The 144179-nt window shown below is 37.2% G+C and overlaps 3 protein-coding genes, 2 long non-coding RNA genes and 1 pseudogene across 5 annotated transcripts; all 6 read left to right on the top strand.

The window, feature by feature from the left end:
• Positions 1-19451: 19451 nt before the first annotated feature.
• Positions 19452-28735, top strand: LOC127515647 (fucolectin-1-like). Its single transcript, XM_051899527.1, has 7 exons — positions 19452-19539; positions 21110-21392; positions 21488-21627; positions 21740-21831; positions 22183-22299; positions 26754-26757; positions 28599-28735. Exons 1-7 carry the CDS (start codon positions 19452-19454, stop codon positions 28733-28735), a joined length of 861 nt encoding a protein of 286 aa, XP_051755487.1.
• An 8518-nt stretch (positions 28736-37253) lies between these two features.
• On the top strand, positions 37254-42900 carry LOC127516181 (uncharacterized). The gene is made up of 3 exons (XR_007930945.1): positions 37254-39208; positions 39842-40094; positions 42763-42900. It is a non-coding gene; the product is annotated as an uncharacterized LOC127516181 (long non-coding RNA).
• A 3350-nt stretch (positions 42901-46250) lies between these two features.
• Positions 46251-50076, top strand: LOC127516174 (fucolectin-1-like; annotated as a pseudogene).
• An 8716-nt stretch (positions 50077-58792) lies between these two features.
• On the top strand, positions 58793-97736 carry LOC127515646 (fucolectin-1-like). Its single transcript, XM_051899525.1, has 21 exons — positions 58793-58880; positions 63252-63522; positions 63623-63762; positions 72896-73149; positions 73230-73364; positions 75568-75712; positions 76164-76213; positions 76830-76910; positions 80482-80690; positions 81257-81618; positions 82487-82828; positions 83956-84044; positions 84130-84223; positions 85925-86113; positions 86988-87059; positions 87768-87806; positions 88115-88394; positions 95721-95860; positions 96642-96730; positions 96802-96898; positions 97019-97736. The coding sequence occupies exons 1-5, from the start codon at positions 58793-58795 to the stop codon at positions 73257-73259; spliced, it is 783 nt and encodes a 260-aa protein (XP_051755485.1). The 3' UTR covers positions 73260-73364; positions 75568-75712; positions 76164-76213; positions 76830-76910; positions 80482-80690; positions 81257-81618; positions 82487-82828; positions 83956-84044; positions 84130-84223; positions 85925-86113; positions 86988-87059; positions 87768-87806; positions 88115-88394; positions 95721-95860; positions 96642-96730; positions 96802-96898; positions 97019-97736.
• Positions 96896-116031, top strand: LOC127515645 (fucolectin-1-like). The gene is made up of 6 exons (XM_051899524.1): positions 96896-96954; positions 114240-114545; positions 114971-115110; positions 115500-115591; positions 115662-115758; positions 115855-116031. Exons 1-6 carry the CDS (start codon positions 96896-96898, stop codon positions 115893-115895), a joined length of 735 nt encoding a protein of 244 aa, XP_051755484.1. The 3' UTR covers positions 115896-116031.
• A 12977-nt stretch (positions 116032-129008) lies between these two features.
• On the top strand, positions 129009-132874 carry LOC127516180 (uncharacterized). Its single transcript, XR_007930944.1, has 3 exons — positions 129009-129042; positions 132603-132641; positions 132734-132874. It is a non-coding gene; the product is annotated as an uncharacterized LOC127516180 (long non-coding RNA).
• Positions 132875-144179: the final 11305 nt, after the last annotated feature.

The following is a 144179-nucleotide window of genomic DNA, read 5'->3' as shown; positions in this document are numbered from 1 at the left end:
CACTCTCCATCCCTAAAAGACATACAGATGCCTTTAATCAGCTATCAAGCTCTTCAAGTGCCTGTGGATCTTACTGGGTAAAGTACAACATACATCTGCTGTTTTACAGGATTCACACTAATATTAACACTGTAATCTTCCCCTTTGTTCAGAAATCTTTTCAAATGATGTTTCTAGTATAGTTTGCACTCATCTCGCTCTCTGCTGTGGATTTACTGCACATTTTATTTTTTCCTGGTTTGCATGAAATACTTCTCTCAGATTATAAATTGTGAATTCACTTCGTCACTGGATCTCTGGAATGGTTTTTACTTTGTGTTTCTAAGTCTGCTTTACAAAACAAATTTATCTTAAAATCAGTGCTCATTTGTGTATGTAAATGATTTCTCAAGAAAGTTGTGACTCACAGGAGCGTCTTCTCATCCCACTTTAGATGACAGTATACTGCATGCTGTGGATTACTGTATCAGTAGTTTCCTACAGCGTAGCAATTACACAGATCAATGTTGTATGGCACCATTATCATGCAGATGATGTTTTATTTATTAGTGACTATATTAAAGTGAATTATTTAGAGAAAAAGTTTTACTTTAATTCACAATTTTTTTTTTTTTTTTTTTGCACAGGGTTTTTGTTGATTCAAGAAATGGTGAATGGAGCAGAAGGTAAGCATCTCTAAGATTTATAATTTTTATCTTTATTCTATTCTGTTTGTTTGAATTGCCAGATATAATAGTAATACGCCAGATATATTTTAAAGCTTTTTTTAGGGACTTTTTCTTCCCAAAACACACAAAACAGTGTGTCGTCCATGCTGAATACCTAATTGTAAAAGATTCTCGGTCTGGACAATAAATGTTCTGCTAGAATGCATGTTAGATTATATAGCTCTATACTGTATGAGCTGGATAATCAAATTGGAATAGAACAGAACATTATGAAATAACAAATGTTACGTAACACCAGTGATTTTATATAGCCTATATATTTTGTTCATTTTAATTTGAAAGTTTTAGTAATTTTGTTTTGTTTTTGTCATTTTTAATGATTTTTATAAATGTCTTTAAGTTTTAGTTATTTTAGTACTTCCAAAAAAAAAAAAAAAAAAAAAAAAGGAAAATAAGAAATGTTGCCTTGGCAACTATGTAAGGAATATTGTAATGTAGACTATACATCCAGCTAGTTGTTATGCAGAATAAGCCCCGAAAGTGTGATCAGTACCTTATACCACACTGAAGGGGTATATATTGCGATAACAACCAGCTGGATGTACATTATCCCGCTTATAACACGGGTACAGGCTACATAAGTAAATAATTAGACACAAAATATTGATTTGTGTTGAAATACTTCAGTAGCACAGCAGACGCAAAGCTACCATGAAGAAAAACGGGCAAGCAGCTTGAGTCTTGATGAACAAACAAGTTCAAACAAGATGGACATTTCAAAGGATGTAGGGTAGGTTGGGCAGTATGAAAAGAGAGACACAACAGAAGTGCCAGCCTCAAATACCCGGATAAGCGCCATTATCCACCTTATTTTTACCATATTAGCAGTGCAGCTATCACATTATTTTGGCTGTCAACCCTCTGGTGGTGTTTGGTCATTTTGGAACAAAAAAAAATGTTTTGAATTTTTAAAAATCACTTCTCTATCGGATTGGTATGAAACTCTGTGACTTTTGTGGCAGTCGCTAAGTGACCACAAAATAAATTTGTGAACTTGATTGGAAACAGCTAAATGGTCATAAATAAGTCACACTTGTGTTGTGTCTGTCATATAAAATACAAATACAAAAGAAAAAATATTACTGAACAAAAATATTTTACTGAAAATAATAAAGTTACATTTCAGGCATTAAGTCACTTTTGACCTCAAACAACGTGTGATAACCAATGAGGTTCATTCTCATGTGTTAAGCAGCACATTTGAGCTTCCGCAAGAACCAATGAGGTTAATCGTCAACTTTATCACTGCAGCCGAAAATACAGAAAACACTAGTTTATCAATTAATTATTTAAATGTTAAAGCAGTCTCCTTGCTGTTTTTCCTCGATGCATTTATAATCATTACTTCTGCTGTTGCGCTTTATGCTTGCGCTTGAATGCTGATTAGGCTATGTGTGCATTAAAGGCTCTTTATTATGTTTGATATGGTTTATTAAGAAGTGTGCAATTAGTCGACTAATCACTTAAAATGAATGACTACTAGTCGACCAGAAAAATCTTTAGTTGAGGGCAGCCCTACTTTATTCATATCCTTCCAAACCAGTATGCCAATATTCAGTCTTTATTAGCATCTTACAGTCAGATTATTCAGGTAATTGTATGTGTTCCTGCTGTGAGGAAGGTCGGTGTTTGTTTAATTCTAACAACAGGAGGTGGGGAAAATGTTAATGTGTTTACGTAGGAAGTAAAAAAGAAATTGGTGTGGAAATTACTCAATTCACCTCAAGTTTTTGTTCATCAATAATCCTGCAGCTCTCAAATTCCATTCACACAAGTGCATGTTCAAATTCTGTCTGTCAAGACATGACAGAACTTTATTCATTTTCTAGAAAATCTGGCAGTAGATGGAACTGCTACACAGTCGTCAACATATACGGCACCATCTGAGAACTGGTCTGCAGAAAATGCCATTGATGGTAATCGAGATCTCCAACAGTTGTACACGGGATGCTCATCAACCCCTTCTGAGGCTAACCCATGGTGGAGACTGGATCTGCGTCATATTTACCAAGTTAGTAAAGTGGTCGTCACTAACAGACTAGATTGCTGTGCAGAACGAATAAACGGAGCAGAGATTCGCATTGGAAACTCTTTGGAGAACAACAGCAACCTCAGCAACCGCATTCTTGCATCTTAAAAATATATCTAAGCTACGACATATGCTCTCAATGACAAATGCGGAACCAGGAAGTATGACCATATTAGACCATATCTAGACTAAAAACACATCTCTTTAACCTGGCATGCACACTATCTACTTCTATAATTCAAATCATGTAAATTGTTAGGCTGCATAGAACAGGTCAGCCGGAACCGGGAACACTTCCCATAACACCTGATGTACTCGGTACATCATAAGAAGAATGGCGTCTACGCTAATATTAGTCTCTCTCTGTTTATCCCGAGGTTTGCCGTAGTCTGCCAGATCCAGGCCGTATCCAGTTGAGATGAAGGACCTGCGCCTAGACATGACGAAAACGTAGCCCTAAAGTGTCAACTGAACTATCCCCTGTGAAGGCCTCCTTCCCTTTCCTTTCCCTATGTAGAGATAAAACATTATTCCAGAATTATCAGAATTATTCCAGTTCGCATAGATCCGCGGACATGACTAGTTTTTCTGTATTATGCAAACCAGACAAGTGACTTGGCAATATCACTTTGTAAAAAAGACCAAGCGTCTGCGCACATACACATTCAAACACGCAAACCTATAGACTAAACACGTAAACGAACGGCAAGAATGCATTAAAGGTCTTCAGTTTTGAGTAGGAAAGGTGTCATTTAAGTGGCCCCTAAGTTAATAATAATTTTTACAACGGAAGTGATTCAATCAAAAACCTACTTTAGCGCGATAATAATATTTTCTTAGAGCTGCCTTAAAGCCAAATAATTTTCCTATTATCACTGTGAAGCTGCTTTGAAACAATCTGTATTGTGAAAAGCGCTATATAAATGAAGTTGACTTGACTTGACATATGGAGATTTACCTGAAACGTCTCGGTTACAAAGGTAACCCTCGTTCCCTGGAAATGTACTGATCCCGAGACTGAGCTAGTATGAGCCAGTCGTCGAGATAGTTGAAGATGCGGACGCCATGTTCCCTCATGTTAATGTCCCAAGAGACAGGAACAAAACGAACTGCTTGGCTCCGAAGCGAAAAGCTAAAGATGCAATGCACCTGCTGCTCATTATTTACCCGCGCAGAGCAGCTGCTGCAAATAATTGCATGCCAATGTGCATTGGCTCGTTTTAGTTACACTCGAAGTAGATTGGCCTCTCTAGCGAGATTTCTATTCGTCGATCTGTCTGACGTACATCGACTGAACGGTAACCTGAATTCTTGCTGAAAATTTCAATAATTGTATATAAAATAAAGGTTATTTCAGCAAATTCACAAAATACATTTACCATTACTTTGATAATGCTTTAATGCTTTAGAGTTGTTTAATGAGTAATACTGTGACAATGTTTCAATTAGGGTTTGCAGTGATATAAAGTTTCTTTTAGACATGAAGATTTGAGTTTATCATCACATTCTGCTCTAAATCAGTTTAGTATGAATGTTATTTTCAGTTTGGATCTGCTCTTGCTGATAGAGGAATCACAGATGTGACACTGCGATGGTCTCAAACTCCTAAACAGGTGATTCAGAAAGTGAACACTGCTAAACATGAGTCTTATAATAACTTATAAAATAAGCTGCACAAATAGGACTGAATATTAAATTGTTATGAGATGTAAAAAGCAAATATGTTTTATTTACAGGTCGCTGTGGTAAAGAAAATTAATAATCAACACTATCTTTAATCCACTGAATTCACATTCACTAAAGACAATGAATCTGATTCTAAATACATTGCCTGAAATTACTTCATAATTATGTGTTTACAATGTAAAAAGAACTTATGATTTCTTTCCTATTTCTGTTATTCACATCTTTAAGAACTATAAAGATGTATAGTTGACAGAGAACAGCGCATGTATGCAGAATGAGCTACTGGTTAATGGTTCTCTTAGTTTGGTTATGGTTTGCATTCTTTTATTAAAGTCTATTTTGAATCCCTCTTTATCCTGTTGTCTGCCTTCACCACGCTTTGGTGCATGACAATCAGCATGTTCAGAGATGTGTTGTTGTTTTACAGGGACCAGATTCTGACTCAAACTTACAAACAAGTCTCTTCAAACTCTTTTTCTCTGATAGCGCAGTACCAACATCAGCAAGCTGTTCAACTACACTGGACTGATATTCTACATGAACAGGGTAAAATAAGTTCCATCACTGACTTCTGATGGCAGGGAAGTTCTTTTTCAGTGCATGGCAAAAGAAAATGCAAACACCTTGGAAATGACAGATAAGTTGAACAGGAACATATTTGTCAAGTTGTTAGACATGACTGAATGTATGCCCAACTGAAGAAGAGACACTATATTATTTGTCTATTTTAATATAGTACATATAATAATACTTCCATAAAGAGACACTTAAAGACTTTTTTTATTGAAAAGTGATATGTCCATTGTATAACTGTCATCTACACAAGCCATTGTGCTTGGACCCCAATGATCACCTCAAGTTAAACTGCATTGTTTCATTTACCTTCTGTGTCGTTGCCTACAACGCTTCGGTGAAAGGACTTGAAATAGCAAACAGGGGAAACAATAAGAGGCATGACTTACATTGCATCCAGCTAGCCAACTCTGTCCAAGCTCAATGATGCTTATTTTTTTCTTCATTTGAATGCCTAGTGAAAGGATTTTTTTGTAAAGAGAAAATTGAATTGACTCATCTCGAAAGAGATATTGTGCATATTTGAAAGTTGAGAATGGTTCAATCACACGGGACCAAAATATATAAAAACAATATTAATTTGCTAAAATCAAAAGTGGAGGGTCTGCTGCGCCACGAGGACAATCTGAAACAAGCCAATTAGAGCTTAGCCTCAAGTCACCCATTTGTCCAGCGCCCCACACGCACAAAACAAATGGAATACAATCTAGATTTTTTTTTAAATAGGAGCTAACATAACTACCAGTCAAATAGTATGACTAAATGTTATTTTGTAATTATTTTGCAATATATATTTAACTTAATTTAACATATTGAAGTAGCCGCCTTCTCTGGCTAACTTGAAAGGGGCTGGTTAAACAAGATTGCCGTTTAATTCCACTATCCAATTCCCCTCATCACTGCAGTTCTGAAGCAACTCCTCAGTGCCACAGTGTTCACCAAACTGGACCTCTAGAGTACCTATAACCTCATCCAAATACGTGAGGAGGATGAGTGGAGGATGTGTAAGTTTCAGAGAAATATCTCTTCCATCAGTCATCTGTCAAAGCACTGAGGGCATCAAGATGGACCAGGTAGGTGGACCAGGTAGATGGACCATCCATGATTGGCCCACACCTACCACTATAAAAGAACAGGGAGGTGTAACAAGGAGGTGATCTGCTCCTCATCCATCCTGACCCCAACAAACCATTCATTGTGCAAGTGGATGCCTCCACCACAGGGGCAGGAGCGGTGTTGTGACAGCAGCAGGGAAACCCGCCTAAACTCCATCCATGCGCCTTCTTTTTAAAGAAACTCAACCCCGCGGAAAGGAATTATAAAATCAGTGAAGTCAAGTCAAGTATTTATATAGCGCTTTTTACAATACAGATGTTTCAAAGCAGCTTTACAGTGATAACAGGAAAACTATGCAACAAAGTTTGTTTCAGAAAATAGTGTCATGGTTTAGCTTGAATTGGAGGCACTGGCTAGAGAACGCTCACCATCCGTTCAGTGCTCACCAATCATAAGACTCTGGAGTATCTTCGTGAGGCGAAGAGACTGAACCCCCGGCAGGCCAGGTGGGCATTGTTCTTCACCAGATTCAATTTCTCCATCTCCTATCACCCTGGATCAAGAAATACCAAAGCTGATGCCCTCCCCCGTATTCACGGACCTAAAGATGCTCCTAATTCTCGAGAGCCTGTGATGCCCTCTGGCGTAATCGTTAGTCCCATTCAGTGGTCCTTGATGGAGCAAAATGCTACTGATAGTGCCTCCAAAGCGGTTTCGCCAGGTTGTCCACCTGATCATAACCTATGTCCCAAGAACTTAACACACTCAGCTTATTCTCTTCGTTTACTTCTCAGTGGGCACTGGCCACACAGGGGCTAGTCAAACTCTCTCATTGCTAAAAGATCGCTTCTGGTGGCCAGGCATGGCACAAGATATTAAAAGGTTCATGCAAGGATGCCAAGAATGTGCCATTTCGAAGACTCCACGTCATCTACCAGCCTCCTCACGCTGCCCGTTCTGTGTCGCCCCTGGTCACACCTAGGAGTAGACGTTGTGCCTCCTTTAGAAGGTTATACCTGTATCTTTTATTTTAAACTGTTGACAGATTCTCTAAATCCTGCCGGTTGATACCCCTCAAGGGTCTCCCCATGTCCATGGAGTCAGTAGATATGTTATTTAATCATGTATTCTGTTATTTTGGCCTTGCTGAAGACCACAATCTATCTCATGTGTTTGGAAGGGATTCTTCACTCTCCTAGTTTCTCCAGTTTCTCGAATGGGCTGAGTACGCCCAAAACTCCCTCAAGCAACCATCCACCGGCCTCCACTCTTCCCATGGTCCAGGGACCCTTCGGCTATTCCAGCTGTGGATTTCTGGTTCCGGGAGAGCAAGAGAGTCTGGGACAATGCACATCCTCATCTTCACCTCCAGTGGTCCTGACTTCCATTGTTCCTCGTGATCCTCCCGTCTCTTCTGAGGATCTCTGCTCCTTCGTCTATCCCCATCGTCACGCTTCCTTGTCACCACTCACTGACCTACTCACATGGTCTTCATTTACCTGCAGCAGCTGAGGTGTGTGCATTCCAGGATTCAGCCGTCACGATCTCTCAGCATCCCTGCAAAGATAAGAGACTGGTTAATTCATTCAATTTATTAGTACAATCTGCATATTGCCATATTTACTCACCTGTTTGTTTATGCTTCTCTGCTGCAGATGCCTCTGCTGTTAAACGACATCTGTGCTAACCATCTGTATACTAACCATTACAATACAACTTTATTGTAAAGTTTTTCAATACATGTCACATTTATTTAAATAGTTAATTGTAGCAGTATTGAACATTAAAGTCCCCGTGAACCGGAAGTTGCAAACGACTTTTCTCCAGTGTTGTGACGTATTTCCAAGTGAAATGGAATATTGAATAGAGGGCAGGGTTTTATTTTAGCGCTCCTCCTCTCCATCTCTCGCTCATAGCAGACTAACCGTTGGAGGGGAGTGGTTTAAGCGTTTTCAACCCAAGCTGTCAAACTGATGTCATTAGAGAAGGGGCACCGTTGCAGAGGGGAGGAGCATTTTCAGATTTTGATTAAATATTACGAAGCCAAACAATTTTTTTTGTGTGGATTGACTTGCACGGATGAATTGTTCACCAGAAAACTAGCAATTTGAGCTAACAAAATAAATAAGGTCAATTTTGATTTCATGTGTGCTTTAAATACGTCATTTTCCTGTGGTATTTACACAGGAAGGTACATTCAGAACATCATTTGCTGAAGTTTAGCTGGAATTTTGTTGTTTTATTTGGCATAATAACCTGGTGAAACAACAACTCAGGATTGATGGAACACAGGTGCAGTGAATGTCTCAGATAAAACAGATAATAAATAAACCGATGATTACATCCAAAATTTGACAAAACATTCACATTCTTACCCAACTCAGAAAATTTAACTTACCCAAAACACACATACAACATCCCTTAACAAAAGATGAGGAAATCATGATGGAATAAATGCACAGTAAATACATAAAGACAAGACTGAGGAAATATTGAGAAACTTCTGCTACCCTTTCTGCATTTGCCCAGTAAACAGCTAAAATGTTTAGTTAGTCAGATGGTTAGTTAGGTGGTAAATGTTTATTTCCGCAGTTTTGAAATGCAAGTCTGTTTAGTGGCATCACTCTTCTTGTTCTTCTTTTGGAAGACATTCCCATTGGACTGGGTTCTCCATGAAAGTTTAGCATATTGTGCCAAACCCTTCTCCTTCAGTATCTGCTCCATCTGAAGAACAGAAATGACTTTTAAATGATATTATTGTTGGCTTTTTCCAATGGAATTGCAATGGTATGGAGTCCCTATTGGTTCATTCTCTTATAAATCAGAAACAGTTCTAGGTTTCTCTATGGTGACGTGTGTGTGTGTGTGTGTGTGTGTGTGTGTGTGTGACTCACCTTCTCTAAAATCTCTTTCATCACTGCAGGATCATTCACATTTTGACTTGATTTCACCTCTACTCTCACTAGCTGTCTCTTTCTCTCTGTGCGACACACACACACATTAGGGATGGCAATTAAAATAGAACTAAGTAAAAATGGACTTTATTTAAAACGTTATAATAACTTTTGACCAGCAGATCAGAATAAATAAAACGAAAAGTCAAAGTATGGATATACATTAAATAAAAACTCACCGATGTAACATGCAAAAGGAGCATAGTCTTCACAGTTGCGGTCATACCAGTAGCCATCATAAACATTAACACACAACTGAGTATTCGGTTGTCCAGATTTCCATTTTCTAAATGAGGAGCTTCTCTGATCTGACCAGACAAAGACACCATCACCTCTAGTTCGATATAGTCCAAGCCAAATATTTCCCATTCCTGCAGTTTTCAGCAGCTCATCATGATCCGCCTGGTCAACGATGGTGATGAGATCAGTGTAACGCTGTCTGCAGTACTTCTGTGCATCCGTCCAGTTCACAGACACCGGCACATAGACAAACTCATGAAGCCATGAGAATGTCACACGCATCAAAGCTGAAGACAGCGTACCACAAAATGATGGCAAATCATTGTAATTGAGGAATTAAACAGCTACAAAAACCCTGAACTAACCTGACAAAATCAGCAAGAGTAAATCAGTCCTCATGATGAGTGATTCACCTATGAGATAAACAAATCTATTCAGTTTTCAATTTATCAAACTGCTCAAAGCCCAATCAAATGCCTGGATAACATCAGCCCCTAAAGATTTAGACGAAACCTCTTTGCCTGTAATTTGATGACAGGTGGAATTTTTTAAATCACAAACAGGCCAATGACAATAATTTAACCAAAACCCCTCTTCAAAATGACCAAACTACATCCAGAAAACACAGTTTAAACATTCAGCAGAACTGCTCTATTTCACTTTCAGAGAAACATATGTCATGTTTCCAGGTTCCAAATTATAATTTGGTATAATTATATTTTCTGAAGAAACTCTTTGAATTTGAAGAACAGCATTAAAACTTTAATATAATTACTAGAATGTTTGTCTGTTCCTTCAAATCTCAGCTTTAACCTTAACAATTTGAGATTAATATAAAAAGAGCTTCTTCAAAGAAGAGCATCATCTTCAACACACTGAACAATAAACATTATGATCATTTACCTGCAGCAGCGGACAGACTGGAGGTTGATGCCGACTGATTCAGTGTTGGTCTTCTTCTCACTATATTCAGCTTTTGCTCTTTATACGTAAGTTATCTCTTATGCAAAACCTGTTGTCTGTCTCAGATGCAAATTCTTTCAGTGTGAAGGCACTAATTTCCATTTGGACGTTGTTACAACATGAGGCTCTTCATTCAAAACAGCATGAAAATAGCCTTCTTGTATCAAATAGCCTTCATCATATCTTAAAGGGTAACCATTATTATAATCAAACTCCTCCTTAAAGGATGTATTTCAAAAACTGGAGGCGTAGAAGTTTCTATGCATATAATTAATAATAATATTTATAATAATTATTTACAGTATACGTTAGACATTTTACTGTGTATATGTTTGTGTGTGTGTGGTAGATGAATACAGCAGGCTAACGTCAGTGGGATATCAATACCCCAATCATCATCTGTACCATATCCTTTCTATTCATCCTGTGGAAACTGCCACTGGACAAATAATATTATTACAATAAAAAAACACCAGTGAACCATCAATAATGTACATTGATAGGAGGTTTATCAATCACAACCCCCCCACCCCGACGCAATATGTTACGTTATCAGCTATATGTATTATTATTCAGTAATACACAGTTCCCACTTTTCAATAAACCAACTATGCACATCCATGTTCAAAGGAAGTAACTGGTAAACAACTACAAGGACTTAAAACAAATTGACCTTGGCATATTTGAGCATATGTTTACTATTTTCCATAGCTTTAAAAGTGGACACGCCTAGACTTAATTGCTGCAAAAGTGTCAATAATGTCATCATAGCACATCTGCCTGGAAACATCCCTGTTTATGCTCATACAATCAGACATGGCATTGCCACATACCATTTTAAACCCTTTTGAAACTATTCTATACAGCTAAAGCTGTAAACAAGAAGTAAACACTTACAGTTAGGACTGGGGCTTGCCTCTGATGCTTCTCTTCCTACAGTAGCATCTGCCTTCTGATTCTTCAAAAATTTGTTTAGTGCACCTGTCATGATTGTTTGTACCATTAATATAAATCTCTTCAGCATAAACAGACAGATTCTCATAATCTACACGCCCAAATCACAATGCCTGTCTGTCTGTGACTTCAACTGCACTATTACAGCATAAAGAAATGCATTTATTTGATGTTTTTAAGTTATTTTTTGATATGCACTGAATTCATGCAAAACTCATTTTTATTTTTATTTATTTATTTTTTCTGTTGAAACTATGTTCGTTTGGCAGGTCCACGCTGGTTGTCAAACTTGTCATAGTTATGACACAATCACTTGGTCAATTTACACTAAACAGCCATCTCTGATAATGATTTCTTATTCAACTTTACTATGTTATAATATTCCGTTGCTGAAATGAGCATGACGTGTGGTAAATCCGTCCCGTGCTAATATGCAGTGTCATGTTTTGCTCGTGATGATGAAGCGACTAGCTTGTAGTAGAACAGAACAATTAACCAATTAGTAACTTATTAGTAACATACCTGTATATTTCGCTTTCTTTTTCTCATCCTCTTTTTTATTTTTACGATATACTGAGCCCCTGATGGCTTTGACCTTTTCATGATGATGAAACTAAAACACTTAATCCAGGTAAGCACGGATGACGACGTTCCCTGCCGCCTTCTACATCTCATTTCTCTCTTCATAACAGCAGCGGCCACTGTCACCAGGGAGACTACTCACTCAGATAATCGCAAGTAATCATAATGCCTCGAAATAGCAAAAGTACGAAATAATAATAGTAGTAGTAGTAGTAATAATAATAATAATACAAATAATAATTATAATAAAATATATATAAATAAAAAAATCTCTTGGTGGGGCAGGGGCTCTCACTGGCGCCCCCCAGCTGTTTGCGCCCTAGGCGACCGCCTAGTTTGCCTATGCCTAGAAACGGCTCTGCATCTACTGTACATCTTGGATGGCCTTATGAGGAGTTTTTCAGCCAATTTTCATGTTTGGATGAACTATACCTTTTGAAATTTGAATTTTTCATGCATCACAAAATTTATGCCAGAATTTACATTTTTTATAACAGTAACTCTAATGTAACTCCTTTACATTTAGGCCCCTTCTAAGAAATCTGACTGGCTGGCAATGTTAGCATGCTATATGGTAGGTTAATTTAATAGAGACAGGTTCTAAAAAGTGCATCTAGTATGACATTAGGCTCAAGTATTTGATTAATTTGCATTATTAAGATGAAATTAAAAATGAATGGTTGAAAACCTCAAATAGGGGCATGTCATTGTTTCAGCTAATGTCATCTAAATCTCACTCCAGCTAGGCAAGCAAAGTTGGCATCCCTGTGTATTTGTTAGATAACGTATTTGTTACTAGTGTTGTAGCACCTCTACATATTAATATTTAATTCATGTCAGTACAAAATGTAAAAGTTCTTTATCATTTACCAGTCAAATTTGTAACTGAGACAAGATTATTTCAAGATTATTTCCTTTAATGACAAAAAAGCAGGATTACCTTAATGCTGGGATGAACGGAAACATGCATGCATTTCCTTGACTTTCTTCATGATGTATTTGGTGCTTATTGTTGCAATCTTTGTGAGACATACAAGATGTTCATTGGTGAGGTGGTTTCTCTGTTTCCTCTTTAAAGTGTTCATGGTTGAGAGTTTGTTTTTATTTAGCTATTTATATGCTGAAATTACTTTTTTCGTGCATATGATGCGCAATGGGTAGGATTAGTGGGATTAGCCCTGCTTGTTTTTAATGTTTTTATGAAATATCTGTATTGACTGCATGATCATATCACCATATTATTTACTGCCATACGAGCCACAAAATACAGCTTGGCGAGCCGCAGGAGGCTCGTGAGCCACGCAGTGAGTAACACTGCTCTACTGGGTGGTTGCCCTGCTCGCTTAATAAACAAAATACGCTGGCCTAAAATGCAGCAGCTAGAGTTCTTATTAGAACCAGGAAGTATGACCATATTAGCCCGGTTCTGTCAACACTGGCTCCCTATGAAACATCGTATAGATTTTAAAATCTTGCTAATTACTTACAAAGCACTAAATGGTTTAGCTCCCTAGTACTTGAGCAAGCTCTTAAAGCATTATAATCCTACACGTCTATTGCGATCTCAGAATTCTGGCCAGTTGATAATACCTAGAATGTCAAAATCAACTGCAGGCGGTAGATCCTTTTCCAGTTTAGTACCTAAACTTTGGAACAGTCTTCCTAGCATTGTTCGGGAAGCAGACACATTCTGTCTGTTTAAATCTAGACTAAAAATGCATCTCTTTAACCTGGCATACACATAACACATTATCAACTTATTTTCACATCCTTTAAAGGATTGGTAGGCTGCATAAATTAGGTCAGCTGGAACCGGGAACACTTCCTATAACACCAGATGTACTTGTTACATCATAAGAAGAATGGCATCTAAGCTAATATTAGTCTCTCTGTTTATCCCGGGCCGTATCCAGATCAGATGGAAGACCTGTGCCTGGACATGACCACAGCGCATCCCTGAAGTGTCAGCAGAGATTGTGTCAACTATTCATGTTTATAATGTTTTTTTACTTTTTTTTTTTTTTTCTTTTTGTCATTTTACCCTTTTTTGAGGTACACATGTTTGTTTTCTGTACGGTGGCCGAGAGAGCTCAATGTACTGCAGCTGATGAAAACATATACAAATAGAAAAAACAAAAGCAAATCAAGAAAACAGAGTAATAACTATTCCTTTTGCATTCAAAACATTGATCTGATTGGTTGAACAGTTGTAGTTATTCACTCACCACCAGAGGTCACCCGTTCACCATTAAGACTTTTTTACTGCACACACAGTGTAACACGTTACCCTGGACTACATTTACCATGTTTCTTTGCTCGAATGAAATTGGATTTGTTCTTGTAATCTTACGAATTCTAAAGATTTGGATTACAGCGAACAAATTAATGTCTTTTGTGAAATAATGTAATGTTTTGGTGTATTTTATGGTTGTACAAACAAAATAAATATTACATGATAATGATTAAACGATTACAGAAATGTTACTCATGTTAAGGTTTTGAAGTGTAGGCTTGTTTAAAGCCTTCAAAACAGGTGCAGCACAAACCACAAACAGAGTGAATGCTATTTCATATTAGTAGAATGAGGAACTGTATTTATTAAATGTGACTAAAAATACATATATGCCTTCAATAAAATGAAAACATTATTGCCACAAATTTAATATTTGTAAATAAAAAATGTCTACATATTTGTACATCTGTAAAATTGTTCATTCGTAAGTAGTGTACATTTTAACGCTGTCAATATGTAAACAATTAGTGAAATTAAATGTGCGTGTGGTAGAACAACACTTTATGTAAAAACGATTGATATTTATAAGTGTTATAACTCAAGTAAGTTTACATGCAGTATTGTTTTCTTGATTTTACATAACATTATTTAATAAGTATCACAATTAAAAAAAAAAAAAGTTCAAAGCATTCATGATATATTATGGATGTCTATAAGAATACCTAACTTTTGTTACTTTACTTAAAGCAGACAAAGACCATTATAAATATTATTACTACATTAATAGACTTTGTTTTTGTCACCATAAGCAGTAAAATTGATTTCATTGATCTACATTGATCTCAAGAGGCGCATCATCGGCCGATGGTAGAGACTGCGATCTTTAGCATCCTTGTTTATTCCTCTCGTCTCCCATTCTGGAGATGCCAGTTCCAGTTCGAGTCGCGCTCGGAGTGGGGCGAGTGGGACTGGAGGGGTTACATTGGTGCTGTGACCCGGATCGGGGAGTGAGGATTAGGGAGGTGAGTGTAACCAAGGACAGCTAGTAAGAGGTAAGGTAAGCCTCACTCCCCTGTTCTCAAGAGGCACACTATCGACTGATGATAGAGACTGCGGTCTTTAGCGTCCTTGTTTATTCCTCTCGCCTCCCATGCTGGAGATGCCGGTTCGAGTCGCGCTCGGAGTGGGGCGAGTAGGGCCGGAGGGGTTACATTGCTGCTGTGACCTAGATGGGGGAGTGAGGATTAGGGAGGTGAGTGTAACAGAGGACAGCTAGTAAGAGGTAAGGTAAGCCTCACTCCCCTGATCTCAAAAGGCGCACTAGCGACTGCGACTAGCGAGTAGGAATGAAAGGGTTACTTTCACGCAGATTCATAGAGAGCAATATTGCATATTTTTTCAATAAATTAAGTATTGCAGATTTAAAAAAAAAAAAAAAAAAATTAGAGAACTTTCAATGAATGTGCGAATGTGTTAATAGCGTACAAGTCCTGGGTTTCTAAAATGAATAAACAGAATATACAGTTACTGAAATATCGTCTGCTTTGTATATGCAAATATACAAAAGGTAGCACATAATATCACAGCATGCTTATTAATAGCAAATATCACCATTAAAAATGCAGAAAATCTACACTGATCCAATAGACATTTGGATAAACAGTAATACAGTGTTTTTGTGTGATTGTGGTGTTTAATAGTTTAATCTTGCTTTTCTCAGACATGGTCCAGAAATAAAAGTCCTGAACGGAAGGGACTTCAGATTTAATTATGTGTGATTGGTAACTAACATTTGTAACTCAAACTTCTGTATTCTCTATGTGTTCATGAAAGAAACTGCAGCAGGTGCAGTGAAGAGAGAGACAGGTGAGTGTGAAATAGATGAAAGGGAGGAGAGGCAAGTTTGATCATGTGATGAACATTTAAATGGGTCGTCCTCAATAAAACGTATAAAACTCACACTCTCCATCCCTAAAAGAAAGACGGACGCCTTTAATCAAACATGAAGAAGCTCTTTAAGTGCCTGTGGATCTTACTGGGTAAAGTACAACATACATCTGCTATTTTACTAGATTCACACTAATATTAACACTGACATTGTTAATCTCATGATTTGCATTAATTTATCTCAGCGTGTACACTACTGTTCAGAAGTCTAGGGTTAGCAAGATTTTCACATTTTTGAAAGAAGATTATGTTCAACAAGGCTGCTTTTATTTGATCAAAAATACAGTAAAAACAGTGAAATATTATTACAAGTTAAAATAAATTATTCTGTGTGAATACATTATTTATTTGTAAAATTTATTCCTGTGATCAAAGCTGAATTTTCATGATCCTTCAGAAATCATTCTAATATGCTGATTTTCTGCTTAAGAAACATTTCTGATTATCAATGTTGAAAATAATACCAAGTTCAAAAGAACAGCATTTATTTGAAAGATAAATCTTTTGTAACATTATACATGTATTTACTGTCACTTTTGATCAACTTAATGTGTTGAATAAAATGATGAATAAATGTATCAAGTTCATAAAAAAAAAATATCACTGACCCCGAACTTTTGAACGGTAAGAGTTCATGCGTAGATCATGAATTTGCTTGTCCCTGGAATATTTTTTCTCAGTTTATTTTTTTTAGATCTACTTTACCAAACAAAACTTATGCTAAACAGATGCACATTTGTGTATGTAAATGGTTTGATGGTCTACTTTTATTTCTGTTTGTGTCTTACGAAAGTCTGGTAGTGATTTCACAGAAAAGTCTGGTTTTGCAGATTATTATTAGTGTGTCAGTAGTTTCCTCCAACATGGTCATTACACAGATGTCATTATAATTTACATGATGTTTTGTTTATTAGCAACAACATTAAAGTCAATTAAATCAAAAACATATTTCAGTGTAATTCTCTGAAACTCACTTGAATCACCTGTTTCCACAGGGTTTTTACTGACTGAGGAAATGGCAAATGGACAAGAAGGTAAGAATCCTTCAGTTTATTAACAACTTTGTTCTGTTTTGTCAGTTTGAACTGGCAAATAGAGAAGTACTTGGAAATTTAGCCCTGTAATGAAGCTCTGTGGCAGTTTGATTTTTTTATTTTTTATTTATACAGTCCCTGAGACCTGGTAGTCAACTTTTTTTTTATTAACAGGCAATATTTCCCCTGAAAAATTCTTCTTTCAGGAAGTTTTATGATATTTTTTTCAAACCTCATAAAGTCAAGTCAAGTCACCTTTATTTATATAGTAATTTTACAATGTGGATTGTTTCAAAGCAGCTTTACAGTGATAGCAGGAACAGAAGAAAACAGTGTCATTGTCCATCTTAAGTAAATTCAGTATTGATTCATTCCAACGTAAGAATCAATAGTTATTAATTTAGTTAATTTATCTATATCAGCACTGGAGTAAACAGTGATGTCATCGTCCAGCTCAGTTCAGTTCGCATACAATGGTGTCAATGCAGGCAGATCAAAACACTGTTGAGTATTAAGTGTCCCCAACTAAGCAAGCCAGAGGCGCCAGCAGGAAGAAACTTAAACTCCAACAGATGCCGGAATAGAGAAAAAACCTTGGGATAAACCAGGCTCAGTCGGGGGGCCAGTTCTCCTCCGGCCAACAGCGAACAGTGCTTTATTATGATTCAGGCAGCGTTACAGGTCATAAATCAGATTGGGATCGCAACAGTCAAAATATTCATTCCAGTTCCATCTGGTTGAAGATTGGTTTCATCACGCCGGTATGGAGACAGATTTATTGAGGATCTGTGACACTGGTCTTCACAGGGGATGATAGTTGGCACAATCTCTGCTGACACTTCAGGGGTGTGTTGTGCCTGTGTTTAGACGTAGGTCCTCTATCTGATCTGGATACGGCCCAGATCCGGCTGACTTTGGTAAACCTCGGGATAAACAGAGAGACTAATATTAGCACAGATGCCATTCTTCTCTTGATGTAACAAGTACATCAGGTGTTATAGGAAGTGAACAGTTAACAACAGAGCATAATCTAAAAAATGACTGAGTGATGTACGAGGTTCCCCATGGATTAATCGAGACTTTAAGGGTTGATTTATGCCTTCACAAAAAAAAGTCTATGAGAACACAGTCAGGCAGATCAGAAAAATGTGCCAAATCCAAAAACTCCTGAATATATACCTCTAACGGTCACGTACCCTGTTCGAGGGTTAATAATAGTTTTGTGAGGTTCATACCTGGCCAGTGTTCTTGAGAAAAGCTGCTGGATCCTCGTGTGGCGGAGTATTCTGTTACGGAGGGACTGCGTCAAGAGGCGTGCGGATCCATATGCAAGATTTACTTCCCAAAACAGAGTCAAAACAGGCAAGGGTCTGACAATGGCAACCAGGTATTTAGAGGGCAAGACAAAAGAGTAATCCAAAACACAGGCAGGGGTCAAGACAGGCAGCAAACGATCATCAAACAAGGAAAGGGGACAAGGGGACAAGGGGACAAGGGGACAAGGGGACAAGGGGACAAGGGGACAAGGGGACAAGGGGACAAGGCAGGAATACATGGTAAACCGGAATAATACTCCACAATGTGTGTGAAGGAGTGCAGCTTATAAAGGGAACCTGATGGGAAACAGGTGTGAGTGTGATCAGTGCCTAGCTGAGGGATTGTGGGAAATGTAGTCCAGAGTGAAGTGACTGTGTGTGTGCAATGAAAAAGTCTTAATGGTGAAACGGAGACCTCTGGTGGGGAGTGGAAGGAAGCCGCAGGCAGCGGAAAACGTGACAATAACATACCAAATCAATCACGATATGGGCCGAGATTAGAATTATATCAAATACCAAATGTTGGATAAACGATGTCTGATAAACGATGCTCACTACTGGATCATTGTTTTACCCCAGGATTTTATACATTGGTGGCATTTTTCCGCCCTTAACCCTTAATTTCTGGTAGACATGTTGCAGATGACGAGTAATGAAGATTAGTTTTGTAAAATACTTTAAAAGTTTTCTGCAAGACCTAATGCTAGAAGAAAATAAAAAGATGGTGATTTCTTACTGACCTTTATCCCTGAAACATTTTACAGAGAACGCAGCACTTTGGGGCAAAACTAGTCAGTCATCAACTTACGCAGACGCCGTCCCTAAACTTGCTATTGATGGTTTGCTCACCGCCTGGACCCACACTAACACTGAGACTGACCCGTGGTGGAGAGTGGATCTACTGAAGGTTTACAGAGTGAACAGAGTGACCATCACTAACAGACCGAGCCATGGATCGAGGATAAATGGGGCAGTGATTCGCATCGGGAACTTCCTTGACATCTACTAGCAACCCCATGTGAGGCTTTCTTTGACTGTTTTGATTAATGTGACTGAAGATGGACAGAAACTGATAATACATGATCTCTCTGTCTGTAGATGTGGTGTAATTTCTACTCTTGCAGCTAGTGCCACGGCCACTTTCTCATGCGGCAGGATGGAGGGACGTTATGTGGTTGTTCATATTCCTGGAGATCAGAAGATTCTTAGTCTTTGTGAAGTTGAAGTCTACGGGTATTTGGCAGGTAATTCATTGGTGTAGACTTTTCATTATTGAATGTGTAACGGTGGCTGTTTCAGAGGAACGAGAGTAGGATCCAGATGCAGCAAACATTTATTCAAACAAACGTAATAAAAGTAAATCCAGGCAAAACTGATTAATCCAGAACCTGAAGGGAAAAACTGACAACAAGTGCGCGCACACATAACATCCATGGAAGGACAACACCAGACAAAGAACATGAGAAACACTGGGTATATATATACAAGGGGAAACAGGTTTAACAAGATAACAAGGAAACACCTGGGGATACAAATCAACATAAAAAACTACAAAGGACTACAAAACATGGCGTAACACAGGAAGTAATAAAAAGTCCACACACAGGACAGGGGAACACAGGCTCGGATCATGACAGAATGTAATAAATATTTTTTTAAAAAAGTCCAATAAAGGCATAATTTGCCAAAAAATCGAAATAGTCATGCTTTATTCATGCTCATGTCCCTCCAAATTAGTATGACTGCATTCATTAAAAGACATCAGTACTAATCCCTTTCATTGTACTTACGACGCTGCGCCACACATACAGTATGACATTTAAAAACTTTACAAGACGTCTAAATGGGACTAAAGAGGTTGTCTAGGACATTAAACATCACGTCAAACTCATCAACTCACTATTCACTTTCACATTTCATAAACAAGTGTAAAACTATTCCAACTCAGACTTTCAGGGAAAATGTTTAAATAGATACTGAAAGAGTTGTTGAGGCTTAATGGTGGTGACGTTGACTGTGGCGTAGTTCATTCATAGCCCACTTTTTGCTTTTTAAAATATGTCATCACTGCAGAACACTATTTAGTGAAGGGTGACACCTGCAGGATGAGGGGCTTGCATTAAGCGTGAGCATGTAATGCTGACCACAAAAGTTGGAAAATGCAGGGTAGGAATGTAAAGAAATGCATCACTTGTGTTACATTTGCACAAATTACCATTTCCCAGCACTAATTGAAATATGCTTTTCATTCCAAATCGATGTTATTACAGATGGAGAGATGGGTTGTTGTATGTTTTTTCAAAAGCTCATTCACAAGTACTTGATAATCTTAGCATATTTACATCTGATGGTAAAACTATTGAAAGGGTACCATCTTACAAGCACTTGGGCATTTGGAAAGATGATAAACTTTTATTCAATGTACATATTGCTAATCTAATCAGGAAGCTCAAAGTAAAGATTGACTTTTATTTTAGAAATAAATCTAGTTTTACTTTTAGTGCTAAAAAGAAACTTGTAGAAGCTACCTTCTTTACTGTGATTAACTATGGTGACATTTTATACATGCATGCAGCCTCCTCCATCTTAACGAGCCTTGATTCAGTGTACCATGCATCATTACGTTTAATTATTACAAATGCAAAATCCCATACTCATCATTGCATTTATGAGATGGTGGGTTTTACATCACTAACCATAAGGAAAACTGCATATTCCTACCACGCACCCTGGGCATGGAATAATTTACAACATTTTTTAAAACTAGATAAATTTATGTCTATTGGCCATTTCTTTTTTTATAAATCTTACAAGGAAATCGGGCAGTAGATGGAGCTGCTACACAGTCGTCAACATCTTCTGGGAGTTGGTCTGCAGAAAAGGCCATTGACAGTAATCGAGGTCTCCAGCAGTTGTACACGGGATGCTCCTCAACCCTTAATGAGACTAACCCATGGTGGAGGCTGGATCTGCGTGATATTTACAGAGTTAGTGAAGTGGTCGTCACTAACAGAAATGACTGCTGTCCAGAACGAATAAACGGAGCGGAGATTCGCATCGGAAACTCTTTGGAGAACAACGGCAACAACAATCCCATGTGAGACTCTTGAGTTTGAAAGAATGTGAGAACTTGAGTACAAATGTGAAGGATTATTATGACAGTATTATTATATTCTTTCTCTCTGTCTGTAGATGTGCTGTTATTCCTGCTATTCCAGCAGGCGAGTCCTACAACTACTCATGTGATGGGATGGAGGGACGTTATGTGAATCTGATCATTCCTGGAGACATGAAGATACTCACTCTCTGTGAGGTGGAGGTTTACGGAGAAGGTGTAACATTGTCATATATTTTTGTCAACAAAACAGTGTGGAGCAGTGATATATTTTAATGAATGCAACTTCTACTAATTCATATTACATGTATGAATGTGTCTTTGTTTAGTTCCCTGCTTAAAAAGATCATTTGCAAAGATGCAGTTTAACTCCAGAGCTGATTTGACTGACGCTTCAATGAGAGAAAATGTTCTGAAACAGGTGAGAGAAAGAAACAAATTCCTGAAGTTGAGATGCACTTGAAATTCAATGAAACCTTTAAATGTCCTGTAAACATTTTAAGGCTTGTAATGACTGTTTTTTGTTGCTTTTAGAGATTTACCTGAAACCTGAATTCTTACTGATGATTTCAATGATTGTATATAAAATGAAGGTTATTTCAGAAAATTCACAAAATACTGTTACTTTATATTTCTCCGGAGTTACTTCAAGAGAAATATAATGAAACTGTTTTAACCAGGGTTTGCAGTGATATGATAAAGTTTCTTTGAGACACGAAGATTTATCATCATATTCCGCTCTAAATGAGTTTAGTATGAATGTTATTTTCAGTTTGGATCTGCACTTGCTGATAGAGGACTCACAGATGTGACACTGAGATGGTCTCAAACTCCTAAACAGGTGATCCAGAAAGTGAACGCTGCTAAACGTGAGTCTGTTCTCACAACTGTACAATAAATAATAAAATAAACAATAAAATAAGCTGCACATATAGGAATGATTATAAAATTATTATGAGATGTACAGTAATAAGCAAATATGTTTTATTTACAGGTCGCTGTGGCAAAGGAAAATAACACTCTGGAAATCTTTAATTGACTAAATTCACATTTGTTAAATACATTTATTCTTATTCTAAATACATTGCCTGAAATTAGTTTATTCACGCATTTAAGAACTATAAAACATATTGTGTAATTGTGTATTGTCAACAAACAGAGATAGATAGAAATAAATATACTGAAAAAATTAAATGTCAAAATTACATTCACACAACCCACAAGTGAAATAAATGTTTGTATATTTACTGTCACAATTTAATTTGTATTATAATATCTATATATTGTACATTGGATTGTTTTATTATTTAAATTAAATTCCCTGCCATTTCATAATGAAGCATAGAGACTCTAAAAAAAGATGGATGAAGCACCTTCAGTTCCATTGTAGAAAAGTGAAGCCGCTGTCATGACAGCAAAAAATGTTTTTTAAGTAGCCTGACTGCTCCAGTTTTGATGTCTGCTGATTGTAGTACAACTGAAGGCTTGTTAAAATAAGGTAAATACAACTTCTAACCACATAATCATATTTAAATAATAACATTAATATATGTAATGTAAAATACGAGTAACGTAATTTTCATATGATTGAAATTAAACAACTATGACAATTTGGTGGACAGATAAATCAACAATCTTTATAGAATATCAAAATCAACTGCAGGTGGTAGATCCTTCTCCTATTTGGCACCTAAACTCTGGAACAATCTTCCTAGCATTGTTCGGGAAGCAGACACACTCTGTCAGTTTAAATCTAGACTAAAAACGCATCTCTTTAACCTGGCATATACATAACACATTACCAATTTATATTTCCAAATCCGTTAAAGGATTATTAGGCTGCATAAATTAGGTCAGCCGGAACCGGGAACACTTCCTATAACACCTGATGTACTCGTTACATCAGAAGAAGAATGGCATCTACGCTAATATTAGTCTTTCTGTTTATCCCGAGGTTCACCGTAGTCAACCGGATCCGGGCCGTATCCAGGTGAGACCAAGGACCTGCACCTTGACACGACCACAACGCAGCCCTGAAGTATCAGCAGAGATTGAGTCAACTAGATCATCCACTGTGAGGGCCTCATCGACACGACAGCCACGACACAGTTCCTCAACAACCGTCCATACCGCCGTGATGAATACGATCCTCAATTGGATGGAACTGAAATAAATACTTTTAATGTTGCGATCCTTTTGGACTTATGATAGCAACCTGAATTGTAACAAAGCACTGTTGGCCAGAGGAGAACTGGCACCCCGACTAAGCCTGGTTTCTCCCAAGGTTTTTTTCTCCATTTTAACACCAATTTGCCACTTGTCTGCCACCTGATGTCACCTGATGGAGTTTGGGTTCCTTGCCGCTGTCGCCTCTGGCTTGCTTAGCTGGGGACACTTGACATTTGATATTCAACAGTGCTTTGATCTGCCTGCATTGACACTATTCTTTAAGAGCTGCTGTGCAGCCAAACAATGTACCAGTTATCAATGTAAAGCTGCTTTGACACAATCTACATTGTAAAAAGCGCTATATAAATAAAGGTGACTTGACTTGACTTGACAAGCAAATATCAACATTGTTATTACTGTTACTAGCAGATTTTTCATGAGTTCAGCATGATTAAGCTTAAAACAAGTGAAAAAGATCTGTCAACAGAGTAAGAAAAAACAGAATCATATTAAAGAAAACAAGTCTTAATATCTTTTATAGTTTTCAAGTAAATTTATAGTTTTCAGGATTTTTATATATATATATATATATATATATATATATATATATATATATATATATATTTTATTCTCTGAAAAATACTTTTGCATTTTTTTTGTAGCGAAAATTTGTTTTTCCATTGGAAAATTTAAAAAACAAGAAAATCCACCTCAGCCTAGTGCATAAACATTGATGCAAATGTTTGAGAGTTGACAATTCAAAGTTTGCATAAAAATGGATGTAAACGCAGCATGGGTGGATTCCCACTAACACCTCTGGCTCCTCTGGGTCCGGCTGGGTGTAAGCTCTACGTTGGACTTAGTTATGTCCAGCTTTCTGATGAGTATTTACACCTGTTGCACCATCTAAAACTACGACTAGGTGCAGCTATGCTTAGTGTAGACCACTGATCTATATAAATGACTGGATCGCTCATGACGTCATTAAAAAGTGAAGCCACCGTACCGCCATATTGGTATTCCCTCACATTCTGTTGAATTAATAAGAAATCATCTGATTTTAATGAGAAAACATTACCTAACGAGTCAACGTTTTTATATCTGAAGTCTCCTTGTACATTTTTACAAAGCAAATGTCCTAAACAATTAAATGGTTATTTGTTTTAAGTCGGGAATTCCCCCTGATTATTAAGTTACGTTCATCTTCATTACTGTAGTGAATATAAGATCAGCTGACAGACGAGACACCTCAGCATTTATTTTACAAATGTCTAATGATTCTTCTGAAATCTGAATACAGATTTATGCTTTGTAAGGTTTGTGCATACAACTTAATTTCCCATGTACAGTTATTTACTGTGGTTATGTAATTATGAAAACAGTATAATACTGTTTTTATTAGTTATTAGGGGGTTGTATGTACTGGAATATTTTGTGTATATTTGGGTCAATTTCGACTGACGCTAGAGACTACGGTCTTTAGCATCCTTGTTTTTTTGCTCCCTCCTTCGATGCCGGTTTGAGTCGCGCTCGGAGCGGGGCAAGTAGGACCGGAGGGGTGACGTTGGAGTGGAGGATTAGGGTGAGGATTAGGGAGGTGAGTGTAACAGAGGACAGCTAGTAATAGGTAGGGTAAGGCTCGCTCCCCTCACCTCAAGAGGCGCAATAGCGACTGATGCTGGAGACTGCGGTCTTTAGCGTCGCTGTTAGCGCTCCCGCCTCCCATGCTGGAGACACTGGTTCGAGTCCCGATCAAAGTGGGGTGAGTAGGAATGAAGGGGTTACTTTCACGCAGATGCAAAGAGAGACCAAAGCAATATTGCATATTTTTTCAATAAATTAAGTATTGCAGATTTTTATAAAAATGTTTTTAGAGAACTTTCAATGAATGTGCGAATGTGTTAATAGTGTACAAGTCCTGGGTTTCTAAAATGAATAAACAGAATATACAGTTACTGAAATATCATCTGCTTTGTATATGCAAATATACAAAAGGTAGCACATAATATCACAGCATGCTTATTAATAGCAAATATCACCATTAAAAATGCAGAAAATCTACACTGATCCAATAGACATTTGGATAAACAGTAATACAGTGTTTTTGTGTGATTGTGGTGTTTAATAGTTTAACCTTGCCTTTCTCAGACATGGTCCAGAAATAAATGTCCTGAACGGAAGGGACTTCAGATTTAATTATGCGTGATTGGTAACTAACATTTGTAACTCAAACTTCTGTATTCTCTATGTGTTCATGAAAGAAACTGCAGCAGGTGCAGTGAAGAGAGAGACAGGTGAGTGTGAAATAGATGGAAGGGAGGAGAGGCAAGTTTGATCATGTGATGAACATTTAAATGGGTCGTCCTCAATAAAACGTATAAAACTCACACTCTCCATCCCTAAAAGAAAGACGGACGCCTTTAATCAAACATGAAGAAGCTCTTCAAGTGCCTGTGGATCTTACTGGGTAAAGTACAACATACATGCATCTGCTATTTAACTAGATTCACACTAATATTAACACTGACATTGTTAAAATCATGATTTGCATTAATTTATCTCAGCATGTACACTACTGTTCAGAAGTCTAGGGTTAGCAAGATTTTCACATGTTTGAAAGAAGATTGTTATGTTCAACAAGGCTGCTTTTATTTGATCAAAAATACAGTAAAAACAGTGAAATATTATTACAAGTTAAAATAAATTATTCTGTGTAAATACATTATTTATTTGTAAAATTTATTCCTGTGATCAAAGCTGAAATTTCACGATCCTTCAGAAATCATTCTAATATGCTGATTTTCTGCTTAAGAAACATTTCTGATTATCAATGTTGAAAATAATACCAAGTTCAAAAGAACAGCATTTATTTAAAATAGAAATCTTTTGTAACATTATACATGTATTTACTGTCACTTTTGATCAATTTAATGTGTCCGTGATGAATAAAAGTATCAAGTTCATAAAAAAAAAAAAATCACTGACCCTGAACTTTTGAACGGTAAGAGCTCATGCGTAGATCATGAATTTGCTTGTCCCTGGAATATTTTTTCTCAGTTTATTTTTTTAGATCTACTTTACCAAACAAAACTTATGCTAAACAGATTAAAACCGCATTTGTGTATGTAAATGGTTTGATGGTCTACTTTTATTTCTGTTTGTGTCTTACGAAAGTCTGGTAGTGATTCCACAGAAACCTGTCTGGTTTTGCAGATTATTATTAGTGTGTCAGTAGTCAGTAATGCCATTATCATTTAGATGATGTTTTATTTATTAGCACCAATATTAAAGTCAATTAAATCAAAAACATATTTCAGTGTGATTCTCTGAAACTCACTTGAATCACTTGAATTGTTTCTACAAGGGTTTTTACTTATTGAGGAAATGGTAAATAGGACAAGAAGGTAAGAATCCTTCAGTTTATTAACATCTTTGTTCTGTTTTGTCTGTTTGAACTGGCAAATAGAGAAGTACTTGGAAACTTAGCCCTGTAATGAAGCTCTGTGGTGGTTTGATGTCCATTTTTTTACAGTCCCTGAGCAATATTTCCCCTGAAAAAATGAATCTTTCAGGAACAGTTTTACTCTTACGATTTTTTTTTCTTATGATCCGGAAGTGCTAAAATGGTAACTCATTTCCGCATTTTGGCCTAAAAAATTGGTGTCATACTTGCACCACTCTATTGTGTCATTCATTTATGTAAAATAATTAAAATCAGTTTTCTCTGTACAAATGCTCTGCTAGAATGCATTTTAAAGTTGGCATGAAATGAAATTTAACCCTGTCTATTTTCTAAATGCATGTTACTAGGGGAGTAACGGTACACAGATGTAATATAATAATAGAATAAAATAATGAAAAAAACCTTGTGCAGAGATTAGTTTTTGCACTCCTGTAGTATTTTTCTGTCTAGCTCCAGTGACTGGCACATCTGCAATACATCATTCGAAACTGTAAAGGGTCTATTTTTATTTGTGTACACTCACAATATAAATACAAAACATTGTGCTTTTGTAAAATAAAGGAAACACTTTCTGCCTTCTCCTTCTAGTGAAGTTTGTGGAGTGCGTCACAAAAATTAATCGAAACTCGGCATACAGGCTAATAGCAAGCTCTTACGTGACATCTGAACTCTTGTTTTGGGTTGGTGCATAGATCATCTCTTCTTCTTTTTCCTGTTGTGGCGGTTAGCAAACAACATTGCATTACCGTGCACGCCCGTAATGTTTGAGCAAAATGTCATAACTAGATCTTTCGGTGAAACGTCTGACTTCTCTCTGGTGATGTATACCGGATTCTCGAATTATTAAGTCCTCTTAAACTCCACCCCTTCAAGCTCGCATTCAGATCCACCTCTGTTTTTTTGAGAGCAACGTCCCCATTTTTAAACATCTGTGATCAACAACTGATGCATTGAACCAAGTCCCCACCATGCATTCATGCTTTTTTAATAATCCGTTTCACTTGGATTATTATCACTCGGATTACACTCTGATGTGATCAAACATCTGTGGCATTTTTGTGCCCATAACCCTTAATTTCTGGTAGACATGTTGCAGTAAAGATTAGTTTTTTGTAAAACGCTTTAAAAGTTTTCTGCAAGACCTAATGCTAGATGAGAATAAAAAGATAGTGAATTCTTACTGACCTTTATCCCTGAAACATTTTCCAGAGAACACAGCACTTTGGAGCAAACTGGAAACTGGGTATCTACACTTGCTATTGATGGTTTTCTCACCTCCTGGGCCCACACTAACACAGAGACTGACCCGTGGTGGAGAGTGGATCTACTGAAGGTTTACAGAGTGAACAGAGTGACCATCACTAACAGACCGAGCCATGGATCGAGGATAAATGGGGCAGTGATTCGCATCGGGAACTTCCTTGACATCTACAACAACCCCATGTGAGGCTTTCTTTGACTGTTTTGATTAATGTGACTGAAGATGAACAGAAACTGATAACAGATGAACACAAATCTCTCTGTCTGTAGATGTGGTGTAATTTCTACTCTTGCAGCTAATGCCACGACCACTTTCTCATGCGGCGGGATGGAGGGACGTTATGTGGTTGTTCATATTCCTGGAGATGAGAAGATTCTTAGTCTTTGTGAAGTTGAAGTCTACGGGTATTTGGCAGGTAATTCATTGGAGTAGACTTTTCATTATTGAATGTATTAAATACTATTTTAAAAAGTCCAATAAAGGCATAATTTGCCAAAAAATCTAAATAGTCATGCTTTATTCATGCTCATGTCCCTCCAAATTAGTATGACTGCATTCATTAAAATACATCAGTACTAATCCCTTTCATTGTACTTACTACGCTGCGCCACACATACAGTATGACATTTAAAACTTAGATTTACAAGACGTCTAAATGGGGCTAAAGATCCCATCATCATCATGAAAAACTCATCAATTCACCTAGTCGCTTTCACAGTTTATAAGCAAGTATACAAACTATTCTAACTCAGATTTTCAGGGAAAATGTTTAAATAAATAATGAAATAGTTTTTAAACCTTAATGGTGGTGACGTTGAAGTCATGTGACCTGGCATAGTTCGTTCATAGCCTACGTTATCTTTTTACTTCTGCTGATTGTATTTAGGCTTTAAATTTTGTGCTTATTTGTGAAGATTATAATGACAAACAAAACGTGTCAGAATTGTAAACTTTTGTTGGTCACAGCTTGTTTTCTCCAATAGAAAAACCAATGGAAAAACTGATGCTAAGATGACAAAAATACGTCACCACTGCAGCACACTATTTAGTGAAGGGTGACAATGGCTGAATGAAGGGCTTGTATGAAGCGTGAGCATGTAATGCTGACCACAAGTTAGAAAAAGCAATGAAGTAATGTAAAGGAATCCATCACTTGTGTTACATTTGCACAAATGACCATTTCCCAGCACTAACTGAAATATGCTTTTCATTCCAATTGGATGTTTTGAAGATGGAGAGATGGGTTGTTGTAAAAGAGGGCATTAGTTTTCCACAAGGTTGTTGAGGTGCTAATGGTGTAATCATTGTGAATATACTTGTGAAGGACGTCGTTAGACACGTCACTGTGTTTGTTGACAGTTGTTGATGTATAAATTACTCACTTCACCTCAAGCTGTTGTTCACTAATAATCCTCCCAACCGCTACACACTTTGTGCATTAAGATGTGTCATGCCATTTCTTTTTTCATAAATGTTACTAGGAAATCGGGCAGTAGGAGGAGCTGCTACACAGTCGTCAACACATTCTGAGAGTTGGTCTGCAGAAAAGGCCATTGACGGTAATCGAGGTCCTCAACTCTTAATGAGACTAACCCATGGTGGAGGCTGGATCTGAGTGATATTTACAGAGTTAGTAAAGTGGTCGTCACTAACAGAATTGGCTGTGCAGAACAAATAAACGGAGCGGAGATTTGCATCGGAAACACTTTGGAGAACAACGGCAGCAACAATCTATGTGAGACTCTTGAGTTTGAAAGAACATGAGAGCTTGAGTAAAATGTGAAGGATTAATGCAGATATGACAGTATTATTATATTCTTTCTCTCTGTTTGTAGATGTGCTGTTATTCCTGCTATTCCAGCAGGCGAGTCCTACAGCTACTCATGTGATTGGATGGAGGGACGTTATGTGAATCTGATCAATCCTGGAGACATGAAGATACTCACTCTCTGTGAGGTGGAGGTTTACGGAGAAGGTGTAACATTGTCCCATATTTTTGTCAACAAAACAGTGTGGAGCAGTGATATATTTTAATGAATGCAACTTCTACTAATTCATATTACATGTATGAATGTGTCTTTGTTTAGTTCCCTGCTTAAAAAGATCATTTGCAAAGATGCAGTTTAACTCCAGGAATGATGACCCTTCAATGAGAGAAAATGTTCTGAAACAGGTGAGAGAAAGAAACAAATTCAACCCTGTAAAATACCAGCAGCTCTCCAATGGTTTAAAAAAAAAAAAAAAAATCACATAGTCCTGAAGTTTAGATGCACTTGAAATGCAGTGAAACCCTTAAATGTCTTTTGAATATTTTAAGGCTTGTAATGACTGTTTTTTGTTGCTTTTAGAGATTTACCTGAAACCTGAATTCTTGCTGAAGATTTGAGATGGTCCTCACTGCAGAACACAAGATCCAGGGGGTGGGGTCTAGATCCAACTCCTCCCACTTTACATATCCCTAAACCTACCCGACTCCGCCCCCTGGATCTCGAGTGAGGGGCTACTGGAAGATTTCAATGATTGTATATAAAATTAAGGTTATTTCAGAAAATTCACCAAATACTTTTACTTGACATTGCTCCAGAGTTGCTTACGATGCTGGAAGCACACTTTCACAAACAGGGCATATAAAAATTTCTCCTGATTGTCTTTGGAGGGCAGGAACAAGCATGGCCTGCTTTCTCTGATGTCTTTTAGACATGTTCTATCCTATGTAATGTCCGTAGGATATATAAACGCTAGAGGGCAAGAAAGCAACATCTTGAGATATCGACACATGACATTCAAATAGACTGTTAATTTGAAAGAAGAGATGCTGATTCTGTATGTGCATGGAGTTTAACCAGCATCAGTTTGATCAATATTAGAACCTCCATATGTAAGAAACATGAAGGAATGGATTCCGATGACAAGCAATTCTGTCGGAATCCATTCCCGCAAACCCATGATGAGAGATTTTGATGTAGCGGCTTAAAATAAAGAGACTGAAAAGTTTGTTCGATTATGGAAATGTCTTTAAACGTGAATGCAATTACATTTGTTGCAGAATTTATAAAGAATGACACATGACATGCTGGCGCTGGTTTTTACACTTGTGTATGTCACTGTGATTGGCTGGGGTGGCACAGTGATAAAGCCCCATTCAAAAACTGTTCGAATAAAACCCATGACATTTTTTTTTTTTTTTTTTACAATTATGGAGAGCCAGATTCGTGGACCGTGTACATGCATTATTCCAGATTTTCTCAATTGATTTGATACATTTCTCCAAAGTAATGTAACTGCTCTCAAAACAGTTAACACAGTGATAAACACACTCTTACCTTAGCCAAACAGTTCAGCTTTTCTGCAAAGTAATACACTGCGTTTTTTTCTACTAATGCCTTTATTAAAAGTAAATACAAACATCAAATCTACAGCCGTATTGTCTGTTGATTTTAGAACATTTTCAGCTGTGGATGTACAATTACACTAACGAAAATACACGTTATGTAATATCCTATCCTATGTTCTGATGTCTCTATTGCTGTCAAATTTGTGTTGATACCTACTCAGCCCTAATAATATTTTAAAAGATATTGCTCTATTAAATGGCTTAGACATGGATGGCTATACTGATTTTGAAAACTTGGCCCATTTGTGGCTTAGGAGGATAGGTCACGCAAAAATTAAAATTCTGCATTTACTCACCCTCAAGTTGTTTCAAACATGTATGAATTTCTTTATTCTGTTGAACACAATAGAAGATATTTTGAAGAATGTCTGTAACCAAACTGTTGATGGACCCCATTGACTTCCATAGTATGAAAAGAAAAAAAAAGAAAAAATTATTTACTGGAGTTCTATTTTTCTCTTTTACCACCACCAGTTTCTTCACTACCGCAGTAGTGATCTCTCCCTCAGTGATCTCTCCCACTTTCTCTATCTCTTCTACCTTTAATTTGGTCTACTAATCTTTTCTGTCCAATGTTTATTCACTGCAGCAGAAGCAAACAATATTTTTTTCACATATTTGGGGTAAATTAATATTAAAGAATATCTGTTCTTGTTCTCCATTACTCGTTTCTGACAAATTATATTTTTTATATATTTAATTGTTCTCTGAATCAGGTTAAATTCCCATTTGATCCGCTCGTCGTAGACTACTCCAATCATCCCATTACTGGTGTTGTGGCAAAAAATCAACACTGACTCTACTGCATAAGAGATAAACACATCCAATTGTCTTTGAAGGTTTTATTTCTTGCAAGAAAGGTCAGACAGTCATATAAGCTCACAAGTAGCTGCAGAGTGTAAGACAAAGAATGAAAGCTTCCCTTCACTTTTATATCTCTGACCTCCAAGGCTGAAGCCTCTGTCCTTTTACCATATTAGGAACATGTTTACCACTTAGGGGGATAGAGATAGAAGAGATTTAGCTGACTTTGAATGAGAGAGACTCTGAGGATTTCAGGACTAGTACACTGCCTTTTTATAACTTTTAACATTAAACTTTACTCTGGCCCAGCTTAAGACTTTGCCAGAAATGACATATGTTTTCAAATAAACAACTGTTTATAGTCTTTTACTCACGTATCATGGAAATTAGAAATTACAAATTTCCACTCAGGTTGAGTCTCTGTTACAACTGGCATTCTCATTTTTCCCATTTAAACTCCCTTCATTTTGACCATCATAAACCAAACATTTAGAAATTAAAGGTCCTAAATCATTTTAGTTATTTTACACTATGGTAGTGATGCGCTCATCACATAAAAACCTGTCTTTATTTTTATTTGAGAGTAGTCATTTTTTCCCCTGAACATAGCACATACCAAACCGTACAAAAACCGTGACACTAAAATCATGACAAAAAGCGAACCGTGAGTAATTTGAACTGTTACACCCCTACTGATAGATTTTCGGTGACACTGGGCGGAGCTTACATGAATATTCACGAGTTTCCTGTTTTGTTTTAAAGCGCCACTGAAAGATTTTGTGCATTATCCTCGGATCGCAGAACTGTTTTTGGTAATGTAATTGTGTTTCAGTGTCAAATGAAGTTACGATTCTTTTTTATTAATAACTGTTTATGCATGCTCAATAGTTTGTAGGCTACATTGTGTCGTGAGATTAGTGATTGATTACAGCCACTGATTTGCCAGTGGTCTGTCACGATAGGCTCTGAGTAAATGAGCCAACAGCCATAGAGATTTGTTTGTTTGTTTGTTTTAATATAGGCTACTACTTTGCTTTGTCTTTTAGTTCGTTTGTTAAGATAACTTGTATAATAAATGTGGTGGCATAATAAAGTTTCAGTTGTGATTATTTTGTCATTCCCTGCTGCTTTCTTAGTTGATAGCCTGCATAACTTCAACCAGACAATATTATTAAATAACAATGAGAATTTTAGGTTTATGTTATGTTTGTTTTTGACATGCATGAATTAATGCATGTAAACCTTCTTCGTCTTTTTCTGCAAAACACACAATGTTCTATATGATTAGAAACATGATGAAATGGTGATATTAGCTTCAGCACTTTCACAAGGTTTTAGTTCAATTCTACAAGCTTTCTGCAACGATTAAAATGTTAAAATTTAATTACAAGTGGTTACATTGATTAACTACAATACTAAAAGTTACAAAGGGGTGTTTTATTTACAAATGTTTATATGGAGAAGACATAATTGGCAAAAGTATGAGGATTATTATTATTATTATGGGGGTAATTGGACATATACACAGTGCTGTAATTGTTCTGTCATTGCTTGCTCAGTTGGTAAATAATTTCAAAGCGACTTTATTAAATCCTAAGATGAAGTGATATTTTTTTCATATTATTAGGAAACATTCTCAGTCTTTTCCCCCACAAAATGATGCATTTAGTTGACAAAACATTTAAAATGTGAAAAAAAACTGTGAATCAGGATTCAATTTAACACAGTGGTGATATGGAACTATATGGAATTAAGTTGTGAAATGCGCAAACCTGCAGTATATTCACAATGAAATGTTTTAGTTCTATATTCTACAAGCTTTCCATAACAATTAAAATGTTTAAATTTCAATGACGTTTATTTGTGAGTAGTTTTATTTTGAAAAAAAAAAAAAAAAAAAAAAAAGAGCAACTGATTCTGTGTTGAAATTTTATTCACAAATGAGAAGTCACCACATATATAACATATAATTAGCCAAAACACTTTTATTTAAACACACACACATTAACACACTTTACTCAAGGTCTTGGGATCCCAGACAAATGAAAGTTTGGTCTGATCATGTGATCCCAGTGATACCAGCCTTTGCAGCACATCTTAACGACACCTCTGGCTGTGTTCATGTCAAACACAGCTAGCACATGACACGACATAACACAATAAAGCATACATATAAACTATTGTGCATCAATAACAGTTAGAATAAGCTTTACTTCATTTAACGCTGATACATAGCTATCTAATTACCTTTAATAAGCCGAGGAGCGTGCACTATTTTCAGTGGCGCTTTAACATGAAACAGGAAACTCGTGAATATTCATGTAAGCTCCGCCCAGTGTCACCGAAAATCTCAGACACTGAATATTTCAGAACACCGTTCAAAGCTCCTTCCCTGCGTATTACCGGAGCGTTAGCCATTACGCTTTTTTTGGCTAAAGGTTCAAGGCTTGCCTTTCAGTGGCTTTGGCTGTAATGAGGTGAACAGGATCTCGCGTGGATGGACAGAGAACAGCGCATAAGTGGGCAAGCCGCTGTTTGTTCGGGATGTGGTGTTTGAATTTAACGCCTGACGGAGACTTGAGATTCTGCCGCTGGTTATGCACGCTTTTTGTATAGGCTTCAAACCTCTCGTGTGAGTCGTTCTGTTTAATCAGGTTCGTTGTCTTATAATATGCTCCACTTTATTTATTCTGAAAAACTAAGCATGGCACAAGATAGGAAATAAAAGAGTCCACGGACACACAGGGAATAGCCTACATGACACTATCAATCTGAGCATTATTAGGGCTGGGCGATACAGCTAAAAAAATTATCACGATATTGATCGGTATCGATAATTATTGAAAATATTTTAGAAAAAAAAAAAAAATGTTTGAATTTAACCAATGCATTTTAATTAAGGCAAACAAATAATTTTTTAAAACAAAGCAAAATAAAATGTAAACAAATCCATTTTTTTTTTTTATATTTTATATGAAGATTAAATAAATAAGTGTTAAAGAAGCTTAGAGCTGCACAAATCTGGATAAATTGAGAAACTTATTTGTTTGTTTCAAACCGAGATCACAATTCTGAGTGACAACTAAACGAAATAACATAATTTACTAGAGGTTCTGACAAAATATTAATTGCTGCAGTCTATTTTAAAAATTTTAAATATATTTGGATGTATGATTCAATGACACGCCCATAAATACTCTTGTTTCATTACTGGATGAATCGGTGTATTTAAAAGAATCTATTGAATGAAGATTCAACGTCAAATACATTTTTTTTTTTTTTTTTTTTTTTTTTTTTAACAGTCACTTGTCGCCACCTGGTGGTGAAAATGTAATAGATAAATGCGTCATTTTCAGCGCGTTCAAGTTTCTTTCAAAAGCTGATTTGCTCTATTTTGATCGATAACATAGATATTAGTGTTTTATCTGAACTATAAACTCTTATCTCAGTACTTCTTTGATAACCTGAATATTTGTAGCACAGAAATAAAGATACTGTGTGTGCAGCTGTTAATACCGACATGACAACTGCTCTCTCAAGACGAACTTTGAAGTAGATCAACTGTAAGACGTGAGGAAACCATGAAACTGCCACACTGACGAGCTGATATGTCCTGTTTTATTCACAATCTCCTCGTCACCGGCAGGTAAAGCACTTATTTTCATATGTTTGTGTGTTCTGATTTCATGTGGCGATTGCGCTACTGAACCTCACAGCAGCTTGTTTGCTGTCACTCGTAGCGCATCATTTAAGTGAAACTATATCGACTTATATTGAACATTTTTTCTACCGTTATCGATTAAGATGTACCGTCGATAAATATCGATACCGTTTTATCGCCCAGGCCTACTGAGCATTACCATTTTGTTTATGTAAATGGGGAATTATCTAATTTAACACCAGTAAAGCATGGAGTGCTGCAAGGATCTGTGTTAGGCCCTCTGCTATTTTCAATATGCATGCTGCCTTGGTAATATTGTTAAAAAAAAAAAAAGCTTGGGATTAGTTTTCATTGTTATGCTGATGATACTTGGTTATACATTTAATCACAACCATATGAAATCTCTAAATTATTCAAGTTGACAGAGTGTGTTTAAAGATGTAAAATAGTAGATGACCAGAAATTGAGATAAGACAGAAATATTAATTACTGGACCAAAAACCTGTACACAGAATCTCTTAGAATACAATTTGCTATTGGGGTCTATTACGCATCTTCTGAAAGAGTACAGAATCTCTGGATCAAGACACAGCTGAAGAAGAAGCAGAAACAAGCGAGAATCACTTCTTATGGACATGTAAAATAATGCAATCATTAAACGGCATATAAATAATAGTAATAATAAGTTTAATTATAATTCATATACATAAAAATACATAAAAAACAGGATGAATACAAGAAACCATACAATATACACATCAAATACCACAGGTAATCATGGAATCTGAGTCGGATGCGTAGTCTGGAGTGAAAATATACTAATGTCTGACTAGCAGTCTAAAGAGAATGAGCAAAATTGAGTAGAAATGAAGTGAGTAAGTGATAAGCCCCTAATGGAGTGGAGACACCGACCGAGCAACCCTCGTCAAACTGCATTTCCAATGCCATGCAGTCCAGATGAGTGCAAACTCCAGGAACTTTAACAGCAAACAGGAACATTCGATGACCACGGACACCACGCCACAAAATCCTCCCATCACTTTGTCCGCAGAAACCAAACACTGTCAGGTTGGCAGGCCAGCAGATTCAGAGTCAGCGGGAATCACAGAAACATTGCAGTTGAAGTCCATTTTAAAAGTGTATAAAACATACATTTTAAACAAACAGCCAAACAGCTGCCTAACATTAGTGAATGAAATGTTCAACCCATGAAGAGGACACAACTGTAAAGCTTTGGGGGTGTTCATGTTCATTTTTTAATGAAACTTACTCACGTTCAAGAGTTGATAAATTCATGAAGCTATTTTTTGCAGAGGCTCTGCTCTTTCTTTTGATATACTGCATGGTCAGATATTCATGCAACAGAATATTCTAGGGGGCCATGAAATTTTTGTGAAAATGATCAAAAATGCTGGTGCTGGCTGCCAACTTAAAAAAAAAACAAAAAAAAAAAAAACGAGATGGATAAGCTCTGATGTCCAAAGTTAAGTTCAGAAACAGAAAAAGCATGATCACCTATAAGTGCCGTCGTGGTATCGTACGTGCCGGCGGTATAGTCTACAGCTGCTTATTTGACGCTTATTTGTTTGTCTGTGATATGTCTGTTTGTTTGTGTTGCACATCATTTGTGAGCTCTGTAAACTGACAGGAGTTGCACGTGACGCTCAAACACCCGAAAATCTGTGCTGAACACAATATGTGTGCTGCAATTCTTTATTTTACAGGTTCATGAAACCTACATGAAAATAAAGCTGTATGCAATAACAACTGTGCAGAAAATTCACATTGATCCAATAGACATTGGGACAAGGTAAACATATATACAGTGTGTTTGTTTGAAACACGAGAGACAGGCGAGTGTGACAGAAGGGAGGAGAGACACGGTTGATCATGCAATGCACATTTAAATGGGTCGTCCTCCATAAAACCATATAAAACTCACACTCTCCATCCCTAAAAGAAAGACAGACGCCTTTAATCAACCATGAAGAAGCTCTTCAAGTGCCTGTGGATCTTACTGGGTAAAGTACAACATACATCTGCTATTTTACTAGATTCACACTAATATTAGCTGAGGTTTCTGCAATCTTCCCCTTTGTTTGGAAATGTTGCTGTTTCTAGTTTAGTTTACACTCATCTCTCTCTACTGTGGGTTTATAACATATTGTAATGTGTGAATTTCTTGCCAAACAAATATGCTGTTTCATACATTCATGCTTATCTATAATAAAGTCGTTTTTTTTTTAACCACACTTTTTTTTTTTTTATCATGGTTTGCATTATGTACTTGTGATGTATGTATGTTTTATAATACAAAAGCAAATAATATTGTGAAATATTATTACAATTAAAAATAGCTGTTTTCTATGTGAATATTCAACTGTAATTTATTCCTGTGATCAAAGCTGAATTTTCAGCATCATTACTCCAGTCTTCAGTGTCACATGATCCTTCAGAAATCATTCTAATATGATGATTTGCTGCTCAAGAAACATTTATGATTATTATCAATGTTGAAAACAGCTGTGCAGCTTCATATTGTTGTGTAAAATGTGATACATTTTTTAAAGGTTCTTTTATGAATAGAAAGTTCAAAAGAACAGCATTTATTTGAAATAGAATCTTTTGTAACATTATAGCCCGAGTGACTTTTCAGTTTTTTTTTTTTTTTTTTTTAGCTCTACTTTACCAAACAAATCTTATGTTAAATAGATGCTCATTTGTATATGTAAATGGTTTGAATGGTAGTCTGTGTTTGTCAAGAATGTCTGGTAGTGATTCCTCATCCCACTTTAGATTACAATATTCTGTTGGTTGCAGATTGTTATTAGTTTATCAGTTTCCTCCAACATGCTCATTATACAGATCGATGTTTTATGTTTCCATTATCATTCAGATGATATTTTGTTAGTGACAATATCAAAGTAAATTAAATAAAAAATGCAAATCTGAATGTGATTCAACAAAACCTGGTTCTCTGATACTCTCTTGAATCCTGATTCCACAGGGTTTTTATTGATTGAGGAAATGGCAAATGGACAAGAAGGTAAGAATAATATATATATATATATATTTTTTTTCAAACTTTACTCGTGTTTTGTCTGTTCGATCTGGCAAATATAAAAGCACTTAGAAATGTAGCTCTGAAATTAAGCTCTGAGGCAGTTTGATACAGAGATGTTCACAAGTCTTTCAGCTAGAGTCCGAGTCAAGTCTCAAGTCATTTCATGCCTTATTGAAAAAAGTCTCGTACTCAAAAATGCTATTTACAAAGTTGTTTTATAGAGAGAAAACTTGTGATCTTTGGAAAACCAGGGATACTGAATAGTGACTACTGGAAAACAGAATTGCACCTCAAAAATATCAGATTTGACAGGGTGTTTGCTGTGAGTCTACTGCGATTGGGCCACATGATAAAGCCTCCATGGCTGAACACCCTCTCAACTGGTGCACTGGTTGCAGGTACTGCCAAGACCCCCATGCCCAAATTGTATAGCTTTGGGAAGTCCTTCATAATGCCTACTCCAGAATTTCATGCAGTCAGTCTCATCCTCTTCAAATGCTGCCTTGATGTATGCATTGAGTTCTGTCATAGTTTGGTAAGATGCTTTAAAAATCCTCAGTGAGACCTAATTGTCGATGGTGACAACTTTCTCTTTGTCCTTGAAACATTTTCCAGAGAACGCAGCACTTTGGGGCAAAACTAGTCAGTCGTCAAATTATGGAAACTGGGTACCTACAGATGCTATTGATGGTTTGCTCACCACCTGGGCCCACACTAACACAGAGACTGACCCGTGGTGGAGAGTGGATCTACTGAAGGTATACAGAGTGAACAGAGTGACCATCACTAACAGACCGAGCCATGAATCGAGGATAAATGGGGCAGTGATTCGCATCGGGAACTTCCTTGACATCTACAACAACCCCATGTGAGGCTTTCTTTTGATTAATGTGGCTGCAGATGAACAGAAACCGATAACTAGGATATTGGCTATTAGTACTTTTAAAGTAAAATACTGTATTAATGACTTTTTCTGCATGACCATATTCTATATCCCTTGAAGGGTTAGTTCACCCAAAGATGAAAATTATCCCATAATTTACTCACCCTCAAGCCATCCTATGTGTACATAACTTTCTTCTTTCAGTCAAACACAATCAGTGTTATATTAAAAATATTCTGGCTCTTCCAGGCTTCATAATGGGAGTGAATGGGGCTCAAGATTTTGAAGGCCAAAAAAGCACACCCATCCATCATAAAAGTCATCCATATGACTCCAGGGGGTTAATAAGACCTTCTGAAGCGAAGCGAAGCAATGTGTTTTTGTAAGACAAATATCCATATTTAAAACTTTGTAAACTATAATCATTGGCTTCCGGCAGCGGTCATATGCAAGTCGAGTTCCAGCAGAAGAGTGACCTCTGACTTGACACATGATGTAGGATGTAGGAGTAGCGTAAGCTTAGGTGAGAGTAGACACCTCTTGCGGTTCAAACTAATAAGGCTGGGCAACAAACTTAAGCTCCTCTAACATTTTTCATTTGTTTTAGACTTCTAATTTGTGACCGGTGTTTTGTTTTGCTCTATCCTCTGCGCTTCTGGTCAGGTCTGCCGGAATCGACTTACATAAGGAAGCCAGTGATTCTAGTTTATAAATATGGATATTTTTCTTACAAAAACACATCACTTCACTTCAGAAGGCCTTTATTAACCCCCTGGAGCCGTATGGATTATTTTTGGATGCACTTTTTTGGGTTTCAAAATCTATTCACTATTCACTCCCATTATAAAGCTTGGAAGAGCCAGAATATTATTTTAATATACAGTGCTCAGCATAAATGAGTACACCCCCTTTTTGAAAAGTGACATTTTAAACAATATCTCAGTGAACACAAAAGCAATTTCTAAAATGTTGACAAGACTAAGTTTTATATAACATCTGTTTAACTTAGAACATGAAAGTAAGGTTAATAATGTAACTTAGAGAAGAACATTTTCAGTTTTACTCAAATTAGGGTGATGCAAAAATGAGTACACCCACTGAAAGTCTCTGGAGCAAAGCAAAATTTTAGACTACAAATGTCTAATTTAACAAGAATTCAACCACAGGTGAGTGTAATTATTCATTACACAGGTATCCAGCAGACAGTTGACTATAAAAGGGTGTCAAAACCCCTTTCCATTTCATGCTGTCAGCAATGGCACCACATGGAAGAGAAATGTCACAAGACCTGAGAAAGAAAATCATTTTTTTTACACCAGAAAGGTGAAGGCTACAAGAAGATCAGCAAAGCTTTACTTATCAGTCAGGATACTGTAGCAAAAGTGGTACAAAAATTTAAAAAAGATGGAACTGCAACCATCTCACAGAGACGTCCAGGTCGTCCACAGAAGTTAACACCTCGACAGGAGCGTCTTCCGATGAGAAGGGTTGAAGAAAATTGGCATGCAAGTTCACTGCAGTTATCTAAAGAAGTAGAAAGCCAAACTGGGGTGACTATTTCCCGTGACACAATACGGCGTACACTGCAGAGGAATGGCGTGCATGGGTGACGTCCACGAAAGAAGCCTCTCCTCAAGCCCAGGCACAAAAAAGCCCGTCTAGAGTTTGCCAGGGCCCATGCTGACAAAGATGAAGACTACTGGGACTCTATACTCTGGAGTGATGAGACCAAGATAAATGTTTTTGGAACTGATGGCTTCAAAACTGTATGGAGTCGCAAAGATGAGGAATACAAAGAAAAATGCATGGTGCCTACAGTGAAACATGGTGGTGGCAGTGTCCTTATTGAGCTGCATTTAATTGATGGCATCATGAATTCACAGATGTACTGCTCTATACTATACGTCGTGCACTTTTCTAACATGACAATGATCCTAAACACACATCTAAGGCCACTGTTGGATTTCTGAAGAAGAACAGGGTGAAAGTGACTCAGTGGCTCCTGATCTGAACCCAATCGAACACCTATGGGGAATTCTGAAGAGACAAGTTGAGCATCACTCTCCATCCAGCATCCAGTCTCTAAAAGAGGTCATTCTTGAAGAATGGAAAAAGATAGATGTTGCCAACTTGTTCATTCCATGCCTAGAAGACTTGGTGCTGTCATTAAAAATCATGGAGGCCATACAAAGTACTAGATGTAGTAGTTTTTGTTGTGGGGTGTACTCATTTTTGCATCACCCTAATTTGAGTAAAACTGAAAAATGTGTAATCTAAGTTATATTATTAACCTTACTTTCATGTTATAAGTTAAATAGATGTTATATTAAACTTAGTCTTGTCAACATTTTGGAAATTGTTTTTGTGTTCATTGAGATATTGTTTAAAGGGGGTCATTTACGCTGAGCACAGTAACTCTGATTGTGTTCATCTGAAAGAAGAAAGTCATATACACCTAGGATGGCTTGAGGGTGAGTAAATTATGGTATCATTTAATTTTTGGGTGAACTAACCCTTTAACCTTACCCAATATCTAAACTTAATTAGGAGTTTATTGAGGCAAAAGTCATATAGTTAATAGTGAGAATTGGACTCTAACAACTCTGGACAACTAAAGTGTGACCCTAATAACAGATGATCTCTGTGTCCGTAGATGTGGTGTAATTTCTACTCTTGCAGCCAGTGCCACGGCCACTTTCTCATGCGGCGGGATGGAGGGACGTTACATGGTTGTTCATATTCCTGGAGATGAGAAGATTCTTACTCTTTGTGAAGTTGGAGTCTACGGGTATTTGGCAGGTAATTCAATATTTAATGCAATACTTTTTATTACGCACCTCTCTGAAATGCTTGATTCCGAGGTCTAAGTTGCGTCATTCCGAGGTTTTTGTTCATGTCTCTCTCGTTTCATTCGAACACAGCTGCTCCCATCTTGCTTCTCAATTTTCGACTGTATTTTAAATGAAATCGGAGGAATTTCGGTAGGCCTATGTTAATATTGCTATAGTTTTTGTCTTGTTGCCAGAACGCTTGTTTTGTACGTTAATGGTAATAAATGTGTAAGATTTTTAAAATGCTTTCCTTTTAAATATATATTTTACATCCCCATCATCATTATGTTGTGAAAAGCTGTGTAATAAGTGGTAGATGTCCGTCTTTGAACTTGTTCATTTGTCTTGGCTCAAAGCTAGTTGCCAGGAACTGTTTTTCCTTGAGTAAGCTTTGTTCAATGAGCTAATGAAATATTTCAATTTGGGCTGTCGATTTAATGTGTAAATTAGATTAATTAATCACAGTGAAAAATAATGTGTTGAAATTAACACATTTAACACACTTGCCCCGCCCCCAGACCTAAGTAGATCATGTGACATTTCATACAGTCGATTGACGACGAACATGGTGCAGGGAAACAACTCACTACGTGATGGAGCCTATAGAATGCAGTTAGAATGTCCCTAAAATTCAAGCTATAGGGGCATAAATGTCCCTGTTTGAGATTTTGTGTTTCTTAAAGTACTGATGGTGTAATGAGGTAGGGGCCTCTAATTATTGTGAAAGTAGTTGAGAAGGACAACATTGGACACAACGTCATTGTATTTGGTGCAGAAATGGTGCACTTCACATCAGGTTGTTTTTCACTAATATTCTCTCTCTCCACTGTTGTTCTCAAATCTATGGAAGTTTATTATTATTATTATTATTAATATAAAAAAGGTAATTGTGACTATTTATCTCACAATTGTGAGTTTATATCTAGCATTTGTAAGTAATAAATTTATAAATGCAAGTTTACATACAGTATTGTAATTTTTACTTTTTTCTAAATCTGAGTTTTCATCTTGCAATTCATTTATACACACACACACACACACACACATATATATATATATATATATATATATATATATATATATATATATATATATATATATATACAGTTGTGGTCAGAATTATTGGCACCCTTAGTAAATATGATCAAAAATGACTGTAAAATTAAATCTGCATTGTTTATCCTTTTGATCTTTAATTCATAAAATTAGCAAAAATCTAACCTTTCATTGAAGGAAAATAATTGAAAGTGGGGGGAAAATCACATTAAGAAATACATGTTTTCCCACAACATTACAGATCCAGCAGTATATTTAACCGTGGGCATGGGGTACTTTTTATCCATGTGTGCACCAAACCCATCTGGTGGGTTTGCTGCCAAAAAGCTCTTTTGTTTCATCTGACCATAGAAGCCAGTCCCTTTTGAAGTTCCAGTCTTGTCTGACAACTGAATATGCTGGAGATTGTTTCTGGATGAGAGCAGAGGATTTTTCTTGAAACCCTCTTAAACAACTTTTGGTGATGTAGGTGCTGTTTGATAATTTTTTTTAGGCTTTCTGAAACTCAAGACTCAACTAATCTCTGCAGTTCTCCAGCTGTGATCCTTGGAGAGTCTTTGGCCACTCAAACTTTCCTCCTCACCGTGCATTAGGACCATTTAGACACACGTCCTCTTCCAGGAAGATTTGTAACATCTTTAGTTGACTGGAACTTCTCAATTATTGCTCTGATAGTGGAATTGGGGATTTTCAATGCTTTTCTTACCGCCACTTTCTATTTTGTGAAGCTCAACAATCTTTTGCTGCACATCAGAACTATATACTTTGGTTTTACTCATTGTGATGAATGATTAAGGGAATTTGGCCTTTGTGTTTCCTCATGTTTATACTCCTGTGGAACAGGAAGTGATGGCTGGACAATTTCATGTTCATGATCACCCTGGTGTGTTAAAAAAATGTAAATATGAATGGGAATATACTTCAGAGATGTTTTACTCATAAAAAATTCTGGGAGTGCGAATAATTGTGGCCAATGTGTTTTTGAGAAAAACATTTATTTCATAATGTGATTTCCTAAGGCTTCTAAGGCTATCCGTGTTGCTAGGCTTCTTGTCATTCTTAGAAAAATGTTTGTGCTAAGCTTTTGTGAACGTATTGACAATGTGCGTTACTTATCTGTTGTCATTGGCAACTGGTTCGATCGCTGCACAAGCTGGTCGGGTCGCTTCGTTTGTATAGCAACGTGCTATACATGCTGGTCGACTTGCCTTTGTATAACGCTATACATCGCAGATTCAAGCAGCTTTGCGGTAGAGACAGGAAAACAAAGATTTTTGGTGCAAACAGATTATTCTAGTGTGGCGCAGCACAGTAAACATGCTCGTTCTTAAAGCTATAGTGCATTGGAAAAACTCTCGTTCTTAAAGCTATAGTTACTATTGGAAAAATGCACGGTCTTAAAGCTATAGTTGCTATTGGGAACACGCTGTTCTTAAAGCTATAGTTACTATTGAAAAAACACTCGGTCTTGAAGCTATAGTTGCTATTGAGAACACGCTGTTCTTAAAGCTATAGTTACTATTGGAAAAACGCTCTGTCTTATTATTATTTTATGAATTAGGCAACGGGTGTATGCTTCCCTGACCAGATTGCCACTAGTTTAAAACTAGTCTGATTTTCAACATGCTTGTTATATCAGATTTGCTGCCGCTAGGGGTGTAAGCTTCCCCATTAGAGAAGAAAAAGCCCATCCGAATTAGGTTTGCAACATGCTTGTTGCAATAAAGGCTCATCCGGGCTCAGGGACATTGTTACTATTGCTGATTCGTGTTTTGGCAGCATGTTTGCTGCCAAGGTGCACGATACTCAATTGGCAACACGGTTGTTGCTATGCGATTAGCAACATGCTTGTTGCAAGAATCATACCACCTCCAGCTGGATCGTTTAGGATGCTATGCGTAATTCACAGCCGTTCCTATTAATCACGCTCGCTTAAGGCTGCTCATTTACCTTTATCATTTATTACAGTTGGGGGATGGTTTGTTTTGGGGGAAATGTATTGCTGCGCTCCCTGCTCTGTCCAGGCATGGCTGCTTGAATGAGCAGGGAGTTTTGCCCAGAACAGTTCCATATTGGGATTTTATATCTCACAATTTTGAGTTAACATCTCACAATTCTGACTTTTTTCTTTTTATTCCATGGCAGAAATAAGCTGCATCTTATTCATGCACACGCTTGTTTAAATTGTGCATATAGATGGGTCACAACAGGTTTTTATTAATTTGTCAGGAAATCGGGCAGTAGGAGGAGCTGCAACACAGTCGTCAACATCTTCTGGGAGTTGGTCTGCAGAAAAGGCCATTGACAGTAATCGAGGTCTCCAGCAGTTGAATACAGGATGCTCCTCAACCCTTAATGAGACTAACCCATGGTGGAGGCTGGATCTGCGTGATATTTACAGAGTTAGTGAAGTGGTTGTCACAAACAGAGATGACTGCTGTGCAGAACAAATAAGCGGAGCGGAGATTCGCATTGGAAACTCTTTGGAGAACAACGGCAACAACAATCCCATGTGAGACTCTTGAGTTTGAAAGAATGTGAGAGCTTGAGTACAAATGTGAATGTGAATATACAACAGTATCTTTATCTCCTTCATCAGTTTCTCTCTCTGTCTGTAGATGTGCTGTTATTCCTGCTATTCCAGCAGGAGAGTCCTACAGCTACTCATGTGATGGGATGGAGGGACGTTATGTGAATGTTTATATTCCTGGAGATCAGAAGGTTCTTTCTCTTTGTGAGGTTGAAGTTTATGGGTATTTGGCAGGTAATTCATGCCATAGTTAAATCTTGCTTTAAAAGGATAGTTCACCAAACCTGAAAATGATCATACTTTATTCATGCTCATGTCCTTCCAAACCAGTATGACAGTATTCGTGCTTTAATAATCTCTTACGTACAGATTATTCTGACAGATGTATGCTTGTGAAGAAGAGTGGTGTTTGTTTAATGCTAACCTCAGGAATTTGGAAAAATCAGTATAGGAAGTAAAAAATGCATTCATTGCATTCATTTTTTAACACGTTAAAGAGTCCACATCAAACGCATAAATCAACATATTCAATTTCCCAGCAATAATCGAAACACTTTTAATTCCAAATGAGTCTTATTGAAGATGGAGATGTATGTATACACATATATATATATATATATATACTGTCATACTGTCAGGGGATATGTGTGTTTTGCTTGTGTTTTTGGATTTGTCTTCTGTGTTTTCCATTTGACCTAGTTTTCCCCATGTGTTTCATTGGTTCATCCCATTCACCTGTGCCTTGTTCATCACCTTGTTAATTATCTTGCTTGCTCCTTTGTTTGACTGTGTGTTTATATCCTCATTTAGCTTCTGTTCTTTGTCTTGTGTTAATATTTCTACCTGATGGATATCTTCATTTGGTTTTTGGATTATCCCTGTTTGTTTCTTAGTTTCTTTGAAAGTATGATTGAACTGATCTTCAAGCCTCATCCTTCTGGATTAACCAACCAGCCAAGTGTGACATATATATTTTTGTCTTAAATTTTCTAGAAAATCTAGCAGTAGATGGATCTGCTACACAGTCGTCAACATCTGGGGACTGGTTTGCTGAAAAAGCCGTTGATCGAGGTCTCCAGCAGTTGTACACGGGATGCTCATCAACCCTTAATGAGGCTAACCCATGGTGGAGACTGGATCTGCGTCATATTTACCAAGTTAGTATGGTGGTCATTACTAACAGACTAGACTGCTGTGCAGAACGAATAAACGGCGCAGAGATTCGCATTGGAAACTCTTTGGAGAACAACGGCAACAACAATCCCATGTGAGACTCTTGAGTTTGAAAGAATGTGAGACATTAAGCACAAATGGAAGAATTAATGTGAATCTGAAGATAATATGACAGTATCTTTATATCCTTAATAAGTTTCTCTCTCTGTCTGTAGATGTGATGTTATTCCTGCTATTCCAGCAGGCAGAGTCCTACAGCTACTCATGTAATGGGATGGAGGGACGTTATGTGAATCTGATCATTCCTGGAGACAACAAGATACTCACTCTTTGTGAGATGAAGGTCTTTGGAGAAGGTGCATCAGTCATATTGCTTTATAATATAAGATAATAATAATAATAATAATAATAATGTCTTCACATACATCATATATGTTGTCAACGAGATGCAGTGAGGAGCATGGATATGTTTTAATATTTGCAAGCTCAAGTAAATCATGTGTACAATCCAAACTTGTGATCCAAAGACTTTTGGTCATCTTCGAAACACAAATGTAGATCTTTTTGATGAAATTTGAGAGTTCTCTGTCCCTCCATTGACAGCTATGCAACTATGACTTTGACGCTTAAAGTTCATAAAGAGATCGTAAAACTAATCCATATGAATTGAGTGGTTTATTACAATTTTTTTTTTTTTTTTTTTTTTTTTTGAAGAGACACAATTGCTTTATATAATTGAATTTAGGCTTATATTCGCATATAAACATTCATCAGCTCACACATAAGTTGTGGTAAACAGAAGCTCAAGCATGTTTGCTTGACATGAGAGCACCAATGAACCAATTCACTCTCGTGTTACACAGCATGTTTGAGCTTTTGCAAGAACTAATGAGGTTCATTCTCATGTTACGCAGCACGTTTGAGCTTCCGCAAGAGGTTTGTTCTCGCGTGTCAAGTAGGTTCAGTTGAGCCTCTGTTTATGTTCACTGGTCAGTGTTTATATGTGAATAAGGCCTAAATTCAATCTGTTCATCATATAAAGCGATCGAGTCTCTTAACAAAATATGGACTAAACCACTCAGTTCATATGGATTAGTTTTACGATCTCTTTATGAACTTTTTGAAGCGTCAAAGTGTCAGTTGCATAGCTCTCAACGGAGGGACAGAAAGCCTTCAGATTTCATCAAAAAGATCTTCATTTGTGTTTCCAAAGATAAACGAAAGTCTTACGGGTTTGGAGGGTGAGTAAATTAATGACAGAAATTTCATTTTGGGGTGAACTATCCCTTTAATTGAAGTAGATGTTCTATGTATTTACATGTATGAATGTATCTTTGTTTAGGTCCCTGTTTAAAAAGATCATTTGTAAAGATGCAGTTTAACTCCAGCAATGATTTGACCGACCCTTCAATGAGAGAAAATGTTCTGAAACAGGTGAGAGAAACTTATTCAACTTTCATGATTACTGTAAAATACCAGCAGCTCTCGAATGGTTTCCGACTTTTTGAAAAAGAGACTTTGTAGTCTCTTTGTAGTTTGTGAGATGCACTTGAAATGAAACGCAATAAAACGTTTAAAATGTCCACAAAGACAATTTAAGGGTTTTATTGCATTTCATTTCAAGTGTTGAAATGTTTTTGATTTGATTTATTTTGAAATGGTTTTTGCTGAATCTACCCGAATAAAATTTGACTGTTTTTAAAATTAATGTTAAATTTCTTTGTATACACAGTATAATTGTAGATTTATTTCCTACATTAATTTAATTAATTTTGTCCATTTCTCCATATGTAGAAACAGAAATTTACTGATAACTTGATATTGCCTCAGAGTTGCTTCATCAGTAATATGACAATGTTTTAAGCAGGGTTTGCTGTGATATCTTACAACTTCTTTTAGACATGAAGACTTGTGTTTATCACCATATTCCAGTCTAAATCATTTCAGTATGAATTTTCAGTTGGAATCTGCTCTGGCTGATAGAGGATTCACAGATGTGACACTGCGATGGTCTCAAGCTCCTAAAAAGGTGATCCAGAAAGTGAATGCTGATAAACGTGAGTCTGTTTTCACAACTAACTTTTAAAATAAGCTGCACAAATATGAATGATTAAATTATTATGAGATGTAAAAAGCAAATATGTTTTATTTACAGGTCGTTGTGGTAAAGAAAATTAATTCTCTGGAAATCAGCTATGTCACTAATTCACTGAATTCACATTCATTAAAGACAGTGAATCTAAGTACATTGCCTGAAATTCATAATTATGTGTTTACAATGTAAAAACTCTTAAAGCACTTCTGCTTACTTTCCTGTTATTGTTATTTACATCCTAAAGAACTATAAAACATCTTGTATAATTGTGTATTGTCAACAAATAGAGATAGATTGTAATAAATATAATGAAAATAATTGTTAAACTTTCAGTGCCCTCCACAAATATTGGCACCCTTAGTAAATATAAGCAGAGGTGGCTGTGTGAATAAATCTGCATTGTTTATAATTTTGATCTTTCATTCAAAAAAATTCACAAATTTCACAAATTTTTGGAAAACACCTGACAAGAGATCAGAGACGATTCCTTCATGCAGAATCTCTACAGATCCTTCAGATTCCCAGCTCCATGTTGGTGCTTCTTCTCTTCAGTTCACTCCACTCATTTTCTATAGGGTTCAGGTCAGGGGACTGGGATGGTCATGGCAGAAGCTTCATTTTGTGCTCAGTGACACATTTTTGTGTTGGTTTTGATGTTTGTTTTGGATCTTTGTCCTGATGGACGATCCAATCACGGCCCATTATTGGATTTCTAGCAGAAGCGGTCAGGTTTTGATTTTTTTTTTTTTTTCTTTTTTTTTTCTTTCTGTTGGTATTTGATAGAATCCATGATGTATCTGAACAAGAAGTCCAGGACCTCCAGCAGAAAAATAGTCCCACAATAATAAAGCTCCAGTAGTATATTTAACCGTGGGCATGGGGTACTTTTTATCCATGTGTGCACCAAACCCATCTGGTGGGTTTGCTGCCAAAAAGCTCTCTAGGATACAATTTAGGATACATTTCATGTGCACTGATAATTATATTTTAGTAACAATTTTCCTCCCAAAATCACAATTTATCCATTAAAGGAAAGTAATATTATAATTTTACACAAATATTTTGTTCACCTTGTGTTTGTTTGCTTAAAGTACAATTTTTGCAGTGTCTGTTTTTGAAGTGAGTTGGTCTCAAGTTCAAAATTATGAATAATATTTTAAAAAACAAAAAGTCAACTTTATATGAAATGTATTCTAAAATCTAAATACTTAAGAAAAAAATGTGTTATAAATTGAGTGTAGATTGAACACATTATTGTGAATCATCTCAAAGATTGTCAGCTATTTTGGGTACATTGTCATGGTTTGCAATGTTTGTATGATTTCAATTCAAATTTTAGGTTAACCTGATGAAGAAAATAATGTGGTTGCAAAATGGTGAAACTGTTAACAGAGTTCTCCTTTAGTGTAGAGCCAATTTTTGAATAACATGGTTGTCATGACCCTGTGTGACTATGACCGCTGATTATAATTTAATTGTTTGCCATAGATTTATCATAATTTAACCTTCTATCATGTGTCAGAGAGTTCATGAACTAACAATGTGTGCAATATAGTTAACTTCACCCCAGGGATCAATAATGTTTAAACTTTTTTTAAACAGCCAGTTACATTTATTTTTCTTCGCTTCCTTTTGAAGACATTTCCATCAGACTGGATTTTTTTTTTTTTTTTTTTTTTTTTGCATCTTCAGTATCTGCTCTGTCTGAAGAACAGAACTGACATTTATAACTCAATCATGGTAAGTATACTTTCTTGCATAATATATATAATATATATTGTTAATTCCTTTTAGATACTTATTCTATGAACTCACTTTTTTATTTAACAATTTTTATTAACATTTTGACTTGATTTCTCCTCCACTCGTACTGTTTTTCTCTCCCAGTCTGTAGGAACATAGAAACACGAACTCAATTAATGGAAAAGAGCTGCGAGAAGACATTTTCATGTACGACATAAGGATAATTTAACAACGGAAGGACAACATGATGGTGAGTAAATAACTATTCCTTTCGGCTTTCGGAACATTGATCTGGTTGGTTGAGCTGTAGATAGATATTTTATGAAGACAGAATGTCTTATTCATATTTAATGAGACATTTTTCTTTTTATTTTATTTTAACAATAATAGCACATATAACAGCATGCTTCTTACAAGCAAATATCAACATTAAGTTATTATTGTTGCTAGCAGATTTTTTCATGAGTTCAGCATGATTAAGCTTGAAACAAGTGAATTTTTCTTGTGTTTAGATTTTTTTTTAACTGCAAAATACTTTTGTTGTGTGTGTATATATCTTTTTTTTTTTTTTTTTTCTCTCAGTGAAAACCTGTTTTTATGTCTTTAAAGGGATAGTTCAACCAAAAATAAAAATAATTACCCCATGATTTACTCACCCTCAAGCCATCCTAGGTGTGCATGACTTTCTTCTTTCAGACGAACACAGTCAGAGTTATATTAAATAATGTCCTGGCTCTTCAAGATTCAAGATTACTTTATTGGTCCCTAAGGAAGTTTGTCTTGGACAAAAGGCTGCCACATAAAAACATACAATTATAGTACAATAACAAACAAAAACAATACAGACACTACTACTCAATGTAAGGCAGTGTGCCTTACATCCTGAATTTAGAAGATTCACTGATAAAGGAATGAAAGAATTCTTATACCTATTCAGGTATCTTTTCCTATATTTAACTGGCACCCTATAGTGTCTACCTGAAGGGAGTAGTTCATATTCATGGTACAGGACATGGGAGGGGTCTGCTAGAATTTTATTTGCATGTTTAACTATGGCCTTCTCAAAGAGAATCACTTTCATTGCTGCATAAAACCAATCTGTTTATTTGTGATTTTAACTTAACTGATATGTTACCAAACCAAGCTACAATTCTATAGCGTAACACACTTTCAATCACAGCATGATAAAATAACATCAGTACTCTCTGTCCAACCCCAAACACCCTGAGTCTTCGCAAGAAGTACAGTCTCTGTTGGATCCTAGTACATACATAACTCACATGGATATTCCAAGACAGATTACAGTCAATATGTACACCCAAGTATTTGTAAGAATAAACCTGGGCAATACAAGTGTTCTGGACCAGCAATGGAGAATGATCCCCCACATGTCCCGGGTCAAAAATCATTTCTTCTGTTTTCTTAGTATTTACGATGAGATGATGGTCCTCACACCATTGTATAAACAGTTTGGAGGTTAAAATATAACCAGAAATATCAGTATCCAAGCTTTGGTGGTTCTTCCAAGCTTTATAATGGCAGTGAATAGAGGATGAGATTTTGAATCCCAAAAAAGCACATCCATCCATTATAAAAAGATATCCATACAGCTCTGTGGGTTAATAAAGGCCTTCTGAAGTGAAGCGACGTGTTTGTGTAAGAAAAATATCCATATTCAAAACTTGAAAAACTAAAATAACTAGCTTCCGGCAGACAGCCGTACGCATGTCGACTTGCGCCAAAAGAGTAACCCCTGATGCGATGTAGGAGTAGCGTAAGTGTAACCTCTTGGTTCTACTCGCCCCGCTCCGAGCGGGATTTGAACCGGTGTCTCTGGCATGGGAGGCGGGTGCACTAACAAGGATGGTAAAGCCTGCAGCCCCTAGAGTCAGTTGTCAGTGCACCTCTTGAGGCCAAGAGAGTTGTGTTTACCCCACACAGCTCTTACTAGCTGGCCTCCGTTACACTCACCCACCTAAACCTCACTCCCACCTGGGTCATGGCACCAATGTAACCCCTTGGTTCTACTTTTTCGAATCGGCGTCTCCGGCATGGGAGGCGGGTGCACTAAAGAAGACGCTAAAGACTGCAGTCCCTAGTGTCAATCGCCAGTACGCCTATTGAGGCCAAGGGAGTGAGGTTTACCCGCACAGCCTAGTGTTGGTGGTTCATTTGTGGTGCTGGGTGAAATCCGCTACATAAGCTTTGACGTGGTCCAAACAAATGGGACTGGGCAACAAACTCATGCTCCTCTTCTCCAACATTTCTCTTTAAAAAATCTTGTTTTAGACTTCTAATTCGTGACCAGCATTTTGTTTTGCTGTATCCTCTGAGCTTCTGCGTTCATCAATACGTCATGCGTCAGATCAGAGGTCACTCTTTTGCCATAAATCGATGCGTATGGCCTTCTGTCGGAAGCTAGTTATTTTAGTTTTTAAAGTTTTAGATATGGATATTTTTCATACAACAAATGCCTCACTTCCCTTCAGAAAGCCTTTATTAACCCCCCGGAGCTGTGTAGATATCTTTTATGATGGATGGTTGCACTTTTTTTGGGCTTCAAAATCTCATCCTCTATTTACTGCCATTATAAAGCTTGGGAGAGCCAGGACATTATTTAATATAACTCTGATTGTGTTTGACTGAAAGAAGAAAGCCATATACACCTAGAATGGCTTGAGGGTGAGTAAATCATGGTGTAATTTTCATTTTTGGGTGAACTAACCCTTTAATGTTTACTACAAAATTCCAAACAATCTACCTCAGCCTAATCAGAGGCCCATTTCAGAGAAACAGTTAAAACTATATTCATTCATTGAAAAACGCAGATTTATTCTGTAACTAAACATTACTGTGTTGCCCGGACTCCGGAGACGCATGATAGCTATACTGTGGATCTGTTAGTAATAATTTTCATTGGTGAAACAGAGCAGTAACAGGTAATATTCTAAAATGTAAGAGGCTAGAGTCTAAAATATAAGTCACATATAATGTTAACTTCTTGTTTTTTGAACTTGTTTAAAAATCAATATGCCATTTGGCAACATGCTGATATTTGGAAAAACAGCACTTTTGCACATGTGGTATTGCTTAACTACCTATATCCTTTCTAAAAATTAAAAACGAGAACTAATATTTTTATTAGTTTTGGTGGCATTCTTGCTCCAAGCCCCCATTAATTTCCAACCCCAGTGTGATGGCAAGGGGGCGGGGCTCTTTTTCAAGTGAAAGCAGAGGCCCGTTTCAAGTGAAAGTGCATTTACGTTGATGCAAAGGTTTGCGAGTTGACAATTCAAAGTTTGCATAAAAATAGATGTGACCGGCATGGATGGATTCCCACTGACGCCTCTGGCTTCTCTGGTTTATAAAGGCCAGTTAAAATGTTTTCTGTCTCTGTGTTTGAAAAAATGTATTTGTAAGTCCATTTATTCTTTCATGTATTCTAACACTAGCTGTTCAACTGCAGTACAACCAAGTGCTGAACAAAACATACAAAAATATATAAGGGAATCAGTCACCACATTGTGCAGCAATCAGAAACGTAAGGTGACGGTCTGAGGTTTGAACTTCGCAGTTCCCCCGCCGAACCTCAGCCCATCAGCGGCTCAGATTTCAGTAACACACACTGGCACGAGAACCAGCACCTTTTCAGTGGAAAATGGATAACCGAGAACGGTTGATTACACTTGAATTAAAATGTACTTTAAAATTTAAAATGTTTATATCTAAAATGTTTGGTAATATTGTTTACATTTACAAAAGCTGTATAAAATATGCTGTAGCTCTGTTCTTTCACATCTTTTTTTATAGTGCAGCAAAAGCACGATCAACTTTAAGCAGTGGGTGTGCCAGGGATGGTGTTAAAATCCAGACAGCTTATTTGAAGCTTATTTGTTTGTCTGTGTTTTTGCAGCTGATTTGGGAGGTCTATGTAAACTTAAAGGCGTTTGTACACAGCAGTATCACCCTGAAAACCTGTGATGAAAACAGTGATGATGATCATCACCCGTCATGACTTTTCTTGCCTTTCTTAGACTCTTTTAAAAAGGCTTTTTGTGATTAACTAAAATTTGTTACTCAAACTTCTATAGTCTGTGTTCATGAATGAAAACCCATTAGAGAGGCAGATGAGATGATGAAGATGGAAGGGAGGAGAGACACAGTTGATCATGTGATGCACATTTAAATAGGTCGTCCTCCATAAACTAACACTTTCCGTACCTAAAAGAAAGACGGACGCCTTTAATCAACCATGAAGAAGCTCTTCAAGTACCTGTGGATCTTACTGGGTAAAGTACAACATACATGCATCTGTTATTTTACTAGATTCATGCTAATATTAGCTGATGTTTCTGCAATCTTCTCCTTTGTTCAGAAATGTTGCTCTGTTTGTAGTTTAGTTTACACTCCTCTCTCTCTACTGTGGATTTATAACATATTAAGGAAAGTATTGAAATTTCTTGCCAAACAAACCTAAATAATCTATATCAGTTGCTGTTTCATGCATTAACTCTTTTGTATAATGAAGGTATTTTTTTTTTTTTAACCCCATATTTTTTTACCATGGTTTGCATTATATAATTCACTGTTTCTCAGTGTTTACATTATAGTGTTAAGAAGTCTGGGGTCGGGAAGATTTTATGTTTTTGAAAGTCTCTTTTGTTCACCAAGGCTGCATTTATTTGATCAAAAATACAGTAAAAACAGTGAAATATTATAATTTAATGGCTGTTTTCTATGTGAATGTGATACTGGTTTTTTTTTTTTTTTTCTGTTCTATTTATTCCTGTGATCAAAGCTGAATTTTCAGCATCATTACACATGCACAGCATCATTGTCACATGATCCTTCAGAAATCATTCTAATATGATGATTTGCTGCTCAAGAAACATTTATTATTATTATTATCATCAATGTTGAAAACAGCTGTGCTGCTTCAGATTTTTGTGGTAACCGTGATATATATATATATATATATATATATATATATTTTTTTTTTTTTTTTTTTTTTTTTTTTCAGGATTGTTTGAACAGATAGTTCAAAAGGACAATATTTATTTGAAATGCAATCTTTTGTAGTGTGTGTGTGTGTGTGTGTGTGTGTGGGTTTTTTTTTTTTTTTTTTTTTTTTTTTTTTTCCTTTATCAGTTTTATTCAATTTCTATACATAAAAGTATGAAGTTTTATTATCTATTTTATTTTATTTTATTTTTTTTTTTTACTGATTCTAAATTTTTTAAGGGTTGCTTGTCACTTGATCTCAGGGGTAGTTTTTCTCAGTTTATGTTTTTTAGATCTACTTTACTAATCAAATCTTATGTTGAATAGATGCTCGTGTGTATGCAAATAGTTTGAATAGTCTGCTTTATGTTTGTGTTTGTCAGGTATTGATTCCACAGAAACGTGTTCTTGTCTGACTGTAAATTCAAATCTGTTTGTTGCATATTATTAGGGCCCGAGCACCGATGGTGTGAGGACCCTATTGGAATTGCTTCCTCTTCTCCTCCTCCTCCTCCTCCTCCTCCCAAATGAATCACATTTTTGAGGGCTTAAACATGCTCGAAAACTCATGAAACTTTGCACACACATCAGAAGTGGTGAAAATTTACGTCTGTTATGGGTCTCAGAATTAGGCATGGCAAAATGGCTCGATAGCACCACCTACAAAATTTCAACGAAGTGCCCCTTGCACCACATTTCACGTACAGGTATGAAATTCGGTAGACAAATGTAACATCCCAATACCTACAAAAAAAGTCTCCTGGTGCAAAATCTGAAAACCAACAGGAAGTCAGATATTTTGAATTTTGATAGCAAAATTTGTGCACTTTTTGCTATTTCCAGACTTTGTACTTTAACAAACTCCTACTAGAGCTTTAATCAGATCAACATCATATTCGTTCAGTCTAATCTAAAGGTCTTTGAGATGTTACATTGCGAAGATCTTGAGTTTTCGCTGAAGGGCGTGTCCGTGGCGGCCTGACAAATTTCGATGTTTTGCTGTAACTCGGGTATACAATGTCCAATCTGCCCCAAACTTCACATGTTTTATTAGAGTCCTGGCCTGAAGATATCGACATGGCAATATTCAATTACAGTCATAGCGCCACCTGCTGGCAACAGGAAATGACATGTTTCACACTGTAATTCAATCCCAGGAACACATTTCAATATGCCACAAAGTACCAAACATACTAGAAACATGTTAAATCATGCAACACTCTTCTAAGTGCTAATGTATGCAATTAACGCCATGAAACAGGAAGTTGTTGTAACTCAGGCATACAATGTCCGATCTGCTCCAAACTTCACGTTTGATAACAGTCCTGGCCTGAAGACATCTACATGGCAATATTCAGTTATGGTTAAAGCGCCACCTGTTGGCAGCAGGAAGTGTGCCACTTTGAAATGACTTTGCCATAATTCTCCTGTATTTTCTCGCTTACATGCATGTCGCCCACTGTTCACTGATTTCCTAAGGCCAACAGGTGGCGGTGAGCTCAGGTGCGAGGGCCCTTTCATCACTGCTTGCAGCTTTTATTATTATTATTATTATTATTATTATTATTATTGTGTCAGTAGTTTCCTCCAACATGTTCATTACACAGATCAATGTTTTGTTTCCATTATCATTCATAAGATATTTTGTTATTGACAGTATCAAAGTAAATTAAAGCAGAAATACAAATCTGAATGTTATTCAACAAAACCTGTTTCTCTGATACTCACTCCACAGGGTTTTTATTGATTGAGGAAAAGGCATATGGACAAGAAGGTAAGAATCATTCATTTTATTTTTATTTATTTATTTTTTTCTTTTCTGTTTGATAAAGTTTTTGCCTTTGTCCTTAAAACATTTTCCAGAGAATGCAGCACTTTGGGGCAAAACTACTCAGTCATCAACTTTTGAAGGCTCTTTCCCTGAATTTGCTCTTGATGGTTCGCTCGCCAGCTGGACCCACACAAACACAGAGACCAACCCGTGGTGGAGAGTGGATCTGATGAAGATATACAGAGTGAACAGAGTGACCATCACTAACAGAAACAACTACGCTACAAGGATAAATGGGGCAGTGATTCGCATCGGGAACTTCCTTGACATTTACAGCAACCCCATGTGAGGCTTTCTTTGACTGTTTTGATTAATGTGACTGAAGATGAACAGAAACTGATAATACATGATCTCTCTGTCTGTAGATGTGGTGTAATTTCTAGTCTTGCAGCCAGTGCCACGGCCACTTACCAATGCGGCGGGATGGAGGGACGTTATGTGGTTGTTCATATTCCTGGAAATCAGAAGATTCTTAGTCTTACTGAAGCTGGAGTCTATGGGTATTTGGCAGGTAATTCACTGTTGTCAAGCACTTTTTAATATTGAATGCAATAAATAATTTTTACTACACGGCTCTTTGAAATGCTTGAACCTGATTGGTCAGTCGTGACATGAGCAAGAAGGGTATAGCTTCAGCCTGGAGATCTCCAAAACAGGGTGGGAGCTCAAAAATAGGCCGTGGTTTCCTCCCATTGTCAGACAGGCACATGACATCAGTGCTTGACACCAATGCTCCAGGACACCCCCATTGCTTAGAATATGACGATAGAGTAAAATGCTCCCACGCACGGTACTGGGACGGCTCTCGGGGTATTCCCCCTTATATCTAAAGAGCTGAGGTTCAAACCTCTAGATCAACTAGAAATGATCTCGATTTCATTAACAAACTTTTATTTTGAAAGTTAAGTCAGTTGGCTGAAGCCAGAGCCAATGGCGAAAGTCTTTGCGCATGGAGGCCCCATCCCGTTTTGGAGGTTATGCCCACTTTTGGAGATATACCTACTTGAGCAGCACTGTATAATGATCGCTCATTCGTTGATTCTTTCATGTCTTTATTTCATTCAAAATGCAACTGCTGCGATCTTGTCTCTCAGTTCTTGACTGCATTTTAAGTGAAACTGGAGGACTTCAGTAGGCCTATGGTAATATTGTCATAGTGTTTGTTTTGTTGCCAGAAAGATTGTTTTTTTTTACATGCTAATAAACTGGTAAGATTTTAAAACAATTTCTTTTCAAATCGATATTTCACGTCCCCGTCATTTGATGAAAAGCTTTGTAATGAGTGGTACGACTGAACATTTTCTCTTAAATGTCTGTCTTCTTTGAACTCATTCTTTTGTCTTGGCTAAAAGCTGCTTGTCAGGATTTGTTTTTCTTTGCAGAAGCTTTGCATTTAATGAGCTAAAAAATATTTCAACTCAAAAATATATTTCCTGTCTATTTTTTTTACTTATTTTTACAACCCTGAAGCAATTTTGCAGTGCCATCTGGTGGAAAGAAAGAAATAAAATCACCAGGGGGTGAATTACAGAAGCGTTCTATCTTAGGTTCTAACTTAAGATATAAGAAGTTGATTTAGGATTTTTCACAATTTCTTATTACAGATGTTACACACCTCTACTTAAAGTCGTCAGAAAGGGGAAAACGTAACATAAAGGAAGGACACATGAAGCCTAAATACATTACTAAATATTTATTAAAAGGCAAAGAATCAGGAACACGTTTCGTATGAAAAACAAGAACAAACAAAAGAATTCCAAATGTAACAGACAATTAACCCAAATTAATAATATTAATACCAGAAACTTTAACCAAAGCAAAACAAATCCACTTAACAAATAAAGAGAGACAGATAAAGAAACAAAGAAGCTTGTTTGCTGGTGTACCTCCCCTCTCCTGCCATGCTCCACTTCAGTGTCCTTCATATAGTCAATCAAACAGTGCGCACAACTAGACGCAGGTGCACAGGGTAGACCTAAACAATCAAACTCAGACAGAGAATGAAAATAGCAAAGTCATGACGTCACACATAGAGAAAACCAAAACACACTCAAGGCACAGGCCGTAACACAGAAGGAACTTGATTTAGGGTCTTATCTTACAAAATCTTATCCTATGTCTAGTTAGGAAATCTTAAACCTCTCCATCAAGTTCAGTAATCAACTCTCAGATCTGTTTCCAAGCAGCCAACGATGTGCAAGATGCTGCTGTGAGGCAAACATATGATTAAAATAGAGAAATAAAATTAGCATGCTTTTAAATTCGGTGCAGCAGAAATGGAAGTTTTGATAAGGAAAGGCTTTTCTTTTTTGGTAAGTTTTCACCTTCGCTCACTCACAAAGACAGTGAGTGGGCAAGAGTTGCCGAAAATTTGTCTGTGTTTTGCAAAACAACCACAAGGCGTTGTGTTGCATAAAGATGGGTCCAACAGGTTTTTATTAATTTCCCAGGAAATCGGGCAGTAGGAGCCGCTGCTGCACAGTCGTCAACATCTGGAAACTGGTTTGCTGAAAAAGCCATTGACAGTAATCGAGGTCTCCAGCAGTTGAATACAGGATGCTCCTCAACCCTTAATGAGACTAACCCATGGTGGAGGCTGGATCTGAGTGATATTTACAGAGTTAGTAAAGTGGTCGTCACTAACAGAAAACACTGCTGTGCAGAACAAATAAATGGAGCGGAGATTCGCATCGGAAACTCTTTGGAGAACAACGGCAGCAACAATCCCATGTGAGATAATTGAGGTTGAAAGAACATGAGAGCTTGAGTACAAATGTGAAAGATTAATGTGAATGTGAAGATAATATGACAGTATCTTTATCTCCATCTGTTTTTCTGTCTATCTGTAGATGTGCTGTTATTCCTGCTATTCCAGCAGGCGAGTCCTACAACTACTCATGTGATGGGATGGAGGGACGTTATGTGAATGTTTATATTCCTGGAGATAAGAAGATTCTTACTCTTTGTGAGGTTGAAGTCTATGGGTATTTGGCAGGTAATTCATTGTTGTAGAGCATTATATTCAATGTATAATACAATATCAAGGGCGTAGATTTATTTTGAAGAGTGAAGCGTTTTAGCAGAGTCCTGAGTCATTCTCCCTTGAGATTCAAGTATGCATTTATGAGCTAAAAATAATTTGTTTGCCAGCTAAACCTGGCGTGATAGTCTACTGTCCTCTTTACTCATTTACAAAAATAAAAAAACCATGGTTCTTACACGGTTCTTTCACAATAGTGCAATTCAATATACAGTCAAGCTTTGCTTTAATCTTGTCACAAAAGTGGCTTATCAAGGGGCAGAACCAAAACATGTAGGACTATGTACCCAAGTCTGGGGAAACTGGTGAATGTACTTTCTAAGATTGACCCAAAACATACCCCAGTTTGCCCTAAATGTAAGACCTGGACTCGGTGTCATGAACGGGTTGTAAATACACACACGATCCAGAAGATGAGTCACTAATAAAGTCTTCAATATACACCGATCAGGCATAACATTATGACCACCTTCCTAATATTGTGTTAGCCCTGACCCATTGAGGCATGGACTCCACTAGACCCCTGAAGGTGTGCTGTGGTATCTGCACCAAGATGTTAGCAGCAGATCCTTTAAGTCCTATAAGTTGCAAGGTGGGGCCTCCACGGATTGGACTTGTTTGTTCACCACCTTCCATTGCTCCGTGGTCCAGTTCTGATGATCACGTGCCCACTGTTGGCACATTCAGCTGTGGACAGGGGTCAGCATGGGCACCCTGACTGGTCTGTGTCTATGCAGCCCCATACACAACAAACTGATGCACTGTGTATTCTGACACCTTTCTGTCAGAACCAGCATTAACTTCTTGAGCAATTTGAGCTACAGTAGCTCAACTGTTGGATCGAACCACACAGGCCAGCCTTCGCTTCCCACGCGCATCAATGAGCCTTGGCCGCCCATGACTCTGTCGCCGGTTCACCACCGTTCCTTCCTTGGACCACTTTTGATAGATACGTTCTCTCTGCATTTACTATTATTTGCAGCCTTTAGCTGCTGCCTACAACTCTCTGGATTCTTCACTAGAAACTGAAAGTAACTCATTCATGCTACATGTTTACACTTTGAATGAATTTGAACAGTGTAAGTTGACACCATTATGACAAAGTTTGCTAAGAAGTATTTTCTACTATAGTAAGGTGATATTTGATCCTGGTAAGCGTATAAATAGCAGACTGGCGGGAGTGGCCTTGGATGGCAACATGCCCAGTGCATTACAGATGTTGAAGTTTTCCTATTTTGCAAAAGGGAAGACAACAGCCTTATTTCTTTGTTTTCTCTAGTCAGGTATCTCTGATTTAAAAAAAAAAAAAAAAAAAAAAAAAAAAATCGCCTATTGAAAGCCCATTTTGCCAGAGGTAAAGTACCCCTTTAAATGACATAATGGCATCTATAACCTCCTGTTTAGAAATCTGTTTACAAAGTATCTCCCTATCCTTCTACGGTAAACATGGCAATGGAATTTTCTTCAGAAAGTTACTCATTTCAATTCCAGGGTTTGTGACATCAGATGGATACAATTGTTGATAGTAGTCCCTCATTGTTTTACTAATAGACCTAGTGGTCACCTGTAAAACACTGTCTGAATCTTTAAAGCTGCAGTAATATTAGTGCTTAGTCTGTTTCACAAGCCTTGCCAGAAGACAGCCTGACTTATTTCCTGATTCGTCTTTGTCTTGCTTAAAATAAAACAGATTCTGCCCACTGAGTTCCTCTGAGTAAACAACTGATCCAATGCCTCACAGAAATGAATCACTTCACCTCAAGTCATTGTTTGCTAATAATCTTCCCTTCTATTACAAACTTTGTGCATCAATGTAAATGCCTTTTTTCATAAATTTTCTAGAAAATCTGGCAGTAGATGGAGCCGCTACACAATCATCAACATCTGGGGACGGGTTTGCTGAAAAGGCCATTGATCGAGGTCTTCAGCAGTTGTACACAGGATGTTCGTCAACCCTTAATGAGACTAACCCGTGGTGGAGGCTGGATCTGCATCATATTTACCGAGTTAGTAAAGTAGTCACTAACAGAAAACACTGCTGTGCAGAACAAATTAATGGAGCTGAGATTCGCATCGGAAACTCTTTGGAGAACAACGGCAACAACAATCCCATGTGAGACTCTTGAGGTTAAAAGAACATGAGAGCTTGAGTACAAATGTAAATATATGACAGTATCTTTATCTCCTTCATCAGTTTCTCTCTCTGTCTGTAGATGTGCTGTTATTCCTGCTATTCCAGCAGGAGAGTCCTACAGCTACTCATGTAATGGGATGGAAGGACGTTATGTGAATCTGATCATTCCTGGAAACATGAAGATACTCACTCTCTGTGAGGTGAAGGTCTATGGAGAAGGTATATTAGTGATATTGGTTTATAATATCTGATGATGATAATAATAATAATAATAATAATAATAATGTCTTCACATCGTCATATATTTTTGTCAGCAAGATACAGTGAGGAGCAGGGATATGTTTTCATAAAAAGTGTATGGTCCAAATCATATTTCTAATATTTCATTGTTAACTGAAGTAGATGTTCTATGTATTTACATGTATGACTGTTTTTTCAGGTCCCTGTTTAAAAAGATCATTTGTAAAAATGCAGTTTAACTCCAGGAATGATTTGACTGACCCTTCAATGAGAGAAAATGTTCTGAAACAGGTGAGAGAAAGAAACAAATTCAACCCTCATGATTACTAAGAGGAGCAGAGATACTGTATACAGGCTCAATTGTTCTCAAGTCATTTAATTTTTGCTGCATTTCATAGTAAACATAAAAATAAAGGTTCTTTATTGACATTGATATTTCCATTAAGAACTTTTAACATTCATGGAATCTTTCCATTCCACAAAAGGTTCTTTAGAGTGGTCAAATGTTCTTCACACTAAGAAAAAATGATTCTTTTAAGAACTGATCACTGAAAGGTTCTTTGGGGAACCAAATATGATGGTTCTATGGCATAGCTGCGAAAACCCCCTTTTGGAACCTTTTATTTATTTTAACCTTATTTATTTATTTATTTATTTGAGTGTTGATTTATTTTGTGTTTTGAAAAATAATCATTTTAGTTGATTTACATAGAAACATTTCAAAACATTTTCAACTCATCTGTATGTTGTTTGAAAGTGCAAATCCTGACCCACTGTATTCACATTAATGTATTTTTATTATGACCTCAAAGTAATGGAAAACACACACACACACACAAACACACACACACACACAAACACACACACACACACACAAACACACACACACACACACACACAAACACACACACACACACACACACACTGCTTTATCTGCTCCCATGAAACTTTAATAAATTGCAACATTCAAGGTCCGATCAATTCGACCAACCAAGGTCTTCGTCAGCCAATAAGAACAAAAAATATCAAGGGATTTCACATTCACATAAATCCTCACACCTGATAAAAGACATCAGGCAATAAGCAAACTAACCAATTTTGCATTAAGCAAAAAGAAGACATCCAAACAATTTTTGAGCAATAAGACATCTAAATACCTAATTCAAACAACCCAAGTCTGGATGTGCATACAGTATATCGAATTAATCTATATTATGTCCTGAAGCTATTAAGAACAAAATCATTTGTTGTTCTCCTGCAATGCATTTGCATTTACAAAAAGAGAATTAGTTTAAATTATGATTTTTAATTTTGAATATTTTCACAATATTCTGACATTGTTTTAAGAACAAATGGGTTTACGGTGATGCTGTAGAGTTTCTTTGAGACACAACACAAGGGAAAGGAGAGGAACATTTGAGTGTATCATCGCATTCTGATCTAATCAGTTTAGTATGAATGTGTTATTTTCAGTTGGGATCTGCTCTTGCTGATAGAGGATTTACAGATGTGACACTGCAATGGTCTCAGACTCCTAAACAGGTGAACCAGAAGGTGAACACTGATAAACGTGAGTCTGTTCTCACAACTGTACTGTAACTGCACAAAAGGAACTGATTATAAAATTATTGTAATGAGCAAAAATGTTTCATTTACAGGTCGCTCTGAGAATAGAAAATAATGCCCTTGAAATCAACACTGTCTTCGACTCACTAAAATTCAGGAGTCAGTCAGGACGCACTATAATGTCAGAAACTGCAAATATATGATGCATGGAGATAGAACGGGTATAGTTTAGTTCAATTACGGTTATAACTTATATTGTCTTCTTGTTTTTATCCACTATATTAGTACAAGCCTGTTGTACCAGACCCCGTTCGACTTTACAGATGAGTTTTATGACATTTATTGTACTTCACACAAAAGATGAAGTGTCTGTTTTCACTCTAGAAAATCACTGTAAGAGCTTAATAAAACACAGTGCAAGTGTGCATTAAAATATTATCCATAAACTCTCTCTCTCTCTCTCCCTCTTGCATTATCATCAACATACACAGCGAATTACACAAACACTCATTACAACTAACAGTAAACAAATATATAAAGACCTTATGCCTTTTCGGGTGGTGCTTAATAAACTGAAACTTTATATCCGTAAATCAACTCCGATGAACTGTAATAAAGTGCTCTCACCTCATTACTGCCGTATGCAGTATCACTCTGGAGACTGTAAGCTGGATCACAATCAATTACTGATCTGTCCTTGAGTAACAACTTTTTAGCTCAACCTCTGGTTTGTATTGTCCCTTTGTATTGAAATTCGTTCACAAAGAAATCCGGTGTGAAATGATTCGCGCAGACAAACGAATTTTGGTAGAGTTGAGGGAGCATTTTCTTTGAAAACAAAATTAATTTAGGGAGTAAGTGGAGAGAGCTATGTGGATTAATCCATCCAGCTACAGAACACCTAAAACGCTTGGGAGACATTCTTAGTGCAGCAATAGTGGACTGTACAACTGGCTGTGAACTCGTGGTTCTATGTTAAAACGGCAGTGTCTGTCAACATTTGTGGGCGGGGCCTGTGGCTCATGTGACGTCACACTGCCAGGGATCTGGAAACAGCTTGTTCTGAGACACTGCTTATGATTTATGGGGATAAAAAAAAAAAAAAAAAAGGAGTGGTTGGATTTTTATCATTATAGGGTGGTTATGTACACACACTGCCAACACACATTTATAGCCAAACACCATACAAAAGTGGATTTTGCATAATCAGTCCCCTTTAAGAACTATAAAACATCATGTCAACATATAGCATTAAGAAATGTAGAGTAATAAATATAATGAAAATAAATTGTTGTTCACATTGAAACCCATAGTTCTGTATATACACTGATATTTATATTGATATTTTATTTGCCAGTTTATTGTAATATTGTTAGGTATATTCTGAGTTTGTTTGGATGGGTGTTTCAGTTCTGTGCCTCAGTTTCCTTTCAGTCGGTCATGTTCGACGTACATCAGAAGTGAACCGACGAATTGGGATATCGCATGAGAGCCCTATCATCTTCGAGTGTAAACTAAATGAGCCAATGGACATCGGCATGCGAGCTTTGCGTCACCCGGGTATAAATGCGGAAGCAGGTGCTTCGCTTCGGAGCTGAGCAGCTGTTCGTTCCTGCTGAGATCTCTTCAAGTGTGAAGAAAAACAAGCCTGAGGAAGCTTTTTCTCTCTTTTACCAGCTGTGTTGGTCTGACGGCACTATACAGCGGTGGCTGCAAGCTTTATACAGCTCTCAACTGCTGTTTTCACAGCAACCGTTTGTGCAGACAAGGGTTGTGATTTGGGCCGGTTTGTCTGTGTGTGATTGTAGGTGATCAGTGTGAACCTACAATCACACGGCAGCTGTTCCCCTGTGTGCTTCAGCACCAGTAAAAAGTGAGTTTCTCTTCTTCTAAAAGAGCTTGCGGGCATGACTTGGCGTCTTTTTCAAGATGAATTTCCGCCCGTATGTTACTGAACCAGTCGTTCCCTGGCCCCAGCTGACGGTCGCAACGGCATTCAGCATGCTGAGGCAGCTTTTGTGGATAGCTCATGTCTTCATTGTGGAAACGTGACTATCACAGTGTTGCGGTCTAGACTCTCGTACCTTGGTTCTCAAGGCGGAATCCCCTCCCCCTATGCCCCGTTCTGCTGTTTTTTTTTCTTTTTTTTTTTTTTTTTTCTGGCGCATGCCAGGAGAGCAGCAGTTCAGCGTGTAGGCAGGGTGACCTGAGGATCACGGTTAGGGCTTCCCCGCCGAGACCATCTCCATGGGCCCCTAATCCCTCCACCACACTGCAGCCAGTGGTGCTTCTGGAGCATCATCCTGGCCCCTCTCATGAGCAACCAGCCGTTTCCTCTGGTGCGCCTGCTGAGGAACAGATATCTATTGTGGCATCAGAAGGTGAGCAAGAGTCCTCTGGAGATGAAGACTCTTCAATAAAGACTCAGACTCTTCAGTAAAAGAGCTGTTTCCAATTCCTCCAGGTCTCAAAAGGGAACGCCTGGCAGTGTGCGACGCTGTGCCTCGCCACCCTCAGCCCCCTCTCACCTCGCAAGCAGGTGGCAGTGTGTATGTCGAGGCCACCCCTTCTGTGCTGTCTCCCATACATCCTGTTACCTCGCAGAGTCTAACCCCACTTCGGGCCGCTCTGCCGTCCGAGTCAGGTCCCTCTGCTCCGCCTCGGTGCCCCACGCCGAGTTGATATGCCACTATGGCTTTGCTTTCTGGAGTCTCTCTTCAAGAAGTTTGTGATGCGGCAGGGTGGTCCTCGCCGCACACGTTTGTCAGGTTCTATAATCTGGACCTTGTCTCGACCCCGGGGTCACGAGTGCCCTCATCTTAGTGTGCGCATCACGATTTCACACAGACAGGCACTTGATTTTATGGTGGCGTGGGTAATTCATTCCCAGAGAGCTTGACGCAGCGCGAGTTCCCTTGAAAGAGAACGTCTCAAGTTACGTATGTAACCATGGTTCCCTGAGAGAGAACGAGATGCTGCGTCACTTTGCCATACTCCCGGCATGCCTGTGACCGACTTACTTCGACCTATCAGAAGCTGACAATGTTTATAGTTTCTTGGTCATGACGTCACCATAACCATGGTTACATACGTAACCTGAGACGTTTTCTATTTGAATATATTTTACAAAGCAATTTATTCTTGTGATCAAAGCTGAATTTTCAGCATCATTACTCCAGTCTTCAGTGTCACATGATCCTTCAGAAATCATTCTAATATGCTGATTTGCTGCTTAAGAAACATTTCTTATTAATTTCAAAAGTTTGGAGTCAGTAAGAATTTTTATTTTATTTTTTTGAAAAGAAATTAAAGAAATTAATACTTTTATTCAGCAAGGATGCATTAAATTGATCAAAAGTGACAGTAAAGACATTTATAATGTTATAAAAGATTATTTTTCAAATAAATGCTGTTCTTTTGAACTTTCTATTCAAAGAATCCTGGAAAAAAAAATACACAAATATTTTGTACAATTGTACACAATAAATGTTTCTTGAGCAGTAAATCAGCATATCAGAATGATTTCTGAAGGATCATGTGACACTGAAGACTGGAGTAATGATGCTGAAAATTCAGCTTTGCCAACACAAGAATAAATTACATTTTAAAATATTTTTAAATAGAAAAGTTATTTTAAACTGTAACTGTAATAATATTTCACAATATTACTGTATTTACTGTATTTTTAATGAAACAAATGCATCCTTGGTGAGCAGATGAAACTTCTTTTAAAAACATTAAAAATCTTACCGATCCCAAACTTTTGAACGGGTGTGTGTGTGTATATATATATATATATATATATATATATATATATATATATATATAATATAAAATATGGTTTGCATTATATAATTCATGGTATGGTTTCTCAGTTTTTACATTATACTGTTCAGAAGTCTGGGTTTTTTTTTAAAGTCTCTTCTGCTCTCCAAGGCTGCATTTATTTGTTGAAAAATCGTGAAAACAGTAATATTGTGAAATATTACAATTTAAAATGTCTCTTTTGTCTGTTTTCTCTGTGAATATATTGTAAAATGTAATTTATCCCTCTGATCGAAGCTGAATTTTCAGCATCATTACTCCAGTCTTTAGTGTCTCAGGGTTTTTAGAGATTTCAAATTTTTGAAGGGTTGCTTGTCACTTGATCTCTGGTATAGTATTTCTCAGTTTATTTTTTAGATCTACTTTACTAATCAAATCTTATTTTGAATAGATTCTCATTTGTGTATGCAAATAGCTTGACAGTCTGCTTTATGTTTGTGTTTGTCAGGTATTGATTCCACAGAAACGTGTTCTTGTCTTTAAATTCAAACAGTCTTTGTTGCAGATAATTATTGCTGTAGTTTCCTCCAACATAGTCAATACACAGATCAATGCTGTAAAGCAGTGATTCCCAACCACGTTCCTGGAGCCCCCCAATACTGCCTATTTTGTATCTCTCCTTTGTCTGACACATCCATTTCAGGTTTTGGAGTCTCTACTAATGATCTGAATCAGGTGTGTTTGATTAAGGAGACATGGAAAACATGCAGTGTTGGGGAGCCTCCAAGAATGTGGTTGGAAACCCCTGCTGTAAGGGAATCCACTGTAGGCAAGTCTTGGAGAACCCAAACACAGTTTATTTAATTCCAAAAACGTGAGCAAAATACAACACAGGCCTGACTTGGTAATAAAAATGAGCTTAAACCAGACACTCACCAACAGTGGTACACGTGACAATACTTGACACAGACTGAGGAAACATGAAGTCTTAAACACACAGAGACTCGACCCGAGAATGATCAAATTATTTTTAGATGATGCTATATAATTTTTTAGATGAGACTTTCTTTTTGTGCAAACCACAGAAAACATGAGGTATGAACTGAAACATCTAGTTTGTTTCTGCTAACTGGCTGTAAGGGCAGAATTTTCAAACCCAACTTTTGCCTACAGCTCAGACGTAACCATGAGAAATTTGCAAATAAAATGATTTCATTTGTTACTTTAAGTACTTCAGTAATTTATTTTTGTTGAATACTATGTTATGATTAAATGTCCAATTCAATGAGCAGTATTTGAGTTCTACTTGTTTAGTATAAAAAATAGTATTGGCCTAGATAAAAGTTTACAGGAAATGTGTTTTGAGTTGCAAAAAAATAATCATAAGTAAGTTTTATAATTATGACCTTTACCTTTTTTAATAATTTGCTCACACTTTGAATATCAGGTAGGTTATTGTTTAATTTAATTCTATAGCACTTTTCACAATTTTGCATGGTTGCAAACAGATATACATACATGTAGAAAGTAGTTGCATAAGTAAATATTTGTAATTATGACAAATAAAGAAAACAACATATAGTCAGTTTGAAATGGTGAAAGAAATTCACATACCTGATCAGAAGTTTTATTACATTTGTGTATTCCTAATGCACTTCAGTGCACCTATACACTTTTCCCGTTAATGCTACTTTAATGGACCTTATTTGCACTTTGAAATATGGAGTGCAGCCCTTTGGGCTGTCAAAATATTATGAATTAATAAATTAATTATTAAACTGATCCTGAGCAAAAAAAGTTAAAATGTCAAACAAATCCAGAAACGTTTACTGCATGAAAAATAAATCATTTCAAATTATGCGTCACACATAAATCCGCAGCTTAATGCAAGACCGCCAAATCATTTCATAGTGTTTTTGTCAGGAGCAGTTGTGGTGCAGTGAGAGTTGAAGCGCGCAGAGACAATCGGCAGAGGAATGTTACGGATGATTATATTTCTTCCGCACACACGGAAACACAAGCAGTTCTGCACGTTCACATTTTCCCACCAATGACCAGAACTGTCTGTGTTTTAGTGCGTGCACAAGAATAAAACTAATGTGCCGGTTTATGCAATTGCTTCGTGTTGCGTTAATGGCAGATCATGTAAGGTAAAAAGGAAGTAAAACATTCTTGATACTTAATGTTGCGTCTGCTGGTTTTATTTCTTCAACAGCTTAAAGTTTAATGCACGTTCGTGTTGTATAGCAACAGGCCGTTTCACGTTTATTTTCACGCACCACTTACTGTGTCTATCGGCGATTCAGTCTTTTAATCCATATAATCTGTGCTGTCATTAATAATGTCTGTGCGCTTATAGATGTACTTGTAAGCCGAGTGCTCTTGTGCGACAGCGGCCCGCGTGACCCGGGTTCGATTCCAGCTCGTACTGGTTCCTGCATTCAATATGCATATAAATCTGTTCTCATTGTCTCACTGGATAAGTAAGTTACTGGTATACTGGGTCTGTCTGTAAAAGGCATGTTCTAAAGCTGTAACTTTATTTATAAAGATTACTTTATTGTAGCCTATTTGAAGCTCACTATAATGATGCCATTAGCACACTACAAGTTAACTTGGAATGCCATTGCAATGTGTTTTAAAATCACTAAAAGTTTGTTATCAGTATAATATTAATGTATGTTCAACACTCTTACAATGTAATTGAATTGCAATTCTAATGTCACCAAAATACATTTAAAGTTTATGCTGAGTGAATTCTGCATTTCAAAACTTAAATACAAGAGTATATTTAAAGTGTACTTAAGTATACTTGATAGTTCCACTTTAGCACAAACAAGTATATTTAATACAACTTTAGTTGAACTTCAGCACTGCTTTTGGACAGCTAAAATGCATTTAGTACAAAATTAGTTGTTCCAATTTAGCAGACTTCAAGTATACCAATTTATAGCGTGCCACAAGTACATTTAGTTATACTTAAGTACATACTGTGGTGGGAGGAGCAAACGACAGACACAGTGGATGTGGCATCAGGCCTCGGAGAAGCTTTTATTTACCAGAAAATGATCAAAAAAAAAAAAAAAAAAAAAAAAAAAGGAAATAAAGTGTCCAAACAAACAGGGGACCTGGTGTCCTCGTTGTGCCAGGGAAACGTAAAGGAAGGGTAATGAGCAGAAAGGATGGGTCCAGGTAAGGGGCGGGGTCCGGCGGCCGCACGCGCTTCTCTCTCTCTTCGGTCCAAGGCGCGAGGGGCGGCGGCTTCAGTACAGCGGCTCGTCCTCTTTATGCCATGACAACTGAGAGGAATTGCGGCCCGGCGTCCTAACCTGTCGGCGGCGTTACGCATGCTTCTCCATTCCGGACCGCGGGTCCGGCGACTCACATCTATGGCGGTGCGGGAGTCCCTCCGCGCTCCCTTCCTGGACCCACGAGGACACCAGCGTGCGTGCACAGGGGAAAGAGACCGGTCTCCCTAGCAGATGCGCGCTCAGCATTTAACAGCGGCGGTGACGAGGCTTCATTATCTTCAGGTGTGCCTCATCACACGCCGCCAGACCTGGTTGTTTCAGCGCCCCTCCTCTCTCACACCCACTCCAGTCGGGGACCTGGTGAAGGGCGGCGATTAAAAGGACGGGGTGGCGCTGATAATAAGGGAGACGCAGCCGTTCCGTCACAATACAAATAAATTGTGCTTAAGTAATACTAGGGGATGCATGTCAGAATACAGAAGAAAAGATCTGTTGTAGATGACTTCTTACTGGCCTTTATCCTTTTCCAGAAAACGCAGCACTATGGGGCAAATCTAGTAAGTCATCAGTTTACCCCAACTATGTATCTGGATATGCTATTGATGGTTTGTCCACCAGCTTTACACACACTAACCCAGAGACCAACCCGTGGTGGAGAGTGGATCTACTGAAAGTATACAGACTGAACAGAGTGACCATCACTAACAGACCGACCAGCACTTCAAGGATAAATGGGGCAATGATTTGTGTCGGGAACTTCCTTGACATTTTACAACAACACCATGTGAGGCTTTCTTTGACTGTTTTGATTAATGTGGCTGCAGATCAACAGAACCTGATAACAGATGATCTCTCTGTCTGTAGATGTGGTGCAGTTTCTACTCTTGCAGCTAATGCCACGGCCACTTTCTCATGCGGCGGGATGGAGGGACGTTATGTGGTTGTTCATATTCCTGGAGATGAGAAGATTCTTAGTCTTACTGAAGCTGGAGTCTACAGGTATTTGGCTGGTAATTTGTTGCTGTAGAGCACTTTTCAATATTGAATGCAATAAATAATTGTTAAAAACTTACGTTCACCAAAAAAGTCAAAATTGTTATACTGTACTTTATTTATGCTCATGTCCTTCCAAACCAGTGTTCAAGCTTTTCTGGCATCATGTATAGATTATTCTGATAATCGAGGGGCTTGTGTTAATTTTTCTTCATGTTAAATAGTTAATTGCATAAGTTAACCACTGTTAAATTCCTCAGTGCTAATTGAAACTTAATTTTCACTCTAAATGGGTGTTATTGAAGATGGAGATATTGGTTATTTTAAAAGACGGCATTGGTTTCCCAGCAAACCGGGAAATATTTTCAAAACTTTTGCTGGTGTTCTGACAAGGCTCTCTCAAAGTTATAAGCCAACGTTCTTCCAGTAGCATTAATAGAATGTCTGTTCAGAGTTATCTGGGGCCGTATTCACAAAACATAGTAAGGCTAAAAGTAGCTCCTAACTTGCCAATTTAGGGGAAACTCTTAAAAATAATGGGTGTGTCAGTCCTAAATTTAGGACTGCAAAATTTTTCACAAAACATTTTAGCGTTAAAACTAGCTTCTAAATCTGTGAAAAGTTAGGAGTAGTCAAGAGGACTCCTGAGTCATTAAGACCAAATCACAAAGGTATGAGGCATTCATTGTGAGGTACTAGGGTGGTGTCTAATTATTGTGAATATAGTTGTTAAGGATGTTGTTAGAAAACGTCATTGTGTTTTTATAATTCTACTTGTTGACAGTAGTTGTTGTAAAAATGACTCACTTCACCATCATCATCTCTGCTGTTGCTTTCAAATCTCATTCACACAAGTGCATGTTCAAATTATGCATAAAGATGGGTCATGATAGGTTATAATATTTTCCCAGGAAATCGGGCAGTAGGAGGAGCCCCTACAGTCATCAACAATTAATTACAATAACCTATGAAATAAGCTGCACAAATGGAAATGATTATAAAATTATTGAAATGAGTAATGAGCAAAAATGTTTCATTTACAGGTCACTGTGAGAACAGAAAATAATGCCCTTGAAATCAACACTGTCTTCGACTCACTAAATTCACATTGATTCTGATTCTAAATACACTGACTGAAATTTCTTCATAATTACATGTTTACAGTGTGAAGACTCTTAAAGCACTTCTGCTTCACTGTTTGTTGTTTCAAACCTTTAAGAACTATAAAGCATAGTATATTGTCCACATATAGCATTAATTTTATATATATATATATAATATATATATATATATATATATATATATATATATAAATATAATGGGGGAAAAAAATTATTGTTCACATTGAAACTAGTAGTAATAATAAAACTGTGAATTTTTCTTTTGTATATTCACTGTCGATATTTCATTTAATTATTATTCATGGTTATTTTGATATATTTGCCAGTTTATTGTAATATCTGTGTATTGTAAGTTTAATTATTTTTAATTAAATTCATGCTGTGCATATTGATTATGTTCCTCTGGAGCTGTAATGAAGATGGAGAACAGCGCATGTGTGACGCAATGACCATTGATTTTATTTATTTATTTATTTTTATCTCAGATCTTTACGAGTTGGGGCATGTCAGTGAGAAACATGGGTGGAATGCCACAATACTTACACTCAGGGTGCCAATTACACAATGGCCTATTTTTTTGTTCTGAAGATGAACGAAGGTCTTACGGGTGTGGAACAACGGCATTGGTTTGCGCAAGTTTTGTTTGTTTGAGAAAAGTGAACAAGATATCCTCGAGTTCACCTCAGCCAACCCTGTTCTTTTCTTCCTTTGTTCCTACAAACCACAACACAAATGTGTTCTATAATTTTGCATAATTTGAACTATGGTGTGATTTGTTTGCTCTCTTCAGTCAGTGTTTGTTGTTTTCAGTCAGTGCAGACAATTTGCAAAACAAAGTTGCAACATCCAGCTCTCCGTCTTTTGTCATATCCATCACCTCCTTGTGTGTGCTCCTTATGACTGTTTTATTATTGGCATTCACATTTTTTTTCCCCCAAAGCAATGTTCATATAGCATGTCAAAAGTGCAAGGTGTTTCTTATACTTTAGTATAACAAGTGCTATAACAAACACCAAACATAAAGAATAACATTCATTACAAGAATGTTAAGGAGAAAATATTCACATATACATTTGTTCTTGTTACAGAAGCTGTTTCACTCGGATATACGTCACAATAGGGGAGAAAAGACTCCATAAAACATATAAAACTCACACTCTCCATCCTAAAAGAAAGACAGACGCCTTTAATCAACCATGAAGAAGCTCTTCAAGTGCCTGTGGATCTTACTGGGTAAAGTACAACATACATGCATCTGCTATTTTACTAGATTTGTGATGTAAAGTCTTAGTAATTGAGATGGAAATATAATTAATAAATTAATGATAATTTAATCATTTCATTAATTTAATAATTAATGATATTTAACTGTAAATTATCTTTGATTTAACAAATCAATAAATACAATTTCACTGTAAAATAGTGTGAAAAATACTGTTTCAAAGCAAAAAGTATTAATTGTGTATTGGTAAAAATATATTTACCACAACATTGTTGTACAAAAATAATTTTAGTGTTTAATTTCGTTTTTCTGTAAAAAGTCATTCCCAGAAGTTCCTGCTCAATGCATCACATTTGATTATATTTTATGCAATTAGGATTATGTTTAAATATTCTCATAATATAGATTTTCCACCATTTGCTTGTCACTGGATTTCTATAGTTTCTCTTATTCTGTTTCTAGATCTGCTTTACAAGACAAATCAAATGTGAAATCAGTGCTCACTTGTGAATGTAAGTGATTTGAGGATCTTTGTCTGGTGGTTATTTCACAATCCGGTTTTAAAGGTGCAGTAAGTGATTTCTTGAAAAACGCTGTTGAGCAGTACAACACACTTGTAATCAATCAGCTGTAGGGGGCGTGTCCACTCACGTTTACGGCACTTTTCATTCATTTCTATGGTATCCGCAAACAGTGATTGACTGTCGCACAATTCTGAACAAAATTTAGTGATATCAAGGCTGTAATGTGATTGGTTATCAAGGCAAAGTTACACTTTCTCCAATGGTAGAGCCACGGACCCTCATATCTTCCAATAATAGCACCATCTCTGGTTTGTTGGAGGAAATTTACATTTTATATATATATATATATATATATATATATATATATATACACACACACACACACATTAAAAAAATCTGTGAGGACTTTGCTTCCCCATTTCAGAACACTACTGCACGCCAGTGATTCCAATGCATAATATTTGTAATTAAATTTCATAAAAACATTGGACTAATGTAATTTTGAACTGAAGAGACTCCCTCTGAGATGCATAGAGATTTGTCTGATTTGTCATGCATTAGACATGCCTTCTCACTCATTCTGTATATTTGTTGTGCATTAAAGTCCTCCAGCAGGTGGAACCATTTACTTTCTCCTGTGATTATAAAGGACTCATACAGAGATGTGAGCAGGAGTCTGGTGCAGGTGAGCTTATAAAGCACATACATGAGCTCAAACCAGTCATCAGTTGTTTCTCTTTCCACTTAAAAGTTGCACTTTTTTTGTTAAATAATTTTTTTTTACTGCAAATTAAACAAATAGAAAAATGGAAAAGCTCTGCATGTGATTGTAGGTAAATCTAGGGAATATTTCAATCACGGAAACACTGTAGAGTCATTCATGCTTTATTTGCAGCCTTATTAATAAACCACCACAGTGTGCCACTTATTCTCCACTAGGATATAATAATAATAATAATAATAATAATAATAATACAGATTTTAACAATCGCTAGGAAACATTTCTCAATACTTCGGTCACTTTTTCAAAACTCTTCACACAGCAGTTAATTTCACATTCAAAATGCACTAAAACTACCAAAACACTTCAGTCTCAAATCAAATCATTGTTCCATAACACTAGCTAAGATTTCATCCAACAAACATATTCACACTACCAACATTCAGCATTATGTTTTCTTTTGTAAAATTTCAAGAATGACACTTTACTGTTTAAAATTTACTGCAGTTTATGATACATGGTCCATGTTTACATTACAGTACAAAATTATTTTTAAGTTTGTTCCCAGATGGTAATGAAATTGAAACACATGTAGGTGTTCAGCTACATCTAATTGTTTTGATAGTATTTGATTTATTAGATTTGGAATACATTCCAATATAGTATCACTGTAGAAATGTAGCAAATTGCTGCTTTTTTTGCTACATTTGTGGCTGCTGCTTTCAGGTGACCCACCTGCAACCGAGTTTAGGGGCCACACTGCTCACCCTATTGGGGAAGGGCCTAGAAAAGGTGGCCTAAAATTGCCCACTCTATAATCACCTAGGAAGATTACTGTGCCTACTGGGAATTCCATCTTGCGGTCGAAATAAGAAAATAAAGAACTGAAATCTGAGCACTATAATGTGGATATCATTGCCCTGAGAGAGACGAGGCTCCTGGGTGAAGGTTCACTGAGGGTACACCTTCTTCTAGAGAGGCTATCCCTCTGGCAGCAAGCATCAGCATGGTGTAGGAATGGCAATCAAGAACAGTATCCTACCTAGTCTCACAGTGAAACACACATTGGAGTAAGTGAGAGGTTGATGATCCTCCGTATCCCCCTAGCAAAGGCAGGCTGTGCTACTCTGTTAAGTGCATAATGATTTATGAATGCAGACAGGAAATTCAGGAGCAGGAGTGGGCTCTGGAGCAGACTCATGGACTGGAGCGGGCTCTGGAGCAGACTCATGGGTTGGAGAGTAGTGTGTGGCCCAAACACACCAAATGGCCATCGCTGTAACAGGGAGTGCAACTGCCAGTGAGACCACCTTTGAAACCCCCAGACTTGGTACCACAGCAGAAATGCTAGCTGCTCGCACTGACGCCAGCCGTGTATCTTCCAAACTCTCAAACGCCTAGGAACCACCTTATGGCTTCATGTGCAACATTCACGATGACCAGAAATTGGTGGAGACTCTGGCGTGGCGACCGTGATAGCTGGGAACTCTAGCGTGGCGGCCATGACGGCTGGGGACTCTAGCGTGGCGGCCATGACGGCTGAGGACACTGGCAAGGCGGCCACTGCAGGAGTGCCGTGTTCCTCCTCTGCGACTCCAACAATAATTAGAGACGCTCAGCTTTAATGTTAAGTTGATGTAAAATTCTAATATCCAACTAGTATTGGGCATAATTGAGCTGAGCGGTTCAGATAGTTCCCCCCTTTGAATAAAGTCTGTCACATAGTCCTCCAGGCAGTGATCTCCTTGACGGAGATGCATAATCCTCACTTCCGGGTCCATGTTTGATTAGATCTTCTGTTACGTAGGGTGAACTAGATCTATATGCAGTGAGTTTATGGACAGAATAAACATAAACAAATCCAACACGGAGACCAGAGAACCAGGAAACAAAATGAGCTTACCAAACATACAGCCATGAAGGACAAGATTCGACAAGAAACACTGGGGTTTAAATACACAAGGGGTAATAGACAAACAAGACACTCCTAAGAACAATCAAAGAACTAATCAACAAGAAAAACTACAAATGACTATAAAACATTGCACAGAACAGGAAATTAACATAAAAGTTCACACAAGACCAGAGGAACACAGGCTGGGATCATGAAAAAGGGATGGTGGCTCGTGTGACCATAGGTGGTCAGGAGTCGGAGCCTTTTAGAGTATGCACTGGGGTAAGACAAGGATGTGTGATGGAACCTGTACTTTTTAACATTTACCTCCTATGTGCTACAAAGCTTCTACATGATAAACTTGAAAGCAGCAATGGGATCACTGTTAAATTGGATGGAAACCTCTTTAATATTCAAGGGTTCCAGGCCACCACCAAAGTCTCAGCAATGCAGGTCCTGGAGCTGCAGTATGCTGATGACTGCGTGGTTGTGGCTCATACCCCAAAAGACCTGCAAATTATCCTTGCTGCTTCTGTGAAGACCTATAGCGGATTGTAGGTTAATACCACTAAAACTGAAGTGATAGCCAATGGAGGCTCAGTCCTCCACCAACTATGCCTGTTTTTACCTTGGAATGGAATGTCCCCATAAAACATGAAAACCCAATGTGTGTGAGCATGCAGTTGGAGGCTTGATCAATACACAGTATTTCCATCTCACTAGTCATCGCACCAAACCAAACCTTTCCCTGTTGCTAGGATCTAATTGGCAAAGAGGAATGTTGCAAGGCTATTGATTGAGAAACATGGTGTTGTTTTGCACTCTATATAAATCAGATCAGATCTTCTGTCTGTTTCTTCACTGATGTGGAGGTTGGAGTGGACTCCTGTGGAGCTCAAGCTCTGATTTACATTATTCAAATACACACAAAACAACAGGGAAATGATCAATGATCGAGCTGATCCAGATGGAGTGGAAAACAGGACAAACTACAGGCCTAGAGCTCATGATGAAGAACTGTAAAATCAGCCTGAGGGGCCATTGGGTTCATACAGTTATTATTATTATTAAGAAAATAGATGCTTTTGCATACATGCATTGTGTAATTATATTGATAATTTTAAGTTAGTTCTCTCTCTTCTCTGATATTCGACATTTGCATGCAATTTTGGCATGCATGAATGTTTCCCCAAATATCTACCAGAACCGCTGTTACGCATCTTTTCTGCTCTTCACCTCGGCTAATTTTTACTAAATCTGTGATTTGTGTACAATAGAAATTCTTGGCTCTGACAAATTGCTTGCGATGTTCCTCATTTGTAATGGCTTTGGATAAAAGCATCTGCATCAATGCATAATAGCACATGTAAATTAGGATGAACATATGCACTAGTTCACAATATTGCACTAGCTTTTCCACTTATGTCTCCTAAAATTAGATTCTCTCAGTAATCTATTTGCTAATTTCTGTTTCTTTTCAAACTGCGGTAATTGAGATGATTGGTAATCAGCTGAAATTTTCTGTTCATTTGTTGATTAGTTTCTTAGTTGACTAGTTTATTTGCAATATCAGGTGGTGTTTGTACATCATCTGCTTGACCTTAAACCATTTCAGTCCTCTCTGGTGATTTTTCATTAAAGCACCTCATTTTTCAAGACATGTCAGGCTGAAAATGAATCCATGCCATCCAGACTGGGAAGTTTTGCATGTAAAAAGGAAAACCAAAGTGAAAGATCCAGCCAAAGGATAGAGGCCATGTAAAGTGAACCCCAAATCTACGCAAAAGAAACACAGAAAAGAGCAAAAATGGCTTAAGAGGCCTGAAGGATTTCCATAGCTAACATTACAGGTATGAGATTGTTTATATTACAGATTCTTATTTATATAAATACTTTTTTTAATATATTATGTTGTCTTAAATATTATGAAAAACAATTAAAAATGAAGGTTCTTTATTGGCATCGATGGTTCCATGAAGAACCTTTAACAACTATGGAGTCTTTCCACTGCACAAAATGTTTTTTTATAGTGAAAAAGATTCTTTGGATTATTAAAATGTTTTTCACACTAAGAAAGAAATGGATTTGTTTCAAAGCAGCTTTGTGTTATTAAGCAGGAAAATAACAGATTTCTTTCTTTCTTTTTTTTTTTTTTTTGTAATGTAATATTGTAAAATTCATCAGTTATGATACAACTTCAATTTCACCTGTATGTATCATAAAATTTCACATGAATAGAGTCTGATGGAACCACCTACTTTTTAGTTTGTAGGTATTGAGGTAAAAGTATTCAGAAATGGAGTTGAGAATCGTTCTAGTCTTGTTTGTCATATGTGAGTATATGTACATTATTATACTGAAGCAGAATAATTATGTGTATTTTTCTGAATAACCTATAAAACTTTTCATTTTTAAGGTTCACATACTTGGTCACAGAAAGTCTTCCACTTTGTGAATCAATCCAAGACGTTTGACGAGACAATTACATTGATCTGGTGACTCTATCGGACCAGGCAAACATAGAGGAGCTTTTTGCACTGGAAAACTTCACTTATACAGAATCCGCCTGGATTGGACTGAAGAAAACACACAGTAAGCAGTGGCACTGGGCTCTGGCTGATGAAAAGCTTTACAAGGAAGGAGAAGCTGGATACAGAAACTGGGCAGCTAATGAAGAAGAGGTTGTTATAGAGTATGAAGACTGTGGAGTGATGGGTGCCGATGGGCAGTTCTATGACACCTATTGTTTTCCTACCAGATATTTCTTGTGCTACGATGGTAAGTATTCAACAAGATCTTTATGAAGAAAATGTATTTTACATGATTCACTCTTAATAATAAAGGTTCTTCATTGGCATTGATGGTTCCATGAAGAACCTTTAACATCCACGGATCCTTTCAAGTCCAACAGAAGTTTTTTTAGTGGAAAAAGGTTCTTTAGATTATTAAAAATGTTCTTTACACTCTTAAAAATAAAGGTTCCAAAAGGAGGTTTTCACAGTGTTGCCATAGAAGAACCATTTTTGGTTCTCCAAAGAACCTTCCCAGCTAGAAATTTTATTGTTCTAAGAATGTTCTGAGAACACTGCTATGTTTTGGTAATGTTTTCAGCGGCAAGTTTTATTTTTGTTCCTAGAATGTTCTTCTAAAATTTAGGATAACATTCTTTAAAAAAGTATTTAGTGATTACATTGTTATAAAGCTTTTAGGTGGAAGTTTCCCATCAGGCACTGGATGTTGACTCCAACATCGCTCAGATGTCAAATTTTGGTCGAAAATGAAAATCAGGTTGATGTCTAAACCCAACATTTGTTTGACGTCAAGCTCCAACGTCATTAAACAACTCCAACAGCTTCACTTGTTACAAACCAGTTTCACTTTATTTGTCATATGTGTATAAACGTTCTTATTGAGATAAAAAGAGATTTAGATGTCTGTTTGAAAATAATAGTTTGGTTTGATGTCACCGTTATGGTAATCGGTGTTTGTTTTAGTTGGGCAGTTAGTTCACTTTTTAATGTTACTTTTTCTTTGGCTGCTGCAACTGTTCACATCAACATGGTTCTTCTATGGCATTACTACCTGCTTTTGTAACCTTTGTTTTTAAGATTCTAATTCTAACATTCTAATTATTTTAATCTTCTAGATCAGGAATACAATAACCAGACATACTTCTTCATTAATGAGCAAAAGTCGTCATGGAGAGAAGCTCAGAGTTATTGCAGACAGTTTCACACAGATCTGGTCAGTGTGAGGAACCGGGCTGAGAATGTTCAGATCCAGCAGATGATTCCTGCAGGACATTTAGCATATATCAGCCTTTTCAAAGACGCTTACGTCTGGTCTGATAACAGCACATCTTCATTCAGAAACTGGCACTCTGCTCAACCGGATGGATCAGGAGGATGTGTGGCACAACAATTACAAGATCCCAGACTGTGGGATGATCAGAAGTGCAGCAGTCACAAGCCGTTCTTCTGTTCCACCTGTGTGTAAATGTCATGCATATGGGTATTTTGTTATAATGGGATTTACACTGCAAAAAATGTTCTTCCTCAGTATTTTTGTCTTGCTTTCCAGTACAAATATCTAAACATTCTTAAATCAAGATACATTTACTGGAGATGGGGAAAAAAAAAAAAAAAAAGACATAAATTTCTCAGAAAACAAGACATTTTATCAAAATAAAGAAATTTTATACTTAAGAGGGAAATATCTGGCAATGGGGTTAGAAAAATAAGCTTAATTGAAAGGGAAAACACATTTATTTTTCAAACCCCATTGGCAGATATTTTCTACCTTTTTTTTTTTTTTGCATAAACTCACTTAATTTTAATAATTTTCTCAGAAAACAAGACTTAAAGGGTTAGTTCACCCAAAAATGGAATTTCAATCTCATGTCGTTCCAAACCCTTAAGATCTTCATTCATCTTCAGAACACAAATTAAGATATTTTTGATGAAATTCGAGAGGTTTCTGATCTCCCAATACACAGCAATGTCATAACAAATTTAAGGCCCAGAACATCGTTAAAATAGTAGTCACTACAGTGGTTCAACCTTAATGTTATGAAGTGGTGAGAATACTTTTTGTGTGCAAAAACAAAACAAAAATAACAACTTTATTCAACAATTCCATCAGTCTCCTATGCTGTTTACGTTGTAGACACAGTGCAGCGCTTCCAGGTTCTACGTCAGAACGCGACTCATTATTGGCCGGCTCCTGTGTTTTTCTTTACTACCTTTCTGAGCCCTGAAATTTGTTATGACATTGCTGTGTATAAGGAAATCAGAAACCTCTTGGATTTCATCAAAAATAGCTTAATTTGTATTGCAAAGATGAACAAATGTCTTACGGGTTTGGTATGACATGAGGCTGAGTAATTAATGACAGAAATTTCATTTATATTAGATGGAAAGGTATTGTTGAAATAATGTGCGTTTAAATCAGTAGATCTCTACTGATGTCTAATGAGTTACAAATAGAGAAAAAAGTATATGCAAACAATAAAATGCAACCAGTGAGAACAGTTGAGCATATATAATGCAACTAGTTGAGAAGCTTTAAAGCTCATAGTAAAAGCAGGTGTGTTTGTGTGTGCACTTTGACACTCAGTGATGAAGAAGAGGCAGATTTTGAAAATCGAAGTGAAATCTCATCAGGACGTGTCCAACCTTCGAATGCAAGCGGCCATCTTGGCAAAGGTCAGTGTCATTCACTAACAAATCGATTTACTTAAGGTCCTTTTGTGTGTTTATCCTGCATATGACAAACATGTTTGCTTTTCAGCTGAAGCAGAGACTGGTGGAGCTGGGAATGGCATACGACACCATACTGGAATGGAGCCTTCTGCCCTGCGGGCGGGTTTGACTGAGATGACGGGGTGACTATGGAAGCCCATTTCTGCCACATGAAAAATAAAATCATGCTTTGGCAAATCATAATTATAACTTAAAAAGTTGGAATTGTGACATACCAAGTCATATTTATGCTGAAAAGCCGAAATTAACATAATAAGTCATAATTATGCGATGAAAAGTCAAAATTATTACTTAAAATATCATTATGACATTAAAAGTTGAAAGATGACAAAATTATGACATTAAAAAGTTGAAATTACGGAGCCCTGGACATGACATGCAGGAAAAAAATAGTAGGCTAAATCGTGCGCACAAATTAGTAAATCGAGGGAATGAATTAGTAAATAGTGCGCACGATTACATTCTCCGTATGAAATTGACATACTGTCACATTAAAAAGTTGAATTTTTTGACATACTAAGTCAGAATTGACATACTAACTCATTAAAGAGTCAAAATATATGAGAAATATATAAAGTCGAAATTGACAAAAGGTTATAGTTATGACAAAAAGTAAAAATCATGAAACAAAAAGTCAGAATTATGACATTCTAAATCATATTTATGAGATGAAAAGACAAAATTGAAATACTAAATCATAATTATGAGGTAAAATGTCAAAATTATTACTTAAAATGTCATTATGACATGAAAAGATTACAATATTATAAAAAGTCAAAATTGACATACTAAGTCAAAACTGACAAAAAGTCATAATTATGACATTAAAAAGTCAAAATTCACTCTCTAAGTCGAAATTAGAGTCAAAATTATGACAGTCATTATGATAAAACTAATGACATTATGACAAAAATCAGTTATGACAGAAAGTCATCATTTCGACATTTTGTCTCATAATTTCTTCTTATTTATTATTATTTTTTTTTTAATCTAGCATGCCATAAAGTCAAAATTATCTATATACTGTATGCCATGATTTGTGTTGCTGTGCTCTGTCTTTATTGATGATGAGTAAGATAAATATAAGGTTTTGGAGAAAACATATGCATAATGCTGCAGTCTTTTTTACTGAGATAGTAATTCCTGCTGGAAAAAAAGCCATCTTAAACCAGCATAAAGCGGTTGCTGGTTAAATTTCTTTTCTGCTGTTTCCTTTTTCTTTTCAGCAATTGTGCAATTATGTTATTGAAGCATCTTTAACAAGATTATGAACTAAATTTATGCTTATATTTTACCCTGAATACACTGTAACATATCATGCATACTGATCTTGCAAAACCATTTACTACAATTAGTTCAAATAAAGGATCCATGACTTTTTAACAATAATTTAAAAGTCCAATTTCAAAAATGTGATCTTAAGTAAATGTGTATTTTAAATTTCTAAAAATTTATCATGTAAAAATGTGCCATAAAGATTTACAAATGTACACAATGTAATGTATACAATTTAATAACTTTTGAATGTAGTCTAATTTCACCTAAACTAACCACATAAGTAAATATGTATATTTATAAACTTTATCTTGTGTTCAGCAGTTAAAGTACAAACAGGTACTCATTTATGCACACGCAAATGGAATATGTTAAAGCTTTGCAAATTTTCCTAAACGATTTCACATGCAAAACTCAAAAATCACTTTACATATTTTTAAAATGTAGCTTAATTTCAATATATCTTTGTACATCAGAATATATAATTATAAACAAGAATATATAATTTTAACTCCAGTATTTTATTTAATTTTATCGGTCTGGTACAGAAACCAATCCACGTTTGATCAGGAATCTGGACTTTCAGAACTGAAACTCCCAATCCAAATTTCCCTGCCTTGTGACGTCTCAGACAAGCCGAAAGAAAATCAGTCATCGTTGACTGTAAAACCACTCCATCATCCTGCTGTGACAGAAGCTGCTGATCCAGAACGTACGGATTTCACAGGACAGGACAGGTTAGTTCGGTTCATTTTTAACAAAAACAAATATGACTCTAATTAGTGACGGCAGTTACTGATTACAAAACATTTGAGTGTCAAGAGTGTTTTATCAATTCAGCTGTTAAATATTACATAAATTTTCCTAAAATAGAAATGCAATAAAGAAACTTTGTCCTAAAATGTTCATCTGATGGTTTAATTCTCATAGTTGTTGTTGTTGTTGTTCCATGTCTTGAATTACAGAAAGTTTTACATGTTTTTAATGGGTTTAAAATGAAAATCACTGATATCGTTGACTTAACTGACATGTAAAACATTTACAGATGGCCCTCGGTCATTACTGTCAGAGCCTCTGAGGCTGCGAGACACAGTCCATAACATTAATCTTTGTCATAATCAATGCTGGGTAGTACTGATTATATGTAATCTGGATTACATGATCAGATTCTAAAAATGAAGTACTTATATTACATTTTTAAATGCACATAATCAGATTACAGTTATTTTTTATTGATTTACATATCAATCACACAAATTTATTGATGCTCCCTAATTCTTTTTACTTCTCTCGATTTTTCTTATAGTTGGGAAAGTCTTCCAGTTTTGGAATGGATATCTTTGTTGATAAAGAAAAAAACATTTTTTTTTTTTTTTTCCGTTCTCTTTGTATTTTCATATCAATATGGTTAAAAATAATTTAATTCAAAGATATGTGATAAATGAGTTAGGTCAAAAGTAATCTAAAAGTAGTCAGAATACATTACCCCATTACATTACTAACTACAATTTTTGTCATGTAATTTGTAATCAGTAACGGATTACAATTTGTAAGTAATCTACCCAGCACTGGTCATATTTCACATCTTTGTCTTTTGTCCCAACATTACAGAGCAATATACATTTTTATAAGGGCTTCTCTGTGAGATGATGAAGATCATTGAGGGCTGGCTGTTATTATTAGGTAAAGTAAGACTTTTATTAATGACAGTAAAACAAAATAAAGGATGACAAATATATAGTTCTAAAAATCATTCTAAATATAAAATAATGTCAGAGTCCACACCACAACTATAATGATAACGGCACTGAGGAACAATATCATTGGAATCACTTTCAGAACAACATTTCCCAGAAGATGAACGAAACAAACATTGACAGCCAATCAGAATCCATCCTGCTTTAAGGAGTTTGAGTATTTAAAGCTACAGACGACAAAACTGCAGCGTGTGTGTAGAATAAACAGAATGATATTGTGCGCTGGTGTGGACGCTAATATTATCATTATAGATAATGGACTTAAATAATTGTGTATTTTCAATTATTATTGTATTGCATTGTATAATTTCAAAACAATGCAACTCAGAATTCATCAGATTTGGTGTTTCTGAAGATATGAAGTTTTATAAACTATAGTTAAAAAAAAAACTCATTCAATAATTTTTATAAACACATTTATCTGTGCTTATTAGTTTATTTATAATTAATAAAATCACGCTTACCTTCATCAAGTATTTCAGGTAATTGTAATCTTTGACTTATGAGCATCAGTGCGTGATTCATTGCACGTTCACTGCTTTACAAAACAAATCTAACATCATTTGGATGCTCATTTGCCTCTTTACATCTGATTGTTTATTATATTGATCTGTTATTAAGTATCTTTTCGCAGGGCTGTTTTCTGTTCAGGAGCATGCAGATGGCACTAAAGGTAGATCAACTTTTAGGCTACTTTGTTTTGGCCAAAATTAAGGCTTTCAAATACACACACATGCAATAGTACGTAAATAAATTTTCTGTACTTTTATAATTTAAACAACAGCGTTATTTAATTAATTTGTATATCGGTTTTACACATCAGATTTAGCCCGTGTCTACAGACTTATTAACCAAATTATAGTTATAGGTGCACTTACACATCATTTGCATCTTACGATCTTGAAATTTAAAGCTAATTTTTCATAAAAAAAAAAAAAAAAAAAGTCCTGTCTCCACATCAAATTAATTTTCCTTTTCCAGAGAATCTGGCACTAAGAGGAACTGCCACTCACTCATCCACATACAATGCTCAGTCCGCGGATCACGCCATCGACGGTGGGAAGAATTTCTCTAAGTCTTCTAGTTCGTGTGCTGTAACCCATTTTGGGAGCAACCCGTGGTGGAGGCTGGATCTTCAGGCTTCGTATCGGGTGAACACCATAGTCGTCACTTACAGAGAAGACTGCTGTGCTGGTAGATGGAATAATGTTGAGATTCACTTTGGAAACTCTCTGCAGAATGACGGAAACGACAATCCCAGGTCAGGCGTGAGTGATGTACCAGCAGGTTAGGTATCGTTAACTAGTTAGTGCATGATCACATTAAATTAGCTACAGAAAAGGCAAAAGTCGCCACCGCTTCGTGGTCAATTAAGTTAATCAATTCAGTGAAATCACTAACTGAAATGGAACCAAATCACGAAAGGATAAACTAATGCATAGTTTGGCCCACAGAGCCATTTGATTTACCTTACAAAGTGTCTTTATTTTGTACGTTTTTCCATATATAATAGCTATGGGTAACTTTGGATCAAACTACATTGAAGAAAAACTGCTTTATGTGATTGTGTGATTGCGAAAACCTGCAACGCTGACTATATCCTTGATGATGATGTTGATGTTGAATGATCCTTCCTTCTTAAAGACCTTCTAAAGTCCACGATATACTCATTTCGTTCTTTGTTTAGGGGTAAAATGAAGTTCGATATACGTGAGCAGCGTTTAGATGGATATTGTAAATACGTGCTGCGCATAACAAAATAAACACAACAAAAATGAGAAAACAGCAAGCATTTTTTATAGAAAGCATAAGAAAAGCATCGTATCATAACAACATGGGTATGTTAGCACGAGCTCTGCAAATAGCACTCCAGTAAAGCACAGAAGCACAAATTTATTTTATACTATAAAGCAGCTATCCAGTGTGTTCATGTTCTCAATGGTAGTACGAAGCTGTTTTGCAGAACTTTTACTGAGAGTTCGCTTTAGCAAGCCGCTTAGAACTCCCAAAACGAACACAAAACAAACTTCGTTTTAGCCTGATTTTGTTCGAAATAACATCACATCAGTTCATTCTTCGATTTCATTTGAAGTATATTGGGGCCTTGACTGTCAGCGGTCCACAGGTGGGACGTTTGCCATTATTAATTTAAAACAACAATATCTTAGTCTAAACCTAAAGTAATATTGACAAACTATATAATTTGAAAGCTTACAAACTCTAGTTTTCTCTAGTCTGATGTTCAATAAAAATTACAGTATTTTAAAGAACAGGAATTTATTAATTTGCAACAAAAATATTTTCATACTCATAAGGCGTGTTCAGACCCCCCCCAAAAAAAAATCTTACTGAAAGATAATTTTTTTTTGAGATATCAGTCAGACATGCTTCGTGAAATATTTATTTTATAAAAATTATAAAATATATATATATATATATATATTTTTACATTTTTCATTTTTTCACTTCTACAATAATCTGCCAAGTGTCTCCTTTTAAAAAGAGACCAAACTTAAGTCTGTGCTCTAAAAAGGGGTGTAACGATATTCAAACCGAACTGAAAAACCGCGATACACCACCCACGTTACGTACCGCGGTACTCTCATGGCGTACCGAATGCCCCCCGCCTCCAGCTGCCCCGGACCAGCCCTGGCCCATTGTTGAGGTTGACCTCACTTTACCTTGTGTCACAAAACTAAATCCTTCCTTGACATTTGATTAAATAGTAATTAGGGGTGTGACGGTACACATATTCGTCCCACAAATTTTCGATACGTGTCTAATGTGTACGCTATGAATACAGCGTTGTAGCCTAAGCACCATTAACCACCAATAATCGCAATAAGCTCTGCGTTTTGTTATTTTTGATAAGAAACAAAGTGTCATCTTTCAAATTCTGTCCCCTTTTATCACGAAATTCAAACAAAAAATGCTGTTTGATGTGGCGTGTATAGGCACCTCAGTTCAAGCGGCAGCGCAGAGCGCGAGTGAACGCGATCATCTCTTCCTCTTTAATGCTAGTTACAGAATAAACATGAATGAACATCTGAAGGTATGTTGAAAGATACAGTACAACTTACTGAAAAGTATCATATCTCGTGTAATCGCTCAATCATTGTTTCAACCATGGAAAGATTTCAATAAAACAGCTTGTAAACAATATGTCATGTAGCATTACATTTACCTCAGAAAGCCATTCAGTGTCCACAGTTTGTTAGTTCGCTAGAGAAAGAAACTCTTTCACTAAATGTATGCACTACTTTGGGTTCCTTGCCGCCGCCGCTTAGTTGGGGACACTTGACATTTGATATTCAACAGTGTTTTGATCTGCGGCATCGACACCATTGTATGCGAACTGAACTGGACGATGACATCACTGTTTACTCCAGTGCTGATATAGATAAATTAACTAAATTAATAACTGTTGATTCTTACAACCGAATGAATCAATACTGAATTTACTTAAGGTGGACAATGACACCATTTTCTTAAAGAGCTGCTGTGCAGCCAAAATTATATACCAGTTATCACTGTAAAGCTGCTTTGACACAATCTGCACTGTAAAAAGCGCTATATAAATAAAGGTGACTTGACTACATTAGCCTATATATTCATTATATTTTAATTAACCTGTTAGTGATGTCTTGATTATTTAATGTATGTTTAAATAAATCTGTCATGAAAATGACAGCCACTGTATATATATCAAATATAATATTATATTTGAACAACGAATTGGAGTAAAAACAGAATTTTATAATTAGACTTAGAAGTTAATACAAAAACTGCTTTATATGCAGTTTACATTTGTTATTTGAGTGTTGATTATTATATCTAAAAATAAATAGAAACTGAATTTAGGATAATAGTTTGGCTTCTGAACCTTTAATATTATAGTAATGTGCAAGTAAGGGCTCCCTATATAGTTTACATTAGCAGAGTTTTTTTATTATTATTATTATTAAGAAACTTTTATTAGGGCCCGAGCACCGATGGTGTGAGGACTCAATTGTAATTGCTCGGTCAATTATTCTTCTTCTCCGAAATGAATCACATTTTTGAGGGCCTAAACATGCTCGAAAACTCGTGAAACTTTGCACACGCATCAGAAGTGGTGAAAATTTACGTCTGATATGAGTTTCAGAATTAGGTGTGGTAAAATGGCTCGATAGTGCCACCTACAAAATTTCAATTAAGCGCCCCTTCGCGCTACGTTTCACGTACAGGTATGAAATTCGGTAGACACATGTAACAGACCAATACCTACAAAAAAGTCAGTGGGAGCAAAATCTGAAAACCCAACAGGAAGTGAGATATTTTGAATTTTCTTTGCAAATTTTTTTTTGCAGTTTTTGCCATTTCCAGACATTGTACTTTAACGAACTCCTAGAGCTTTAATCAGATCAACATCATATTTGGTCAGTCTAATCTAAAGGCCTTTGCGACGTTAAACTGCGAAGATCTTGAGTTTTTGCTGAAGGGCGTGTCCGTGGCGGCCTGACAATGTTCGATGTTTCGCCATGAAACAGGAAGCTGTTGATACACGTATGATAGGAGTCCTGGGGCACAGTCAAGCTCAAACCAGTGCGCAACGTTTTGCTATGGTTTTCCGGGTTGAGCGACATGTTTCCTGGAAACGGTGTGCAACGAGGTTTGAGATACGTTTTATCTTGTTTAGTGGGTGTGTCAGAAATGTCAGCCCAATCAGCGGCAACATGTATATAAACCACGCAGTATTAAAGAGACAGCTCGCACAATGGGTATTAATGTAACATAAAAATACTATACATATTTATATATTTTGCTGTTGTATTGTGAAGTGACACTTTCATAAACTGTTCTATACTCCTCTGATTATAAAATGGTAAATATTACAATATCATAGAACAACAACAGTGATCAGCAATAATGATAAGCCTAATACTCACAATAAAAATAATAAGGTCATATAGATAACACAGTCTCAGAGGTAAGAAGAGGATTATCCTTCACCTGAAATGTTTGTCTTTTCATCCTGAAATGCGAGGCAAATGTTGGATCACAATAATTAGAAGTTTCCACAAATCCCTTTACTTGATTGGGATGTTCTCTTTTATTCTGGATGGCAATTGCAGTGATTGTAACATTGAGCGTATTTTGCAGTATTAAACACGTATTTATACTGATTTCAATTCTTCAAAAAGAACACAAAGAATGGCCTTCTCAGCTGCCATAGTTGCAACTCATGCGTCATCAGAACAGGGTGTTTAACGCACCACCGTTTCTATTTAAAAAACGTTTTGCAACGTTTTGTCGGGGCTGAACACATCTACATGCCAATATTCAGTTAGTCATAGCGCCACCTGCTGGCAACAGGAAATTGCATGCTTTACACTGTATTTCACTCCCTGAAACACATTTAAATATGCCATAGAGTACCAAACATACTAGAAGCATGTTAAATCATGCAAAACTTGGCTAAGTGCTAATGTATGTGATTAACACCATGAAACAGGAAGTTGCTGTAACTCAGGCATACAATGTCCGATCTGCCACAAACGTCACCCATTTGATAACAGTCCTGCCCTGAACACATCAACATGACAATATTCAGTTCTAGTAATAGCGCCACCCATTGGCAACAGGAAGTGACGTGTTTAACACTGTGATGCACTACTAGCAACATACTAAAATATGCAATTGAGTGCTAAACATGCTACATACATGCTTAAACATGCTAGCAACAGTTACTAAGTGCTAAAGCATGCTATTATCGTCAGGAAACAGGAAGTTGTTGTAACTCAAGCATACAATGTCCAATCTGCCTCAAACTATTTTTTTTTAAGTGCCCTGGCCTGAAGACATCTACACGCCAAAATTTAGTTATAGTCATAGCGCCACCAGCTGGTAGCAGGAAGTAGTATGTATGTGGTGTAGTATGTGGTGTACGATGACTGACGTAGTCCTCCTATATTTATATACTTAAATGCATATTGCCCACTGTGCTCTGTTTTCCTAAAGCCACCGGGTGGCAGTGGCACGAGTGCGAGGGCCCTTTCATCGGTGCTTGCAGCTTTAATTATAATTGAATTCATTTAAAGACAGAGACACAATTTGTTCAGTAAACCACTGTTTAATAAAAAAGAAGCAATTTTATGTTTAGTTTTCTCGCCCCTATTGTACCAAACTGTAACGAACAGTATATTACAACAATATTATACATTAAAAATAGTTAGATCTCTTTTACATAATAACAATAAATTGAAAAAACAATAAAGGAAAAACAACAACTAAAGCAAAACACACAAAAAAGGCACAGGTCAATTCAGATAGCTACAGATTAAGAAGAGTTGAAAAAAGTCATGCATACAAGAAGCAAATCATTATATAAAAGGGGTATTTTAGGAAAAACAGTGAATGATTAAAATGACTAATGGTTTGGTAGTAATAAAATGTTGGTGGAAATACGTTGAGAATCAAGCTATTTTATCTCTTTCAACCTCACCCATTATATCACTAAAATCTGAGTTTGAAATAATGGATATAAAGGGTTTCCAAATCTTCTCAAATAAGGACAGTTTACCTTTTAAAATATACAGCTGCAAGAAAAAGTATGTGAACCACTTGCAGAATCTGTGAAAATGTGAATAATTTTAACAAAATAAGGACGATAATACAAAATGCATGTTATTTTTTATTTAGTACTGTCCTGAGTAAGATATTTTACATAAAAGATGTTTACATATAATCTACAAGACAAAAAAATAGCTGTATTTATTAAAATAACCCCATTCATAAGTATGTGAACCACTTATTCTTAATACTGTGTGTGGTTACCTGGATGATCTACGACTGTTTGTTTGTTGTGTGATGGTTGTTCATGAGTCCCTTGTTTGTTCTGAGCAGTTAAACTGAGCTCTGTTCTTCAGAAAAATCCTCCAGGTCCTGCAGATTCTTCAGTTTTCCTGCATTTTTTGCATATTTGAACCCTTTCCAGCAGTGACTGAATGATTTTGAGATCCATCTTTTCACACTGAGGACAACTGAGGGACTCAAACACAACTATTAAAAAAGGTTCAAACATTCACTGATGCTCCAGAAAAAAACATGATGCATTAATAGATGGTGGGTGAAAACATTTGGAATTTGAACATCAAGGTAAATTGTATTTAATTTGTCTTCCGGGAAACATGCAAGTATTTTCTGTTGCTTCCGAAGGGCGGTACTAAATGAAAAAAAAAAAAATGACATTCAAGCGAAATAAGAAAAATTTGGACCTCTTCATCCTGTTCAAAAGTTTTCACCCCCTGACTCTTAATGCGTCGTGTTTCCTTCTGGAGCATCAGTGAATGTTTGAACCTTTTTTAATAGTTGTGTTTGAGTCCCTCAGTTGTCCTCAGTGTGAAAAGACGGATCTCAGAATCATTCAGTCACTGTTGGAAAGGGTTCAAATATGCAAAAGATGCTGGAAAACTGAAGAATCTGCAGGACCTGGAGATTTTTCTGAAGAACAGAGCTCAGTTTAACTGCTCAGAACAAACAAGAGACTCATGAACAACCATCACAAAACAAACAAAACAGTCGTAGATCATCCAGGTAACCACACACAGTATTAAGAATCAATGGTTCACAAACTTTTGAACGGGTCATTTTAATAAATTCAGCTATTTTTTTGTCTTATGGATTATATGTAAACATCTTTTATGTAAAATATCTTACTCAGGACAGTATTTTGTATAATCTCTCTTATTTTGTTAAAATTTTGCATATTTTCACAGATTCTGCAAGTGGTTCACATACTTTTTCTTGCAACTGTATGTAATCTTTTTCATTGACAAACAAAAAGACATATTATTAATCCACTGTACAACAGATATGGGTTTAATACATAGCTATTAGACGCTTTGCTCGAAGGATACACGTCAATAAGTTTACGAGTGCTGCTACAGTGTACAATATTTTCAGGAAAAACTCCCAAAATAAAAGTTTCTGGATTGATTGGAAGATTAACAGATACCATCTGAAAAATTAGTAAAACTACCTCTTTCCAAAACTCCTGCACCTTAGGACAATTCCACATGCAGTGCAAAAAGTGTGCCTTTCTCAGCTGAGCATTTAATGCATGTGTCTGGAGTGTTCTGACAAACCTAACTGGAGTAAAATACATTCTCATAATCCAGTTGTACTTTATTAATTTAAGATTACTGTTAATAGTTTGCGCTTGAGCTTTTATGCATATTTTTTTCCCATATATCTAAGGAAATTTTTAAATCATCTCTCCAGGAGATCAGTATGGATTCTGAAGATTCTTTAGAGGATGACTCTAATAATTTATAAAACATTGATATTAAGCCTTTAGATTGGGGTGACTTTGACAGTGAAATTTCAAGAGGAGTCTTAATGGGTTTTGTACCTTGGTAAGAAGAAACATAGCTCCTAAATTGAAGTAATTTAAAGAAATCTCTCATAATCATTTAATTAAAATGTTTGATTACCTAAAGGAAGGGTCTACATGTAAGTCTACATGTCATTTTATACATTTATAGTTATGTTTGTCAATGTAAATAGCCTATTGAGACTGGTTGAATTTGCATGTGTGGTCCTGCAGATGTGCCGTGATCTCATTTGATTCAACAACCAGCAGCGTCACCTACTCCTGCGCTGATATGCAGGGACGATATGTGAACATCCTCATTCGTGAATGGTGGACCTACCTCCCGGTGTGCGAGGTGGAAGTATATGAGTCAGGTAATCATCACACAGAACTCCAAAAAGCCTATTTTCTGTGCAGATACGCCTGTCGGTTGCATCAGTGTTCGAGAATCATTACAACTTTTTGTTATAAAGGATCCTGCGAACAGTAGATGCTTGGCATTTGTAGACAAATACAGACTGTGGTTAAAATGTTAAAAAAAAAAAAAAAATAAAAAATAATAATACTTGTTAATATTTAAAAAATAAAAAAATGGAAATGAAGGAATTATAGTGGGAAAGCATCTTCAAGATCCTTCAACTGAGAGAACTTCAAAAATGTTCCTCCTTCAGTGGGGTTTAAAAGTGTCTCAGGACGCAGGAATTTGAATTTTTAATATAGGTTTTATTTACATTTTATTCTCAATGTGTCTTTACATTTTGGTTTATTGTTCATTAGCTTTCACTCTTATCATTGTTTAAATTATTATTATTATTATTATTATTATTATTATTATTTATTTTTATTTCTTTTCAAATGTGCTAACTGGTAGGCCTATTTGTCTAGTATTTTTGTTGATCTAGTCTATTTTAAGTTTCATACCATGTGTATGTATATTACAAAAACTCATTTGTGACCATTTAATTTTGGGGACATGAAAATTTAGTTTTTTTCCAGTTAGCCCATGTTAGATTTTATTTTAGTTTTCAGAAACAATAAAGCTAAATCCAAATGAAGAACATGTTTTAATGGTTTAGTCTGCAATAAAGAATGAGCATGTGTGTCTGAAACTGTGCGTTTGATGCAGTTATTTGCATTGTTGTTTGTGTTGCTTAGATTCTGCAAGACGTTTGTTTATGAAAATAGCATTTAACTCCAGCGCCGATCTGACCGACCCAACAGTAACAGACCAAGTGCTTAAAGAGGTGAGAACGTAATGCGAGTCTCTTATCCTATCCAGATGCATCATTATAATACTAACAAGTGTTCACTGCAGTTGACGTCAGTGCTGGCTGTGAGAGGAATCAGCAATGTAACGCTGAGCTGGTCTCAAACACCCGAAGAAGAAGTGATCCAAAGACAAGTCGAAAATGGTGAGTCTGTTCCTTCAACCAGCCATCTACAGTAGAGTGAATCTAGGAGAAATTTTGTAAAATCCCTCATTGATGTGGTCAATGATGAGGAACATCTGAAGCTGTGATTTTCATTTCTAGATCCCTGCTGAAGCAGATCTCTGGAGACTCTCAGAGGACGAACAGCCATCATGAGTTTCACTATATTCATCATGCATGTCAGTTATTCATACAGCACCTGTCACTTATCCACACACACACACACACACACACACACACACACATACACACACACACATATATATTTTCTTGTAGATTCAGTATTTGAAATACATGATGGGTAAAGAAGTTTTCTGCAAATCTCAGTAAAACATCCTTTCCAGGTTTCATTTTACTCATAATGTTACATAACTGTTACAACTATTATTCTAATGAAAATGTAGTGATGAATTTTGACAAAAAAAGTGATAGTATATGTTAAAATAGTGATTTTATTAAGACTAAATGTGAATTATAGAACAACATTAGTGAGTAGTATGACAAAATTACTATTTTAAACAGCAGGTGGCAGCAGAGCACCTCTTATTGGCTCACTTTCATTAACTTTCATTTTAAAAGTGTCTGTTTTGTGGTAAGTTTATTTTCCATGTTAACTCCATTAATTAAACATGCTTACACACACATTTTGTTGCAGATATTGATATTTGAAATCAATAATGAGGTAAGAAAATGCCGATTCCAGGTTCCCCCTTCATCATTTTCAGGTCAATGTAATTTCAATGTAATTTCAATTTCATTTCAATGTAATTGTAATGTTATATTATTGCAAAAATATACAACAAATGAACAAATAAAGTGGAAAACCTTGAAAAAATGTGATTTGTAATGTTATTATATGGATTTATATAGTTTAAAAGGGATTTTAAATGACAAAACCTTGAAACCTTGAACTACATTAGTGGCCTTCTGCTGCCATCTGGTGGCACAAAATGACAGTGTCAGGCAATTTACTACAGAAAAAAATATGGTTTTAAAGGTTTTTTGACAGTTATAGCGCCACCTATTGCCTGATTTTTTTGGCATGTCCTCAGAGTCTGTCCATACATGTGTGTGCCAATTTTGGTGAAAATATCTCATTTCATGTTAAAGTTATAGACGCATATATATGAGAGCATAAAAAATGACCCATGAACGACTTTGATTGGATTTTTTTGCCACTTCCTATCAAAATTTTGACATTTGGGCTGTGACATTTAGTAAACCAACTTAGGTTCCGTGTTTCCTATGCTGGTTTCGTGTCGATCGGACTAACGGTTTTGAAGATATTCGCAAAAGTTTTTTAAGTGCTAAATCACAATGTAGCACAAACCATAAGGCAGAACCTAGCATGTTTGGTATCGTTGGACTCAGCAATGATTCAGAAGTCTAATGACGTCACTCCTGTGAAAATAAGTCGATCACACCCAGAGTTATATACATTTTCAGCCAAAACCATTAAAAACAGATGTTTTTTTTTAAAGCTTTTTAACAGTTATAGCACCACCTATGGTCCGATCTCCATAAAAATTGGCATGCTTCTTTAGAGTCATATGCTGCATGTGCTCACCTATTTTTGTGAAGTTCTGAGTTTTTGTTTAGGCTTTATAGGCTTTTGGGTATATTTAGCCATGCCCATTTCCTAAATTACCCTGTTATAGTGACCCAAAGGGTAAAGTTCAACTTTTTTTTTTTTTGATAATTATTGATCTAGAGAGTCCAGAAAATTGTCCTGCACTGGTTTCATTCGAATCGGCTGAAAAACCTAGGACCAGTTCGCAAAAGTAGGTTTTTCACATAATCATGAATATTTAATGAATGCTTTGATTGACAGCATTGGTTCTTGAGGCAGAGTTGTTCAGAATGAGGAGATCTATCAAATGATATTGGGTGGATCTGTGAAACACCATGTGATTACAGAGCCATAAAAACTCATTAGCGCCAACTAGTGGCCGATTTCTTTCAAAATTCTTACAGACCTCTAGGCCCATGAGTTTAACATGTCCACTGAGTTTCGTTCCGATCGGCCTCCGTTAACCTTGTCTAATAGGTGCTCAAATTTCATTGGCCAATGGCGGCCATGTTTTTTGAGATAAGCCAATGTCCTCATAGATTGTCATGCGCCCTTGGACCAAGACACTGCATGCCAAATTTTAAGTCGATCGGGCTAACGGTTGCATAGTTACAGCTGTTTTCAAGTTTTTTTAAAGTTATAGCGCCACCTAGTGTCCAATCGATTTTTTTTATCGTGACCAAAGACTGAGCCCCTACACATGTACCAAGTTTGATGCAAATATCTCATTTCGTTCTCGAGTTATAGCCATTTTAGTAAAAGTGGCTCCACCCTCATCGGACATTTTGGTGCCCCTTAGCAAGCGTGAATCAAAATTTCAACTTTTTTTTGATAACTTTTGATATTCAGACTCCAGAGAACATTTCTGCACTGGTTTGGTTCCGATCGGGCAAAAAACCTAGGACTAGTTCACAAAAGTAGGTTTTGGACAAAATTCAAAATGAAATGAAATCGGAGATATATATATATATATATATATATATATATAATATATATAAGGATTCCAATGATATAAGACACTTGCTTCTAGGACAAAAAGTCTAGGAGTTATAAGCGATTTTCAACTTTTGATTTCTGTAGCGCCTCTTATTGGCCAATTTGGACGAGTCCGGGTATCTGAGTAGCGAGCAACAATATTATCATCTGACAAAGTTTCAAGTCTCTGAACCCCGAATTATCCTTCAGATTAACTGCTATATTGATGAAATGACCAGATGTTCATTGATAAAGTGAAACTATAATGCACATACTGTATGTACACTGATACATTTAACTACTTACTTATGCGGATTTAAATGGAATGATTCATCCAATTATGTGAACCACGTCAGGATAATGAATATAAAACAAGAACAATTACATAACTCAATCAATAAAAAATAAAGAAATAAATATCTGCTTGAAAGAGTCGGTCTCTGTATCCGGATTAATGTTTATCAGCACAAAACCTGAAAATAAAACATAAATATTGATTACATCATTATATGTAATTTATCTCTGTGATCATGAATTTATTTAGTGTTCAGATAGGCCATTTGCATAAATGTTAATATTTGTTTTTGCATAAATGTAAAATACTTTTCTTTTTTTTTTTTTCTAATTTAATATCATTTTTGTGACCGCATTCTTTATAATCAATAACATGAACTAAACCTGATGATCATGTTCTCCAGCCTGATGTATACTGCATTTTTTTGAATATATTTTGCACATATATGTATGCATCCAAAATATATTATTATGCGTGCACACAAAATGTATTTTAAGATAGGAAATGTATTGCCTTGCCCATTAAAGTGCATATATTTTGGCATTTGAATGCTTAAAAAGATACTTTCAGAAATAAACCTGCTCTGTACTAAAGTATAAAGTGTGACGACTTGTCTCAGATTTACCTTGTTGTTGTTTTTTGCCTCATGCGTTACTTCCCGATGTGGGAGTCTCGTCCAGGACAGTTTTACGTCAGAGACCAAACTTAACCCCAGAGCAGACTGCAGCTAAAACACACCAAAACCAGTATTTCAGGAACCAAACTGACATCAAGCGGTGACCAAAAACAGCACCAGGCGCAAATAAAAAGTCCATCAGTCTTGACAAAGACCGAATAGCAAAATTGATGTTTGGTTTTTGTTCATGTTGATTGGAATTCAACATCAACAACGGGAAGTCTTATCATCATTCCATAAATTGACCCTATATTTGATTTTGTCCATTTTTCTCTACTTATCTGCTCATTTTCTTTTACCTGATGCAGAAATGTGTTGTTCACTGCAGCTGCATCAACACTAGAGGCTAATTTCATCCTCAGAAACATTTTTTTCCTATAAACTGAAAAAAGCAAAACAACAAGCGCATCAAATAAACACAAATAAACACATCTATACAATATTTTCACTAATTTGATAATGATTTAGTTCAGTTTAACACATTTTACACATTTTACCATCAGTTGACATTCTATCTGGGCAACTTTTGTGTCTGATAAATCGTGGGACAGCGGTCAATTTAGCAGGCAAAAAATAGGCTAATAATAATAATTGTTAATTACCATTGTCTTTGTCAATAAATGTAGCAATGTATGAAGCACAACAGCTCACACAGTCACTTTCAAACCAAGCAGCTTTCTTGTCAATGCGGCAAATTAGCAAACTTTAACCTGATGCGAAATCTGCGAGACATTATGAGCTAATTTTAACTGCACGGATTACTATTTAAATGCCTAGATTCTGCCCACAAAAGCTCGCTGAACAACGGTAAATGTGACCGCATCTTAACAGTGTAGAATTAGGTCAGAAATAATTAACCTGTTCCATAAACCTCCACCTCACACAGCGTGAGAAAAGTCTGGATTTTAGGAAGGAACATATTCACATAACGGCCACCCATTCCACCGCACAAGAAACTGACAGTACCACCTGCTGGAACAGGCGAAGAAACGACAGCACATCTGGAGAGAGAAAGAGAGAAACCATGACACATTAGGTGCCCTGTTCCAATCCCAATCTGAGGATGCGTTCAGCGAGAAATTTCACCTGGGATTGTTGTTGCCGTTATTTTCTAGAGAGTTTCCGACGCGGATCTCTACTCCGGTCATGCGCTCCGGACAGCAGTCTGCTCTGTTGGTGATGGTCACTCTGTTAATGTAGTAATAATCCAGCAGGTCCAGCCTCCACCACGGGCTGAGCGTGTTTAGTGTGATGGAGCAGTATGAGGCTTCACCGGGAGCGTATCTGATGCCGTCGATGGCGTATGCAGCTCCCCAGTGGTAATATGTGGATGACTGGATAGCTTTTCCTTTTAATGCCAAATTCTCTAAAAAAAAAAACAAAAACAAAAAAAACACAACAACAAAAACAAACACATTTATTCAAAAAGGGACGGTGGGCCGAAAAGAAATAAGACTTAAATGTGTGAAGTTTCAATAGAACTTTAAATAGTAACACTTTAAAATAAAGTTTCATTTGTTAACATTAGGTAACTACATTAACAATGACAACTACTTCTAAAGCATTTATTAATCTTAATGTTAATTTCAACATTTACTAGTTCATTAATTAAATCCAGAATTCTATGTTAATAGCCTATTATGGTGCATCATTAGTTGTATTTGTATTAACTAACATTAACCAGAACTTTTTACCTTCCAAGTTTTCTGAACTGCCCTGATTGGAAAAGACACCTGTTGCAAAAACCAAAAATTTCCATTGATTTGTAACAAGTTGATTAATGTTGCATTTGATACTTTGAATATTTGCATAAAGAACTGCTAAGCAGCATCTATAATTTTACGTCATCTGACTGATGTATGCCAATTATACTCACCAAAAAGTAAAAACAGGTAACCGAGTCCCTCCATCTTGTTTTAAAGACCATTAACTACAGGTCCGATCGGTCACTGGAATAAAGAAAATCCTCAGTGCACATATATTGTAAAGTAATTGAAGTTAGGCGACTTTTAACACGTGGATGACATACTGCACCTGTGATGGTCAGATCTGAAGTTTCTCTGTCTTCTCTCTCTTTAAACATGCTTCCCTCTTTTTATTTGTCTGTGTCTTTGCAGCTTCTGTCTCCACCCTTATGAGATGCTCTCTGGCAGCTTGCTGAATATATTTCACACTTCATTGGACCTCCAGAATTGCTTTTCTCTGCTCACCTTCATCTCTCACGTCAAGACTTATTTACAAAACAAATCTGCCAAAATGCAAATGAAAATGATGATCTTTGAGAATCTCAAGCGTCAGAAGAGAACAAAAGAAATGACCGGTACTTCAGATTCATTTTCATACAGTTTTTCTTTCCGTGCTTGTCTACATCTATCTAAATGACTCAACATATTTTATTGCAAACTCAGCATATTTCACCCATCTATGAGTTTCATTATTAGTATTCGTTCAGAATAGGATCAGTTCCTATATCTTTATCATTATCATTATAGTTATAGTCCTTGGTGTGAAGGGGCCTTAAGAAGATATTCAAAATTAGGATGCATGCTTAAAAAAATGGACTGAAGCACAGGCTCTATTCTTCAGCACGATGGTGACTCACAAAACTCAGACAACAAAAACCCTTTAAATCCATCTCTCAAGATCTCAGCATCTTCACTTATTACAATCCAGTTTGACTTTCCTTCATACATGTACAGAAGTTCTTAATGAGAATTAACAGAGGTTTAGATGTTGATGTTTTATTGAAAATAATACAGTTGGATGTCACCATTATGGTGATCAGTGTTCATATTATTTGGACCATTCATTTTTTAACACTACTTTTTCTATGGCTGATTTAACTGTGTTTCTAAAGCATGTATGTTATGGCAAAATCTGATAAAAAAAAAAAACAATCTGATCAGATGATGTTGGCTACTTAATGATGATATAATCATGTATTGACAATCAACAAAATATTCAGATAAACAGATCAACTCTGAACATAACAAAACAAGCTACCCAAGTCACAGCAAAATCTTTTTGATGATTTTGATTCTTGATGTCTCTGTGTGTGTCTAAAAAGATAAAGCTCAAAACATTTTCTGTATAATGGCTTGAAAAAATGCAGAATATCTGATTGTTATAACACAATGCTTTGATCTGCCTGCATTGACACTATTCTTTAAGAGCTGCTGTGCAGACAAATAATGTACCGGTTATCAATGTAAAGCTGCTTTGACACAATCTACATTGTAAAAAGCGCTATATAAATAAAGGTGACTTGACTTGACTGATTCTATAATATCACAGCACTACTGTAAATAATGTGAAATTAACAGCAATTATTATCAGAGATCTGACTCTGGATGAGATCAGTGAATCATGCCACTATGATGACTTATTGATGATCATCAATAAGTACTTAAGTAGGCAACTTTATCTGATCAAATTTTTTGCCATAACAAATGTGCTTTATAAACACATAGTTAAAGAAGCCAGAGATAAAATATAGTTAGAAAGTCAAGGGTCAAGAGCCCAACTAAAGCAAATACTTCATTATTCTCAATAAGAACTTCTTTATTAAATAAAGTCAAACTGGATTGTAATAAGTGAAGATGCTGAGAGATCTGTTAGTGTTAAATGTTCCGTTGCTGCCAGTCATTTGACTGTATTAAAAAAAAAAAAAAAAAAGAGAATTAAATTCGTCATAATGGCATAATACTTAAAATAACAGCCAAGTTGTTAATTATACAGATATTATTTGTAATTCTACAGAGTTTTGGGTAAAATTTGAAATAAAAGAAAATGACAAAAAAAAAAAAAAAATTTTTTTTTTACAGTGTAGCCTACATGACAGATTTGCGCTGCACATGTTGCACTTAACTGCATTTTCCTTTTCAAAGTGATTCTAATATTCCAGATTCCATATTTCAAATAATTCAAAACCATCATGGTGAACAGTGCGCATCTGAAGTGTCTCAGCTGAAGGAAATTATTTATCGGCTTTAATAATTTTCTTATCAGGTTGATAATGATAACATAAAAAATGAACTTATTGCCCAGTACCGATATGGTGGCCGATATATCGTGCATCTCTATGTGTGATGTTAGTATCTTCTGCACATGCATGTTGAACCCGCCTTTCCACTCCATCAGCCTGATCACTGATCATTTCCATGTTGTTTTGTGTGTATTTGAATGATGTAAATCAGTGCTTGAGCTCCACATAAGTACATCACCCACTCAAACCTTAAACAGTGAGCCGTCAGCTTCACAGAATTCTCGGTCTGTGCACTTTTTTGGCTTTTTGTCTCAAACGCAGATGTCAGCGCCACTGCAAGCTGCTGATGTTCAGAAAGACTGTTTTTGTGACAAGGATAAACTGGAATGTCCTTCAACCTTTTCTTTTACATGCAAAAAGGTTCTTTAGAATACTAAAAAAGAACCATTATTTTCTTATTTTAAAACTGTTCAGGTTCCAAAATGGTTCTTCTAGGGCTACAAAAACCTCCTTTTAAAAACTTTAGAGTGTACAGTAGCTGTGATTACTGGTTTCTTCTTTTTTGAGGTCAACTTTATTTAAATGTGATTGGTTTTCAATGTTTTGCTAGTTACCATCATAATTCTCACATTAGCTCGTGATTTTCTAAGCAATTTTTGAACAATATTGCGGCTCTTCTCGTGTTATTCTCATATTGTGTTGTAGTATTTCTCAGTAAGTTGTACTCTTTGGTGTTGATGGTTCCATAAAGAACCTTTAACATCAATGGAATCTTTCCATCGACAAAAGGTTATTTATAGTGGAAAACAGTTCTTTAGATTATTAAAATGTACTTCGTGAGACAAAAATGGCTATATTAAGAACTGTTCAATGAGAGTCATGATTAAATAGAAAGTCAAATGAAACAAGCATGGACCAAGAAAATCAATTTCAGATGCAAAAGAGAATTCACAAACTAATTTGTAAAGCAAACGGTCCCTGTGACAGTTGAAAACATTCTCAACCCACAATCCTAACCCATGACGTGCCAAACCATGATTTAGATCAGTCTGATGGTTGTCATTTCTCCCATCAAATAATGCAGCATTTCATAAATGCCAAGCAGCTGCGTCTGAGGTTGACTATGGTGGCTCGCTTTGCTGCTTTGTCAGCTAGAGAATTTCCCTGTGAAACTGGGTCATTAAATGTGCCGTGACCTGTGACCCGTGACCCGTGACTTTGCAAGCCAAAACATGTTACTGCAGGCAGTTTTGATTTATATGCTGTTTAATGTTGATAATTGCGTTATTTTACATTTGCTTCTTCTTCGCCTGTGTTTTCCGGAAAAGACTAGAAAGGATACAGCTACGGCCACTGGGCATGTGCACATCAAGATTACGTCATTTAATATTTATTTATTTAATTTAATAACTGTATTTGCAGTATTGCAAGGGTAGGTTTAGGGTTGGGGTAGGTAGCAAATTTAATTTACTGTTATTTATCCTGAGATTTTGCCTCACTTCCGGCTGTAACTGTATCCCTTCTAGCCACAACTGTGTTTTCCAGAGATTCTGTACTCTTTCACTAGATGTGTAATAGTGACCCCTACCATATAACAGTGAAAACATGGATTGCTGGAAAAACTTGTCACTGGCGGGGAAAGATTTAATTTAAGAAAAAGGAAAATGCGTAAGCTATGTCTTTTGTTCATACGGCATGTCACAACAATCCTGTAATTTCCTAGCTTCTTTACTAACAATAGACGAGGTCAACATCATTTACATAGGCAAAAGAATTTTAGCTACTTGTATACATAGTCAAATGATTTGCACAACCGAGTACATAAAACACTTTATGATCAAACATTATTACAGTAGAAATGATGAGCGAGTCTTAAGAAGTTAAGGTTGTTGAATCTTGAAATTATCATTTACACACACACACACACACACACACGCACGCACAAAAACAAAACTCAAGAAATAGACTCCGGTGGACAAGACAAACAACTTCTTGAGAGTCATTTTCTAAGAAGGTATCTTCTAGAAACCTCAATGTAAATGAGTAGGTAAATGTTCACGTCCATGTCATCACACTGCATTTCATAATCATTGTCCTTTAGAACAAAACCACTGATTACAGTAACATTCAAGATATTGACAAACACATTTAAGAACACTCTTGAGAACATTTACTGAACAATATCATTAATAGCAAGTCAATGTTGGATGTTTTAGGACGTGGAAGGAACATTGGATCTTAGAAAACAAACAGATCAGACACTGGGCACAGATGTGAAGTTGCAGCCAATCACCTGAGGTGTAAATGTCATGTGACTAAAATGACATCATGACAACACTGAAAACATGATGCCAACACTTGAGGTCTTTGCATCTGACCGCTTGTCTACTTACATGACAGATTTCCTGTATTTGTTCAAGTGGGCAAAAAGATTATCTGATGGGGCACACTTAGAACTAGTGTTCTTTATAAAACTTTATGCATTTACACATTTTAATTTTCAGTACTTTGCACTTTAAAATAAAGGTATGCTCACATCATGACGGAATTACCATAATTACGAGGTTCTGACATAAAAAGCGATCACATCCTCGTAGAACTTATATGTTGTGTTCGAAATCGCCCCCTATACCCTCATTCACTATTCCCTACATTAGTCCTCTAATATAGTCCACTTGAAGTGATTGAAAACGACTGACTGAATTCAGACACTGAGTGCGCCAGAAGCTCTGAGCTCCTCTCTAGAGTTCATTTTTCTAGCTAATTTTGAAGCAAACAGCTTCACAAACAGTGTTTTCAGCTGACAGTAATACTATTCCTTTGTTGCAAACATACGAAAATATGTTAAAAGTTTATAGTCCGGATATAAACACCGATGTTGCAGCAGTCGCAATCAAAATGTAGGGAGCCCGCACATGATATGCAGGAAAAAAAATAGTAGGCTAAATTGTGCGCACGCTTTACTAAGTCGTTCCCTCAATTTATAAATTGTGCGCACGTTTTAACAAATCGAGAGAGTGAAATAATAAATCATGCGCAAGATTTAGTAAATCGAGGGAACGACTTAGTAAAGCGTGCGCACAATTTACTTTTTTCCCCTGCATGTCATGTGTGGGGCTCCGTAAAAATGAGAAAATGCCTTTTAAAACTAATGTTACGCTTTATAAAGATTTAATCTATTACACTGTTAAGCCTGTAGGAGGCGACCAGTGACTGTTAAAAGATATTTGACGAAATTCGTTAAAAAACTCTGAATGAAACAAGTCTTCGTTCATGAATTTCAAATGATTTTTTTTACACAATGAATTCATTTAAATAATAATAATAAAAAAAAATAGTTTAATAGAATCATTTATAACATTAAATAGAACATTTTGTTAGAACCTCAAGTAAATTAGGCTACATATTATTTTGTTTAGCTGTCTAATGTTTTGTTTTCAGAATCTTGGGAGAACAGTCTAGGATGTAAAATGTAGCTATCTTGCAGACTAAAGGCAGGAACACACCAAGCCGACGGTCGGCCGACTAAGTTTTCTCAGTGTGTTTCGCACCGTCGGCTGAAGTTGGTCCTCGTCGGCTTTTTTTCGGCCGATTCGAAATGTTGAATCGACGTTGGAGCTCGTCGGTCCGTCGGGCCATCTGATCATTCTGATTGGGCGTTCAGCTACTGCCACCTGCTGGTACGGAAATGCATTTCATCTTGCGCAGGCGCAGAATGACATGCTACTTGGCCGTCAGGTGTCAAGCGTCGGTTTGGTGTGTCAGGGCAACTTTGGACACAGACGCTGCCGACATGAGCCAACCCCGCAGTCTGCTTTCGTCGCCACTAGTTCGTCGGCGTCGGCTTGGTGTGTTCCGGCCTTAAGATGAAGTCTTTAAGATGAAGTTACAGTATCTACCAGCAGGCGGTGCACTGCTTCCTGAGGGATGTGTGCTTTTATACCAAAATATAAAAACTTGGCTTTCTGTGATGTTTTGAACATTGTTCGGTAAATTCTGAAGAATTCTGCTGATTTCTCCAAGGTCACCTGACTGACATAAAATTGTGAGGAACGAATAATAATAATAATAATAATAATAATAAAAATAAAAATGCTAATCCAACTTATACTTCAAACTTGGCACTGTGTACTGCAAATATTGCTGACTCTTGTGATAATCTGCAAGCAGTGATGCATTATGATGAAATACTCATTTGCAAGTTGCTTGGGATTAAAGTGTCATGACAATGTGCTTTTAGTACACTGAAATCAGTGAAATCAGGACTGGAAATAAATTATTATTGTAATAGTATTTGAATATTAATAAATATTATTTTTATCAGTAATAGGCCCGGTTTCATAGACAGGGCTTAGGCTAAATCAGGATTAGGACTTAGTTCAATTAGGACTTTTAAGTAGCTTTTATAAACAGACCCTAGAAAAAAACATTACTGGTGTGCATCTTTAAACAAAACAATGGCTTTGACACATTTTAAGATATTTTAAGATATGCCAGTGCAAGTTGCTTTCAGTTAAAACAGCTCAAACATGCATTTCAGTCTAGGACTAGCTTTCCATATGACAGGCAGAATTGTGCAAATCTGCATTCTTATTTTTTTTTTTTTTTTCTACGAAATGTTAAAATTACTCCCTGATGAGGCATAATGAGTCATTTTAAACTTAAAATGTGAAAACGGAGGAGGAGAAACAGTATCATGTGACTGAAATGACACAGACGGACGGAAGACACACTGATATGGAAAGCTGATCTAATGTGTCTCTCATCCCTCTATCTCTGGCAGTAATCATTCATTCAAACATCTTCGGCCGAAAGCAGAAAGAATCGGGAAGCGCTTGAAATGAACACAAGGGTTTTCTACAGGAGTCTGTCGCTTTTACTGGGTGAGTAAAACATCTTCCATATGTCTAATATCTTAGTGATTCCAGATTTTTCTTTTAAATGCAGAAACACTTTTCATAAGACCCTAAAAGACAATCTAAAATATACAAAATATTTAGCTTTTGTCGTTGTAGTTTTCCAGTAAAAAAATTCTAATCCCTAAAACACAAAATAAGATAAATTTACTATGACTGTGTAAGTTTTTTCATACCCTAATGGCAAACAGTTTCTTCCCCTGTGGTTTTAAGTGTAAATCTAACAAAATGTTTTGGCTTCAATTTTAAAGTTTCTTTCTGTGTTTCTCATTTCTTTCAAAAGGGTTTTTCTCAGTTCAAATGAAGGCGAACGGAACAGAAGGTTAGATTTTGTGAGTTAAACACTATTACATGTCTAATTCACATTAATTCATTTTAATCTAACCACAATTTATCATCATGAATAAATCATGAACATGTATTTTCTTATATTCTTTAACAAAAGTACTATAGGTTTATAACAGCAGCCATATGCACTCCTGTTTACAGTCACTGGCGTGTTTAAAATGATGTACTTTGACTAAATATTTGACTGTGCCTTAACAGATAGTTGGGATGAGACATGTAAAGCATCCATACTTCATTTGTTTTTGTTTTTTTCCTGCCATTTAGGGTTGATCTAAAATCAATTAATTCAAATAATTGTGCTGCAGTTTCCGCTAACACAGAAAACACTGGAAGAACAAGCAGAAAATGTGTGAAAGAATATCTGTACAACAGTAATAATTAGTTTCACACACTGTATGTCAAATATACTGCTGTACTCATGAATATGTAGTTTAGCTGCTACTTAGTGCCTCAAACCAAACATGATTTAAACATTTAGGCCCTGTTTCTACCTGGTATTAATATGCTTTTTGGATGATGCTAAATACAGGTAAACGTGTGTAAAAAGTTTTGAGCTTGTCCACTTTCGACCACTTCCAAATGACGTATTTGACTGGATTTCTTTCGTAGTGGAAACACTCATGTGTTCGAACAGCCACTAAAGACTGCCTACTATCCGTTGACTGACTTAACGCGTAAATATTATGGGAAGTGAGCTAGCCAGACGGGATTAAAACTTTGTCAGCTAAAGACACAAATTTTGTTTGAAGACGAAAAACATACACAGCAAAATCCCCAGAGTTAAATCAGCTCTGCTCAGAGTACATATGGTCCCTCTCTATCTTTTTCAACTAAAAACAAAAAACTTTTTATGCATTTTGGCTGTTGAATTACACAACAACAGTGTTTTGGTGGCCTGAAAACGCAAACTTTTGAAAACGGGTTTCAAAGTGCAAGTTTTTTAAAAAACACTACCGTTGTCATCTCCGTGTAAACTGCAAAAACGCGAATGTGTGAAAACGGTGATGTCATGCACATGTGTATTACGTGTTTAGATGTTGATGTTATAACACTATTTAGAATGGGACCATATGTACTCTGAGCAGAGTTTATTTAACTCTGGTGATTTTGGTGTCCAGCAAGCACAATGTTCTCTCACCTTTCCTGATTTCTAACACACACTTACAGCGTTCGGCCGGTCTTGTGGATATCAGACCAAAAACGAAAACTGATGCTCTCCGTATGTTTTTCCGTTCTCTCTGGGTGCATTCATATGTAAATTGCTCAAGCTTATTTTGTCCATTAGAGCGAAAGATCTGAAAAACAAAAAACAAAACATACATTTACCTGCCCATAGACTCTCCCCTTGAAGAAATCAGGACAGAAGTGGTTGAAAGTAGACAAAAGAGATGGATTAAAATACCAGGTGTAAAAATTTCCCCCATTTTTACATAAAAAACATTTGTCATTCAAGACTTGTAATTCAAGTAAATGACCACTACTATGATTGTGTAACAGTTTGTCATATTAAAATAGTTACTTGGAGTTACCGCTGTTAATAATAATTGACAGGATAACTTTTACCATGTTTCATGTAAATGGAATTATGAATGAATGTACCATTGTTTGTTACACTGCCCAGATAGCAAGCAACCTTCGAAACAATGTTAAATCAATGTTAATGCATAAATGTTAACTGCACTGAATTAGCATCACTTTGTGATGTGATGTTGGGTCATCAAAATAAAACACCAACTACAACTGACTTAAAACCACACAGCCTGAAATAAAATGAAGATAAAAGAAGATAATAAATCTCTCAAGATCACAGCAGAAGTTCTTTTTTGATAATTAAGAGAGGTTTAGATGTTGATGTTTTATTGAAAATGTTTTTTGATTCAGTATTTTCTTTAGTAATTTTTTGTTTTATATGTTATTAATAGTTTAATTAATAGTTATTAATAGCAACACTTTTTCAACAGATCAGACAGTCTGAATTTTAATTTTTAAAATTTTTCTTTGTTTTTTTGATTTTTCTTACTGATGACAAAACAAAAGATGTCACTCAATGAAGCATTTATTTAGGATTACAGCGAATGGCTTTGATCAAAACAATAACAAAAGTAGCGTTCTCTACGCGCAATAACCCCAAAAATGTGAAAGCAAGGGAGAGAACGGCAAATAATCTGCATATAATAATAATAAATATTCAGTTTGACTGCGGCATAGATCTATATCAGACAAAGCAAATGTGGTAAAAACAGTGTTACTCACACTTGTGTGTTGTGACGTTATTGTAGTCGGCACTGCATCTTTTATTTTCAGTCTCTCTGAAAAACATGCGTTGAACCGTGTCTTGTTTAAAAACGCAATCTAAAATGAAGGGAACAAACAAACAGTCTTAGGCCCTGTTTCCACCTGGTGCTAAGATGCGTTTTGGTCAATCGGATCACAAGTAGATGAGGGAGACACATTCCCATTTACACCTGGTGTTTTAATCCGTCTCTTTTGTCCACTTTCAATCACTTCTGTCCTGATTTCTTCAAGGGGAGGTTCTATGGGTGGGTGAATGTATGAGCTTTTTCAGATCTTTCTATCTAATGGACAAAATAAGCTCATATGATTTACATATGAACACGCCTGGAGACGATGGAAAAACATACAGAGAACATCAGCTTTCGTTTCTGCTCTGACAGCTGCAAGACCAGCCAAACGCTGTGAGTGTCTGTTAGAAATCAGGAATGGTGAGAGAACATTGTGCTTGGTAAGTTTTTCGTCTTCAAGCAAAACTTGGGTCTTCAGCCGACAAAGTTTAATCCCGTCTGGCTAGCGCACTTTCCATAATGTTTACACGTTATGTCAGTCGGCACAGAGTAGTTGGTCTTTAGTGTCTGTTCAAACACATTCGACCACATGAGCGTTTACACTATGAAAGTCAAATGCGTTTTCTGCTACCTCTGGAAGTGGTCGAAAGTGGACAAACTCAAAACATTTTACAACCCGTTTACACCTGTATTTAGCGCTGTACACTTGTGATCCGATCGACCAAAACACACCTTAATACCAGGTGGAAACAGGGCCTTACTGACGCATTGATCTTCTTCTACAGATGCGGTCTTTTGTCGCACTATTACATCATAAGATGTTTTCTGAACTTGGTTTCAATAAACGCTGTTTTTGAACTAATGAGGAAGTTTTGAGTTCTGAAACTTACAGGATATTTTTATAATACAATGACCTCTTATATGTCAAAAGATTTGATTTCTCAGTTCATGACCCCTTTGATGCATTAACTAATGTTAACCAATTTGAAAAGTGTCACCATATTATTTATTGAATATTTAAAGGGGGGGTATCACACACAGTTTCTGCCAATCTCATGTTAATCTTGAGTACATATAGAGTAGTATTGCATCCTTCATATCTCTGAAAAGTCTTTAGTTTTATCATATTTATAAAAAATAGATACGCTGTACCGAGTCTTTCCGAAAAAAGCTGAGCTCCTGGAGGCGTGCCTGCCGTGGGCAGAGCCAAAGTGTCACGAGCGTGCGCAGCTTTTGCGTAGAGATCGTCTGCAAGCTGTGACATCTTTATAAATATAAAGGGAACAAAAATGTTTGTTATTTCATGCGCTTGCGTACCGAATGCCAACAAAACACAAACGTCTGATGCAGTTTTACTCTTCGCCCGCGATCTGCAAATCTAGCGCCGAACTGGGACTTGTTTACAAAGCATTCATCACCGAAATCCCATGCACAACTCCGTTGCTGCCCCGGAAAAACAAACTTCATCCACTGTTCCCTTAACGCTGAGTTCTTTGGGAAGCTGAAAAAGGTAATCTTTCCCTCACAACCAAAAACACACTCCTTTGGTGACAGGAGCTGCGTCTCATTTCGCAGGCTGCGTCCTCCGGAGGTCGCATTTGAAGGCTGAATACTTCATCAAGGATGTCATATTTAAGAAAAGAAACCATAATGAAATTGACTGATATTCATTGTGAGGTGTAAAATACTGTAATTTCTTTCTTACTTTGCAATCTAATGGTTATTTTTCTTAAATGAGGCAGCCTTGATGATGTATGCAGCCTTCAAAGGGTGCAGCCCCTGAATTGGGACACAGCCATTGTTGAAAAATCTCTCAGCTTCTGTATCCCGAACAAAGCGTGTTGATGGACGTGCTCTCGCTCTTGCTCTGGGTGATGTGTGTGTGTGCGCACTTATCAGGGAGAAGTGCCTATACAACGAATTCCGCCCTTTGTTACGTGAAACATGCCTTACTCGAAAACAATTCAGCAAAACGTCCACAACCGGAAGTAGTATATTTGGTATAGAAATACTCAGCCATACGTCCAACTCGTGTTTTGAAACTTTGGCCATGTTTAGCATGAGAATGCAGCTCTTTAACAGTGTAAACAAGTCAGAATGCCCCCCCCAAGAGGCCTCTGGAAGGATCATGGCAATCTAGTAAAGATACAGGAGCAAAACGTACAGCAAAAAGTCTTTCATCTCAGAATATGTTGTATGTGACCGTTTTAGGGATTCTTATTAGCAGCATAAGTCTGTAAGGTAACATACAGTAGGTTTTCAGCATCTCTTCATTCTCCAGGAAATTTGGCACTGAGAAGAAATGTCACGCAGTCATCGACATACGGCCTCTGGTTTGCTGAAAGGGCCGTTGATGGTAATCCGGGTCTGGTGAAGTCGTGGTCCGCATGCTCGTCAACTACTAATCAGACTAACCCGTGGTGGAGGCTGGATCTGCGTGATACTTACCGAGTTACTAGAGTGATTATTACTAACATAAACGAATGCTGTGCAGAACGAATAAACGGAGCGGAGATTCGCATCGGAAACTCTTTGGAGAACAACGGCAACAACAATCCCATGTAAGATCCTCTTTCACCTAGGAGTTAGGAGAATGTTGTACTAATATTATTGGAATCTTTTAAAGGGGTCCTATTATGCTTTTTAATATCTTCATCTTTCTTTTTTAGTGTGTAATGTTGCTGTTTGATCATGAAAAAGCTCTGCAAAGTTCCAAAGTCCCTCCAGCGGGAGTTAAGCTGCCTTCACGTGCTATCAGAAATTTCAAAATGGGAGGGCGTTCATGTGCAATTTTTACCTAAGAAACTCGTATTTACGATAATTTCGAGAGCACATGAAGGCAGCATTATTCTCTATATCAGTGTCACTGTTTCTGAACTCCCTGAAACGCCTCCATTGTATCCATAGAAATCCCTGATTCCTCGAGCCTGAAACACAAGTGCGGGAAGAATAAAGTCTAAATGAAGTTTTCTGTGTCTCTCTGTAGATGTGCTGTGATTTCTAGTATTCCAGCTGGTGTTTCGTCCACCTACGTTTGTAACAATATGGACGGTCAATATGTGAATCTGATCATTCCTGGACATTTAAGGTTTCTCACTCTGTGTGAGGTGGAGGTCTATGGAGAAGGTCTGATCAAACAAACTATGTTGAAATATGCCCATTTATTATTGATTATACATGCTCTCAGCAGTCAATAAAACACATTTGTGTTTGACACTAAACCACGTTCATCCTCACTGCACGTGAACATGTATTTAACATCCTCTGGGTCATATTTTGTTTTACTTTGTGATGATTTTTGAGGATCTGTCCATGTTGCATCTGTTTAATCTTAAGTGACAGATGAATTTGCACCAGAATAGATATTATAGACACACGGCCTTTGCCAAAAACAAAGGATGCAACGATATATTTTGGGATCCTAAAAATGCATGATTATATGTATTTATCTTTTGTTTTCCTCTGCTGTCTGTGACCCATCAGGACCACTGATCTACATCCTGTGTGTGTTTCAGGTCCTTGTTTAAAGCAAACATTTGTGAAGATGAAATTGAAGTCCAGCTTGAGTCTGTCTGAAGCCACAGCGAGAGCCCGGCTCCTGACGCAGGTGAGAGAGAGAGAAACGTACAGAAATCTGAGCACATTCATAGCAGTTTTAAGAGATGTGCTTGTTACAGCTGGAATCTGCTCTGGCGGGAAGAGGGATATCTAACGTGACGCTGCGCTGGTCTCAACTGCCCAAACAGGAAGTGATACGGAAGGAAGCTGCACCCGGTGAGTGTAAGAATGTTGATTCATTAAAATGAATGCGTATATTACAAATTAATTGGAAATGATGCCTTTATGATGTAATGAACTTTTCATTTACAGCTCAATGTGCTCACAGAAATGGTGATGACGTGAAAACCTAAACACTCTACGGATCAGCTTTGATGTTCCTCATTTTTCATTTTTCACTTTTCCTCATGATGAACTATTTACTGCAATTTAGAATTTACTTAATTTTATTACATTTTCTTTTTATGTATTGTGCATTGTCATCTCTGTTATTACGCTAATATAAAAATAAACCGAATTATACATTATATTATTGAATTTTTAATGTTCACATTTATTTTTTAGCAATCCTTCATATACATTTATTTATTTAGCATTCATTTATATTGATTTCTTTTATCCAAAGGCATTTATAAAAGGAACAAGCAGAGCCAATAATATTATAAAGTAATTTATTAATGTTATCTTAAAAAAAAAAAACTGCAACATCATCTTCATCCAAAAGGTGCCGTGAGGCGTCATATTAATCATACATATTTAGTTTGCTATCAGATTTGTAAACTGCATATGATTCATGATTCTAATGAGTCAGTTTGACATAACACATCTTTAAATTCAAATGACACGTTCAACCTGCAGTTATTAAGCTTCATCCAGTAAAGGCCCCTCAGGTAGAGGAGCTGTTGTTACTCGACATTAATGGCTCTGTCCCAAATGGCACACTTTATGTTCACTTTCGGTCTTGAGGACTTAAAATGGCCACTGTGTGTGTGTGTCCGCAAAGTCCACGAGACCGTAGGGGAGAAGCGTCTTGCCGCAGTCTGCGGTGGACATCCAACCCGGCCCACATCCAAGTGTGACGTCAGAAGCCAGGCCAATGCTGGCTTCTGACAACAGTAGTTTTCAACCTGTGGGCCACGGCCCATTAGGGGGCCTCAGTCATCCTCCATAGGGAGGGGGAAGATAACTTAAAATTAATTTAAATAATATATTGATTGCAGTATTGATTCAGAGAGGAGGCGGGCCTTCGAGTAAAAAAGTTTGGGAACCACTGGCCTACACCAAACACTGATCCCTAAACCTACCTGTCATTGTAACCTTAACCAATGAAATTAGCTGCAGGGCAGGATTTGAGGGCGAGGTGGTTTGGGAAAAAAAAAAAAAAAAAAAAAAAAAAAATCACACTTCATTATTAACTTTGAGCATCAAGAAAACAAGCCTTACACCTAATTCTTTATCATTTACTTCTTATATTCGTCTTTTTATGACAAACCCACCTAAAACCCACCCTTTTTTTCAATTGGAAACCAACAATCGGGTCCTGGGGCGACATGGGATGGGGAGTCACCATATATATATATATATATATATATATATATATATATATATACAGTGGGTACGGAAAGTATTCAGACCCCCTTAAATTTTTCACTCTGTTATATTGCAGCCATTTGCTAAAATCATTTAAGTTCATTTTTTTCCTCATTAATGTACACGCAGCACCCCATATTGACAGAAAAACACAGAATTGTTGACATTTTTGCAGATTAAAAAAGAAAAACTGAAATATCACATGGTCCTAAGTATTCAGACCCTTTGCTCAGTATTTAGTAGAAGCACCCTTTTGATCTAATACAGCCATGAGTCTTTTTGGGAAAGATGCAACAAGTTTTTCACACCTGGATTTGGGGATCCTCTGCCATTCCTCCTTGCAGATCCTCTCCAGTTCTGTCAGGTTGGATGGTAAACGTTGGTGGACAGCCATTTTTAGGTCTCTCCAGAGATGCTCAATTGGGTTTAAGTCAGGGCTCTGGCTGGGCCATTCAAAAAAATTTCTGCTGCACTTAAGGTTCCTAAGAGCACAGTGGCCTCCATAATCCTTAAATGGAAGACGTTTGGGACGACCAGAACCCTTCCTAGAGCTGGCCGTCCGGCCAAACTGAGCTATCGGGGGAGAAGAGCCTTGGTGAGAGAGGTAAAGAAGAACCCAAAGATCACTGTGGCTGAGCTCCAGAGATGCAGTCGGGAGATGGGAGAAAGTTGTAGAAAGTCAACCATCACTGCAGCCCTCCACCAGTTGGGGCTTTATGGCAGAGGAAGCCTCTCCTCAGTGCAAGACACATGAAAGCCCGCATGGAGGACTCCAAGATGGTGAGAAATAAGATTCTCTGGTCTGATGAGACCAAGATAGAACTTTTTGGCCTTAATTCTAAGCGGTATGTGTGGAGAAAACCAGGCACTGCTCATCACCTGTCCAATACAGTCCCAACAGTGAAGCATGGTGGTGGCAGCATCATGCTGTGGGGGTGTTTTTTCAGCTGCAGGGATCTCCCGACTGCATCTCTGGAGCTCAGCCACAGTGATCTTTGGGTTCTTCTTTACCTCTCTCACCAAGGCTCTTCTCCCCCGATAGCTCAGTTTGGCCGGACGGCCAGCTCTAGGAAGGGTTCTGGTCGTCCCAAACGTCTTCCATTTAGGATTATGGAGGCACTGTGCTCTTAGGAACTTAAGTGCAGCAGAAATTTTTTTGTAACCTTGGCCAGATCTGTGCCTTGCCACAATTCTGTCTCTGAGCTCTTCAGGCAGTTCCTTTGACCTCATGATTCTCATTTGCTCTGACATGCACTGTGAGCTGTAAGGTCTTATATAGACAGGTGTGTGGCTTTCCTAATCAAGTCCAGTCAGTATAATCAAACACAGCTGGACTCAATGAAGGTGTAGAACCAATCTCAAGGATGATCAGAAGAAATGGACAGCACCTGAGTTAAATATATGAGTGTCACAGCAAAGGGTCTGAATACTTAGGACCATGTGATATTTCAGTTTTTCTTTTTTAATAAATCTGCAAAAATGTCAACAATTCTGTGTTTTTCTGTCAATATGGGGTGCTGTGTGTACATTAATGAGGAAAAAAAATGAACTTAAATGATTTTAGCAAATGGCTGCAATATAACAAAGAGTGAAAAATTTAAGGGGGTCTGAATACTTTCCGTACCCACTGTATATATATATATATATATATATATATATATATACACACACACATACACACACACATTTCTATGGGGAGTCACGACGTGACATATTAACCATTATTAACCCCTAGAGCGCCAAAAGTCAAGACTGATCCATAATCACATGCAATAAATGATAATTATATACTAATTGTAACGTGCTGGTTGAGAGGAAACACACGACGAAGAAGATAACTCTCAATTAAGTCTTTACTTGAATCCAGCGGGAAAGATACAGATACAGGCAGGAACGCAACACAACACAATGAACATACGAGGCCCGACAATGAACTGAGGGAAGTAAGGAACTTAAATACACAGACGATTAACTCAAATGACAGGCAGCTGTGATGATACGGTTAATGTCCATGGTGACTGATTGTGGCGGGAAAAACGGAACAAAGGAGCACATGTGACAGATGAAAGACCAAAACAACCAGAACGTGACGGTGACTGTGACACTAATAATAAAAATAATTTTATTAATTAAATCTATCATTACCACTTCACCCAAGGAAACATATCACAAATCATAAATGAATAATTTTATGTCATATTATGTCAGAACTGCTGTCTAAGTGGCTTTTACTGTAATTGGAAAATATGTATATATTTTCCCAAACATTTAACTCTAGAGTGATCGAGTCATTTGCATTAGTTGATCAGTGGGCACATGCAGGACACTGAAGATGTTTGCTCAGAAAAAGTGTCCTCTTTTTTTTTCAAGAGAGTTTCACGGACCTGTAAATAAAAGAAATGAAGTCATTACACAGTTGTCATTACCATATACCATTATCTTTCTGTAATGAACATACATTGGCCTTCTTCTGCGTCCTCACTGATGGTTTCCACCGGAGCTTGAATCCAGCTCAGACTCACTTCAGGGATCTTCAAAGCCGATTCCAGCTGAAAGGGAACGAATGCTGGTGAGTGATTTCGTTTAAGTTCTATTTTCAATAAAAATAATTTCGAGCAGTTAACCATTTATTTCACATATATTTTGAGACAAAAGAGTTGGTTTTAGGTGATTATAAGTCAATTTTTTTTTTCAGTAACTGTCAAAGTTTCCTCTATAAAATGCAGCATTTAAGAACTTACTGTGAGAAAAGGAGCATGAAGATGTCTCTCTCACCTCATCCAGCAGTTTGTCTCTCATCTCGGGGTCAGTCAGATTGGCTTTGGAGTGAAGCTTTATCTTTATGTACGATCTGCTTAACATTAACTCTAAAACACATCATTAGTTAGGCAAATAAACACATACTGTACATGCAACAGGTTCAGTTTGCATGTCAAATCACACAATGATGAACCAAAACAAATCATTGGAATAGTTCACTGACTATATATTTATATTGCAGGTATATTTTCAACATTATTTATTTTATATATTGTTCAAACAATGCTAAAATGTGTGAAGAAGTTTCTGGAAGCTTCATTTGCTTTGTTTTGGGGACTAAACAAACCCTTCTTTCCCACAAATTTATGTTGCTTTTTGCCGTCCATTTAACTTTTACAAACAATTCTGTAATTTCTCCTCAATTTAATTGTTTTCAAAGATTCAGCTTGATTTTGTTCATCGCTAATTACAATTGCAATTTGCACTGGTTATAAAAGCGCAACAAACTATTACTTTGGCTTCACTTTGGTTTTCATTTAACCCTTTAAAGCCTGCTGTACCATATTTGATATGCAAATTAAGCCTCTAAATGATCAACATTATCAAACCTTTGCTGTTGCACACAATTAGCACAATTATTAAACTTTTAGCAAGTAAAAGCCTTTTTGCCTTTTCAGGCTTTTGAGGAAGGTTTATTTGTTCATCTTTGTATTGCATTGTATTATGAGCTTTGATCGTAAAACTAAGCTTTTAAAATCGTACTAAGACATATTATTGACAGATATAGAGTGACAACTGATATTTATATGCATGTTATATTGTTATAAAGATCTCATTGATTTACATTACAAGCATCAGAATTATATCTTACTTTTTGACCATCTAAATATCAACATCTGCACCAAACTGTATATGTTTTTTGCTGTGAATAAAATCAAGCTGTTTTTCCTCCATATTCTCACTATCTATATAAGCCATAAAAACACATATGCAAACATTTTTATGACTATTATTTCATGTCAGTCTTTACAGTGTTAAACATGTAATTAAGCAATTTTAGCAGGATTTACACTGTGTCTAGTTAGCTGGTTAACATTAATTAGTAGTAGTACCTGTCCCATAGACCTCCACCTCACACAAAGTAAGGACCTTCAGCTCTCCAGGGATTATCAAGTTCACATAACGTCCCACCATCCCACCGCATGAGAATGTGGAGGACGCACCAATCGGAATGCTGGAAATGACCGTACATCTAAATAGGGAAATATAGAAAATGACGTGATCTAGTCAGGCTCATATTGAGTCTGCACAGTCATATGTGCTTGTGTTTTATTGTTCTACAGAGCAGTTTACATCAAGAACGAGAACTGTACAGAAAAATAAAGTTAATCATTCTATTAGAATAGGGAAGTCCACTCCACAATTGTCTATAACGATAAAGACACAGAGAAACGATATTGTTGGAATCACTTTCAGAATGTCCCCCCCCCCCCTAAAAACAGCCAATCAGAATCGAGCATCGAAAGCAGCAGGTGACAAAACTACAGAATAAACGTTATTGACCGTTAGTGTGGATGCTAAAGGCTTCGAAATACTGTATCCTTAAGACTCAGATATACTGAATGGAAGAACGAATTAGTGTGACGTCATTTTGAACAAAATCAGGATCGTAGTGATGTGGACATGTTTGCAGCAACTTTATACAATAGATTGCTTTAAAGCAAGCAACTTTACAGTATTAAACATGAATAAACAGTGTCAGCATCTCTTTCAATTAGAATTTAAACCTCATTTTCTACTATAAAGTGGCTCGCCAGTGTGTTTTTACTCACTGACGTCTGACCTCGACAGACTGAACAGAAGAAATGAACTGGAGAAGATGTCCATGTTGAAGAAGGCGGAGCCTCAGAGCCACACCTACATCACTGTTATGGACTAATGGTGTTTTGATGGTGTTTACCAGCCAGAGTGAACATTTCTGGAGAGTTTCGAACTTCGTTTTGGCCTGATTTTTGTTTGACATCACGCCAGTTCATTCTTTTATTTCACTTGAAGTATATCGGGGCCTTAAATCTGGTAAACACCTTCGAACTCCCATTGGTCAGTGGTGATGACATCAGAGGTGGGTGTGGCTCTGAGGCTCCGCCTTTTTTGATATGGAAATCTTCTCCGGTTCATTTCTACTGTTCAGTCAGTTGAGGTAAGACGCAAGTAAAAACATCAACACACTGGAGAGCCGCTTTATAGTAGAAAGTTGTAATTCTAATTGAAAGCGACACTTCTGTATTCAGTTATGTAAAGATGCCACTTTAAAGCAATCTATTGTATAAAGTGTGTATATCGCCATCAGTTATCGTAACAGTTATCATTCTTGGTGTGAACGGGACTTTAAAGTGTTCATTCAAACAGAGTCTCACATGGGGTTATCACTGCCGTTGTTCTTCAAGGAGTTTCCGACCCGAATCTCCGCTCCGGTTATTTGCTCTGGACAGCAGTCTATTCTGTTAGTTACGACCACCCTGTGAACTCTGTAGATTTTCAGCAGATCCAGCCTCCAGAACGGGTTATTCTCGAAACCGGTTGAAGAACATGACATCCAGCTGTTTTTAATACCATCAACAGCTTTTTCGGCAGGCCAGTACGCAAGCGTGGATGACTGTGTAGCACTGCTTCCTATTGCCACATTCCCTAAAACTGTTTCATGAAGTAAAATGTTTGAGAGGGACTGAAAGTAGAACAGGGAGCTCTAGTGGAAATCATGATTTTGACATGAATTTGACAAACTCCAAATAATTTATATGAGTTAACCAGTTGGCAAAACAATAATATACAAATGGACTTATTTCAAATCAATACAATAAAACAAACAAAATATGTATTTATTTATTCACATGTATTGCTGAAATGACAACTGATGCTGATATTAAAGAAACGATTTTTGTTAGCCTAAATAAAAGACACCCAGAGTAAAAGGCACTTTTTAAATGTAAATTTTCTCCCAAAATAGCATTTATGTTCGAGAGAATCTCACAATGAGACAAAAGCCTTGGTTATGATTTTCAGGTTTGTTAAAGGCGGTTAAATCAACAGGAATAAAGTCAAGTTAGTCAGAGTTATTCCCATTTTATTGTATTGTATTCTCATCACCTCTCAGACTTTGTATCTTAAAGGTCTAAATGTTGTTAGAAGGACTGACAGAAACCATTTTAAGAGCCTCTGACCAGTGTGAGATGAATTACAAAATATGTATACTGAATAGGCATATGAATTACACAATGGTAATATCTCCTTCAACCTTTTGAACTTCTGTAAACCCTCCTCTTTTCCATGAAAAACAACACTTTGCAAATTTATGAGAGGTTTTTTTTTGTTTTGTTTTTTTGTTTTGTTTTTTAGAGTTCATGATTAGGACATGCAAATCTATGTATTTGGGCGCTTATTCAAATAAAGCTAAACACTAATTACAGTAAAGCATTAAACATACATGTTGCCAACTAAAACAATATATATAATAAAAAATATATAATCATCTCTTACCTTCTTCAGTGACCTCTTCTTTGGAAGTCCCTGTAGAAAAAAGGTTTCACTTTGTTTTACTGATATATGATTTACCCCTCCTTTAGCACATGCATAACTACTGCCATAATATTTAAAATAATTAAATTAAAGCAAGATATTTAAGCTCTTAGCTTGAAAAAAAAAAAAAAAAAAAATAACCATGCAATTAATGGTCTCTTAACTTCTTCATTTGCCACATTTGGTAAAATCCATGTAGAAAAAGGGTTCCAATGTGTTTTACAGATAAATATACTGTATTATACTATTAAATTCAATTAAATAAATAAATGACACAAATTGAAAATTTGAGTGGTCTTTTACCAGCTGCACCTTGAACTGATGCAATACCTGTAGAAAATATACAAATATATAGACTGAGTTATAAACCTAAAGAACTGCAATTATATTTCATTTATACTACTGGAATACTTCTGAAACTAGACACATTGAAGTGCTTGGCTATATATACATAAACAGGTACACTATTGAAAACTTAATCATCACTTTTAATGGTCTCTTACTGTTTTCGATCGCCTCTTCTTGACCTGTAAAAATCCCTGTAGAAAAAGGGTTATGCTTTGTTTTACTGATAAATGATTTACCCCTCCTTAGCACACGCATAACTACTGCTATAGTATTTAATATTTAATAATTTAATATAATTAAAGCAAGATATTTAATGGTCATTTAATGGTCTCTTAACTTCTCCATTTGCAACATCTGGTAAAAAATCAATGTAGAAAAAGGGTTACAATGTGCTTTACAGATAAATATACTGTATTAATATTAAATTAAAATAAATGACACATAATTATACATACACAATGTGAAAATGTGAATGGTCTCTTACCAGCTACATTTTGAACTGATGCAATACCTATAGAAAATATACAAATATATAGACTGAGTTGTATACCTAAAGAACTGCTATTATATTTAAGTTATACTGCTGAAATACTTAAGAAACTAGACGCATTTAAGTGCTTGGCTATATACATAAACAGGTACACTATTGAAAAATAAGTTATCACTTTTCATGGTCTCTTACTGTTTTCTGTCGCCTCCTCTTGAACTGTGAAAATCCCTGTGAACAAAAGAAAGGGTTGCACTGTGTTTCACCTGATATGAAGGCAGATTTATGCTCTTACAATCCACACAAAACTACTGAACACATTTAGGCTTGGCTTTACCCAGGAAGAGAAACAGGTATTTGTTGAGCTCCTTCATTTCTGACAGAGAAAAGACAAACAAAGATAAAAATATATATACAATACCGTACACAATTCGCAAAAGATGGAATATTTTGTTATTTTGAAAAGATTTAATATACTTTTTCAATTTCAACATTATTATTATATATAAATATTAACATTTTTATTTTTCTGCCAATAATAACAGATCCATGAATCAGTTCTTCTTTATGTTCATAAAAATAACACTGCCTTTCAATTTAAAGTATAATATTTAACATTAAATTTTAGCATAATTCAGAAGTTCTACCCATGATTATTTAATAATGTTGCAGACACTAAACAAATTAGTTTGTATCATTACATAAAGTTCAAACATAATCAGCGTTAACGCAGTAACATTTAAAATGAGGTAAAAAAAGAAAGATTAATATGTAAAATCTTAGAATAGTACCTCCTTTTTTATTGCGTTTTGAAATGGTCCGAACAAACCAGCGTTTGTTTGTCAGAGTGAATTGTGTCATTTGGAGAAGGTCTGAATTATACTGTATGGTAGTGATTCTCCACCCCTCTTTTCTCCACCCAACCAACCCTCACCGCTCGCCTCCCTCTCTCCCAGATCATTTAATGTAAATGGGAATTTCAGGATTATTTAGGCCTTTTTTTTCCCCTCACCTAAACAGCTACTACATTTTTAAAATTCTTGAATACTGAAGCATAAACTAATATTGCAGTGACAAACACCTATAAGACTGTTGGACTGTTGCATTTCTACAATGTCTAACATTTGTATGCATCCAATTAGAAACTACATGATCAACATCCTCCATCTACAATGCTTTTTTTTTTTTGAGGCAAAGAAACAAAAGATCAGTTTGTTCAGCACATGACGTTTGATGTTTCAGTGAGTAACACATTGCAGAGAGCAGCTGTCTGTACAGTTGCTCATTTAGTGTGACGTCATTACACAAGCTTTGCATGGGAGCGGTTGTTACAAACTTTAAAAATATGTTTTGAGCTTCACCGAATGGAGCATGTACACTCAACTGGACTGGAGCTACACACATATTTTTCACAATATGCAAAATATCAGTCTTTTTTAATCTAATCTTGTGGAATTTAGTATCGTTCTGGCCCAATTAATCCCAGCTTGTACTAGTAAACATTGGTATTGGAAAGCATTAAAGTGAGTTTGTTTTGTGTTTGCATGAACTCTACATGGACTTCTGAAAGTCTCCCATGAGGGCTGAACACTTGGTGTAAAGGTCAGCTGTCTTTCAAATCTCTACAGTGCTGAAGGAAGCTGAGGGAAGATTTCCTCCAATGAGAATTTCAAGCGGCTTCACGCTGTGAATGACAAAACTCATTCGCTGAAAGACATGAGTTAAGTATCCTTTCAGTTGGTCACTCTCGACGTCTCGTCGAGGAACCAACGAATTGGGATCTCGCTAGAGAGGCCAATCTACTTCGAGTGTAACTAAAATGAGCCTACTTCATACGCGTCTCTTGTGTCTTATTTCGGAGGCACGCGTCTGACTGTTTCTATAGGAACCGGATCTTCTAACGGCCGCTGCAGTGACGCGATGACTTTACCAATCGGCGGTTGGCTCTTTGTTGCACTTTCTCCCATTCAAAACGATACAAGACTTGTGTTATTCTGTAGTCTTTGTCTAGATGCCCAGTCAAAACTCAAGTGCCTCAAATGAGGTGAAGTCCCCTCGCCTATTCCCTGTTGTAGCGCCCTCCCTGGTGGCCATCAGGAGAGGTCGACTTCTGTGGAATAGCTTGGGTGACCTGAGGGATACAGAGGGCTTCTCCTTTCGGGGAACCAACCCCCTAGGGCCCCTCCCCCTCTAACACATCACAAGCTGTGCAACTTCTGGATGGGATTGCTGGTCCTTCTCTTGGGGAACCTAGCGTTTCATTTGGGGCTCCAACTGAGGATCAGATGTCAATAGCTGCATCAGAGAGAGGCTATTTTGCTCTGGAAATGAAGATGATGCTGAGCTTCCCGCTATAATGTTGTATGCTCATGCTGAGTCAGAGTCAGAGTTGACAGCCAAGCTTTCCCGGGTCGAACCAGATGTGCATGGAAAACTTGACAGTGTGGAGCTATTTTGGTGTCATAAATATGGAACACCAAAAGTGCCAAAACCTGCATAAAGTTTTCTCCTCTCGCACTACCCTTCAACGGTGGCGTGGCAGTGCAGTCGGCAGGTTGCCTCCGCCTTGCATGTGAGGCCAAGGCAGGAGGGTAATTCTGAGCTGCACTTGTTGACTATCCGTGATCAAACTCCGGCACAGCCTGCTGTACTGTGTCTGTTGCAGGAAGACGATGCCACTCGTCTCAGCCGGGTGCGATGCACACTCAGACCTTGCTGCAGGCCGCCTCAAAAATAAAGCCTCCAGATCCCTGTGTTCCACCTCACTGCCCCACTGCGGGTACGCCTGTGGTTCCTTTAGTCCCACTTGCATGGTGTCTGCGAGCCTGGCTAGCGCTCCCCAGTCCGTCTCGCTGGCCCATTCAGACCTCAGGCTCAGCTATTGCGATTCAGTTCACCCAACGCCCCCCCAAATTCAGAGGTATACAGTTCACTTCAGTGAAAGCTGTTGATGCCCATGTCTTGCGAGCGGAGATCACTGTAATACTGGCGAAGGAAGTGATAGAGCTGGTCCCTCCTTTCGAATGCATCCATCCCTGAGATTGGTTTGCAGCAATCGACCTGAAGGACGCGTACTTTCATGTCTCAATTCTCTCTCGAGTCTCAACACAGTCGAGGTCAGTGCAGTCAGACTGAAACAGATTTCCAGAAATGTGATTTGAATAAAATTTCAAACCACATATGAATGTAGCTCGAAACGGATTTGTACTACTTCCGGCGAGATTCTGAAGTGTGCATATGATGGAGACTTTACTATCACATGAGGCCATGGGAGAGGATTTGTGAATGGCAGTGAAACAACACAACTGATGCCGTAGGTCACATGATAATGACAACATAGCGGATGTAGTACGTCCAAATTTCATTCACGCTGCACACATTTCTACTATATAGAACATACCTTTTTAACATACGTTAAAAAAAGATTTAAGTACGTTTCAAACCAAATGTAGTGCCTACTACTATACAGTATGCGATTTCGGACACAGCAAGTGACATTCCTGCGCTGTGGCACAGGGATGTTATCATAAACAAGTTTAAGGTGAAGTATTAAAATAGCTAAAACTAAAATAATAATAAACTATAAACTATATCTATGTTTAAAAAACAAAAACTAAAGAAAAAAAAAAACAACTTAAAATGAAAACAAAAATCTTAAATATAAAAACATTAAAAATATATATTATACTAAAATAACACTGCTGTGACGTCAGACAAGAAAAATAAGGCCATTTCACTTCAGTCTTTTTTGCAGTGTAAAAAGTAAATATAAACATGAGTTTTAGTATGAAATAACCTTTTTATCTAATCTGACCCCATTTCATGTCTAGTCATTGCAGGCCTGGAGATAGAAAGAGGTTAAAGAGAGAAAGAGGTTAAAGAAACAATGAAATTAAATGCAAGAATGTTTTGTAATGCCAATAAAGGCAATTTACCGTGCTGTAAAGTTTCTGTGAATTGGCATCATATCAAGAGTGAGTGACGTCACCTTAAAAAACGTGGACGTTCTCTGTGCTACTGATTTCCATGATTAAATAGTTGCGTGTGTTGCTGCCGTTGTCTTTTCTTTTCTTTGCACGTGTCCACTGTTGGCCATTACATTGTGTGCATATAGCGCTCATGATACAATCAAACATGAAGAGATATTGTGCTAATGGAGACAGAGTGCATTTTAAATATTGTGTTTGGGATGTAGAAACATGCTATTCGCCACTAACAGTATTAATGGTGAAAGAACATGGAAAACAAATGATAACAGCAGTAAATGCAAATGCTGAGGTGGATTTTTCCTGTGAAGCCGCTTTGGGAAAGATCTTCCATCCTCTAGAACATTCAAATGAACATGTTTCCAAAGACTTACAGCAACAATAACCAGCACAGTGAAAACATGCGGACACACGTGAATGAAAACAAAAAATGAAAAAGGCTTTTGTTTAGAGTAATAAACAAATGATGTGGTGTGCTGAATGTGACACAGTTCACAGTTCAGTTAGTTTCTTTTTCATGGGCTTTTAGTTTGTATTAATTAGTTCCTGTGTTCCTTTGTTTACTTTCCCTCCACTCATAAGTTGATCCTGCCTTTGTGTTTAGTAATAAACCTTGCTTTTATTCTGACTTTTGTGGATTTCATCATCATCTTCGGACTACAGAATGAGGGATGAGAGCAGATATAATAATCACACTGTTTAAAGCTGCAGACAGAAACATCAGACTCAGGACAGAAACACACAACCTCTAAAGTAAGAACAACTCACATGTTCATTCTTCAAACACAACTAGACTTGTAACACTCAGCCTTCAAAATGGAGTTTACACAAATAAAGATTGTTCTAGGTCCTGTTAAGAGTTGGTTAGATTGATGTAAATTTGTGATATATCTAGAAAAATATCACAACAAAGCTCGAAATGCAAACAAATCCAAGCGTATTATACAAAAAAGTGACCAGAAAGAAACAGTAACCATATATACATACAATTCAGGCATCAGGTCCCATGTTGAGGCAGCCTTTTCTATGATGGGCCTGAAAGTTGAATTGTTTTCAACAGCCCAAACCACATCTAAACACCCTTTTTCAGAAGTGCTCTAATTCCTTTCTGCCCCTGTTAAGGTCCGTGAAGCATATGCTACCACCTTTTCTCCTTCTTCAGAGTGTTGATTGAGGATGGCATTTAGTCCTACGTCGTTGGCGTCCGTGTGAACTTGGAAGGCTTTGTTACGGTCTGGCTGTATCAGTACTGGTGAGTTCTGTAATGTTTATTTAAGTGCATCCATGCTAGCCTGATACTCTGGAGTCCACTCCCACTTAACTCCTTTCTTTTTGAGGTGGTTCAATGGAGCAGCGATGTCAGGGAAGTGGGGAATGAACTTAAGATACCTCTCTGCCAAGCCCAGAAATTGTTGCAGAGCTTTGAGGTCTTGCGGTGGAGGGAACTCTGCAATGGCCTTGGTCTTCTTGTGGTTAATTTCCACATCCCTCTTGGAGACTATATGGCCGAGGAACTTGAGCTGTTGCTTGAAGAAGTGGCATTTCTTCATGTTCAGTGTCAGGGTGGCTTGGGTAAGTTTATGGAGAACAGTATTAAAGGGTTACGAATCGAATCAGTGACTCGGAGCGCCAAAGTCACTTGATTTCAGCAGTTTAGCCGTTTGATAGGAGATCCGAGTCACTGATTCGATTCGTAAAGCTCCGAAGCAGTGTTTTGAAATCGGCCCATCACTATATTGTTGAAAAGTCAATATTTTGTTTTTTTTGGCGCACAGAAAGTATTCTCGTCGCTTTATAATATTAAGGAAGAACTACTGAATTCGCATGAACTGTTTTAAATATGTTTTTAGTAGCTTTATAGGCATTGAAAAAGGGAGTGTTGTTGCTGGCGATGCAGGCCTCACTGAGCCATCGGATTTAATCAAAAATATCTTAATTTGTGTTCCGAAGATGAATGAAGGCCTTACGGGTGTGGAATGACATGAGGGTGAGTAATAAATGACATTATTTTCATTTTTGGGTGAACTAACCCTTTAAGGTGTTGAATATGTTGCTCGAATGTCTTTAAATAGATTATGTTGTCATCGATGTAGACGAAACAGATTTTCCCCCTCAAGTCAGCCAGAACTCTTTCCATCAAATGCTGGAAGGTGGCAGCAGCATTTCTGAGCCCAAACGGCATAGACTTGAACTGAAATAGGCCGTTGGTGGAAACAAAAGCCGTCTTGTCTCTACTCGTTTCCTCCACCTGCCAGTACCCGGACTGTGAGCTAAATCAGGAGGCGTCTTCCAAGGATTCTAGGATGTCATGAATCAGCACCATTGGGTAAGCGTCGGGTATGGTCTTGCTGTTTAACTTCCTGTAATCCACACAGAACCTGTATGAGGCGTCAGGTTTGGGGACCAGGACCACAGGTGAAGACCAGGGCGAGCAGGAGGGCTCAATGATGTTATCTCGGAGCATCTGGTCTACTTGTTCCTCGATTATATGTTTCTTGAGGGGAGAAACTGTGTATGCCCAGGATTTGAATGGTATGTGATCAGTCAATGTGATCTTATGCTGTACGCCTGATGTTTTACCAAGGGTGTTTGAAGTGGTTTGTGGCCAGGTCTAGATCAACCTCATCAACTCTTCTTGGTTGTCAGAGTCCCACTGTGTAGACTCTGGGGTGAAGGACATGAATTTGGGCAGCCTGCCAGTTGGTGGTAAGGTATGGCATAAATTCAACTTAGCAGCTGTAAGAGGCTGTGATTGGCCGGATGGGGTAGTTGGACCTGCTTGGAACTGTGATGGCAGGAAAGGGTAATAAGTGTAACCTTTTCCAGATCTTAAGCCATACCTTCCTTGTCCCACTTCCAAAACAACTCCATTTATGCTCAGGAAGTCCAGCCCTGCAATAAGGGGAAATATATTTTTCAGGATAAGTGTCTGTGGTGCACTCTCTGTCATGCCACTGATATTGTATTTTTTGCAGGTCTCTGGATTGGTGAATTGTTCCATCCGCCATAATGAATCTCTGAGAGGTAATGACTGATGGAGTGTCACTCTTCAGCTGTTTCCACAAGCTTTCTTGCATTAATGCGTAAGAACCTCCAGTGTCTAGTACCGCCTTCACGTCTTGGCCACTCACCCTTAAGAAACAACGAGGAGAGAAATGACTGGATGGGGTTGTGCCAGGGTTACTCCAGCCAGGTTTTTGTTGCTGGTACGTTCTGCAGACTTCTTCGGCTTGTCTTTGCTACTCTGGGTACAGACTTTTTGCCAGTAGTCTTTTGCTCCCATGTAGTCCTTTTCCACTATTGACCCAACCTTCACCAGCTGCTCCGCAGTTTTCCTAGCAGACATCCTGCAACCCTGGGGTTGATGTTGTTCAGGATGCAGTTCACCAGCTCCCTGGATCTCTGGCTTCCACTTCAAGCAGAGAGCCTGGTAGTCATAGGCAACATCAATCAGGCATTGTTGCGGCTGCTGGACCAATATCCTCACCTTCTCCTTCAATTTTGAGAGGTAATCGCCTGAAAGAAATGCCGCCATGAATACCTTTTTGAAGGATTGCCAGTCAGTTACCTTCTCTGCTTTCCACCAGCTCTGAGCAGGTCCCTTCAGGACAGTGCTTAGGGTTCCGATGAGCTTGACGCTGGGAAGGGGCCTGATCTTCAGGAAGTTTTCACACAGCTTGATGAAGTTTAACACCTCTGCCGTCTCGCAGGAGTCACTGAAAGAGGGGAACTGGAGGCGGACAGGAGGCCAAGCACAGAATGAGGATGAACGAGCTGTAACTGAGGAGGTAAGCACACTAGGTGGATGAGTATGCACAGTAGGATGAATGTTATAAGTAGCATTATGAGTTTTATGTGTTGGACTTTTGTCTTTAGATACTGGCACAGGGCTCTGAGGATAATGGACAGGAGAAATGTAGGAGGAAGCTGGTGAGCTGGTGTAATCTGGAGAGTGTGGGAGTGCTAGTGAGTCTTAACTTTTTCATTGGACTGGTACGGACTATCCAACGCACACACATACATACATTTTTGTACATATTGTATACATTGTTTGGCTGTGTCTTCTTGTGTAATACACTTTGGGTTGACATTTATTCTTGGTTCCTGTGGTATTTATTGTGTCTGCACTCATTCAATCATGCTCTTAGGAGGGTAGGCTAATTTGGCTTAGGCCGAGCGTTACAGACTTTGAGATGTTAATATTATCTGAATGATTGTGAATCGAGTTATGCTTATATGTTTATGATTATGTTGTAATATAAGATGAATATGAGATTTTTTTTTTTGAGTGTTTCAATGTGTTTCTTCCTCAGAAATGGAGCAAACTCTATATTTCATTCTTCTTCTCATTGGTGAGTGTGTTTGTTGTTTTATTTATGGTTTATAGTTTCATCAGGTTTGACTCTGTTATGAAAAGCATTAAATCAAACCCTCTCTTTCACAGCTCTCTGCTCCGTATCTGAATGTGTTCAGCGTCAGTATCACTTTATAAACGTGATGAAGACCTGGACTGAAGCTCAGAGATACTGCAGAGAGAAATACACAGATCTGGCCACCGTTGACAACATGAACGACATGAAAGAGCTAAAGAAGAGTGTGAATAGCCGAATTTCCACTGTCGGGCCAAAAGCGAGCGTGTTAGTGTGTGCCAGGGCCAGTCGCGTTTCTATTGTCACTCCCGGGGCTTGATCAGGCATCATCGGGGCTTCCTCAGGGCCAATGGCCAGGGTTTTTTGGCTTGAGGAGTGGTCATGAACAGAGGCAGCGTTTACCTGAGTTAGGAGAGGATAAACACCACTGCTCATTTCCCATGTTATTATATAAGGCTACCAGCTAACTTCAACATAACTTAAAAATGTCACTTAAGACATTTTAAGTGAAGTTCCTAAACGTAATTTAGGGAGGAGCGAGCCCATCTAATCTTCCAATCAACAGCCAGAGTATATAAGCAGCTGCTTACCTCTCTTCAGTCTCAGCTGTTCCAGCATCCCTCCACCTCCCCAAACTCCACCTTCTTCCCAGGTACTTGCCCTATGTAATCATATCCTATATTTATTCACTGTGGGGGGTATATCAGAGTTCGAGTTGAAGCTGCATCATCGAGCCCCTCATCAGTGGACAGCAAGCCAAACAAGCTAACCTAATACCTTTAAGATTATGGGCAAACAAACTCGTTAAACAATTTTCAGCTCAAAACTCACTTTCAGACACCAAGTGAGTGTTTGAAATAACTTCCTTGCGATCCGATGGGGATTCTGATCACTGTATGGGGCAGAAATATACTTATATGTGATGCTAAAAGCTACTTATGCTAATCATTGTGATAATTAATACTCACATTTATGGAAAATACCAGAGACTGCTTGTTTTGTGCTTTCTTGTGATCACACATAAATGGAAGCAGATGCAACTGAATAGGTATGTGTTCTCTTTTTATGGGAAATGGTAAAAACCAGTTAGATTCAGCATGATTGATGTGCACTCCTGACACAAATTAATAAATTACTGTTACTGTAAAATGTTCTATTGTAAAACATTGGTCAAATATCATCCTACAAATATTCATTCATGGAAGAACGAGATGCACAGCTTACCATATATTTAATTAATGGCAGAGGCAGAGCGAGAGGCTCCAACATATTCAAGCACATTCCATTCTCACAGGCCTCTCCATAGACACGTTGCCATATTATACTTAAATCTTTATATTCTGATTAATACAAATCTTCTATGCTGTTTAGTTATTAAAGATAAAATATACATTATGAATGTCCATATGTATATAATTTACTGATTATTATAATCCATATTAATATGTTGACTGTTACTGACTAACACAGTCGTCAATATGCAAATATTTTTTTTTTAAAAATAGGTGGACAAATACACAAATATAGAGGAAGTAAAATATGAAAATTAGTTTAGAGCAGTAAACAAATGATGTAATGATGAATGAGGGATGAGAGCAGATATAATGATCACACTGTTTAAAGCTGCAGACAGAAACATCAGACTCAGGACAGAAACACACGACCTCTAAAGTAAGAACAACTCACATGTTCATTCTTCAAACACAACTAGACTTTGAGATGTTAATATTGTCTGAATGATTGTGAATTTTGTTGTTCTGCTATTTTTAAATTACATGATCATGTTTTATTTCAAGATTAATATGGGATTATCTGAGTTTTTCAGTGTGTTTCTTCCTCAGAAATGGAGCAAACTCTATATTTCATTCTTCTTCTCATTGGTGAGTGTGTTTGTTGTTTTATTTATGGTTTATAGTTTCATCAGGTTTGACTCTGTTATGAAAAGCATTAAATCAAACCCTCTCTTTCACAGCTCTCTGCTCCGTATCTGAATGTGTTCAGCGTCAGTATCACTTTATAAACGTGAGGAAGATCTGGACTGAAGCTCAGAGATACTGCAGAGAGAATTACACAGATCTGGCCACCGTTGACAACATGAACGACATGAACGAGGTGAAGAAGAGTGTGAATGATGAACATGTCTGGATTGGGCTGCAGAAGACGGGTGTTTATAAATGGCAGTGGTCTTCAGGTGATCCTGTGCTCTATCTGAACTGGGCTCCTGGACAGCCTGATGGTGGAGACAAATGTGCTATGATGAGAAATTGAAAATGGCATGATTGGCCATGTAGTAACAGCCAGACTTTCTTCTGCAATTCATCTAACAACAGTGAGTGCACACTGTTAAATGTTATTGTAGATTTAGCAGCACTGTACTGTAAAAACCTACAGTACAATACCATATTTCTACATTACTGTAAAATACTGTAATTCATATTGCATTCTAGGTAATTTTGATTGAGCGGGAATATTTTACAGTATATTTTAGTCTTGCTGCAACCCTGCTGTAACCTGGCTGTAATATGCCAGGCAATAATACAGTCAAGTCAAGTCAAGTCACCTTTATTTATATAGCGCTTTTTACAATGTAGATTGTGTCAAAGCAGCTTTACATTGATAACTGGTACATTGTTTGGCTGCACAGCAGCTCTTAAAGAATAGTGTCAATGCAGGCAGATCAAAGCACTGTTGAATATCAAATGTCAAGTCAAATGTCAAGTGTCCCCAACTAAGCAAGCCAAAGGCGACAGCGGCAAGGAACCCAAACTCCATCAGGTGACATCAGGTGGCAGACAAGTGGCAAATTGGTGTTTAAATGGAGAAAAAAACCTTGGGAGAAACCAGGCTTAGTCGGGGGGCCAGTTCTCCTCTGGCCAACAGTGCTTTGTTACGATTCAGGTAGCTATCATAAGTCCAATGGGATCGTAACATTCAAAGTATTTATTCCAGTTCCATCCAATTGAGGATCGTATTCATCACGGCGGTATGGACGGTTGTTGAGGAACTGTGTCGTGGCTGTCGTGTCGATGAGGCCCTCACAGTGGATGATCTAGTTGACTCAATCTCTGCTGATACTTCAGGGCTGCGTTGTGGTCGTGTCAAGGTGGAGGTCCTTGGTCTCAATATAATATAATACAGGATTGCTATAAATAGCGCGCCACCTGACGTCACATCACACAGACAGAAGAACACAGCTGCTGGTGACTGGAGAAGCAGAACTGTGTATTTCTGGAAGTTCGGTAAGTTATTTTTACTACTAGGTTTTTACATAGTGTACATTGTTTTTAGTGTGGAATGAAACTGCAACAGTTGAGCAGTCTCCTCCCTCATGCTGTAGTTACAAAGTTACATGTCTATGGATATTGCACTGTATTTTATATGAGGTGGAAAGACGGGTGTTTCAAGACAGGGTTCAGGAGGCAGAGCGGGAGTGGAATCTGATTGGGATATTGGGCACAGAAGGAGAGGGAGAGGGGATAAGAATTACCAGGAAGGCACTATTTAAATTTCTTAAAGACACAGGGTTGATGAGCAAAATTTGAGAACACCTTAAATGACATGATATTACACACTCCTGTACAGTAGGTGGCGGTATGCACCTTAAAGTTCATTTGAAATCCTCCAATAACCAAGAGAAGTAGAAGTAGATGTCTACGGGCTGTTCCTGACCTTTTCAAATCTAACCCTGCGTTCCATTCGGAAGGGCTCATCCCTATGCACTAATCCCTTCAAAGGGTTTACCCTCCGGAGTGAGAGCTTCGAAGGGATAAAGGGTGTAGGGGTCAAAAAAACTAGAAATGGAACGTTTTTTTTGTTTGTTTTTTTGGAACGCACTTCTGCGTCATCTTAACGAGACAATCAAGGAGGATTAGATTGTGCGAGATGTGCCTTTTGTTTAATGGTAGTTTATTTATTTATTTATTTTTGGTTTATCGCACCATATTTAAGGCCCGAGCACCCCGATGGCATGAGGACCCTATTGTAATTCTTCTTCTTCTAAATGAATCACATTTTTGAGGGCCTACACATGCTCATGAAACTTTGCACACGTGTCAGAAGTGGGGAAAATTTACATCTGATATGGGTTTCAGAATTAGGTGTGGCAAAATGGCTTGATAGCGCCACCTACAAAATTTCAATCAAGCGCCCTTCGTGCTACGTTTCACGTACAGGTATGAAATTCAGTAGATAGATGTAACAGCCCAATACCTACAGAAAAGCCGCTGGGTGCAAAATCTCTAAACCCAACAGGAATTGAGATATTTTGAATTTTCTCTGCAAAATTTTGGCAGTTTTTGCCATTTCCACATGTTGTACTTTAACAAACTCCTCCTAGAGCTTTAATCAGATCAACATCATATTTGGTCAGTCTAATTAAAAGTCCTTGGTGACGTTAAATTGTGAAGATGTAGAGTTTTCGCTGAAGGGCGTGTCCGTGGCGGCCTGGCAAAGTTCGATGTTTCACCATGAAACAGGAAGTTGTTGTAACTCAGGCATACAATGTCTGATCTGCTCCAAACTTCACATGTTTGATAACAGTCCTGGCCTGAACACATCTACATGGCAATATTCAGTTACAGTCAAAGCACCACCTGCTGGCAACAGGAAGTGTGGCACTTTGAAATGACTTTGCCATAATTCTCCTGTATTTACTCGCTTACATGCATGTCGCCCACTGTTCACTGATTTCCTAAGGCCAACGGGTGGCGGTGGGCCCTTTCATCGCTGCTTGCTGCTTTAATGTATATTGTGTCTATGTATTTGAAACATTTGAATAGACTGATAAAGGGAGCTGTAAAGTATTTTTGTTGAGGTACAATGTTGTTTTGACCATAATAATGTACCAAATCTAACACATATAAATATAACAGTAGTATAGAAAAATACTATACATACATTTATAGGTAAAATCGAACTCCGAGCCTCCTGTACCCATTCTGTGATGACAAACAACTTCCCTGTGCAAAGGATCATGGGGGCCCGAAGTGTCCATCAGTTTTACCCTTTATTCCGAAGGGCTCTTTGAAGTGGCCAGTTTTGAGCACTTCGGTTTGGAACGACCCTTCAATATGGCGGCCATGATTATCTTCACTCCGAAGTGCCCTTCAGAGGGCGATATATCCCGTTTGGAATGCACCATAACTCAGTGAATTAGCTTAGGGTTTATTTCGACCAAACTCAATGTTAATGATTGTTTGCACAGTGGAAAGACAAACCAAAATGGTTTTGGTGAGTTTTATTTTGTTTCTGTTGAGTTTGAATGAAGTTTGTTTTGCTAAGGTGTGCGAGGTAAGTTTGCGTTTAAACAAAAGGGATCTTTTGATTAACAAAAATGTTTATTCCTGTAGGGATCCTTTCCATAATGTTGTCCGATCCAAGCCTGTCCGTGACAAAAACAAGCACTTTTATAGTCACTGTACACTGACGGTGCACAAAAGCTCAAAAGTATTATATTTGCTGTCCACTTCGGCTGACAGCTGCAGCAGTCACGGTCAATAGTGGACATCTTCAATTAGTGCTTAGACACGTTGAAAACATTGAAAAACATGGTCCAGGTTGGAAAAATTAAAGGGTTAGTTCATCCAAAAATGAAAATAATGTCATTTATTACTCACCCTCATGTCGTTCCACACCCGTAAGACCTTCGTTCATCTTTGGAACACAAATTAAGATATTTTTGATGAAATCTGATGGCTCAGTAAGGCCACTATTGCCAGCAAGTTAATTTACACTTTTAGTGTCCAGAAAGCTACTAAAAACATAATTAAAACAGTTCATGTGAGTACAGTGGTTCAACCTTAATATTATAAAGCAACAAGAATACTTTTTGTGCGGCAAAAAACGAAACAAAATAATGACTTTTCAACAATAGGGTTGAATCAGTGATTCGGAGCGCCAAAGTCACATGATTTTAGCAGTTTGGCAGTTTGACATGCGATCCGGACCTCTGATTCGAAACAAAAGATTAACAAGACTTAATTACATGAATCACGTAGCCTAAATGCACATTAAATAGCCATGTTCGAGAAAAAAGTTGAATACTTTGCACCACTGGATGTTACTGTCTTGTCTTTTAACATTTCTATCGCAAAACAGCTGACATGTATTAAATGTTTTGCCATTTTACATCTTACCTTACTCTCTTTTAACGTTAAACTGACACTTCTTGCTGGAATTCACGCTGTGCTTCTGTGTACAGTAAACCCCACCTACTTTGATTTGATTGGCCATCTCAGTCATTTTGACATTGACGAGCGCTGTTAGACCGCTGAGGCAGACCAGTCACCAGACTAAAAATGTAACTCTTATCATCCTAAAAACATACAGATAGCTGCGTAATTAAGTACAGCAGAGCAGTGCAAGAATTTCAAATATTGAGGGGGACAATTTGGCCAATTCTAATTATTAGGGGGGACTTGTCCCCCTCAATGTCTATGGTGGTTATGGCCCTACCTTACACTATCTGTTCATCTTTTTTGATGCTGTGGATAACAGGTTTTGACATACGTGTAATTTGTGTGTGTGCCTTGACTATGTTACAGTTTCACTATTGATGGGAAGAAATGTACGGCCAGACAGGGAGTGAGCAGAAGATCAGGACGGTGGTGCAGAGTGATGGCCAGCTGCGTGTCAACAGGCTTAAAAGGCTTTCATGGCTGTAAATTGCTGATACACTGTACCAGGGCTGTCGCTGGTGGGGCGAAAGGTTGTGACAATTCTAGGGGCGCCCGGCTTATCCCAGCTACGGCCCTGCACTGTACTCTGGGTAACAAACACATTTTTAAATGTTTTTAATAGTTTAAATATATTGAATGAATACAAATATTTTTGAAAAATAACACTGTTTGGATTGCCTTTTGATTTGTAATATTATTCTTAAGTATAGTAGTATAGTATGTATATACAATATTAAATATATATTATGTAATTATAATATATATTTTATTATTAGTAATTATCATTAGTATTATTTAGTTGCAGTAAAGTATCAATATAAATATTACAGTATAGTAAAATACAGTAAACATCAAATTACAAAATACTGTTAAAATACAGTTTTGTAGTTATACAGTGCTGTTCTTTATATTATAAAATTGCATTACAGTACAAAAAACAGTGCCGCTACAATGACAACAAACATTAATTTATAAAAAGATGCTGTACAAAATTTTAATGCAATATTAAATTCTGCTACTTCTTAATGTAGTCATAAATATAGGGGAGACTGTGGATATTGTCCAAAACAATCTACACCTGTTGAGTAGAAAACAGGTTGATGGATCCTCAATATGGCAGGTGGGAGGTCTGCCATTCTGGGGGGATGTGGTTGTCCCCGCCATCTCTGAAACTCTGGACACTGTAGTTGGTGGTTTCTGATTGTAGCTTGTCCCCGTATCACCCAGTATTTCCTCTGAAGTTCAGCAAACACCCTATATGGTCCTGGGTGATGCAACTGATTGTCATAATCCTTGATTATCAATTTGGTGATCGGATGACGTGAGTCAAGGACAATGGGATGTATAGTATCTTCCTCTAGCTGGCTGGTCTGACGGAGGCGACCACCGACTCGTATGAGTTTGATGTCCTCATCAAATTCAGGGGCTAAGCACAGCAAGTGACTATTTTTTGGCAAAGGTTTACCTGCTTTGAGGTAGGATAGTTCCTCTGAAAACGACTCAGTCTGGCTTTGACGAAGGACTGCGAGTTCTGCCTTTCTGTAGTCATCTGCTGTTGGGATGTAAGTGGCCGTCCCGTTGACATAGTGGATGTAAGCCTTCAGTAACTCTGGAAGTGTCTGGTACTTCAGTGGATCAGGAGTAGGTGGGGAGGAGACTGATAGACCATAGCAGGTTGGCTTTCTCAGTTCACCATCTTGGTCAAGGGTCGTTAACGGCAGCGTCCCTGGCCAGTGATCAGTTGTTTGTTCCATCTGCTTTTCTGGCCTATGTCACAGAGAGATTTTCCCTTGGTGATGTCATCTGCAGGATTCTCCTTTGATGGCACATACCTCCAGTTATCGGACTCTGTGAGTTCCTGGATTTCTGCCACTCTGGTGCCTACGAACACTACAGGATTGTGATAGCAGCCAGGTAAGAACAGTTGTGGAGTCAGACCACAGAGTGACACTATGGATGGGCAAAATCAGCTCTGTCTTCAGAACTTTCGCGAGCTGTGCACCTGTGAGTGCTGCACATAACTCCAATCGTGGAATGGTTCGCTGTTTTTTTGGGGCCACCCGATATCTAGCGGCTACAAAGGCTACTTCCACACTACCTTCAGTGTTTTCAGTTCGTAAGTAGGCCACCGAACCATAGGCGCTCTCTGAAGCATCGCAGAAAATGTGGATCTGCCTCATGCTGGTAGGGTAATCCAGTTTTTTACTGCAGTAACACCTCGGCCATGCAATGTGCTGTAGATCATCCAGCTCACTCTCCCAAGCTTTCCACAAGTTCAACAGTTCCTCAGGCAGTCGGGGATCGTCCCACTCTCTTTTCTTCTGGCTGACCATACATCTTATTGAGGGCTCTCATGGTGTTTGCGAAAGGGAAGCTTGAGTTGCTGTACGAGTCTGCTACACGTAGTGTTTCCTCCAACTTAAGGTGGTCAGTGAGGATCTGGTACTTGAATCACTCTGTTGCATCCTCAGGCAGAATGTTTTCCAATGCTATTTTCAGTCTAGAGAACTCTCTAGGATTGGAGGATGTTAGGAAGGGAATGGTTGGAGCAGGGCCTCTGTACATTTTTTCTTGCTTCGATGGAGGGTGGTAATAAGCTCGTCTGTAGTCTGGATGAGGAGGTGGCATCCGCTCATATGCTGGGGTCTCGAACTCTGACTGATGAGATGGAATGTGCTGGGAGGAATAAGAGTACCTGGGCTGAGGTGGGTCACTGTAATGCACTTGTGGTGGTACTCTTTCATGCATTGAAAAGGAAATGTCCATGTTTCTGAAATCCTCAGCTAATCCTGGGTAATCATCCATCGTAGCTTGACGCAGTTCTCTCATTGAAGTAGGCGGCGTTGGTGGCTTTGTCCGGGGGGCTGGAATAGGACGGAACCATTGTGGAGTCTCAGGGTTTACCAATGGAGTAAAGCGACTTGGAGACGGCACTGGTGAAGTCACTGGCCTGTAGGGGGCTCCTCTTTCTGACTTAAGACTTTGAAGCTCCTGATGTAACACGGCATTCTGTTGTCGCAACTCCTGCAATGCTGAAATAATCTCTGGAAGTTGACTGGTTTGTCGCCGCAAGTCTGCATTCTCTTGTTTCATCAACTGCAGCATGGCTGTAAGCTCTACTTCCTCTTCTCCTCGCCCATCAGATGCACTTTGCCATTTCTCTCAGTGTCCACTTATCATGATCAAACTCTTGACTGACAGGAGAAGTCGATCTGGTGTGTGCTACCATACTTGATGACTTGACTCTGCTTTGGCGGAGGTCTGGGAGTGGCTGTCGATGTGGCAATGGCTCACGAAGCTCGTAATCCACTAAATGAGTTGGTGGGTTGATCCGTCTTCATGGATGCACAACAGGCGCTTCTCTCTCGGGTTGAGACATCTCCGTAGCAATTCACTGATCCAGCTCGAAGGACCATGAAAAATCTTGTGATTCTTTATTCTAATTGCTAGTCCGGGTTTAGCTGAAGGCTACAGTTTGTCCAGTCAGAACAAGGATGTCTCACTCAGGTTATAATCCAAATCGTTGTCTTCATTAAATGTATATAAATGTGTGGTTCTATGAAAATGAAATACAAATATAAATATGGATATAAACATATATAAAACAAAACGCAATTTTTATAAAGCTTATTTGGTAAAACACTGATCAATGAAGGAAAATATAACATATTACGATATCTATTATGAAATACTTGAATAAATGTGTGTTCAATACAACGCAAACTATGTGTGTGGCTAACACTGGGCATGAGCTGTGCACATGAACATGGCTGCTGCTGCTGCACGTGCGGTCAAACTGAGCTGTAAACAACTTAAGAGCGCATGTGCGCTACCTGAAACGCGACCGTGCATCGGTGTTTATAAGTAACAAATATATCTAATACTGACAGCAAATGATCATAAATATGGAATGTCGGTAATGTCATAGCAGCAGAATATAATCAAGTAAACATAAGTAAATTTAACACTTACAGACGGAACAGCGTTTATCTTAACATGCGCTGAAAATGTTCAGTAATGATTAGGCCTACTTACAGTGTGATGCACGCACACGCACAATCGATAAAAAACCTCCTCCGATTTGGATTAATACTATTTACTTTAAACTACAACTATTTACAATATTCAGCCGATCTCCTTTGTGGACGACCTATCTAGAGATAGGGTTATGGGTAGGGTTGGATTGTCAAGCTCCACCCATTATGCCCAGATCCTCAAGTACACATCACTATCACACAAATTTCAGAAATATTATCTAATAAAAATATCTTCTTAAGATATATTTGTGTCTGTGATTTAACCCACTTTGCAACTTTGCCCACTCTCCAGATTGTTTTCATAAAACATTTCATAAACATGAGCTTTGCCTACATGGTTAGTTTACTTGGTTAATAAGACTTAAAACCAACACAATAGTATTCATAATACCTTTTATTTTTTTTTAAAACCAACATTATCTGATGTAAAACCAGTCAATGGAACAGAATACAGACACGCGTTTCTCTTACTGATCAGTGGATGGCAGCAAAGTGCAGAAAAAACATAAAATAGTGCATCTAATGTTAGTTTTAAAAGATTCATTGCTTTACCCACCTGGAAGAAGAGGCCTTTACGTCACAGATGGTCAGACATTTTCCGTAAGAACTGTTATGCTTCCTTCAGTTATTACTAGGTGCCAATCCCACTCCAAAAGAGTCATTCATACTGAATCACGTCACGTGTGCTTGATTTAAACGTCCGGCAAAGATATAGTACACACACACTATTAATTATGAAGATTCACTCAACATAATGTGCGTATGGTTACAAAAAAAAAAAAAAAAAAAAAAAAAAAGCATAAACTGTCTCTTTAAGCGCTGCGCGGGAAATATGCCATGATCAACCAATCAGAACGGATGCAGCTGTTTTCATCTGGAAGATGCATTTTTTTTAGAGCGTTTATCAACTGCGATATGTCTCTAAAAAAAGTTTCCTGTCAGATGTTATATCGATATTTAGAAAATGTATTTAAGATGTTTATTATTTAAAATGTATGTAAAACTGCTTTTAAAAATATGTTTATATTAGGTTTATACATAACAGATGTTTACCAGATGAAGCGCTCCTTAAAAGACATCTTGGAGATGTAGAGTACATGTGCTATCTGGGTAGTGTGACTAACTAGCATTTAACCAAGGGGCAATTAGTCTTACTTTTCCAATTTAAATTAGAGCGATATACCTATTTATGTATTTGACCTTAAAAAGTTAGGACCTGTCATGAAGAAAAAAAAAATAGATGACTAACTTTTAAGACTATAGTCTAAGCAGTTTCTGCACCGGCCCCCTTCGGCTTTCGTTTATAA

This window comes from Ctenopharyngodon idella, chromosome 7 (genome assembly GCF_019924925.1).
Source record: "Ctenopharyngodon idella isolate HZGC_01 chromosome 7, HZGC01, whole genome shotgun sequence".
Classification (NCBI taxonomy): Eukaryota; Metazoa; Chordata; class Actinopteri; order Cypriniformes; family Xenocyprididae; genus Ctenopharyngodon; species Ctenopharyngodon idella.
Note: the sequence above shows the minus strand (reverse complement) of the source record. Positions and strands in the feature narration are given on the sequence as shown.

What these genes read in the sequence shown, in the direction of transcription:
- LOC127515647 (XM_051899527.1), top strand. Translation starts at nt 19,452, where the DNA reads ATGGAGGGACGTTATGTGGTTGTTCATATTCCTGGAGATCAGAAGATT. An exon ending in GGTGGAGGTTTACGGAGAAG is followed by an intron (nt 21,628 to 21,739) that starts GTGTAACATTGT and finishes GTCTTTGTTTAG; the next exon opens with TTCCCTGCTTAAAAAGATCA. An exon ending in GAGAAAATGTTCTGAAACAG is followed by an intron (nt 21,832 to 22,182) that starts GTGAGAGAAAGA and finishes TGTTATTTTCAG; the next exon opens with TTTGGATCTGCACTTGCTGA.
- LOC127515646 (XM_051899525.1), top strand. Translation starts at nt 58,793, where the DNA reads ATGGAGGGACGTTATGTGGTTGTTCATATTCCTGGAAATCAGAAGATT. An exon ending in AGTCTATGGGTATTTGGCAG is followed by an intron (nt 58,881 to 63,251) that starts GTAATTCACTGT and finishes TAAATTTTCTAG; the next exon opens with AAAATCTGGCAGTAGATGGA. An exon ending in AACGGCAACAACAATCCCAT is followed by an intron (nt 63,523 to 63,622) that starts GTGAGACTCTTG and finishes CTCTGTCTGTAG; the next exon opens with ATGTGCTGTTATTCCTGCTA.
- LOC127515645 (XM_051899524.1), top strand. Translation starts at nt 96,896, where the DNA reads ATGGTGAGTCTGTTCCTTCAACCAGCCATCTACAGTAGAGTGAATCTA. An exon ending in GGTGGAGGTCTATGGAGAAG is followed by an intron (nt 115,111 to 115,499) that starts GTCTGATCAAAC and finishes TGTGTGTTTCAG; the next exon opens with GTCCTTGTTTAAAGCAAACA. An exon ending in GAGCCCGGCTCCTGACGCAG is followed by an intron (nt 115,592 to 115,661) that starts GTGAGAGAGAGA and finishes TGCTTGTTACAG; the next exon opens with CTGGAATCTGCTCTGGCGGG.